Here is a 144,179-nt window from a genome sequence, read left to right as displayed (position 1 = left end):
ATAACATTTGATAACAAATATTGATAACCATTTCATGAACAAAACGAAAAAACTTGGAGAATTGTATATATATGTATTAAGATATACATATACTGTACGTTTAAAAAAAATATACGTTGGAAGTACATTCTATTTTTATACACGTTTCTAATTTACAGAGAGCAAAATACAAGTGTGTTGTTGACTATTGTAAATATTCATTTTTATGTCTGTGTTTGTAGTAATAAAGCAAATCGTTTTTACCCCAACTCAGGAGATCTGAAAGCATTACTATCAGGTGCAATAAACAGTGCACACAGTATACATACAAATATATTTATTTCTCTAGAAAGAACAAAGAGATTTTTACGAAACTTTTAGGGTTTATCTATCTATATATATAAAAGAGAACGTACAAAATCCTTTGTCCGCTCATCACGCTAATACGGCTGAACCAATTTCTTTCATTTTTGGGGGGTTATTAGGATTTGGACCCTAGATGGTTTTTATCATATCACTTTAATTTTTAATTACCAGTGTCTTGAGATAATTGACCATTCAAGTGTCCATAACGTACAAATCCTTTGTTATTAGTTCATCATAGGTAAAAATAAACGTATTTATATGCAACCCGCATGACCGTGTCACTCGGCGGGTTAACATAAATGACAGGCGATATACAGCGGAAAATAGCTTGAATCTTCTGTTTAAAATTTTTTAATTGATTTGCTTATTTTTACAGACACTTTTACAATATGCCAGCACCGGGATGACCGCAGCGAAGCGGGGCGGGTTAACATAAATGACAGGCGATATAATGTTAAGATTTACTGCAATCTTCTATGGTTTTTATCATATCACTTGAAAGCGAAAAAGTAAAAATTATCTAAGTAACAAAGTTTATTGCGTTCCGGGGTGACCGCAGCGAAGCGGGGTGAACGCTGCTAGTTAAATATAAATCAAGGTATATTTAGGTATAATTTTTATGTTACTATATGTAAGGGGACAGGAGCTAGGGGAATAAAATATCTGAAAAAGGGAAATTTTGAGGGAATTTCCCGAAAATCCCTCTGTTACGGGAAAACTGTACGTGATGGAGAGAAACCGAGTGCATATTCGAATTCAGCGCAAAAAGTTCCTTTAAGATCAGGTGATTTTTCTCATGTAACAAACAAAAAGTTTAAATTTGTTAACTAGTGTAATCAGAGGTAGTTCTGCACAATTTGTTTTGTGAATATTGAATTTACTCTTCGCAGTAATTACTTATAAAATGTGCATACACCAACCAGCATAAAATTTTAGCACTCTTGATCGTTATAAATGACAATTATAATTGGATATTGACAAATATGTATACAGCTTTACTGTATCATGCAACCAAAACACTATTGTTTTGATTATTGCGTGTCAGTGGCGTATTTAGGATTTTGTTTCGGGAGGAGCTATACACAACATATTGAATAGACACTTCAATTTTTTCTTTTGGATGCCGACAAGTTTTATGAATTTCGGGGGAGCGTGAGCCCGATGTCTCCCTCCTAAATACACCACTGTTGCGTACAACAAACTTAAAAATACCATATCCATATCGTAAGAAACATGCTGTTTTTAGATATTATAAAAATTCCGAATTCACGTAATGTCTACAGACAGAAATTTTATAAATACTACTGAATTATAGACATCTTACCTTATCGTTTGTAAATGAAGTCCATCCGACGTGTCTTCTGCTGTGCAAAATGTTCTATTACTCTATCATTGAAGTTCGGTATGGTGGATATGAAATCACGCTCGATTGATAAGGCAGCCAAAGCATTGAGTCTTTCCTGGCACATTGTGCTTCTCAAAAATGTTTTAACTCTTTTTAAACTTGAGAAGCAACGTTCTGCTTCAGCTGTTGTCATTGGGGCAGTTAAAAGAATTTCCAAAAGTTTTGTGGTTTCCCTAAAATTGTCACACAAATTGTGTTTGTTCAGAAAATTTAAAAATGGTAAGGCACCTTGCATATTTTTGAACTCGATCCGGTCATAAATGACATCCAACTCAGTTCGAAGACTCTCTTTCTCTAAGTATGGGTATTGTGTCACAGTTGCACTTAATTCATCATTGGGAAACTGTTGAACATACTGAAGAAAGTTTTCTGAACACAAAAGTGATGATGCGACAAGGTGACCAGTATATTGGAACCTAGATTTCGTTGTATTTATGATCACATCACACACTTCAATCGCTGCAATTCGACGAGAATTTATTGTATCTTCTCTTCGTCTTCTTTTTATTTCGTGAGGTGCAGATGTTGTTGCCAAATTCTGTGCTTCTTCTTGTATTTCGGAAATGCTTGCTCTCAACCTTTGTACATTGCTCTCAAATGATTTAAGGGCATTATCTAGATAACTAGGATCAGTTTTCCTCTTTTGCAGCTGATTGTATAATATGTCTACGTGTGGCATAATATGATGAAAAAATGTCAAGCAGAATACAAATGTTTCACACTGCAACATTCTTTCAATAGCTGAGGCTTGATATCGCTGTATGTTGACTAAGTTCCTTCCGAATGTCTTCCATGCACTCAATAAGTTCATTTCGGTATTCAAAAACAACATTTACTGTTCGAATATAGAAATTCCAACGAGTTGGAGCGGACCGCGGTACTCTTCTTTTCACTATTCGATCCAGTACAGCAACTCGTTGTGGTGAATGAGAGAAAAAAGCTGGAATGTCTTGTAAGTTAGCGAAAAATGTCCTAACCTCTGTATTTTGTGAACACGCTTGCTGCATTATTAAATTTAACTGATGAGCATAGCAGTGCACAAAGTATGCTGATGGATATTCTGCTTTAATCTTTACTTGGACCCCGCCATGTTGACCACTCATAACTGCAGCACCATCGTAGCACTGAGCAATTAATTTGTGCGACGGTATAATAGGTTGAATTTCATTCAAAATAGTTTGAGCAAGGCTTTCACTGTCATGCTTTGGAGGCAATAAAAATCCCCAAAAACGTTCAACTGGAGTACTTTCTCTCACGTATCTTAATATCACTACCAGTTGAAATTGTGATGAACAATCTGAAGTTTCGTCAGAAAGAAGTGCTACAAAACGTGTTTGCTCTATTTCACGTGTTATTTCTTCTCTGAACACTAATAGCATGCTATCTAACAACTCGTTTTGAATGGTTTTGGAGGTTCCTTTAAAATTACTAGAGCCCTGTAAGTGTTCCCTTAATGTTTGGTCTAAATCAGCGCTGAAATCTATCAGTCCACGAAATATCCCCGGATTGGAGGAACCTTCTGCCTCGTCATGGCCCCGCATTGCGAGTTCAAAAGCACCACAAAATTTTATACAATTTATTATTTTATGAAGGATGTATCTATTCCTGGTTACATTTTCATTATGTTTCTGTATACTTGCCCAGTACGCAGAATCAAGTTGTGAGCGTATATTGATTGTCCCTAAAAGCGACAAATCTGTTTGATTGTTCAAGTGGAGCTTCGAATTTTCATGTTTCTTAATTTTTCCGGTAAGATGCACAAGATCTTTTATCCCTCCCTTTGACCATGCATAATCCCCACCGAAAAGAAGACAAGGAAAACAGAAGAGCGCATTCGTGTCACTGTTGCCACACTTGGTACAATTGTACCAAATTCAGCCCTTTTTGTCATTCATCGGCCCGTTGGTACCACGCTGGAATTTTCAGCCCCTTTTGTGGAAAAGTTGGTACTATTCTACCCAATTCAGCACCATTTAACAAATACTTGTCACATTTTCAAAAGTGTCAGTAAGACTCCACATCTCTTTCTTTTGATATCTTGCAGGGAAGTTTCTAGGACCCTGTACGACGGACCGCGGACACCCGTTAGTGACGGTGGATAACCAGCTTGTAGTTCCCATCCGTCGTACTTGCACCGGTTTTACTTTTTTTTTCTTTTTACAAATGTCAGTTTACTTCCCTTATATACCCTCTTAATTCTATTATTCTCCTTTGGTCGTGCAATGAGCAAGAATAAGGAGTAATAATTTATATTTTAATATTTTATTATAACGTACTATTTACACACAAACTCGATGATTGATTTGTTTCTAGTTTTATATTTTTTCATACACTGAGAAAAAAAAATTGTAGGTGGAGTACTTAAAAAGCTAGGTTACATGCGTAATTCCTGTAGTTTTTGGACAACGTACAGTAGACGAGTAACTGAAAACGTATGTTTTATAATACTTTCCGTAAGTATTCCATCTATACGTACTTTTCATATGAAACAATATAGGCGGTCAGGATCTCACATACAAATGAACGTATATAACATATAGCTGAGGAATGTAACGTAAGTATATGCATGTGATATATGGAAAATTGTTAGATGTCAGGCACCCTTCAACGGCATGATGTAACTTCAAAGGGCAATGCGTATGTAGCATATAGATAACGTATGCTCCATACTGATTTATGTAGTAAGCAAAAGGATTCCGTATGTTTGTACAGCGGTGGACACTTCTAAATGGTACACCTTAGCCGTAAATCTCCATATGGCTGTACCATTTAGAAGTGTCCACCGCTGTACAATATAACGCTGTTCGGAGAATGGATTTTTCTCAGTGTATACAGCCATAATAGCTATTCGGTTTATGAGCTCCTTCGTGGCTAAGCGGTTATCATGCGCGCCTTTGGCGCAGGAGATCCGGGTTCGATTCCCGGTGGGAGCTCATGTGGTTCGGATTCCACGTTAACCAGTAGGTCCACGTCTCATATAGCCTGGCTGCTGAGCGGGACGTAAAACTCAATCAATCAACCTATTCGGTTACGGGTCACTTTGAAATAAATGCGCGTTTGATTTCCTTACAATACATGCCGAAAATGATAACTGTTTTCCCTTTTAATTTGCGTCCTCTGTTAAACTTCCTACGTGCAATAAAAGTTCCATCTACTTCCACGGTTGTTCGGGTTACTCCTATTTGGATGTTTTTAAAACAGAGTACTTCTTGATTTGGACTCTTGGAAGACGGGGGGGGGGGGGGGGAGTGTTCTAGAACTTCACCTCTTTTAGTTTCGTGTTATAGAGCAATGTATTACACTGGTATAAAATAATGATTTCAGCCCTTTTTGTTCCAATTTGGTACTATTTTTCAGCCCGCTCCAGAGATAGGACTGTGGCAAGACTGATTCGTGTTATCACATCCACATATCCAGTTATTTCTGTTGTATATATCTTTGTTAAAACGCCTAATGTAAGTTTTGCCACGACTGCTGCCAGAAACTTCGAGTGTTAAATCAGGAAGAGGCCTGCCTTTTTCCTTAATTTGAAGCTTTTCTTCGTAAGTTAATGAAGAGAAAGGTTGTTGTAACAAATGTTTCACGGAAGTCATTTTAATAATATCGTTTACCTTACAATATTTACCATAAATAATCCCCACCGAACACACAAATTCACACAAACTCGCACAAAGAATAGCGCACAACACTTACACTAAACACCTTGATCAAAAACAAGAGGTGTTGCAGACAAACTTAAAGATGTCTTGCCCTAACCACTACTGATTTCCCCCCAACACAACCCTCGGCTGATAAAATTCAGCATTTTTTCTTCAAGAAGTAATAAATGGAAGATAAAAGAAAGGGACAACAGAGAGATGTGGCACCGTTGATTTTTAGGTAACAGGGGTCATAAATCTCTAATAAATGTCGCCAAGAACAGCAGGGAGAATTTTGAGGACTTTCCAGATTCTATGAAACAAGTGTCTTTACTCATGTCTGCTAGTTGTATCACGTCGTGTGTTTTCGGCTTCTTCAGAAGTATTCGTGAGTTTTGAGCTGCTGGAAGTGCAGCTCTAGTAAATCCTATCTAACAAACAAGGAAAACGTAATACAGTGCGGCTGGTGAAGATTTTGGTCTCAATGCTAATGCATAGGGTAATCCGTGCACAGCTCTTGCAATATTATTAAGATTCAGAAGGTGTTTCTAAAAGTTCTACGCTATGTAGCATATCCAGCAGTAGAATTTCAGGTCACAGTTAGATCAAATATCATCATTACGTGCTATTACCTTGATTAAATTAAGCACAATTCAACTCAATTGAAAATATATTTATTCCATAAAATAGCTGGCAGTTATGTAGCTCTGCAGCACTTATAGTCAAGCCGCCCCTGCTCTACATAAATCTGTAGTATGTATGAAGTTAGTAATTTAGTAAATTAGTAAGTTAGTAAATTAGTAATACATGCGCAGGTAATTTTGTGATAGGTAATGAAAGTTCGTGATAGTAGGTTGCTATATTCGTGATAACTGTAATTGGTACAATATGATAATGATGATTGAGCATATGAACGAAATATCAACAGGAATGAAGCGCCTTGCAGTTATAAATCATTTGATGCACAAAATAAGCCAACTTTAGTCTACAGGACTATCTAGGGCCTATCCACTATGACATTGGATATGTAAATATGTCTCACCAATTCTCAATAGCAAATCACACATAGATTAGGTTAAGCACAAACAAAAACGAAGTTCTTTTGAACAAGTCCGTGTAACAGTCAGTCCGCATCAGAACCTGAAATAGTAGTGTCGCAAGAATCATACATAAACACATACGACGTCCTATCGTCCTTGTTTTGATAACGGACATGGTATGGCTCTAAACAGAAAGAACACCGGATCCACTTATCCCCTGTTTTATCATGCGCATTGTCTTCATAGTTTTCACCACAAACACCACATTCCCAATCATCATCACGAATTGCCTGTTTCTTACGGATAGGCCTTGCTTTGTTGTAATAAGAAGATCGTGAAGTCGAAGGTTGATCGGCTGAGTAACTATTTTGCACGTTAGTAGGATTAGAGATCGAGAGCTTTCTCGGTCGACCAACTTGCTGTCTGTCAGTAGTAGTAGGACTAAGTTCGTTCAGACATTTTGTGGATGAATTTCCCTGCTTTCGTCTTTTGGCTGGAACTCTCAGAGTTAGTCCGTATCTTTTCTTGAACTCACCCCACTACCATTTACTTCCACATTCACATTCACTGCTATTGAAAAAGTTTTCTCTCCTTGTTGTTTTTAGCAATCTTGTATGTGAAACTCCTGATTTGCTCTACTGTAAATCCAAAGTCCGCTTCTTGCATACCGATAATATAGTGATAAACTTTTAATTCCAGTTCAGGAGTCAATAAGAAAGGTTTTTCCCATTTTCAGCACTGCAGCATATATTTCATTTCCAATATCAGCTACGCCTTGTCTCTTGAGGAAATCGTTTAGAGTACTCCATGTAATTTTCATCTCTTTTCAAGCTCTATACACAGAATAACCTTCCACGTTCATCATTGTAGCTGTCCTTACAAAGTCTTTCTGCTCATATGCTCGGTATTGTGTTGAAATAGATTTAATGAGAAAAAAAGAGGAAGCATTAATATGTTTTATGGGGTATAACGACTTGTCCTAAGGGACAATGGATATAGAAGGTAATGAGACTTTTTAATTGCAAAAAAATAATCAAGTCTTTAATGTGAAAAATAGGGCAATATAATGGGATTCAGGCTGACAGAGGGGGAGAAAGGAAAAAATCACGGAGGCAGCCGAGACGTCAAGAGTGATTTTGAGTTAGCCATATGGAAAGGAAGAAACCACGGACTTTGGGTGAGAGGTTTCCACATTTACCTGTAAGTTTAACTACCTCCTCTAGTAAAAAACTCAGCTAAAAAAGACAATCTGAGCTATTGTAGTTGGTTTCCTAGGGAAAATCATATTAAGTAACTTGTAACTTAGATATTGTGCAAATAATCACATTATGTACATGGTGTAAATAAAATTGTAACTAAGCATCTTGAGGTAAATTAGGATTCTTTTACTTTACTTCTATAAAGAAGAGATTAGAACCTGCCTCTCATGCTCTAATACGACAGCGTGGGATACGGTTTCTGAAATCATCTTTACCTAACGCTAGATATTTATTTAACCATTTTTATCAATCAGTATTTTCCTTTCTTACGTGGCATCTCAAAGAGGCAAAATAGGCCTAACTATTCACTATGAATAAATGTAAACATAACACTGACCAAACAGGATCATGGATTTTTACTAGGGGCGAAAAGGTCAAATGATGCAAGACGTTAAGCTATAGGCATATGGGAAGAAAAGTGGACCACAGTCAAGGTTAGTTGATAGGTAGAGTCGTACCTAAGCTTTAAGGCAATTAATTATCTTTGATGAAGTTTTCAATTGTGTGCGCAGTTACTTTCATATGTGAATAGTGTGGATGAGGTATTTTTATTGTCATGAAGCACAGGTAATTTCGTTACAGCAAGGTAATTTCGTGATAGCCTCTACACAAGAATCAGATTGATAATTACACGGAAACCAAACATGAATATTTACATACCTTGCAATGCTTTTGTTGTTATCGAATGAAAATGACAGACGTGACACAATCTTTCGCACAACGTAAACAATACTCCTTCCTTTCTCTTGTTCGTTTCCTTCCAAACCTATTTTTGCACGTGGTTCAGCAGCGCTGACCGACACATGAAGCTGCACTCATGCTCGATCTTGTGGCAAGAAGTGGAAATCTCACTGCTGTAGGTTTTTTTTGTTTTTTTTTTGCTACAGTTACTTAAAAAATATCACGAAATTACTTATACCACGAATATACATTATTTTACCCTATATCAGTACTTCGAATGAGAAGCGAAAAGAAAACAGAAAGATGAGTGTATTTTTCTATATTTTTGGCACTAACGGATGCTGGATGCTATTATCGTTTCAGTGATCTACTATATGCACTTCTGCGTTTCACTAACCACATGCAAGGCCTATTCATGCTACATCATATATAGGCTAGATTCAATATAGTTCGAACTTGTTTTCTCTGCTGCCAATGCGCCTTTTCTTCAAGGGACTTTTTTTTTTTTACTATACTCAAAGAAACAAGGATAGGATGACCTGAAACCTAGGAAGATCTGGAGGATGACCCACTTGCAACAAGCCGACAAAGGGAAGGAAAGACAGAGTAGAAAACTGTTTTGTAACCCAAAGTCGAGGCATTTTTCTTCCAGCAACTGATTCTTAAAAAAAAAAAAAAGTTTCTTGAAACAATAGTAATATTTTTCTTCTTGCTGTTTATTTTAGCTTCCGTGATAATAATGAAAGATACATAGATGCATCGCAGTTTGCGGTACAATTTTCAGTTTGTATACCAAACTACGATGCGATACCGCTTTAAAAACGCTTAAACCTAGGTATATATGTATATATAAAGGTCAAAGAAAAGGAAAATGGAATGTTTACGAGGTTAATATTATTAATAACGAACAGATGTTTTGTACTAGTGTTTATCTAATTTCTTTTTATATGTTAATTTCTATTATGTTCTGTGGTGCTTTGATTAGATTTATTTGCTCTTTTAATGATGGTAATTTTAAATCTTATTCTTATCATTTGCTAATAGAATCTAAACGAATTCCTCTTATTAAATTGTACATACATCCTACTTAAATTTTAATTTCAAATATTATGATACGCATATATCAACCTGTAATCTTGATAAACAATTAGTGCATTATACATTATTTTATTTCGCCAAATAATTTAATTGAAATATCTTTATATATCTCAAGATATAGGCTATCTATTCGATTTCAATAATCTCCACATATACATGACATACGAGGTCTGACAATTAAATAATGAGAATGTTTTTTCAGCTGATGCTGGCAATCCTGCAGACTGAAACCGCCACCAGCGTGTGACCTTGTGCCTGTTTCACTAGCACAGCACGTGGCACTCACGAAATATTATTCATTGTGGATTTAGAGGTTGAAAAGTGCGGTTGTTTGTTGGATCCCCGTCACAACAATGGAAGCACTTAATATTGAGCAGCGCTACGCAATCTCCTTCTGTGTGAAACTTGATTAGACTACCACGGTAATGTACCGAAAGCTTCAGCAGGCCTTTGGAAATGAAGTGTTATCAATGGCACAGGTGTATCGTTGGTACAAAATGTTTGCGGAAGGCAGAACAAAACTCGAAGATGAACACCGCAATGAGCGACAAACAACAACACGAACAGAAGAGAACACAGACAGGATGAGGCAACTTGTGCAAGCGGATAGACGATTAACCGTGAACATAATTGCGAGTAAACTGAACATGAATCGAGAAACAGTGCGTCTGATGTTAACTGAAAATTTGGGAATGTGAAAAGTGTGTGCCAAACTGGTTCTGAAAAATCTCACACAGCAACAAAAAGATGACCGGAGGAATGTGGCGGCTGATTTGTTGGATCAACTGAAATCAAACCCGGATTTATTGATCAGAATTATTACTGATGATGAAAGTTGATGTTCTCAATATGACCCCGAAACGAAACGTCAAAGTGTGCAATGGTGTTCGAAAGATTCGCCACGATCAAAGAAATCCCGCATGTCGAAGTCCAAGGTGAAATGCATGCTTGTGTGCTTTATGACTCCAGGAGAATTGTCCATAAAGAGTAGGTACCTCCAGGGCAGACAGTAAATCAACATTTCTACATAGAAATTCTCGAAGTACTTCAAAAATGTGTCTGTCGTGTTGGTCCAGAGATTGCTGACACTTGGATCCTCCATCACGGTAATGCACCAGCCCATACTGGATTGTTTGTTCGGCAGTATTTGGCGTCAAAATCCATTACAGTGCTATCACACCCTCCTTATTCACCGGACATCGTCCCGTGTGATTTTTTTCTGTTCCGAAAGGTGAAAGGACACCATTTTGCAGCAGAAACAGACATTCAAACAGCTAAAACAGGGCTTTGGCAGACCTAAAAGATGACATCCAGAGATGCTACCAACAATGGAAACGCCGATGGAGTAAGTATGTGCAGGCACAAGGGGAATATTTTGAAGGTGATCAAATTGTGGTTGGTTAAAAATGTAAGTAAAGTAGTTTTTCAAACAATTCTCATTACTTTATTCTCAGCCATCGTATTTAAAAATACAGTATATGTAGTATATCTTGTGTGAAAATAAGTAACCTAATAGTGTATTAATTGTAATATTACAATAAAAATAATGAAATATGTTATATTACAGATAATTATATGAAGAAAGCATATTGTTTTAAAGGAAATTTGTTATAACACATGAGGTCTGATTCGTTGTGTAGAAATGTCATAAATTTCTATTGTAACTTAATGTATAGTGATGTTTTTCAAGAGTTGATCTAAATAAAAGGAACATGTGACAATGAATATAATGTATCTCGTACTTGAAATTGGGATCCAGGGTTCTTTACAAAATTATAAAATATTTTAAATCGAATTTTGTAATTTCCTTTATTCGTAAGTCATTTATACAACGAAAGTAGGAGAAAAGTGTTTAAAATTGTACATGAGATCTATTATATAAAAGAGAACGCACAAATCCTTTGTTCCCTCATCACGCTAATACGGCTGAACCAATTTCTTTTATTTTTGGGGGGTTATTAGGATTTGGACCCTAGATGGTTTTTATCATATCACTTTAATTTTTAATTACCAGTGTCTTGAGATAATTGACCATTCAAGTGTCCATAACGTACAAATCCTTTGTTAGTTCATCATAGGTAAAAATAAACGTATTTATATGCAACCCGCATGACCGTGTCACTCGGCGGGTTAACATAAATGACAGGCGATATAATGTTAACATTTACTGCAATCTACTATGGTTTTTATCATATCACTTGAAAGCGAAAACTTCCGGGATGACCGCAGCGAAGCGGGGCGGGTTAACATAAATGACAGGCGATATAATGTTAAGATTTACTGCAATCTTCTATGGTTTTTATCATATCACTTGAAAGCGAAAAAGTAAAAATTATCTAAGTAACAAAGTTTATTGCGTTCCGGGGTGACCGCAGCGAAGCGGGGTGAACGCTGCTAGTTAGAAATAAAGAGAAAAAAAAGATGAAAATAAAAATGAGATATAATAGTGATTATTAAAAAAGAGTAGTTGTAGTATAGAGGTAACCAAGAAAGTTCTGTTGCTTTTGTGGGGGTACGTGTTCAATTGGCCCTCACACAGTGAGTCGAATGCGAATGGAGCTAAGGCGAAGGTCTGTTGTTGGTGTCGGTATATCCAACATACTACCTGGTTGTGGCAGTTCAGTTACACCGTGAACTTGCGTAAGGACAGAGTGAATATGGACGGGATCTCCACAGAGCGTCATAAGGGCGTGTATGCTGTACGAGTTCACGAGTTCAAACGCCGCTGCAGCGGGGTGAAAGATATGCCAGGCCTTTGGTGAGGGTATCGTGACTAGTGTTGTAAAATTTCCGGAAATTTTGAACCTGCTGGAAAAAACCGTTTTTCCAGTTTCTTTCCGGAAAAAATTGGGAAAATAACAAAAAATCTTTGTATTAGGTTGGTTTTACTAGTAATGGAATCCCCTTTTTTCTCGAGTGCGTGAAAAATGTAAGTTGAGAAATTTCAATATTGTGAATATTTAAGAAAAAGAAGCATTCGAAAATAAAACTGTTGTAATTGTTCTTGAAAATTAATATCTGCACTTATTTATTTTTGTGCCTTTTAGTCTTTTACTCTTGGTTGTGCTTTAATTACAGAACTTTTACAACTGCATGCACATCTACCATCATGAAGAGTTTCTGTTGCAACAAATAGGGCTCTTGAATGAAACCGAGATTTTAATGTGCTCTTTGATCTGGTGAAATTTTGTTAATTTCAACCAAATTACTTCTTAATCGAAAGAGCAGTAGGCATATTTTACAAATACTCCTGCACTAAGACAAATAATTACTAATATTTAATATTAAAATACAGACTTTAATATAAACTTTATGTACAAGTTTTTTTGTGAGTAAACAAATACCTGTTTCCTAGTGCGACAAATTATCTATACCGCAAGACAGGGTTACTTTGCAAAGGATTTAAGGACTTTTAATTAGAATGGCATGTAACTGACAAACTTAATGATTAGGGATGCGCACGAGTGGATTGGAGTTGAAATTTAAGCCTGTCTCGACTCGTCTCGAGAAAATGTTGTCTCGACTCGAAAATATGTTTCTGTCTCGACTCGAGTCTCGACTCGACAGTCTCTGTCTCGACTCAACTCGAATTCGAGTCGAGACGTCTCGAAATTCGAGTCGAGACAAAATATACGAGTTATAATGTACGCACACATCATCCAGACCATTATGACTACCTACCTAATTGTCAGTATGTCGACCTTTGGCACAGATAACAACGGTGACACGTCTTGGCATGCACGCAATGATCCTTGGTAGGTTGCTGGAGAGAGTTGACACCACATATGCACACACAGATCACCGAATTCCCGTAAATTCCGGGGAGGGGGCAATGCGCCCTGACGTTACGTTCAATCACATTCCAGATGTGTTCGATTGGGTTCATATCCGACGAATTGGGGGGGCAGAACATCACTTGGAACTTGCTTCTGCGCTCCTCGAACCACCCCATCACACTCCTGGCCTTGTGACATGGTGCATTATCTTGTCGAAAAATGCTATTACCGTTGGGAAACATGATCGTCATGAAGGGGTGTGCGTAGTCTGCAAGCAGTGTGCGATACTCTTCGGCCGTCATGGTGCCTTGCTCGAGCTCCACTAGACACATGGATGCTCACGTGAATGTTCCCCAGATAATAAATAAGCATCATCCTTCTTGTCTCCCTCCCGCAGTAAAGGTGTCAAGGAGCTGTTCCCTTGGAATACGATGGATTCGCACCCACCCATCGTCATGATGAAGTTATCGGGATTCATCAGACAATGCAATGCTCTGCCACTATACCAAGGTCCAGTGGTGATGGTCACATATTCATTTCAGTTGTAGTTGCCGATATCGTGGAGTTAACATTCGCACATGAATGGGTCGTCGGCTGCGGAGGCCCATTGTTAGGAGTGTTCGGAGCAGGATGTGTTCAGACTAGTGTTGTGAATGCCTGGGAAAAAACGGAAATTTTGAGTAAAAACCCAGTTTTTAACGGTTTTCCCGAACTTTTAAAAAAACGGAAAATTTGGAGAAAACTGAAGTTTTCGAATATTTTATTATATTATGCTTTCAAAATTAAATCTATTTTGTATTTACTAATTTAGAGTTAAGATAATTGAGTACTTATGTTTCTCGTATTAGAATAGGGAAATTTTGTGCACAACTCATCCAAACACTTCAAAGTTAGCACCGTGATTGAACGGACTTATGGCTACAAAAGAAATTAAAATATAATCCTAGTTAGCTTAATTAGTATAGACGCATTAAAATTATCTTAAGCAATCTTATGAAGTTCCCCCTTGATGGCTGGGAAGTGTTAAAATTACGGAGCCAGAATCATTTTAGTTAATATGTTAAATAAAACATGTATTTTATAGAGATGTCTTCCTTGTTCTATATAAAATTTCCGGAAATTTTGAATCCATTAGAAAAAATCATTTGTCCGGAAATATTGGCAAAAACAGGAGTTTATCGCTAGCGTTGTATTAAGACAAAACGTAAAAAGCTTCTAGGGACCACGTTCGGATTTTTGACATTCGAATTATCGACGTCCTACTGTATATACAATGTATTTCGCTAACGGAAAAATACTTAAAGCAACAAGGTTTAATTCTACTTTTTAGTTTTCTGATTTCTGATAAAATCCCTCTTTATTCTTTGTATATTTTTCGAATAACTCAAAAAGAGAGATGATCTTATTTACATATACACACATATACCGCACAAGTGAGTAAATGTGAGCAGGGAGAAACATATTAAAGTGATGAGTATGTGAAACTTCCGTTCGTTATTATTGCAGACTAGCCGAATAGCTTGCACGAGGAGAATACGTTTCATTTTGGACATAAAGGGCACCAAAACTGTCACCAATGAACTTATCGAGTCCCAAAACTTCGACACTAATGTCGGTAATTTTCAATTACCTTTACCTGTTCCCGTCCCCTTTTAAGAGTACTAATGGGACTGAATTTGTGGATTTAAACGGCATGTTCTGTTCATCTCAGGGACCCTGAAAAGGATGGATTCGATATATATATATATATATATATATATATATATATATATATATATATATATATAGTGTTCTTTTATAATAATAAAGATGCCGGTACGCTGGACCTCACGTTCACAATGCTTAAAAAGTTGGAAAGTTGGTTGCATACCTTTCAGGATAATAATAATAATAATAATAATAATAATAATAATAATAATAATAATAATAATAATAATGATGATGAGCACAATATATAGCACAATTAGCTCCCAATGTTCAGACTTCAAACTCTACAATTTTGAGTAGAACAGCATTCTCATAAAATATAATTGAAATATGAGCACGTACGCAGCAATTTTTTCGGAAGAAAAATGAAATAAAATCTTTAAGTTTTACGTCCCACGTTTATGTTGGTTAGGCTAAAGGAGACTGTGATAATGAGAAATGAATGTAATGGTGAAATGAAGAAAGTGAAACGGGAAAATCCCGATAAAATCCACGAGCACGGTGATTGTCTACCACAAAGGCCACACGGCGCTAGCTGAGATCGAACCAGGGACCCCGTGCACCGAAGGTGAACGCTCTACCACTGAGACTCCGCGACCCTATTTATTTTGGAAGGGTCAAAGGTATTCGGAGAGGGGTTAAGTTTAATTTGAGGATAAATTATATTAAAATTTGTAAACTTCCACTAGAATTAGACTAAATTTGGACAAAAATCAGGATTTCGGAATGTCCGGACCCCGAAATTCCACCCCATGCGTTCGTCCCTGTTGAAATATCTACGTTTTATATCCTATTCCAGACAGCAACGTAAATTACGAAAAGACTATACAGTATAATATTTTAAAACGTGGCTCATAGGTTAAGAAATGTACTCACATGGTCCTGGGTAATTTCAAAAAAGCGACTATATTTTTTTGCCATATCTGGAGATAACTACTCGACAATCCTCTACACACTACACACTTATACGTATGTTTAAGATTCAATTAAAGTTTTCATAATTCGAAAATATTTACAGCTTTCTTCTCTGCCACACCACGCAACAAATCACACGACCAATTAAATGAAAGATACTTCATTTCTGAAAATTCATCCCATGACGTTTTAGTGTCCCCGAAACCGAAGCCGCTTGCAAAATGTTCAAATTCACAGGATCTCTTGAGCTGCTGTGGTCGGAACTTCAATCTTTTCCACCTGTAAGTGAGCACAAACTAGAGAGCGCGATGAGTTGTAGTTGCTTCTCAATGCGAATAAAACTAAGATTTTAGACAGAAAGCTTGGTTTACTAAATTGCTTTTCTCAACGTGTACGCAAGTAACAAAAGTGAGCGGGCTTCGATATGCAAAGAAGTTACAAAGCTTACAAAGAAACAATAGCACAATAGTTTCGATAACATCTGTGTGTTCTTCGGTAGGCTACACATCCCATAAGAAGCTAAATCCTAAATTGTAAAATTGGTAGGAGGAAAAAGTAGTTTGGATTGCACCCGTGGCCAAAACAAAAGACTTGTAGCGGGCTTGTATAGATAATTGAATGCTGCAGCTTGAATTCACATTTCCATTTACTGAATGCCCATTTGTAAAAGAGAAAGTCTGTCGTTTGCTCACCATCCACTTTTGCCTTATTGCTTTATTTATCTCAGGAATTCAATCCTCAACTTTCCATCTCTAAAAGCACTTTTCCACTTTAAATGAATCTTGTAGCTGTCATAAAAAATCTTGAAACCCTACCATATTTCACCTTGTACACATAGTCTTGTAATGGTCATAAAACATTTTTTCCACCTTGCAAAGAGTCGAACAGTGTCCAACTTTCTGGGACGTCTTGCTTGCTACCTGCTATCGCCCTCTCGCTGACATAAAGGAAAAACGAGTTTCGCCGCTTCCGAAACAACGGATTCTTTTGGACAGGGAGGGGGAGTGCGCCAAAATACACGTTTTTAATGAGGAGATTAATTGTTTGTCCACTAAAGTGCGGTGCTGCAAGGGTGGTGATACCTTTCTTATTTACAAGAAGTTGTAAAATCTAAACAGTAGATAGATAGATCGGGTAGCAAGGTCTTTTTTATGACAGCTACAAGGTTCATCTAAAATGGAAACGTGGTCTAATGGCCATTGAATTAGTGACAGACAAATTTGTTGGCAGACATCAGTCTTTTCAGAAAAAAAATCTGGTCGGTTCAGAGCCTTTATGGTTTATATTACCGTGCGAAAAAGGAATGAACAAAGGGAAGGGAAAGATCCCTGAATATTATTAACTGGGTTCAAGAAGGAACAAAGACTCTCAGCTCTTTCTCCTGAAAGAAAAAGGAAAACGAAAACAAACAAACAAAAAAAAAACTCTCATTTTCATTTACTATTTGGAATTTTTTAAAGTTTCTTGTCAACCCATTTTTAAGACAGAAAAGGAAATATTCCGCTACCATTAAAAGGTTCCAGTATCCGTACCGTTGCGTACCGACAGAAAAATCGATATATATATATATATATATATATATATATATATATATATATATATATATATATATATATATATATATATATATATATTCTCCCTTCTGCCAAGTTGCGGGGCTGAATTTGGATTTAAACGGCCGAAAGTGTCACTGCTCATCTTAGCGACCCCGAAAACTATTGATTCGACCCTAATATCGGTCATTTTCAATAATTTATATATATATTTCCTCCCTCCTCCAAGTTGTGGGGCTGAATTTTGATTTAAATGGCATCGGAAGTGTCATTGTTCATTTCAGCGACCCCGTAAATTGTGGATTCAACACTAATATGTCATTTTCCCCTCTCCCCTTCCCTCAAGTTGCACCTTCAAAGTAAAATGATAAAAAACATCCCGAGCCTCATGTATGTTGAAAATTTTATCGAGGTTATGATTCAAGAGTTATTAAGTTAGAAACATAGTCAGTTTCATTTTGATTGTAATAGATAATCTGTCGCACTAGAAAACATGTATTTGTTTACATACATGATTTTGTACATAAAGTTTATATAAGTGTCTATATTAAAATATTAAATAATAGTAATTATATTTTTTAGTGCATGAGTATTAGTGAAATTTGCCTACTGCTCTTTCTCTTAAGAAGTAATTTGGTTAAAATTAACAAAACTTCACCAGACCAAAGAGTATATTGAGAACTCAGTTTTATTCGAGAGACCTATTTGTTGCAACAGAACACTTCATGTTAGTAGGCTTGTATGTAACTGTAATTAATGCATGAAACTGTATGTAACTGTAACTGTAACTTCTGTAATTAATGCACATATGTAATTAACGAATAAAGGACATAACAGAAATAAGTGCCGACTATTAATTTTCAACTAGCTGAACCTGCGCTCTCTACACAGCCCATCATTCACATATGAGCATGAATCTCCTTGTCATTCCTCATATCTGTACATGTCCATTTACAGATACAAATGAAGAGCGCCTTCATAAAAATCGGCAAGGGGTATCATAAAGGGGAAATTTTTTCGACTATTTTTTTTCAATATCTCGCACCGTTTGAAAGATTTGAGCCGACTTGTGGTTGGAATTTCTAATTCATATATGGCCAGTGTTTCTTTCTTTTTGCATACCTTATGTAACAAGGAAATAAATTACTCGCACAATTAATTACAGTAAAAGCTCTTTATTCGCGGGGTATATGTTCCATAAATATGCCGCGAATACAGAAACCGTGAATATGGAATGGTAATTTATATGGGATTATAGGGGATACGTTCCTCGGTGACAAAATAAAAAAAAAAAAAACACATATATAAAAATCAATTTACTGTAATTGAAGTTTTTGACCATATTGATTAATTATTATCTTCAGGCTTAGGCAATGGTTTGAAGAATTTGTAATTTTTTCTTGCTTGGCAGTTTTTAAAAGCTCCATCAATTCAGACTGATATTCAGCAGTGGCATTCACAATTTGCCTCTTAAAAATAAGACTTCGTTCCATATACGGATAAATTTTCATAAAGAAATCACAAAGCTCATTTGCCATTCTTAAACCTTCACTAAGATTTTTCAAATTAAATGTCACGTTTCCAGTGCTTGCTGAAGCCTCTTCTTCAATGGGCTGTGAATTTAACGTTTCCTCCAAGTCGGTTTCAGTCAAATCTTCATCTTGCGATTCAAGCAATTCCTGAATGTCACTTGATTCTATCTGTTCGAACCCATCTCGTCCTATTCCATTCGCAATTTCGGCTATGTTTGCAGTCAAAGTTTGAATTTGCACACCTTCTTCGTCATTTTCCGCAGTCAGAGCAGGCCACAGTTTTTTCCAGCATGACTTCAATGTGTGTGGCTTCAGTTCTTCCAATGATTCTTTTATGTTTACGATGCATTTTGCTATGTCAAATTTCTTCCAGCATTCCATAACATTCATATCATTACATTCCATATTAATCAATACGATTTTGAAGGTTCGTCTAATGTAATAGAGCTTAAAGGCCTGGATTATTCCTTGGTCCATAGGTTGAAGCAAAGCCGTCGTGTTGGGAGGTAAAAATGTCACTTTTATAAATTTGGATGCATAGTTTCAAGTTCGCGAGGATGACCTGGTGCATTGTCCAAAACTAGAACTGCTTTAAAATCTAAATTCTGTTTTTTAAAAAAAATAAGTTTCAACTTCAGAAACAAAACAATTCCGGAACCAGTCACAAAAAATAGCGCTTGTAACCCGCGCTTTCTTATTAGCACACCAGAACACTGGCAGGTCGTCCTTGTTTTGATAATGATCTGTAAAGCATCAGTGGTTTAATGACACAATCTCCAGATGCATTAGAACATACCAGCAGTATAACTCTATCCTTTGCTGCCTTAAATCCAGGAGCAGACTTTTCGCTTTTAGAAATGAATGTTTTGTTTGGCATCCTCTTCCAAAACAGTGGAGTTTCGTCTGCATTAAATACTTGCTCAGGTTTGTATCCTCCATCAGCTACTAAAAGTTTGGAAATTCTTCTGGATATCGTTCTGCTGCAGCAGTGTCTGCAGATGCAGCTTTTCCAACGATTTTAATGTTATGCAATGATTGTCTCACCTTAAATTTATTGAACCAACCTTCCGATGCTTGAAATCCTCCATCTGTACATTCACCACTAGAACTACCATCAGGTTCTCTAAAATGAGCGTAAAGACGCTTTGCCTTCTCCCGGACCATTGGACCACTCAGGGGCACCCTTTTTTGGTTGCGGTCTTCGATCCATAATGACAACGCCACTTCCATTTTTCTATTGCTGGATAACGAACAATTTTCGCTGACAGTGAAGTAGAAGCTACAGACGACCTTAATTTATCTTCGGATTTTTTTTATCGATCGTACAGTTGATTCGTTGGCATTGAATGAGCGTGATATGGATGCAAACGACTCTCCAAGGCGTAAACCATCAAGCATTTCTATTTTCAATTTAAGCGGTAACACAGATTTTTTTCGTGTCGAAACTCGTTTCTAATTTTTTTTTAGTTGACATTACTGTATAAATTAGGAAGACAGCGGTAGAGACGTGTTACTCGATCACAATTTTTGTAACGAATGGAAAGACGAAACAATAAAACACGCAAAGCGGCTCTTACCAAAGGACGCAACATCTAATAATGTGGCGGCATTTAAAAATATATTTTATTCATTGAGTAATAAGTTGCTTTCATTCTGTTTTTTCACATTCTCAAAAACACCGATCGCGGCGAAGGCGGCTTATGTCAAAGTCCGAACCAATACAGCGGCGATATCATTTAACAACATACTTTAGGCAAAGTTGTAATAAGGTCTATTTTACATTTTGTTAGTCCATTTGACGGCGTTTACAAAGGCTATTGGGTTGGATACCTATTGGAATCCTTTTTATTATTATGTATGTACGTACTGATTAGATCCGCGAATAAAGAAATCTTTAGCCACGAATATAGGAATTGGGTCGCATTTTTTAATCCGCGAATAGTGAAAACGCGAATGAAGGAAGCGCGAATAAGGAGCTTTTACTGTATGTCAGTTATACACGGAGTTCATTAAAAAAACTCTTCAAACAATGAAGACTCATTTTAGACTGGAGAACTGGTTATCCTTCCTTTTGTTATCATTTAGCCATGAAACAAACACCTGAGAGATATACCACCCCTATATACAATTATGTGATGTTGGAATATATAACTCGTAGGGTATGAAGCTTTTAAAAAATTTCAGTACTTCCAGTGCACTCCTAAAAATTTAATAAATAACTAATGGTCATGTTTTTTTAGTGTTGCCACGAGACGAGACGAGACTTCAGATTCTCTCGTCTCGTCTCGTGCAAAGCATGTCTCGTCTCAAAAAAATGTGCTCGTCCCGTCTCGTCTCGAGAGGTTCTGTCCCGTATCGTCTCGTCTCGTTTGTCTCGTCTTGTCTTGTAAAAACGAAAGTAAAATGTAGCAGACTGCACCATGCAGAGTTGGCGTGGGTCAATGAAAATTTGACCCACTGACCCACCGCGACCCACCACCACCGTGACCCACTCTGACCCACCACTCATCATGACTCATTGTGATCCACCACCCACGGTGACCAGTGGAATGATGTCCATCCTTCAGCCAAGAAATAACTAGCTCGTCTACTTTGAGCTTGTCTAGCGGTGGGCCATTAACATTGATGAGCAAAAAGTTAGACAATGTTTGAGCACTTAGTGTGTTTCTAATATCAGTCATCTGTAAATTCATATGGGGAAATCCCCGCTCGCACTCTGTCGTGGAAATTGACAATATTTCTACCCGATTTCTGCAACTTCTCATCGACAATCTGCTTGTTAGACTTAAGTCTGATAACGATTTTTCTTGGTCAGGTTTGAAATGCTCAGCAAGAAATATCATCTCTCTATCACCATACAACATCTTTTCCATATTGACCATGAAATGAAATGAAATTTTGAGTGTTACGTCCCACGGTTATGCCGGTTAGGCTAAAGAAGACGGTGATAATGAGTAATGAATGAAATAGTGGAATTAAGAAAGTGGGAGGAAACGGGAGAACCCCGAGAAAACCCACGCACACGGTGTTTGTCCACCACAAAATTCACTTGGCGGGAGCAGGGTTTGAACCCGAGACCCTTAGCACCAGAAGTGATTCGGATTCTCACTACCTCCTTAGGATATTATGCATTATAATAAAAGCAATATAACATCCCAATTTGGATTAAGGCCTAACTATATACCAAAAGTAATTTCATTTCACTTTGCAATTTGACCGTGATGATCAGGCACACATAGTTATATTCAATTTTTTTTATATGATAATTTATATATTACAGTGATTCAAAAATGTATGTTTTATCCAGTAGTTAGCTCTAAAAACTTACAGATCTCGAAAGCCAAGTAGTAGTATAAGTCCTATTGCTATTATTACAATTAAAAATATCAATATCCAAAAGTGCCTGAAGTTCTTTTTTCACTTCGTTAGATTTACTCACCTCAGGTAAGTAGACAGAAACAAGTGAAAAAGAAAGGGAAAGGAAAGTCTTGAAAGTAAAACAGAGACAAATTTACCAGTCCTCAGAAGATACTGCTACAATGCAGTAAGCAGAGAGGGTCGGTAGATTATACTGAGTCGGTGGGTCGCAGTGGGTCACGGTGGGTGATGGGTCGCAGTGGGTCACTGTGGGTGGTGGGTCGTAGTGGGTCGCATGTTGTTGACCCACGACCCACTGACCCACCCAGAAAACTTGACCCACCGACCCACTGACCCACTTCATCTCTGGCACCATGCTAATCAAGATACAACTAAGTTATTACCCAGAACACACAAGACAAGAAATGTCACGGTAGCTACACCGGAAGCATTTACCTCTGGTGTGTGTGGTAGTCGGTTCGATCTCGATTACTGCCATGTGAGCTTTGTGGTGGACAAACATCGAGTTTGCGTGTGTTTTCTCCAAGTTGTCTTGTATCCTATCACTTTCTTCATTCCACTAATTTTCCCATCATCATCTATTCGGAGTGGGCCAAAGTTGCCGAAAGGTCTTAAAAAATAAATTCAAATAAGCTCACAAGTTAATATATCTCTGCTGTTAGTTGTCTGAGGCTTCTCGACCTTGTTTTTCTTTTTTTCTTTTTTTCTTTTCTTTTCTTTTTTCTTTCTTTCTTTCTTTTTTTCTTTTTTTTTTACATTTTGAAAACATTGAATTTTGTTTCACCAGTTTCAATACACGAATATATAGTAAATTGCTCATAGGTACGTGGAAGATGAAGACACTAATGTCAAATGTTTTCACGACAAGCAAAGTTCGATGTAAAGGTGTCACCATCCCCGACACTACCGTATACTATCAGCCCATTTGCTTTATAGTGTCGGTATATATGTATGAATATATATGTACTCCGAATATATGTATATATATATATATATATATATATATATATATATATATATATATATATATATATATATATATATATATATATATATATATATATATATATATATTAGATAGATAGATAGATGTGTGTGTACACTGATTTCATATATTCCAGCCTTTAGGTTTCACAGTGTTAACCCATACCAATCCAAAAACTACTTTCCATTTTAGCATGTTTAGATTTGTTGCAATTATTATATATATATATATTTTAAAAAGGCTTGGAACCAAATAATTTTATTGAGTAATGGAAAGTATATGATTGAAATTTTATAGGTTACTGCACAGTAAGCTCTACTTGACACATCGGAGGAAAGAATGCTTGGGGTCAGTTTACACCTCCATGGTACAAATCTCTTCCCATACCCGCGGGGTGTGTGCCCCTATATGGTGGTTGCCCCGTTTGTGTAACAAACTCATGACAGTACACCCAGATAGGTGGTGGTCTACAAAAATTATTTTTGGGTGGCCATTGTGGATTAAAGTTTTATATATTCTCGTGATCTATTTTGTAATCATACAACGTACACCTTCATACCAAACCGAGCGGTCTGCGGCGATAGACCATCGGCTTGAAAGCCCCGGGTTGAGTCCCGGAAGGGTCATGTGTATGGATTTTAACAGCATTTGTTTTTCCGTATTGTGTCAGGGGGCGAAATCGTACGGAATAAAAGGATTTCAGTCTGAAAAATTTGGAGAGAATATCCTCGCCAGGTTACTTCCATGGGAGTAAGGAATTAGTAAAAATATAGTATATACATTTTATAGCAGGGTTAAAAATATGGTTTGGGTATCCTATTTCTTTTTTGTTAATTATGTTCTTCAATGTTCGAATTTTGATCATTCTCATAATATTTTCTGCTTTCAACGGAGTTCCATGAATATTATACCAGATGTTCTTTACATTTATTAAGTTCGAAAGATTTTATGTGCCTGTAAGAAACCATTTTTGAAGATAACTGAGGTCCTAATGAATATTATTCACTAGGATAGTGAAGTATTCCCCTCCTCTCAACATGGAAGCAGAGGGCAATTTCGCACTCTGGTCAGATCAAACATTTCCGCGTAACAAAAGGAAGGCCCCCCTGTAAAACCTCTTCAGCTCCAGGGTTATTGTTACTATAGGGGTACCATAAATTTGCTGAAAGCAAACAATTTGAAGGGTTCGTCGACAATATCTTTGCTTTCTTTGTCCTTCGCCCGGCTTCCAAACGAAGATGTGAATTCTTCAACATGACTGCTGTAAGCGGGCGATTGGTAAAACAGTAAAAGTGTGTTTTTATGTGTGTGTGTGAGAGAGGGAGAGAGAGAGAAAAAAAGAGAGAGAAAAGACAAAATTTTAGTTGCAAGATGACGTACTTCAATTGCAGTTTTCGGTTCATTTACTGAAAAGAATACCGCCGCGCCACCAGAGAATAAACACAAGTGTAGTATTGCCACCTCAGCCAGAACTTTCAACTACAGCCTGTGATGAGTGTAGATCTTACCCATTTTTCAAATTGAATAGCTGGTGGTGGTAGTTCGGTTTCTTGACCTTGTAAAAATCTTGCCTGTCTTTGTTTTGTTTGTCATCATTCCAGCCAGAAATGAAAAAAATGAGAGTCCTCAGTTTACAGCAAGGGGAATTGGGGACAAGACATTAAGGATGATATTCCTGGAAGCTCATGTATCACGATTGTTTCATTCAATAGACAGAGGACACTTTTCTATCAAGGCTTTTCAACATGTTTTCTCACAAAGGGGATTTTCCTTTTGCAATCTATAGGACCATTGGCAATTTCAATCTTGGCCATTCCCGCCAGCGTTTTCATTTTCGAGACACGAGACAAGACGAGACATTTCACGAGGCGTCCCGTCTCATCTCGTTTTCGGGACGAGACAAGCAGTCTGTCTCGTCTCGTGTCTCGTCTGAAAGAGTTCTGTCTCGTCTCGTGGCAACACTATGTTTTTTAAATATTCATTAGAACTGAACAATTTACACAAAATTTTGAATCGACCAATGAAAACGGCACGTTTATAGCACTTGTGGGTTCAATATCTCATTGTCGAAAGGACTGGAGACAAACGTATAAACTTTTCTGAGGGACAAACACATACGCGTAAATCTAGTATTTTAATACAGATAATAATTGTAATAGTTTTATTTTCAAGTGCTATATTTTAATATTCGCAATATTGACATTTTTGAACTTATATTTTTCACGCGTTTGAAAAAAAAAAGGATGTCATTACTAGTAAAATTAACCTAATACAAATTTATTTTATTTTTTCAATGTTTCCAATTTTTCCGGAAGAAATTCGAAAAAAAAAACGGTATTTTACCAGCAGGTTCAAAATTTTTGGAAATTTTACAACACTGGTTCAGACACACTTGTGCTTGGCCCAACATTAACCTCTGATGTTAGTTCCGACGCATTTCGCTGCCTGTCCTGTTTTACCAGTCTGCTCAGCCTACAACGTCCGACAAATGTAATGAGGTAGCGGGCGCCCAACACCTCGACGTTTGGACGTCGTTTCCCCTTGGTTTCACCGCTTGTTGAAGACACTCATCACAGCACTCCTCGAACACCTGCAGTTTCCGAAATTCTCGTGGCGAGTGTTTCTGAATGAGTACTTTTTTCAAAATAATATTAAAAGTTATAGAAAGATTTTCGAGACATTCGAGTCGAGTCGAGATTTTTACGAGCTGTCTCGACTGGACTCGTGTCTCGACTCGAAAATTCGAGTCGAGAAAAACGTTTGTCTCGACTCGTCTCGAATTTACAAAGTGTATCTCGACTCGTGCGCATCCCTAGTAATGATTTAAAACATTGTATTTTAAACATACAATAGCTAGATATATAAGAAAAATATTAGTGCAAGTTCATTAGTAAATACTCAGTATGACCATAGTTATTGAAATATAAACTTTGGTGCAAAGTAACCCCATAGATGGTGTTACTTTGTACAACATACAAAAAAGTATGTTCAACATACGAACATACCGTTTCTGTGCAATGTTTTCCCTTCAGTATTTATACATTTTACTTTCTACACAAAACTGCTTGCAGTCTACAAATATTGATATTAGAATGAGGGTTCCGGTATTGATACTTAGTATGAATAACCAATATTTCTAAAGAAAATTATGTTTTTTCTGGTATCGGCATAGGAACCACATTCTAATAGTTTAGCATATGTCCCACAAAAATTCCAACTCAGGACCAGAAAAAAAATCCCCGTGCACTGATTTGCCTTGGTTATTCTTTATGTCCAAGAATATCATACCAACCGTAATCAGTGAAATATTTACGGGTTTGAGGCTTTCAGGCTGAAGCCCACCCTAATTGCATGATTAAAAAAAAAATTTAATCTTAGTCATTCCTATGCGTAGAAGCTTCAAGCTTCCCCCCGAAAGTCTAGTGATTTCTAAAAAAACGAAGCCTTTTTGAGTGAAGCTCCTCTCAAATTATTTTTCTGGATCCACCACTGTTCATAATTTATTTTCCAACAAGAACTTCATTCCGGCATCTAACTAAACAGGAAATTTATCTAAATTTAGAATGTGGGAGATTCCAGTGGTAATAATTTCCTATCTAAGCGGTATTTTGGGCCGGTGCAAAGTAACCCCGAGTAGAGGTTGAAACCGCCTTCTCCCAGTTTTACTTTTTTATGACTTTAAAACGTTTCACATTTCAATTTCAACTATTGCATCAAAGTTCCATTATACACAGTAATATTCTACAAAACAGATTTAAGTTTGACGGAAATTTTTGTACATTATATCGTTTAAATTTTGGCTGCCTTTACAGTAACTGCTTTTCATACCTCTACAACAACAAATCCTCCGGATAATTAGAACTGATGTTAACCCCCAACATTATAGCCAAAATAGAGTTAGATGTTCTATCTTATGGTGGCAGTTGAAACTTCTCTTTACAGTTCATGGTTTTACCGACAGAGGACTGTGAAACTCTTCTCATATTTTGTGCAAAGTAACCCCTGATATGCTAAGTAACCCCGTCTTACGGTATATATAAAAATGAAAGTGACTGTATTTGCAACTTAATAACTCTTGAACCACCGGACTGATCTCGATAAAAGGTTTCAATATAGATAAGTTTCGGGCCTGGGATGGATTTTACCATTTTACTTTGAAGGTGCACCTTGGAGGAAAAGAGTGCAGATATATATTGAAAATTACCGATCTTAGTGTCGAACACACAGTTTACGGGGTTGCTGAGCTAAACAATGACATTTCAGACGAAGCTTAAATTCAAATTCAGCACTGCAACTTCGGGGAAGGGGAGGAGAAATATATAAAATGATCGAAAATGACCGATATTAGTGTCAAATCCATAGTTTTCGGAATTGTTGAGATGAATAATAACACTTCCGATGCTGTTTAAATAAAAATTCAGACCCACAACTTGGGAGAGGAAAAGGTGTAGATATATAAAAATGATCGAAAATAGCCGGTATTAGTGTCAAATCCATAGTTTTTAGGATCCCTAAGTTAATTGGTGACAGTTTTTGTGTCCTTTATACCCAAAATGAAACGTATTCTCCCCATGTGAAGAACAGGTATTCTGCTAGTCTTTAATAATAACAAACGAAAGTTTCACAAGTTAAATTCCTTAATATATTTGCCACTAATCAAATTTACACACTTGTGCGATGTATGTGAATATATGTAAATAAGATCATCACTCTTTTTGAGTTGTTCGAATAATATACAAAAAAATAGTTATTTTTTTCAAAAATCAGAAAACTAAAAAGTAAAATTAACAGTTGTTGCTTTAAGCAATTTTCCTGCTACCGAAATACGTTGTATATATGCTGCAGACACATTACAGTAAATAAGATTAGAAATATTTTTTTAAACTATATTTTCCGAGTTTTGCAAATATTTCCGAAAAAAATTCTTCTAATGGGTTCAAAATTTCCGAAAATTTTACACAGCGCAAGGAAGATAGGTATCTCCATAAAATATATATTTGATTTTAACATACTGGTATTAACTAAAATTATTCTGGCCATTATTCAGACACTTCCCTGCTATAAAACGGTAACTTTGTAAGCTTGCTTAAGATAATTTAAATTCGTCTATATTAATTAATTTAACTAGGATTATATTTTAGTATCTTTTGTAGCCATAACTCCATTCTATCACTGTGCTAATTTTAAAGGAGTGGTGCAAATATATTGGTTGCTACAAAATTTCCATATTTTAATACAAGAAATATAAATAATCAATGATCTTAACTGTAAATTAGTAAATAAAAAATAGTTTTCATTTTAAAAACAGTATTCGAAAATTCAAATTTTTCCCAATTTTTCCGTTTTTTCCCAAGCTCGGTGAAAAAACGGTAAAAAAACTGGTTTCTTACCCAAAATTTCCGTTTTTTTTAGGGCTTTACAACACTAGTCGTGACTATGTGAAAGTGCAAAGGGCGGTTACGAAACACTCGAAGGCGCACCACGTACCAGAAGACCAACACACGTACAAAATGAAGATCTTCATGTGCAGCAACTGAGGCGAACAGTGGCCAGACATATGAGGAACTGGGACTACAATTCAGTGTGAGTGAAGAAACTATTCGGCAGCACTTCCATCAACTTGGGAAGCACTACAAGTTGGGTGGATGAGTCCCACATAATTTGACTCCGGGCCTGAAGGCAACACGAGCAGACACCTGTGTTTCTTTGCTGTCTCATCTAAGTCCCCGGCTATTTGTAGCGTTTGCAAAGCGTTTTTATTGCTCATGCGTACGCTTGGAATACGTTGACCATGTATTTAAATGTGGATGGCTAATCACAAACGCGTAAGCAATAAAAACGAGGAGAAAACGTTAGCTCTATCAAATTTGGTTCGTTTCGGAACAATAGACCGCCTGCTGTTTAAAAGATGTCAAAAGGAAAGAAAAAAGAAAAGACGTGTTGCCAGGCAAGGGGATTTTAACAAGAAACAGCTGCTTTGAAGATGCTTTGTGCAGAGTACTGGAACTCTGCTATTATAGACCTGGACTTTGCAAAAAAAAGTTCTGGAAACCCTGACTGGCTCACAGTATGATTTATAACTCTGGCGAAAGTAAAGTTATCAAATGGTCGCGTTCTCTCTAGGGGGTAACGCTTCGAAAACGAATTCTCAAATAGCCATAGACTTAGGAAGGAACCATTCTGTAAAGGGTGTTGACATGTGATGAGAAGTGGGTCCTGTACGAAGCTCCACGGCGCCGTTATCATTGGTTAGCATTCCATGAACCGGTCCAAAACAGTAGAAAGCAACACTGCACCAGAAGATCCTCCTGTGTTGGTGCAGCATTGACAGCATGTACGATAGTTATCGGATCATATGATAATTTTGACCCTTGTTCGATGTAGATAGCTGCTGTAGGATAATAAGATAATAGGAAAGTATACGATAATTTCACAACGTCTGGTAAGAAGCGAAGATAATTCTGGAGATATTTGAAGTTTGAAAAAAAAATCATTATGGTGTGAAAAAGAACATGAATTTTGGAACATAGGTAACTGGTTAACAATATTACTCTGGACGACCAATGTCTCGAGAAGCCAATAATCATGGAAATATTACAGTTAATAGAGTAGTAATTTAGATATTTTAATGTTACCCCTTAGCTACATTCTACATTTATCGTAGTTTAAATTCAGAAAACAAATCCACCTGTTTACTAATGTTTACCATCATGCGATAATTGGTTATTCGGATCATTGTAGTGTAATATACATTTCGAACACTGATACTGTATGAGATGGAACATGGTGTAAAAATGGTGCAAACCACTACTAATATTTGTGATGCAGACATATGATCCCATCTGTAAGCAAACCAGGGACCACGGCCACGCACACAGGAAAATGATATTGCTTAAAGAAGTGGCAATTACTAGCTACTTACTGTAGATAAGTTTTCACAAATCTATATATATAAAAGAGAACGTACAAAATTTTGTCCGCTCATCACGCTAATACGGCTGAACCAATTTCTTTCATTTTTGGGGGGTTATTAGGATTTGGACCCTAGATGGTTTTTATCATATCACTTTAATTTTTAATTACCAGTGTCTTGAGATAATTGACCATTCAAGTGTCCATAACGTACAAATCCTTTGTTATTAGTTCATCATAGGTAAAAATAAACGTATTTATATGCAACCCGCATGACCGTGTCACTCGGCGGGTTAACATAAATGACAGGCGATATACAGCGGAAAATAGCTTGAATCTTCTGTTTAAAATTTTTTAATTGATTTGCTTATTTTTACAGACACTTTTACAATATGCCAGCACCGGGATGACCGCAGCGAAGCGGGGCGGGTTAACATAAATGACAGGCGATATAATGTTAAGATTTACTGCAATCTTCTATGGTTTTTATCATATCACTTGAAAGCGAAAAAGTAAAAATTATCTAAGTAACAAAGTTTATTGCGTTCCGGGGTGACCGCAGCGAAGCGGGGTGAACGCTGCTAGTAAAGATATAAAGTGTTTAAGAAAACTTTTTTTTTTTTTTTTTCGATGGACTGGTAAAGAATTAAGCTTCAATCTTGTTTCCTATGCAGATTGTTAAATGTAGTTTTAGTTGTAAACGTTCGTGTTAGTTTACTCTTAATAATAATAATAATAATAATAATAATAATAATAATAATAATAATAATAATAATAATAATAATAATAATAATAATAATAATAATAATAATAATAATAATAATAATAATAATAATAGTAGTAGTAGTAGTAGTAGTAAAGTTTGGTATTGAGACTGGGAACAAAAGATGCGATAATTTTACGACCAAAACGATAATTTTAAGTGTTACGTACGATAATATCTTCTGACCAGGTTGGTAACGCTGGTTTGCTGGACTGCTCGTGGCATCGTGCATCGGAAACTGCTATCAGCTGGTCAGAGCATCAATGCAACTGTGTACTGTCAAGAGTTGAGGCGTGTTCAAGAAAAACTCAAAACTCTGGAGCCAGCAATTCTGAATCGCAAGAGGGTCCTCCTGTTACAGGACAACGCTACGCCCCACGTGGCTAGGATGACCCAGGACACCATTCTATGCACTGGATGGGAAACACTATTGCATCCGCAATACTCCCCGGGCATTGTACTATTCGATTATCACCTGTTCCATTCCTTGGACAATCACCTTAGAGGACGTTAGTTCAAATCCCTAGTAGAGGTGCAAAATACACTTGACACCTTCTCCGCCTCACGGCCCATCAAGTTCTACCCCGATGGAATCCATGGCCTTCCAGAACGCTGGCAGAAGGTTGTCGATGCTGATGGTAATTCGGTAATTCGTTGAGTTGAGTTGATTTTAGTTTAGCGTCCCTTTCAGCAGCGAGGCTATATGAGACGTGGACCTACTGATTAACGTGGAATCCGAACCACATGAAATTCGGTAATTCGAATTCCACCTTAAATTGTAGGTTCTGGATCCACATCTCACCTAGTCTCGGTATGGAGAAGTAGAAATCCAACCAAACAAAAATGTTCTTATACGTTGTAATCTCTGTTTTGTATCTTTGCTAACAAATACTAATCTAACAAATATTTATATTCAAACAAAGAAACAAACAAACAAACAAAAAAATGATTTTCAAGGCTCTACTATTTAATTTTAGAAAAATCTTGTCTCTTTGTTTTATTGGAAAGAAATTCAGATTCTTTTTCTTGAAGAAAAAGAAAAAATAAATGTTAACTTCTTTTCTTATGGGAGAATCTCATGACCTTGCAAAGGATAAATATAATTACTATTCTCAAACACTTTGTTTTTTATAGAAAGAAAGAAAATTATGCAACAATACAAAATTAATTTTTAGCCTAAACACGTAATGAGTAATGCGTTTGTGCAAAGTCGACCTATAGCAACATTTTTAAAAAAACTTCCAATTTCGATACACAAAACATTAAGTTGTCAAATTGGATTAACTTTGACAAATTGAATTGACGTTGAGTTTAACGTCCCGTTCAGCAACGAGGCTATATGAGACATGGACTTACTGATTAACGTACGTAGAATCCAAACCACATGAGTTCCCACCGAGAATCGAACCCGGGTCTCTCACGCCAAAGACGCATACGCTAACCGCTTGGCCACAAAGGAACTCCGTTTTGGCAAATGTAATAATAATAATAATGAAATTTAACCTTTCACGCTTATGTTCAGTAGGCCAAAAGGGACGAATTGACTAACAACAGTGAATGAAATGAAATCTATATGTTTTACGTCTCACGGTTATGCTGACTAGGCTAAAGGAGACGGTGACGAGAAATGAATGAAATGGTGGAATGAAGAAAGTAGGAGAAAACGGATGAACCCCGAGAAAACCCACGAACACGGTGTTTGTCCACACAAACTTCACTTGGAGCGAGCTGAGATCAAACCAAGGACCCCATGCACCAGAGGTAAACGCTCTACCACAACAAAAGTGAATGATTATGAAAGAATTGGTGAAATGAGAATATAGGAAGAAACAAGGGAACCATCAGATTCTACAGTGCTGGAAATTGGTATAAAGGCAGAGGGACATTTGAAAATAGGAGGAGGCAAGAATGCTGGGGATGGATGTAAGTGATATATTTACAAAGTAATATTGTATACTGTACAAAATAAAGGCATATCGTTTGCTAATACTTCACTGGCACACGTAATTTACACAAAAAGAGAAATGAGATGATTGTCGGGTGGAAATTGGTATAAAGGCACCCATGGTTACTTGTCGATTTGCGCTTTCTACACGTTCAGCACTACCCCTGATACGTCCTTTGAGAATCAGCTGACACAGTGCGATAAGAGAAGCGCGGGTGTGAACGTCTGTGAGCTGTTGTGTGGGCCATGCCTCGTAGAAAATTGTTGTCAAGTGAGGAACAAGCATGTGTCTGTGCGTACAAGGACATGGGCCGGTCAAATCAGCAAATTGCAAAACGGTTAAATCGTTCAAGTTGTGTAGTTGATAATTACGTTTGGTTGGGTGCACAATATGGAAAGAACGGGAAGTATGGTAGAACGAGAAAACTCTCGGAGTCCACGAAACGATTAATTATGCGCAAGGCAAGGGCCGGAAATATGTCATCTTCCGAAATTGTTGCTGCTTGCAAGTTACCTGTCACATCCAGAAGAGTGCGTCAAATTTTGAATCAAGATCCACATCTTACATTCAAGAAACGGAAGTGTAAACCACCCTTAAGTGCGACGCACAAGCAGGCGCGACTCCAGTTTGCGCAAACACATATGTCGTGAACATCCGAATGGAATCACGTTGTGTTTAGTGATGAGAAGAAGTTCAATTTAGATGGTCCGGATGGTTTTCAATACTATTGGCATGACCTTAGGGAAAAAGAGCAAGTGCAAATGAGCAGAAATTTTGGTGGATGAAGTGTTATGATTTGGGCAGAGTTTTGTGTTAAAGGTACAACCAACATTGCATGGCTCAACACAAAGATGAATTCATCGACGTACACAGAGATGTTAGAAATAGAATTGCTGCGGATGTTTGAGGAGTTGGACGATCAAAACCTGATTTTCCAGCAGGACAACGCTGCTATCCACAGGGCAGCAGCAACTCTACAGTGGTTTCAAGACAAAGGCATTAAGGTCATGGAGTGACCAGCGAGAAACCCTGATCTTAACCCGATAGAAAACCTATGGGACATCCTTGCGCGCAATGTTTATCGCAATGGACGGCTATTTGGGACCATTGCTGAGTTGAAAAACGCGATACGAGAAGAGTGGTCAGCGATTCCACGGCAACAACTAACAGATCCTTTAAAAACAATGCTGAAGCGCATATTCCAACTCATTCAGAAGAAGGGAGGGACAATCAACTACTGAACACTCATTTTCCATTCTGCTCTTTAAATTATACTTTCATTTTTGTCAAAGACACTGGGTGCCTTTATGCTAATTTCCACCCGAATATGGTCTAATTTATCATTTTGTGTATACTACAGGTGCCAGTGACGTATTAGCAAACGATATGCCTTTGATTTTGTACAGTATACAATGTTACTTTGTAAATATATCATCTTTATCCATCCTCGGCATTCTTGCCTTCTTCTATTTTCAAATGTCTGTCTGCCTTTATACCAATTTCCAGCACTGTATGTTGTCCGCCACAACTAGTGCGATCTAGGATCAAACCATGGGTTCCTTGACCTACGAATGGCTATCGTGCCTCTAATTTTGACAAATGTAGTAGTGAATTTTTAATTAAAAGTTCGAAGTATTTTGCTCATCAATAATGTAAGTTTTTAAGGTTCTTAATCGCTCATGACAAGAAAATTACGGTTTTTAAATCAAATTACTACTGACATTGACTTACCTGTACTAGTTTCCATTGACTTAACTAATATATTATTGGAGTTTGGAGAACACGTTAGTAACGAATTCAAGACAAAATAATGTATAAAGAACATTTAAATAGTGATGAATATTCGGTGCAGAGGAAAAAAAAGCACAGTTACTCAGAAGCGACTGCGTACAAATGGCATAGGTGCTTAATAATAATTATCTCGATTATGGAAAAAATTCATTCCTGATTGGTTTGAGCAAATCATTATTATAAGTATTCACTACACTAAATCATAAGTGCCGACACGAATATATAAAGAAGATTTTAGAAAATCAATTCGAATACTTGGTCTTAAGTGGCATTACGTGAACCAAATGAGAAGCCATATTGATCTGTCTACATGAGTGTTAGAACAGAGTAAATTAATGTAAAAAGGCCCACATGCCATAACGCCAAATCTCTATGAATCACATGTTGCTTCTCGTTGGCATTATTGTAAGGTTGGGAAAAGATCTCAACCACTCTTTCCAGTATAGAAACTTCAAGTGTGAATAATATAAGCTTTATAAAAGGTCCCAAGCTGTCGCTTTGCTTCTTCCCGAAAGTTGTGCAAATTTTCTCTCAACAACAAATTGAGTGGTACGAATTTACAGTTCAATATTTTTCAAGTCTAATATAATCCTACAGTGTTATTAGCATTCAATAACAATAAATAAATAAATACAGTCGATTCATATATTAGTCGATATATCTCATTATGTGTCAGTATAAAACCACATGCGTAGTTTTCGAAAAAATAAAAAAAACAATAAAATTTTCTTAACCTAAAAATTGAGACGGTACACCACCATGCCACATAGTATTAAATGAAACTAATACTAAAATATACACTGATCATGCTTTTCATAAGATGCATTATTATGGTTAATCAGATGTCTACTAAGGTTCGAGAAAAATGAATTTTTTGACGTCTTTCGTTGCCAATTTGATGCAGTTGATAGCTTTTATTCTGCTGGAATAATTTGTCTATTTATATATTTAAATACTGTATATGAAAAACACGCTATTAGCTTTTATTCTGTTGGAATATATTTGTCTATTTATTTATTTATTTATTTATTTATTTATTTATTTGTGTACTGTATATGGGAACGCACGCTATTACTTTTCATTCTGCTGGAATAGATTTGTTTATTTTTTATTTATGTACTGTATACGAAAAACACACGTTTTTAACTAACATATTGCATCTATTGTTGCTTGAGTTTTCCTAAGAGTAACACATATATTCTTTGTAATTCCATTTGAAGTGGCGGAGAAATTGTTGCAACAAAATTTTTTGGGAGCATTTTAAAATATAACAGACACGACAAACATAGTACAACAATATTAAAGGAAAGGAAGATTGACAGCCATAGAGGAATACATTATTGCCTCAAAATTTCAAATATATGACAATTGGCACCTTCGACAACCGCAATCATGTGGTCACCTATTAGACAATTGAGATCCCTCTCTTTTGGCAGTCATTAAAAAAAAAAAAAAAAAAAGAGCTATGACAATTGTGACCAAATTGTTAAGCATCTTATATATTTGTATCAAGTTTAGGATAGATCACATATCTTTTTATACATAACAGGACAATGACTGATACACTACTGACATCTAAAAATAGTACTTAATTACAAAGAAGTAATATTATACGCAATGACATACGAAAAGGGGATGTTCCGGGCTTGAACCCCTTTTAAACATGATATTATGAAAAAATAAACTGTGCTAACGACAGTAAATAGGATACAAGAAGCTTACATGTATGGTATATAGATAACTATCGTTAAAGTCGCCGTTACCCGTTAAGATATTAACGGATTGGCTCTATTAGCGAACTCGGTCGAGATAATTGCTCTAGGTATTTATTGCAGAAATCAGAATTCACAAATTCGCTTTCATTGAAGAGTTATTATGCGGAGTAACGACACATCGATGTATTAGCAATACAATCTTTTAAATTCCACTGCCTCAGGGGCGGATCAAGGGCCGGGCAACCCGGGCGACTGCCCGGGGTGTTACAGTGAGGAGGGCACCAAAACGAGTTTCAAAAAGTGATTTATATACTTGTAAAGTAGCGTCAATTACATGATCTTTTTCCATTCCACTATGGAAGAGAGTTTCGTAGTACTAGAGGGGAGGGCTGTATCGACAAATGGAGACATGGTACGTAGCAGAAAGAGTGGAGGGGGAGTTGGTATTGTTTATAGCATGTCATGTTCTTTGTGAACGTTTCCCAGGCAATGAATGTTATTGGATTTTATATATTACTTTTTAAAGTGGTAGTTGAAGAGGAACAGTATATACAGCATTTACTTCTGATTTCTTAGAAACGACACCGCCGCGCCAAACTGTCGGCCTTTGTTGAAAGTAGCGTCTAGGATATGTTATTGTTTCACTGTGAACAGTTCTGGTCAAACCATTCATTTCTACAGTGTCGACAGTACATTAATAATGAATAAATCATAATAAAAAAACAATGGAATTGATACCATATGTATATCTTTAAGTACTACCTAAATCGTGTATTTGAATATTAATTTATCTTTTTTTAAAAATGGGTTTAAAATATTAAAATCACTGTAATAATATGTAAAATACAGGCTAGGACTGGGGAGGGAGCGCCAAAAGTCACTTTGCCCGGGTGAAAATTTTGCCTTGGTCCGCCCTGCATTCCGTAATTCTAATGAACATTTATCATATTCAGATATATGTATATGATAACCCTGAAATGATATAACTTCGAAGTTTGGACTCTCATTGATAAAATGCTGATTGCATGTATTATAATTATTAAACGATTCGGCACGGGTAACACATATAATTATTAAACGTGTATCTAATGAAATTAGGTAAGGAAGGAATATTTACATTTTGGATATTAATTTAAATTTTATTCACATGCATATACACTAAAAAGCTGAAATAGTATTACAACTCCACTGATTATAACATGAAAACAATATTCTATGTAACTTCTTTTTGTTTTGTATATCAATTTTTATTTCGATTCTCACTAATTATTGGATCTCATCAAAAGTAATTAATTTTATAATAACGCTTATAAAATTTATCAGAAATTAGAGATTTTCTTAATAATAATCCATCCATTTCTACTCACTCTGGAAAAGTGGCAAGTATTCATTGAGATAATATTTATGTTCAATTTTCCCCACCAAAATACGTAAATTTTATTAAATTACTTACGTTCAACTTAATGCAATTCGAGTTTTGTAAATTATATGTAATTACGTGTAAAATATTATAAAAAGTATCTTAAAAATACAAGAAATATTAATGAATAATCTATTACAAAGGAAATTTCTGAATTTGATGAAATCACTATACTTTGCAATATGTTCCACATAAATGCTCCTCCAAACAAGAGTTTAAAACTGTTTCCATGTAGAACTTCTGGAGTAGTTTTCCATCGTCAAGCAAACTAAATTCTCTTCGAATCTACGAAGAAGAAAGAGATGATAATTGTGTATTTTCTCTTTGAATAAATGTTCCAGAGGTGACATTTCTAATTGAGAGTTTGTATGATTCAACCTTACTTCGTAATCAAGTATTGAAAATACAAGGCCTGGACCGAAAGTTTTTGGATTGTGATCACTGTTCGGAGTCCGAGTCAGTAAAAGGGTTAGTGTGAGTTTTCTTTTCAAAAGAACGTCCTTCACACTCTATACACCGTTAGCAGTGACGCACTAGTTTCTCAAACACATGTTGTAGACCACTTTCTGAGAGCCAGCGTAAGGTAGTAGATGTGACAGTTTTTACTTCTCGGTCCATGCTAAATTTTATTTAGGGTAAGTACTTCTCAAGTTCTGGGAAAGCCCAGAAATCGCACAGTGCATGGGCTGTGCTGAATAGAGATGCAAGGGCTCAGAAAAAAAACGGCTTTTTTTGGGGAAAAAACTCGGTTTTTTCTGCTTCGCTTTTTTGCTTGGGAAATTTTGGGCTTTTTTCAAAATTTTGCTTTAAATTGATAAAGCAGACTTTGTTTCGCTTCTCTACGGCACAAGAAATCATTTGATTAGTGGTTGATGTAAATAATAATGTAGAACCTCTAAAATAAAACATGAATTTCGAAAAGATTTTTTAAAAATTCTTAACATATTTACATTATGAATTCCAAAGGATTAACCAATATATATATAATATTTTTTAACTTCTTATACACAAAACTAAGTACTTTTTTAAAAAAAGGGTACACAAATAACTAGCAAAATTGTATGTAGTATTTTTACTTCAAAATATCAAACACCCTCTTTTTGAAACAAAAAGTATAACATGAGAGAAATACATTTATATGATAATCTTAAAAGCTGCACATCAAGAGCTTGGTTGCGGGTGGTTCTTCTTGAAATTTTTAAGTTTTAACTTTCATATACATTGTATGAATATTTCGAACAAATTTTTCATTCATTGATCACATACGTAATAATGTTACCACCTATCAGGTGCTTGGAATCTGAAAAATCGGTAAAATTCCGAATTCTATAATGCACTGATTGTTCCTTTAGCTTGTTCAGAATCGTGAAGTACCAAATTTTCTGTTAATGGATCATATGCGTAATAGACTGTTCTTCTGATCGTGCGGTTTCCTAGACTTATAACTACCATCACGGTTTACCCAGTCCTGAAGGTTTCTGAATTTTTAACGACAGGAATTCAACATATCATAACGATTTTTTTTTTAAAAAAGAGAAAATCTATGGAATACATTTAAGAAGAGTGGAAAAAATCAATCACTGTTCCTTTTCACAAGAAAGGCGACAAAACTGAATGTAATAATTATCGAGGCATTTCTATTAACAAGATTGATTCCATACGCAGATGAAATTATTGGATATTATCAATGCGGATTTACGGAAATCGATCAACTATCGACCAGATATTTACCATTCGATAAATACTCGAAAAGAAATGGGAATATATTACCCAGTATATCAGCTGTTTATTGGTTTTAAAAAGGCTTATGACTTGGATAGAAGGGAAACATTGTATACACGACTCCAAAAGTGCATTACCACCTGCAATTCTCGTTTTCCTGCAATAGCAGGCAACCCAAAAAGCTCGGCGGTTGGGTTGGTTCCGAATTCGAAAGGCGCTGGACCAAACCTCAATTTTGTAATAAATATATCAGTGTGGCAGACTGCAAATTAGGGAATAAAACAAATTGTTAAAAATGACAATAATATTATCATGACGGAGATGGATGACATCAAAAGTTACAAAATGATCTTACTTAAGCAGTTCAAAAAAGATGAATGGCAAAAGACACATATCAGAGGAAAACATTTCTCTCCTCACCTCCCAAAAAAAGAATCTCATAAAAAAGAAAAAGTTACATAAAGTTACGTAAGTTTTAATATAAAAGCCCCACTCTATATTGTGAAAGTTGACACCCGAAAGGCAAGAATAACTGAACCAAAGTCAATAAAATTGTGCACAGATATTGTAGACGTAAAAGGAGGGAATAGGAGTTTCGTATTTTCCAGGAAAAAACGGTTGGGTGGGGCACGGTCCCCTCCAAACCTTTTATCACGAAATATCAAAACTGCTAGTAACAGTATGTCAGAAGTGTGTAAAAGACATGAATAATTGCAACGGAACATTTTGTATTGAAAATACGCAAAAACTAAAGGAATACGGCCTTTTTAAATTTTCTGCGGAAAAACGGATTTAGGGGCAAAAGCTCCCACCCAAATTTTGAAACTTGATGTCCGAAAGGCAAGAAGTGAACCGAAGTGAACGAAATTAAGCGCAGATATTGCAAACGTAACATGAGGATACGAGTTTCGTATTTTCCTCGAAAAAACGGTTAGGTGGGGCACGGAACGTGGCACGGAAAATCAAATGTGCTGGTAACAGCATGTCAGATGTGTGTAAAGGACATGAAGAATTTAATCAAACTGCGTCTATGGACAACACGCAAAAAATAAAGGAAAACATTTATTTAAATTTTCTGTGAAAAAATCAGTTTTAAGGGAAAAAAGCTCAAACCCAAAATTTTGAAAGTTGATGGCCGAAAGGCAAAAGGAAGTGAACCGAAGTGAATGAAATTGTGCACAGATATTGTAGATATAAAATGGGGGAATACGGTTTTAGTATTTTTCTGGAAGTAACGGTTCGGTGGTGCACTAACCCCTACAAACCTTTGATCACGAAATATCAAAAGTGCTAGTAACCGTATCTGAGATGTGTGTAAAGGACATGAAGAATTGCAACGAAACTTTATGTGTGGACAAAAAAATAAATGAATATTGTTTTTTTTATTTTCCGCGGAAAAACGGTTTTAGAGGGAAAAATTCCCACACAAAATTTTGTAAGTTGACGCCCGAAAGGCAGAAGAAAAAATGAAATCTTTCAGTTTTACGTTTCACGGTTATGTCGGTTAGGCTAAAGGAGACAGACGTTGATGATGAGTAATGAATGAAATGGTGGAATGAAGAAAGTGGGAGGAAACGGAGAACCCCTAGAAAACCCACGCACACGGTGTTTGTCCACCACAAGGTTCACTTGGCGGGGGCTGGGATCGAATCCAGGACCCCAAGCACCAGAGGTGAATGCTCTACCACTGAGCCACGGCGGCCCCTGAAAAGCAGAAGTAAACCGAAGTGAATAAAAATTTTCACAGATATTGAATACGTAAAATAAGGATACGAATGTCGTATTTCCCTGGAAAAAACGGCCGCGTGGGGCACGGACCCCTCCAAACATTTGACCACGAAAAATAAAAGTTCTTGTAACAATATGTCAAATGTGTGTATAGAACATGAAGAATTGCAACGAAACTTTGTGTATGAACAATAGGCAAAAAATGAAAGAATACGTTTTCTTAATGTTCTGCAGGAAAACTGTTTTAGGGGGGCAAATGAACCCACCCCAAAAGTTTGAAATTTGACGCCGAAAAAGCAAGAAGAAGTGAACCGAAGTGAATGAAATTTTTCACACATATTGTGAAAATAAAATGTGGGAATTCTAGTTCCGTATTTCCTGAAAAAACTGTTAGGTGGGGCACGGACCACTCCAAACATTTGCTCAGGAAATATCAAAAGTGCTGGTAACAGTATATCAGATTTGTGTAAAGGACATGAAGAATTCCAATGAAACTTTATGTACGGGCAATACGCAAAAAAAAAAAAAAAGAAAAAAAATGGAGAAGGGTTTTTCTGCGGAAAAACGGTTTTAGGGGCAAAAGCTCTCACACAAAATTATGAAAGTTGACGCCGTGAAGGCAAAAAGAAGTGAACCAAAGTGAATCAAATTGTGCACGGACATTGTAGACATAAAATGAGGGAATATGGGTTTTGCTATTTTCCTGGAAAAAAGGAGTGGGTGCGGCACGGACCCTCCCTAACGTTTGATCACAAAACATCAAAAGTGCTAGTATGTCAGATGTGTGTCAAGGACATGAAAAATTGCAACATAACTTTGTGTATGTACAATACGCAAAAAGTAAACGCATACGGGTTTTTCTAAGTTCTGCGGGAAAACGGTTTTAGGGGGCAAAAGCTCCCACACTAAATTTTGAAAGTTGAACTCGAAAGACAAACAGAAGTGAATCGAAAAAAAAAATGAAATGAAATCTTTAAGTTTTACGTCCCACGGTTATGCCGGTTAGGCTAAAGGAGACGGTGATGATGAGTAATGAATGAAATGGTGGAATGAAGAAAGTGGGAGGAAACGGGAGAACCCCGAGAAAACCCACGCACACGGTGTTTGTCCACCACAAAGTTCACTTGGCGGGGGCTGGGATCGAACCCGGGACCCCAAGCACCAGAGGTGAACGCTCTACCACTGAGCCACCGCGGCCCCAAGAAGTGAATCGAAGTGAGTGCAAATGTGAACATATATTGTAGACATAAAATAAGGATACGGGTTTCATATTTTCCTGGAGAAAATAGTCGTGTGGGTCACGGACCCCTCCAAACCTTTGATCACAAAAAATTAAAATGCTAATAACAGTATGTAGAAAGTGTATAAGGGACATGAAGAATTGCAATGAAACTTTTTGTATGGATAATACGCCAGAAATAAAGCAATACGGGTTCTTTTATGTTCTGTTGAAAAATGGTATTAGGGGGCAAAAGCTCCTACAGAAAATTTTGAAAATTGACGCCCGAAAGGCAAAAAGAAGTTAACCGAAGTGAATGAATTTCTACACAGATATTGTAGACGTAAAATGAGGGAATACGGTTTTCTATTTTCCTGGAAAACAGGGTTGGGTGCTGCATGGACCCCTCCAAACCTGTGATCACGTAATATTAAAAGTGCTACCAACAGTATGTCAGATGTGTGCAAACAACTTGAAGAATTCCAACATAACTTTGTGTATTAACAATACGCAGAAAAATGAATACTTTTTTTTTGTTCTGCGGAAAAACGGTTTCAGGGGCAAAAGCCACCACCCGAAATTTTGAAAGTTGACGTCCGAAAGACAAGAAGAAGTGAGCCGAAGTGAATGAAATTGTGCACAGATATTGCAGACGTGTAATGAGGGTACGAGTTTCGTACTTTCCTGGGAAAAACAGTAGGGTGGTGCACAGACCCCTCCAAACCTTTGATCCCGAAAAATCAAAAGTAAAAATAACAGTATGTCAGATGTGTGTAAAGGAAATAAAGAATTGCAACATAACTTTGTGTATGGACAATACGCAGAAAGTAAATGAATACGGGTTTTGTTATATTCTGCGGGAAAACGGTTTTTGGGGGGCAAAACCTCCCAAACAAAATTTTGAATGTTGACTCCCGAAAGGCAAAAAGAAGTGAACCGAAGGGAGTGAATTTGTGCACAGATATTGTAGACATAAAATGAGTGAATGCGGGTTTCGTATTTTCCTTTAGAAATCGGTTGGGTGGGGCATCGACCCCTCCAAAGCTTTGATCACAAAAAATGAAAAATTCTAGTAACAATATGTTAGATGTGTGTAAAAGACATGAAGAATTGCAACAAAACTTTCTGTGTGGACAAAAAATAAAGAATATGTTTTTCTTTTTTGCGGAAAGACGGTTTTAGGGGCAAAAGAACCCAAAACCAAAATTTTGAAAATTGACGCTCGAAAGGTAAGAAGAAGTGAACTGAAGTGAATGAAATTTGGACAGATATTGTAGACACAAAATTAGGGAATAAGTTTCCTTATTTTCCTGGAAAAAACGGCCAGGTGGAGCATGGATCCCTCCAAACCCTTCATCACGAAATATCAAAATATCTAGTAACAGTATATCAGATGCGTGTAACGGACATGAAGAATTGCATCAAACTGCGTGTATGGGTTGAGTTGAGTTGATTTTAGTTTAGCGTCTCTTTCAGCAGCGAGGCTATATGAGACGTGGACCTACTGATTAACGTGGAATCCGAACCACATGAGCTCCCGCCGGGGATCGAACCCGGGTCTCCCACGCCAAAGGCGCGTACGCTAACCGCTTAGCCACGGAGGAGCTCTGCGAGTATGGGCAATACGCAAAATATAAACGAATACATTTTTTAATTTTGGTTAAAAACGGTTTTGGTTGGCAAAAGCCCCCGTCTACAATTTTGGAATTTGACCCCGAAAGACAAGAAGTGGACCGAAGTGAATGAAATGTCCACTAATATTGTAGAGGTGTTTCGTATTTTCCTGAAAGAAAAAAAAATTGAACCGAGGCGTTGAGTCGCGGGAGAAGTGGACCGAAGCGAAAGCAATTGTATGTAGATATTGGATATGTAAAATATGGCCTCTCGTGTTTCACAAGTGTCGTGTCTCCATCCGATTTCTTCAAATTTGGCAGATCAAGTAACAGCAAACACAAACAGTATAGCGCATTTTATAGTATTTCAGAAGGCACCTTTCACCCCTGCAATGTTTTTTCAGCATAAAGAAAAACACGTGTCGATTTATTTCCAGTTTGCTATTGGTATGCCAAATTTGAAGCAAAACGGATAGGAACACTTGAGAAACACGAGAGCCCTTATTTTACATATAATGTCTACACACAATTTGATTTGCTTGGGTCCACTCCTTTCTGAGCTATTACGGTAATATTTCCTTTTTTTGGGGGGGGGATGGGACCTAGGCCCCAACACTGTTTTTCCGCAAAAATTAAAACACGTTTCATATACTGTTTTGCAAATAGTCCCTTTACGAAGTTTCGTTCCAATTCTCCATATTCTTTAGGAACTTTTGCGTATGCTTATTTGCACTTTTGATATTCCGTAATCAACGGTTTAGAAGGTCCGTGCCTCACTCAACCGCTTTTCCCAGGAAAATACGAAACCCAATTATCTCGTTTTTCGTCTACAATATCTGCGCACAATTTAATTTAATTCGGTGCACTTCTTCTTGCATTTTGGGCCTCAAATTTCAAAATTTGGGATGGGGGCTTTTGCCCCCTAAAACCGTTTTTCCGCAGAAAATAAAAGAATAACCGTATTCGTTTATTTTTTGCGTATTGTCCCTACACAATGTGTCGTTCCAATTCGTCATGTCCTTCAAACACTTCTGTTATTAGCAGTTTTGATATTTCATGATCAAAGTTCTGGAGGTGTGTGTGTCCCACCTAAACGGTTTTCTTTTTTTTTTTTCTCAGGAAAATGAGAAAAACGTATTCCCTCATTTTATGTCGACAATATCTGTGCACAATTTCATTCAGTTCGGTTCACTTCCTCTGGCCTTCCGGGCCTTAACTTTCAAAATTTTGGGTGATAGCTTTTTCCCCCTGAAATCGTTTCTCAGCACAAAATAAAAAAAAAACCGTGTGCCTTTATTTTTTGGTATGTTGTTCATACACAAAGTTTCGTTGCAATTCTTTGTGTCCTTTACACACATTTGTCATATTGCTATTATCACTTTCGATATTTCGTGATGAAAGTTTTGGAGGGATCCGGTCCCCACCTAACCGTTTTTTCCAGGAAAATACGAAACACGTGTTCCCTCATTTTATATCTGCAATATGTGTGTAAAATTTCGTTTACTTCGGTTTCCTTGGTTTTTGCCTTTGGGGCGTCAACTTTCAAAATTGTGGGTGGGGTCTCTTGCCCCTTAAAACCCTTTTCTCCGCAGAAAATAAGAAACACGTATTCGTTTATTTCATGTATAGTATCTACCTTCCAAATTTTATGAAGATCGGAGTGTTACACTTCAGAAGTGTTGCTTGTTAATAATAATATTTCTCTAAAATTTTATCAACAAATAGAGGGAATTAAAGCGAAAAATTGGGATCAATTGGAACTTCGGCTCCTACCAACATTGAAAGAAATGACAGCACAAGTATTTAGATACAAGCTAGACATAAAATTTAGAACTGAGATTTAACTATATTTCTGTCATGATTTTAATGCAGACTTCGAAGTTCTTAAATGCTAATTAAGTCAGGATTTCACATCCAAATTAAGTTGCAACATAATAATTCTTGTTAGAAAACCCGAATCGGCAATGCGAATTTAAGATTAGCCGATACTTTAGATAGCATGGGAAAAAGGTGAAGAGTGTAACCTAAGTGTGCTGCCAAGTGAGTTGCGAGGCGGTTTAATAAATTGGATGTCTTCTACTCGGCAGAGTCCACTTCAACCGTTTAATTTTGTTTTAAACAAAACATTTTTGTCATGAGTTACATTTAGGGATGCGCACGAGACGAATCGAGACAGGATTTTCCTGACAAAATTCGAGTCGAGACATGGCACTTCCAATAGAGAAATATACATTTTTCGAGTCGAGACATCACTTTTACAACACATTTTCGAGACGAGACAGCCACAAATCTTGTCTCGTGCGCATCCCTAGTTATATTAGCACACACTACATGAGTGACAATTTATATTATGATGGAATATACTATGAGCTTTAATAGAAAAAGTGTAGACACTTGATAATTATTTTATGTAGTAAGATTTCAATAGATTCAGTGCTTGATCGTGCCGTGTATGAAGTTATGAAATATGAATTGGTTTCAACAGGCGCGGATCCAAGAGGAATTTTATAGGGGATAGGGATACAGCCCCCCTCCCCCCCATGACGCTCAGGTGTACACTGGATAGAGTGGGTTTCAATCCTACTTTATTAACACTGGGTAAAGTTGGAAACTATGGTTTAGTCCAGCGTTTCCCAACCTTTTTCAACTTGCGGCACACCAGGGTAACTTGAATTCTCGCGGCACACATATTATTATTATTATTATTATTATTATTATTATTATTATTATTATTATTATTATTTGAAAATATAAAATACTGTAGTATTTTTTTCTGATTACTGACATCCTTCTGACAGAGAAGAAAGCTAGACCACTGTTTTTTCCCCGTGGTAAATCATTATGCTTATTTTTCATTTTAATTTAAAAATAGAAAACAATTACAATCAGATATAGGGCTCAAGTTGTTAAAAATACATTTTTTTTTCGAAAACTGTATCCAACCTTTCATTAAGAAGGAGGATCACTAAATAACGAACGAACAAACGAACCTCTTTTACTTTTAAAACACAAATATAGGTAATTCGTATGCATGTTTACTTTGCCGGAAGGATTGAATAATATTTTAAAATTTCAAGTTACGAAATAGTCTGCAACAATAAAGAAGCAATAATGGTCATAACAATGATAACACTTTTTTTTCAAAATTAGAAATGTACAGAAAAATGTTCTACAGAAAAGTAACACAGTATGAAACTTTAAATTTTAGATTCATAGTAGGCCTAGTAATTTGAAATACAAATATACCTTTTTCTGTATGTCTTGCAATTTGATTGCTATAGAATTAATAATTTTGTTCCGATTTCCTCGCGGCACACCAGCGACCCATTCGCGGCACACCACTGTGCCGCGGCACACCGGTTGGGAAACGCTGGTTTAGTCCATCCCTTGATCATATTCTGGTTCTGCGGTGTTAATATCTGGTCAGAACTTGCTGTTCTAGAAGCCTTCAGTTCATACGCGATAAAATAGTATTTCCGCATTATGCACCTTTTTAAACTATTTTCAATATTTGTATGTATCTTCAGATAAACCCTCCGTGAAAAGTTTTATTTATTGGATACTGTATTTCTGACGATGCTTCCATTATCAAATAGTGTATGTAGTTTTATTTAACATAGAATTGCATACGAAAAAACAGTAGAAAACATTCTCATTGTTTTAACTTTTCTTGAGTTGATTTTGAACTTAACGTCCCTTTCAGCAGCGAAGCTATATAAAACGTGGACCTACTAATTAACGTCGAATCCGAATCACATGAACTCCCACCAGGAATCGAGCCTGGGTCTTCCATGCGTTAACTTTACTTGAATTTGGACTCGAACGCTCTGCAGCAGATTTAAAACGGTGGACTTGCCACCCGTGAGTTTTTCAATGAATGTATTTCTTAGTAATTATTTTATTTTTACTTTTGAAAAGGTGTAAGCATTTTGCTTTAAAAAAAACCTTGAATTATACGTAGTCAGTGTTGAATACAGGTTTCATTTTTGTACGTGGCAATAGTAACTTCCATGGTCCCCTCTCTTCTACCTCTAGACACAGAAATTTTGTTTTTAATAACGCCAAATTACGATTTTTATCAATAAAGAGTGGCTGTCCTACTAACTCTTGTATCGATTTCCTGCTAAGCAAAGATAAAGTGAATCTGAAAAGGTAGGTAGCGGCATGACATCACGCCATGCCTATCTTTACCCATTGTAATTTCTTAGGAACTGGGCGACGCCGTACACATTTTTTGGAGGTGGGGGACGGCGTCCCCTGCATTCCCAAGCACTTTTACCTCTGCTGCTAAGTATTAATTGCTGTAAGGACTAACGAAAAATATTATGTGGTAATTCTACTACTACTACTACTACTACTACTACTACTACTACTACTACTACTACTAATAATAATAATAATAATAATAATAATAATAATAATAATAATAATAAATGATCTGAATGATAAAGATATTTTTTTAACTTTCTAATACAATCTCTGTGGGCTTTCGCGAATCTGGATATATTGTTTTTATGAGGAATAAAGAGGCTTCAAACAACGACGATTTGTATAAAAGTCTTATCAGGTGTCTGACAGCTGACCTTGTGTTTGTTTTTTTTTAACACAATGTTACAAGGCACAGAAGCGTGCGGGCATTTTGCTTTTTTTTTTGCCTGAGTGTAGTTTGAGTACTAAACTCAAGACTTTCGTTCTGTCGTTGGCACGTGTCGCAGCAGCTTGTTTGCTGTGCGATGTTTTGCCTTCAGGCGATCGACTAGATCGAAGAGTCAAGAAAGAAAGAAATAAACAAAACGATATGCTTGTTTCATGGAGATATGCTTGCTTCTTGGCATTAGTGTTTGAAAACCAAAACTGTTCTGAGTATCCATTTTGTTATGTCCATAATAAGTATAAAGGGAAATGTTAATTCTCATATATAGTAAGGGTAAAACTGAGGGGGAACGCGAGGGTAACGTTATATATATTAGGGATGGCCGGATCCGGATCTGGGTCCGGATCTCGGATCTGGATTCGAAATTCGGACCTGGGTTCGAAATTCGTATCTCAGATCTTGATTCTTATCCAAACCCACATCCCACCCAAATTGTGATAAACTTGAATATCAAAAATTCGCCGAAAGAAATTTTACGAAGTCCTGACAGTGAAGAAGAAAACAGAAAATTAAGAAGAATACTGGCAAGTCTATTTGTCTCCTTCAATCTACACTAACGATTAAATGCTTGCCTAACTAAAAAATAATCTGATTTGATCCGGATGAGAGTTCGAATGTCGAATCTAAGTCCACCCGGTTGCAGGACCGAGATGAAATACATACATATTTATATTTGAAACCGGAATACAAAACACGAATATTTAAAATTCCTCAATACACCTATTTCATTGACAGTTAAGAAAACATAAACAGTTAAGATAAGTATTGACTAGTTTTTACGTATATTTATCTTGCTCAGTCTGCTCAAAATATCAAATGTATAACTTACAATTAGATTTAATAATTATTTAATAAATCACAATATGAGCACCGAGAATAAACTATGAATTTTGGTGCCCCTTATCTAGATTTGAAATTTCGGATTCATACATAGAATCAGGCTGAAAGATAAATATTTGAGATCTGGAAACCGAAACAAGTGCTAGTACCATGATCGTAGCCGTTTGTACCTAGGTAGTGCGAGCGGAAGGCACTTGCACTAAGTCCGGGTGTACTTTGGGGAACACGAGAAACTAAAAACAGATATATATTCTTTTTCAGGGGCAAGTCGCGCTTTAACATGACTTTTCATGAGTGTTGTGTTTAAATACGAAAACTGTAATGGCGACTTGTTTGAAATAAATGCCATTTTTTTTAGCAATAAAGTTAGGTACTTTCACATTGAATAAAAATTACCAAAGCACATTTCACTGATGAGAGTGCTGGTTCTTATGGAAGCTTTCACACTGAACCGAAGATTTCCTCATGTGGGTATCGGATTGCCACAATTCACCTTTCTGAAAGACATGGTTTATCAGGAGGTCGGCCAAGATTCTTTTGGACTTAGCGTGTAGACTGCTTCTGGTCTCAATTATTCAAATATAGTAAGACTAACCGTATATAAAGTTGGTTCGAAATGATTTAAAATGAAGGGTGCGGTGGCTCCGTGGTAGAGCGTTCACCTCCGGTGATTGGGGTTCCTGGTTCGATCACAGCACGCGCCGTGTGGACATTGTGGTGGACAAACATCGTGCTCGTGGGTATTCTTGGGGTTCTCCCGTTTCCTCCCACTTCCTTCATTCCACCATTTCACTCATTTCTCATTATCACCGTCTCCTTTAGCCTAACCGGCATAACCGCGGGACGTTAAACTTAAAGATTTCATTTCATTTCATGATTTAAAATATCACTAATTGACCTTAAGGGTATAATTGCGATTTAAATATTCGTAAATTAGAAGAGATGTAAAAATTAAGCGTTAAAATAAATCCGATAATTCCTAATGCAACCTAATAATAGCAATAAAACTCCTTATGTAACATTTTCAAAGCTAAGATTAACAGTTATGTTCTTGAAGAGGGTTTATGGCAACATAGATTATAAATCCAATTATCATAAGTAGTATCTCTTACAGCCCCGCATTTCACATCACCATCGCCCTTCATCCTGACAATTCCGGACATCCGGGCAATTCACTTACCCACAATGACTTTTCAGGCGTTCCAGTGACATCAATATCTCAGTTTGGGTTTGGGTTCATGCTTCGGTGAACCTTGACTATCACCATCAGCAGCTATTAGAGAATCAGAACTTATTTCTGTATTAGATAATGTGTGTAACTATAGCTTTTCGTCTATAGAAGACTGAAAGCCTGCCTTCGGTGCCCGTGGTCATGGGTTCAATTTCCGGAGAGGCACTCAACAATTTCGATGTTGACCCAGCATCGTGGGGGAGTTATCTTAAGTAAGAGGTAGCGAACTCCAGTCTAGAAAGCCGGCATAAGGACTTCGGGTGTCGATGCGTTGACTACACATCCCCACTTTGAACGTAAGGCCGCTGGTAGGAACCAAAGGACTGTCGTGCCAAGAATTTAGTTTGTTTTAATTATCATAAATGCCTTCTTTATTATTAAATTTTATCCAATATTTTCTTTTCAACTAGTTTGCGAAACTCGGAGCTAGCTACTTGTTTTCTTTTTAATTCATGTTCATAGTTAGAAGAACTAATCACTAAGGAAAAACAATCTTTTCAATAAAATTCGTCTCGCGTCTTTCGTAACTCTAAGTTTAGTTATTTTTAGTTAGTTTTTTTTTTAAGTTGAAGGGCGGTTTATCATTTCTCCTCGCTTTCCCTACTTTTTTTCTAGTTTTACCTATATTTCTTTGCACGGACATTGCACCTATACCCACGTGCTTAGTGTGTTCGTTTACAAAAGCGGGCCATTTTCCTGCCACTATAGAAAGTAAGAGTGCACTGTATCAGAGAAATATTAATTGACGTATGTAAGTGAATATATCTGTGACGAAGTCATAATTACTCAGTTTTTGCATCGTACATAGTTTCCTCATCCTCATTAATATCTTTACCCCCGCTTCCTGAATTCCAGTTCTAGTATTCTTTCTTGATAGCGGACTGATGTCTCATGTAGACGTATTAACTATAACATCAGCAATAAATAAAGTACGGTTTAATTTGCACTAATTTTAAAACATTACATTAATTAAATAATAATAATAATAATACGGAGCGAGCTCAGGCTACTTGTTATGATTCTTGCTTCGCAATTGGATAATACCAGATTCGAATTCGGAGACCAGCCATCCTGACTGAGGATTTTCCAGGGTTGTTTCTCAGTTATACTGGGCAAATGCTAGGTTAGTACCTTGATCTAAGGCTCTGGAGACCTTCCTTCCATTCCTTTTCCAATGTTTTCATCTGTTGATTACTACAGTGTAAAGTAGCCTCTGAGGATGTATCTGATAGCTTATAGTGAAAAAACAATAACGATGTTATATATCTTCACGAAACGTGTGGGTTAATTTAACTACAGCCTTACAGTCCCAATATATAGCTAAAGTTTTAATATCAATTTCCTGACTTTTAAATACTATTTTCATATTGTTTCAGCTTTCAATTTTCTCATGTATGTTCCCACCGAGAATTGAACCTGAGATCACATGAACAAATGCGAATATGTTAAATATTTTTGAACACTTTAATATACAAAACACAAACCGCTTCAATGATACGACGCATGGATATGTTTTGGTTACCTCCTGCAATGTATGTTTAAAGAAACATGGAGGGTGAAGAAAAAATAATAGAAATCTCTTTTATATTTACTCCTTCAACAAACGACCGACCTCAGAAGGGCAAGCCATAAGTTAGGTAATAAAGTCATACAACGAACACAACCATATCGCTCTCCTGAAATTCTCACGCCAACCAGTCTATATTTTTTGTTGTATATACCTTCGAAGTGAAAGATATTCATTATTACATTTGTTGATGGTTGGACTCTAGTGAGTCAGAAACTACTATTAATAAAGTGTTTGTTTTGTCTAGTATTCCTGCGATTAAAAGGGCCTTATCTAAAAGATATTTCATTTGTATCTGAGAAAAGGAGAAAGTTTATTTTCTAAGAATAAAATAAATATTATCAATGTGAAGCTAACATTAAGTTTCGAAGAGGAGCTAAACAGAAGAATTTGTTACCATTTACATCAGTTTTCAGACAGTTCACTATACTCTGAAATGGGAAGAAATCAAACTTGGAAACATTTTACTAAAGCGACTTCGACAGAAAGTGCAACATGTAAATATTGCAAGGTTAAAATAAAATAAAGAACAAAGGTAGCACAAACGTGTTACGGAAACATTTAAAAGCACAGCAACCTACTATATCAGTGAATCCGAAAAAAGTTTTAACGAATTTTAAATATTCAATTTTATAAGATCACAATTTCAGATGTAGGTTTGGATACGAATCAAGATCTGAGATTCGAATTTCGGATCCAGATCCGAGATCCGGATCCGGATCTCACTGGATCCGGGATATCCGGATCCGAAAATTTTTGGCCATCCCTAATATATATAATAACATAGCATATTTATTTCCAAAATTTTATAAAAACTATTTATTTTATAGAGTTCAAAATTCGGCCAAATGTTTATTAGTATTAATATTGCATGTTCACTTTTACTTTTTCTTGCTAAGGTAATATTATAGCGCGATAATTAAAAATTAATTTTCTTCCATTTAAAAGCTGTTTAAGATATTGGCTGCATTTTGCAACAGTGCAGAACAGCAGATAGGAATCTAACCAGGTAGATTTCTTTCTCTCTCTTCCCTCGCTAGGTCACGTGCGTGAACTTAGGATTGTCCGCGGAGAAAAAGAAACCGATGGAATGCAGATTGACAGCAAATAAGAACAAAGTCTGTTTTCTTTCTCTTCATAGATCGTAAAGATTTCCTTGATTCTATGTAAACATCTCCGCGAATAATTACCTGTACAGGAATATTGCAGCTAACAACGTACGAAAGTTTCAGAAAATCTGTCTATGTTGTTTTCAAGTGTGGGGAGTCTGTTCATCTTATAAAATCAGTTTCGAAATGTAGAGCGTAGAACAAACACACTTATTTTTTGCATCAACTGACAAAAGTTTACATACAGATCAAAGAGAAGTCTTAGTGCGTTTGCACACGGCAACGATAATATCGGTGGAAGCATCGATAATGTCGGCGGTGAAATCGACTTCAATGTACTCAAATCGTAGCTTACACACGCCACCGATATTATCGGCCGATCCTCCGACACGCAGATGCTGTCGGCCAAGCCCCAGATAATGTCGGCGGTATCGCCGACACCGATTTTGTCGGTGGCAATGTTTTCTTAAGATTGGATGCACATGTGGCCGATAATGTCGGCCGGCCAGTGGGTTAGATGAAGAGAGTGAGTGACAAGGCGCTGTATATTTTTGTTTCGTTTCTTGTCTTTGGAATTTTGTTGTTTCCATTTTTTTCTATTATAATTGTATAGTAATATTATTATTATCTTGTCCTATAAACAACTTCGGAACAGCTTATTATTTTTTTACAGTCTCTGTTTTGGAGTAGCTAATTCCCTTTATTAAATAAGTATAAAATGTGGGAAGTTTGAAGAGTACTGGTTTCCCTCTAAATAGCTATTACCAAATAGAATATAGAAAATTTAGATAACCAAGTTCTTGATTATTTTCGACTAATTTTTAATTTTTGTTCTTTCTCTCTCTGTCTCTCTCTCTCTCTCTCACACACACTCTCTTTGATGGTATATTTTTTAATCTATTAATGCATTTAAATTTCAATACATTCTGGAAATTAATTTAAGCGTAATTTTCAAATTTTGATACACTGTGAACATAAGCATATGAAAAAAATCCTGATTATTATTACTTCCTTTTATTTTCATTAGAATTGTGTGCAGATTACTTTTCCCGGTTCCACTTAATAAGCATAGGTTGAATACAATATTTTTTGACAAGTCAAAGTAGAATTATTATTTTGAAACGAAACCAACACAATCAAACACTCTTTCCCAAGCTCCAAGGACAAGTTACTCACTTGGCATTTTCTTGATTGTGATCTCAACAATAGGGATGTGACTTCATGCTTCACTTGTTACAGATTTTTTCTCTCACTTCCAAAACTATCCCAAATCTCCCATTTTAAAAAATAATGTGTAGAATGGCAATTGAAAACAAAGACCAAAGCTATGTATCCAAGTTTTCCCTCTCCCCTTTGTACCGGGATCGACCCCCTGATAGAGTTCTGCATTTTAGCTACAGTGACTGGATCAAAAGGTTGTATATTATTGCATTCTTACCTTTCTAGTTTTGCTTAGATTTTTAGAGATGGCAGGAATTTTTCCATTCGATATTTTAACCGTTATTGAACTTGTGGAATGTAGACTTTGCATATGGGATAAGATAACAGACTCTTTCAAGAACAGGATTGAAAAGCAAAAAGCACGGCGAGAAATTTATGCAAGCCTTGTCCAGGATTTTGAGTTCATGGACAAAAAGAAACGAGAAACGACAGGTATGTATGCAACAGCGCAAATCTGTCTTCAACATTAGGGGAGGGGGGGGACGGGTAAGATCGTTCCCATATTATATATATACATATATAGCGATGTTCAAAATATTTCTGTAGCCGAGAAACAATGCTGTAGAGGATCAGGGGAGCAGAATTGTCTTCAACATTGGGAGGCGGGCAGATTTGAGGCTTATTCTGAGTGGACATTAATTTCATCTCACTTTCCTTTCTAGCGATCGGACACAAATAATCAAATTTCTCTCCCAAAAAACACATTTCAAATCGGATTATTGGGGAGGACAATCTCCCCAGTTCCAAGATGTGGAGGGGACATGTCCCCTTCATCCCCCCGGGATTTGCTCCTGTGTATGTATGGAGCAATGTAAAACAGAATTACTAATTCGAATTTTATCATTTAATCTACTATGACATTAATGTTAACTACATGGAAAACAAAATAATATATATACACATGTGTTTTCATTGGGAAGGCCGATGGGGGCTGAATTTGAACGTAAACACTATCGGGGTTGTCACTATACATCTGAGCAATCCCGATAAATATGGATTCGACACAAATATTGGTCATTTTCTACTACTTTTACATGTCCCGGTAAACGCCCCCTGAGACCCCCTTGGTTCGAATTGTGAAAAAATCGCCTCTGGCCTCCAGCCGATATCGCGAAAACTATGAATGTGACACTAAAATCTGCCATTTTCTACTACTTTTACATATTCCGATAAAAGCCCCTATGATCCTCTGGTTCCAATTTTGAAAAAAAACATGCCTCTGGCCAGCAGCCGATGGGGGCAGTATTTGGAAGTCAACGCCTGTGTGAGTATCACCATTCATCTCAGCGACAGTGAAAACTATTGATTTGAGACTAATATCGGTCATTTTCCATTATTTTTACATGTCTCGCAATTCTCCACCCCGGTGACTCCCGGCCCACATACAATGGTGGCTGAATTAGAAAATCATCGCTAATGAAAGTATCACCATTGATCTCAGCGACCGCGAAAACTATGAAATCGACACTAATATCGGTCATTTTCTACTACTTTTACATGTCTGGGTTAACGCCCTCCTGAGACCCCCCTGGTTCGAATTTAGTCAAAAACGCTTCACCTTGGTCTGGGACCTGAACCAAGGTATCCGTGTCCAAAATTTGGTAACTCTCTGCCAACTTGTCTGGTTCCCAGGCCGGTCCCGGTTGAAAAAAAGAACTCTTCGTCTTGATATGTGGCCTAGACCAAGCTACCCGCGACCAAATTTTAAAAATTTTCGTCCACTCGTCTGGTCCACGGGCCGCACACAGATAGAGAGACAGACACTCAAGCAAACTCTATTTTATTTATATTAGAAAGGTCAGATCCACCGTTATTGTAATAGAGCGGTGCTTGAGTGATTGATCGTAGAAATTTAAAATCCAATGAGTGATAATTTCATAGCCTTGTTTTATTACAAGTTTAAACTCTTTAGTCAGTAGAGAAGAGGGCATGATTCGTGGTTAGAGTTGATGACAATGGGTTTCGGTGGGTCTTGGGTCACAGTGTGTGACAGTGGTTCATGGTGGATGGTGGGACAGAGTGGGTCACGGTGGGTCATAGGTCACGATGGGTGGTGGGTCAGTTGGTCGTGGCTAAAGTTTTCATTGCCCCACACTCTCTCTGAACTACAGTCTTGAAAATTAATCAGTGAAAATCAATTGCAATTGATCAATCAATTGAAAGTAATTGCTGTGGAAATCAAAAATTGCAATTGAATTAATTGCTAATTAATTTCAATTGCAATTACTTTCAATCGATTGATTAATTGCAATTGATTCTCCTTTATTAATGGGCAACTGCAATTAACAATTAACCATTACTTACTTCCGTTGTCAATTGCAATTAACAATTAAATTTAGATTAATTGTTAATTGTCAATTCAATTGAAGTTTGCCCAACACTGCCACTCTTCTCTTCACTGTCCCGATCCGGCCCTTCAAACTTTTTTTTCCTTCTATCGAAGCCAGTACTGCCTATTTGGGAAAAGTCTCAATGTAGAGTGGTAGTGGTAAAAACGATGCATATTCGCCGTTCTGTTGGAAGTTGGGCTGGTGGAATGTGCCGTAAAATTTTACGTTGCCCCCATAGGAAAAAATCTAGATTCGACACTACTAATATATATATATATATATATATATATATATATATATATAATTGAGAAACACTATGTTTGTGACTATAAATCTCCCGAACCGCCCCACTGATCTTAATCAAATTTGAAGCTACTCACTTTGATGGTACAACTTAGGGGGGGGGGGTAAAAATAAATAAAATTTAATAATTCCTGAGCCACTCGGCCAATCTTGATCAAATTTTCAACATAGATGAGGCTCAGGCCTGGGATCGTGTTATTTAAATTTGACGAAGTAACGTGGGGGCGGAGAAGAAGGAGATATATATATATAAAAATCAATTTATATAAGACTGAAAGCCACTATTTTTGTAACTTAATAACTCTTGAACTATATCTTGAATATCCGACCGATCGCAATCAAATTTTCAAGATGTATGAGGTTTGGATCTGGAAACATTTTTGTAATTTTATTTTAACGGTACATCCTAGGGGGGAGGGGGGAACGTATAAATAGAAACTAATAAAACCTAATAACTTTTGAACCACCCAACCAATCTCGATCTAATTTTCAACAAATATGAGGGTCGGGCCTTGGGTGTTTTTTTTATCATTTCACTTTGACGAGCCAACGTAGGGGAGGGAGAGGGGGCAGATATATGTAAAAAAATAAAAATAAAAATGTCTGTCTCTGTGACTTCATTACTCTTGAACCACCCGACCGATCTAAATCAAATTTTCAATATACACAAGTATAGGGGCAGGGATTACTTTAGGCTATTTACTTTGACGAAACAACGTAGGGGAGGGCGAGAGGGAGAGAAATTTAAAAATGATCAAAAATGACCGATATTAATGTTGAATCCATAGTTTTCGGGCCCGATGAGACAAACAGTAACATTTCTGATGCTGTTTCAATCCAAGTTCAGCCCTAATAGTTGGGAAGGTGGAGGGTACAATGGAGGAGAGGGGGATAAACTTTTAAAAATGATCGAAACTGAGTAATATTAGTGTCGAATCAATAGTTTTAGGAGTAGCTGAGATTAACAGTGACAATTCTGATTTCGTGTGCCGCAGCACGGGGGAGGGGGAGCTATATATAATAATAATAATCGAAAATAACCAATATTAGTGCCTAATCCATAGTTTTCGGGATCATTCTGATGAACTGTGACATCTTCGATCCGGTTTAAATGCAAAATCAGCTCAGCCACTTGCGGGAAGGGGAGAAAGTGATATATAAAATGATCGATAATGGCCACTATCAGTGTCAAATTTATATTTTTCTGGGTCGCTTAGATGAGCAGTGGTACTTTCGATAATGTTTAAATTCAAATTCAACCCCACAACTTGGGGGAAAGGGAGGAAGAGATATTTAAAGATAATGGAAAATGACCGTTAATTAGTGCTGAATCCACATTTGTGGGGGGTCGCTGAGATGAACAGTGACACTTTCGTTGCCATGGCCCGCAACATAGGGGAGGATACAGGAAAGAAGAAATGTGATTTCGCTGGTATCGTAACTTTACTTGCTGTGATGACGTTTGCATTCCTTTGCAAGTGCAATGAGTGCATAGTGTCTCGTGACATTTCTTCCGATTCTTGCTTTTCTATTGGAAACGTAGGTTTCCTAGTTTTTCTGTATAATGATATAGATTTATTCTCCAAGTCTATTTGAGAGAAAAGTCTTGTGAGAATGTCATTCCCAAAAATCGGATTAAAGTCAGCATCTATGATGCGGAAGTAATGTGAGAAAGTAGTGTTGCCAATTTTAAATTTAATTAAAGCTATTTCTTTTAAAGTTAGAACTTTATTGGCAATGCCCTCGATACGAGTTTGAAATGGTATTAGCGTACACTTTGGGGATACGTCCCGTCTTGACCATAGACTAAGACTAGAACCAGTGTCTATTATAGCTGGTAGACCGTTTGTACTTATATTAATATTGAGTAACAGTTTATTATTTTCTATTCCCAATCTAACATGTTCACGATGTTCATTATTGGTCGTCTGGGTGAAAAATTTGGCGTTCGTGTCCTTAAGATTTTTCGCTGTTGCCTGCTCTTCTTGAATGCCAACACATCTTAATTGTGGTGGTGTCTGTGTGGCCCGCGCCGACTTTTCGGAAATGGCCCGCGAGGCTTGACTTTGGCCTGCGAGCCCATCTAGGCGTTTCCCTGGTTGGAATTTTTTGGATTATTCCAACAGGTAGATGCTCCGTGGTTCTTCTTGTAACAAATTGAGCAGACTGATATTTTGTCGCCCTTTACAAAATTGTTCCTTTTTCTACCACCGTTATTTCCTTTATTGCTATTCTTCGCATCCGCTTTTTGTCCGTTTCCTTTGCGAACTTTTCCTCCGTTGTTACGCCTATAATTAGACTTCATGGCATTCTGTGCTACCATTAACGATAACTCGGCCATTTGATTTGCTAATTTGGTAAGGTCCGTGTGAGGAGGTTGTGAGGGCGGGTTTTGACTATGGTGGGGGTGCGGATTCGAAACTTCAGGTGCAGAGGAAGTTGACTGGGGAGGGAAGATATTCTGCGATGGAGGTGCAGAAGGTATCGATTGCGAATAACTAGGAGCAGGTTGGGTGTGATGCACAGTAGAAGTTGGCTGTTGTGCATAGGTTGGCATGTATGAATTAGAATTCGTTTGGCTATAATGGTCGTACAAAGGGTGTGGTGAGGGGCGGTTAGGTTGGCCGATTAAAGAATGAATTGCCTGTGACAATTCTACATAATTCCTCTTTTGCATGAGATCTTGAGCTTTTTCCAGTTTGTGGAGTCGTTCCTGCAGCCGCTGGATTGTTGGAAAGGATTCCAACGCTATCTTTTGCAGCAAATTTCGTTATAGTCCTAACGAAAGAAAATGAATTTTCTGTTCCTCTGAAGCCTCTGGCATCAGCTGTCTGATAGTCCTCAATTTCCTTAAGAAATATGAATCGACTGATTCATTTTCGTTTTGTTGAATTTGAAAAATTTCTAATTCCGCCTTATACGCTGGTATATTTGGGCGGGATAGAGAAATTAATTTGGTTTTCAGCTGTTCGTAATTTAGTGTGTCGAATTGATTCAGATTTTGCAATTGTAAGACAAAGTCAAGAGCTACCTCCTGTAGATACATAGGAAGAATTTCTTTCTTCTTTTCGGGGGTCCAAGCCTGAAGTAAAGCAAAATGATCAAACAGCATGAAAAATCGATCGGGATCGTCAGTACTGTGACCAGAATATCTAGTTAAGTGAGGAATATTAAGAGGTATACGGGGGCCTGATTCTGCCATATTGTTATCGCCTTCTTTATATGTATTTTTCCCAGATCTAGTTGTCGGCATAAATACCTGCCAGCCTATAACGAATCAATCTACCGTTAAGAGTAATGAGAGTATTTATGAGAATACGGATACTATCTTTTATATGAACCTGCTTTTAGTAACACTTACACTGTATTGTAAAAAAGTTTCTAATTCCGTGTTTTCGTTAATAAAAAGAGCGCCCCGTAGGAAAGTCCTTTTAGTGTCTGCAAATAGACGCCGACGCATCTACCATGTAAAGATTTCTTGGGTAGAGCAAATAATGTACTCGGGATTTGGACTTTTCCCTTCACCTTTTTATTACAAAAGTTTTATGTACACAAATTATAGTAAGAAATTCCTCTAATATTTAGGTGAGATTAGATAGGAGCCCGGTGACCAAGCGTCGTGGGCTTTGGGGTTAGGTACTCTCGGTGACCGTGCGTCGTGAGAGGGGTGTAGATTAGGTTTCTCTTTCTCGGTGACCGTGCGTCGTGAGAAAGAGGATAGGAACCCGTTGACCGTGCGTCGTGGGTATAAGAATAGGTACCTCTCGGTGACCAAGCGTCGTGAGAGGGGTTTTAGGTGTTGTGATCAATCCGTGAAGATTGATGTTGGTCGAGGTGTGCAGGTCCTTTTTATTCTGTCTTGTCGGCTTCCATCGTGGGTACTCGTCCTTCCGACTGATGGCGATGGTGATCGACTCCTCTTCGGGAACGTCGTCTGTTTGTTTGTGTTTATTATCAACACATGTAGTTCACACGTGGTTATTGCCTGGTACGGCAACGTGGGGATCCTTACAATATATATAAATGACCGAAAATGACCATTATTGGTGTCGAATCCATGATTTTTGGGGTCGCCGAGTTCATCAATGATCTTTCCGATGCTGTTTAAATCGATGCCATTAAAAACGAAAACAGCATATTTCACGGGTACTAAACACATGAAATACGGAGTTGTGCTTTAAAATTTTCATTTTAACTTACCAAAGCGGGTAATATATGCTAGTAATACTAATAAAGCTCAGGTACTGTCCTTTCTCTATTTCAAAACCACCTATTTTTTAAATCTCTTTGCTATAATATCTATTACTGGAGCTATCAGTATATTTTTGTTTTTCGTCTTTATACAACACCAAGGTTATAAAGGAAGGTCTTTTATATGTGGGTTCGGAACTTGAATCTGATAGGTCGTTCCCAACCATACTATCTCGCCTCCAGAAAAACTGGATTACAGGGCAGAGTCTAAAGCAAGAAATTTCTCTCTCTTTTGCTAAAAAAAAAAAAAAAACTTTAGTTCGCATACTAGTCATAGCACATGTTTAGAGGTTTTTCAACGAATCTGTATGAGACGAGACCTGCAAATGACACAATACTGAAAGTTGAGCTTACACCAGGAGTCGATTCTGGTATCATCCTAAAACAAAAAAAATCCTAATGGCTGACTACTTTAATGCTCATAAATCATTCTAATGTAAAAAGTTTTGATCTCGGCCCCCTAGACTCCCCGTGGATACGAGCCTGTGTGACCCCCCCACCCTCGAACACAATTTTCTGGAAGAAAGCCTCTATTCTTCCTTTTGTATGTCTAGTTTACTGAAAACATGAAAAGCAAACTAGATCACAGAGCATAGAGTTGGAAATGATGGACATGTTGCATTGCAGACATATTTCGTACCGTTGATGATTTTGGGAAGTTTTCCAGGGACAAAATTCCCCTCGGAGTTATATCTCCTATGGTGCTCAATGTGAGTTGAGTTGATTTTGTCGTCCCTTTCAGCAACGAGGCTATATAAGACGGGACCTACTGATTAATTGACAAACCCGAACTACATGAGCTCTCACCGGAATCGAACCCGGGTCTCTCACGCCAAAGGCACGTACGCTAACCACTTAGACACGAAGAAGCTCGGAGCTCATATTAGAAAAGAAGAAAGCACATTATGGGAATTTCAGTGCAGACAACTAAGTACGACGAATGTTAAAAGAATATTTTTCATCTTGAATATATTGTAATAATGGTCAATCTTATTCGATAATGTCATTTTTAAAAAAATAGCATTCTCTTTTCTGTAACTTACTACAGTATACAAGTTAAATTTCACACAGTGTGCAAAAGAGGGGAGGGATTACAACGTACGATGGGCTTCGTTCGCTTCCTATCCGATGGACAAAACCTTTCTTGTAAAATTCAGCGTTTCAAAGAACCTGTGTGGTTGCTGATAGCTACACATAAATTGACAGAATTTTAGTACTGTCTGCCTGAAGCAAAGTCTTAAGTTTAGTACTGAAGCTGCCTGAGGCAAAAAAGCAAGCACACCGCAGGCGTGGTGGCTTCTGTGCCTCCTAACATTGTGTTTAAAAAAACAGACACAAGGCCACTTGTCAGTTCTTGCAACTGATAAGGCTTTTTTTTCTTTTATACAAATCATATTGTTTGAAGCCTCTTTATTCCTTTCAAAAACAATATAACCAGATTCATGGGAACCCACAGCAATTGTAATAAAAGTTGAAAAAATATCTGTAACATTCAGATACTTTATTATTATTATTATTATTATTATTATTATTATTATTATTATTATTATTATTATTTTTATTATTATTACATAATATTTTTCGTTAGTCCTCACAGCAATTAATACTTAGCAGCAGGGGTTAAAGTGCGTGGGAACGCGGGGGACCCTATCCCCACCTCCAAAAAACTGTGTACGGCGTCCTCCCACTTCCTAAGCAATTACAATGGGCAAAGATAGGCATGGGGGACGGAGTGACGTCATGCCGCTACCTACCGTACCCCTACCTTTTCAGATGATTCCATCCCATCTAGCCTAATCCCACCTCGCCTAACGATTTATCAGCCACTTATATCTCCAAAATAAGAATGTCTACCATTTTAGGCGAGATGGGAATTTCCATCTTACTTAATCCCATCTCGCCTAAAATGGCGGTAGGATGCAAGGAGGGAATTTCTGTACTGAAGAGGGAATTCCTCTAATAGAATTTTAACCAGATATTTCAATCAATATTGGCAATCTCTGTCAATTACAATATAAATATATAATAAGTACTATACAAGAAGAAAGCATAGGGGGAAGGCGATTTAGTGAATTTAGTTCACTTTTGGTTTATTTTGGGAATACTGGAAATTGATTGGCAAAGAGAAGCTAATCAGAAACAGGATAGAAATATAGAGGGTGTTTCAAAACAACACTTACAACGTTTGAGAGCTCATTCCTGACACCGTGATAAGACAACCTGGGTGCACAATGCTTCCTTTTGGCGCTATGACCAGCCAAAAACCAGTCGGAAAAATGCCCAAAACAGCCGTAACTCGAGAACAAAATGTCGGATCGAAGTCGGGGGAAAGGAAATGTATATTATTTTTAGCCATGGCTTCCATTAATGCACAACCCGATATGATACAGAGGCAGCACAAAGGTCACCTCAAATAAATTGAAGAATTATGGGGATATTTTATGAAAGGGGGTTATAGCCCCACACAAGTTACTGGCACATGTAAGGAGCATTAGAATATTAATTCTGTGACATTTGTGAAAAATCTGACGCTCACTGGCATTTCCGGAACAAAATTTTGAATTTTTATAAAATACATCATCTAATGCTTCGTCCCCTGTGCCCCCCTAAGGCGGTGCGTTACCAAAATAGCATTCTATATTTCAAAAATGCATACTCTTTTGCTACAATGATGCCAAATTTCACACTAATTAACAAAAACACCTTCTTCTCGTATGTCCCTACTAAGGATATTTCTGGTGATTTTCTTACTTTTGAAAGGGGGCTGTAGCCCCATTATCAGTCACTCTTACATGTAAGGAGCATTGGAGCATTAATTATGTGACATTCGTGATTAATCTGACGTTTACTGGCACTCCGAAAATAAATTTTGGGATTTGGTAACACATCACCCACCAGCTTTTTACGGCCCTTGCCCCCCGAAGGGGGGCCTTCCCAAAATAAATTTTGAGGCGGCTTTACTAGCTTTGTGAATGAGTGTTTTTGCATTTCGTAACAAATACAACTCATTTGTCCCAAAATCTTTACGAATAATTATTGGAGAAAACTGCTTCCAAAATTTAACATTGAACCTCCCATAAGGAAAATGAACTTCTGTGTTTACACTTCCAAAAGGGGGGCTAAACATTAATTTTCTTCTATTTCCTTTAGAAATTCGAAAAATTCAGATATTTCTCAATAAGAGTGCCAAATTTTATATTAATGGTGTGAAAACTTCATCTTCTCCCAGTGCTGTAGAAAATTACACGAATTGTATAACAGTCTGTATATATATATATATATATATATATATATATATAATTCAAAATCACGTTTTCAGTCAAAAGAAAAAAAACATTCCATTTGTTTACCTTTGGAATACCAATATGTAATCTAAATGATCTAGACCCTCAAAAGTATTGTAATATTTATTTTGTATATTACTGTTACGCACACGCCTAAAATGCCAGGAATGTTCTTTCATTTTAGTAGATATTTCTTTTAAAGTTATGTTTTTTAAGTAACATTCCGTATTTTGGAATGCAAAATATTGATGATAATGCTTCTACAATAACTTTGTTTTCCTTCTGTCGTATCTTCCTTTCTCAACTCGCAAAAGTCGATTTATGGTCAAAAATGGTTGGAAAATGAAAATAGGGATATTTCACCCTGTTTGACAAGTCTTGTTATAAAATACTGTACTTAGAAGGTAAATTCTGTACCACCAAACATGTCAACTCTGACGCGAAATCGTAGCAGTTATAGTAGTATTAACTGTGGTCGTAGTAGTAATAATAGAAGTAGTAGTAATATTAGTAGTATTACAGTACTTTGCAGTCTTGAATAAAGAGTCAGTTTCCCAAACACACTACGATTAACATAGACTGACAGTAAGACCGTACGAACACGGCAAAGGCAGGGGTAGTGGAGGACATTTAAGGGAAAAAATGACAACATTAGTTTCCAATCCGTCCTTGAGTGCCCGGTTCCAACCCGGAAATACGTGCGCCCGGTTCGGCCCTATAGCATTTTTGTCCGGGCCGAACAGGACACGCCCAGCCCGTGCAGGGCAGAGCCCTGCAAACCCAGGCCCGAAGACGGCCCGGCCCGACCCGAATGGATCTGAATTCTGTGCCCGGCTCGACCCGGCCCGGCCCGAATCTCGAGCCGGGCTCTAACCGGGCCGGGCACATTTCGGGCCGAGCCGGGCCGAGCACAAATCGGGCCGAGCCGGGCCGGCCCGACTCGGCCCGAACACTGTGAAAGACGGATCGGAAACTAATGTTGGCAGCCTGTGTTAATCGTAATGTGTTTGGCATGGGCGGCGATTAGGGGGGGCAAAGGGTGGGCAGTTGCCCCCGCACTTTTTTAAGTAACCAATTAATGTATATAGTTTCATTTGGAAATATAACGATTTTGTATGTGTTACTGATTAATAGGAAAAAATGCTGCCATATAATATTTGCTGTTGCGTGAATACGTATTGGTTGTCTTCCCGTGGAGTAAAGAAAGCTACAGTAATTGCGTTTTAATCGCCACAGAAAATAACCCCAAAAAATAACCTATTGGAGCACAATTTCAGCATACTTTCATTTCTTCTTACAAGGGCTCGATATGTTAGTGAGCCGCTTTGAAGCTAATCGAAAGAACATTATGCAAAAAAGTAGGGCCTATTTCACAAGTTATTCTTTAATTGCACAAAAATTGACAGTTCCTAAAATGTCTTTTCTTCTTTCTAAAGTAAGGAATATCGATTAAAAAGAGCGTGATAAGAAACAACTTCTACCTTTTCCATTGTTTTGTAGTGTAATATACGAGTGAAGTGTTGTGTTTAAGGATGTACGAGTGTATATACAATAAAATTTAGTAAATTGAACATAATTCTAGGTTTCAAGTTTATTTTGTATAACTGAAGTGTGGATTGTAAGTATTGTTGTGTTTTGATGTGTTCCAAGAAAGTGAAATCTGCACCTAATGGCAACGAACATATTTCAAGAAGTTGCAAAAGCAAATATTTCTTTAAATGTCGTAGCATATGCTTGTAGTATTTACTGTCTTTCATTTTCTAAGAGTAATAACATACATTTAATATCATGTTTGGAATTAAATATGAAGTTTTTCATTAATCCTCAGTTTCAATATAACTTTTGCAAAACAAGCATCATTATTCATTACTATGATTAATATTATCCTTTCTATTTATTTGTTTTGCAAATTTATTAAATAATCTGATCACACAATTTTCCAGACAGAATTTTAAGATGTTCATGAGCAAGGAATCAAATCTCTTCTTACACTTTCGTTGTTTAAGAGTACAAAGGGCTAGTATCTACTTGCGTTGTTCTTCTCAATTTACTTAATAAACTATTATATACGATATACGGTATTTTAACTGAAAATATAGTATCCTATTAGTTATACAACCTTTCGTCAAACAAAATGTTAGAAACAACCAGGAAAACTAACATTTATATAAAATATTCAGATCATGTCTTGCCCCCTCACTTTTAACGTCCAACCGCCGCCACTGGTGTTTGGGAAATTAACTCTTTATTCAAGACTGTAAAGTACTGTACTTCTACTACTCTTATTACTACTACTACTGCTACTGCTATTATTATTATTATTATTATTATTATTACTTCTACTACTACAACTGCTACGAGCGTCAGAGTTGACATGTCTGGTGGTACATACTTTACAATCTAAGTACAGAAAAAATCGAAGAAATACTAGTTATTATGGCCAGTCTGCGTAGTCTGGCCAGTAGAATGCATTCACATCTGGTGCTAGAGGTCGTCGGATCGATCCCTCCTCGTGTTATGTGAGCTTTGTTGTGGACAAAAATCGTGAGCGTGGGAGTTTTTGGATTAGACCGTTTTCGTCCACTGTTTTCATTCCACCAATTCATCCATCATCATTCATAGTCTTGAGCCGTAATTGCCTAAAGAACATATGAGAAAGTCAAGTCCTTGACCTACTAATTAGAATTTGTTCCGCTACATTAGACCACGGAGGCCGAAACCATGAACTGGCGTGTTCATAAGATTAGCGCAATTTGTAGTAATGTTCAATTAGCACGGCAGATCCCAAATCATATTACATGTTCCTGTATTCTTTATAATTCGATGCTACAATAATAATAACAAAAAACAATGATCAAATAAATCACCCAGACCCCAGGATCGATGAAATGTTCCTGGAACGGTGCGTAACAAGTAAATAACAGAGCTATATGACGGAATGCGAGGCAGTAAATCAAAACAAAATCCACACATATCATTGTTGATCAAAAAATACCTCAAAAGTCCCCTGAATGAAAAATGTATAGATATCAGCTATCAAAAATGCCTCTTAACATCACATATAATAGAAGGGATAGTTGATATTAAGAAAATGAAAATATAAGGTTTCCTAAGAAACCAATAGTGCAAAATGAACATCGCTTTACTGTATGTCCTTGTACGCATCCAATAGCACGGAAACAGATTCAACAGTTTCAGGCTTTAGAGCATTTTCCCGTTCCTGAGTACTAAAATCTCTTTCAGTAGACGCACTAGAAGCAGGGATGACGAGATACTGACGCGTTAATTTACACAATTTTGGTAATGATTGTTCTTGTTGCTTCCACCACTGCAGTATATCTAGTTCTCTTACACATGATGACATGTTGAGGTAGATGTCTACTTCATCATCAAATTCACCAGAGACTGAATGTCTATCTTCCCAATCCATTAGTTTATTCTTCTTGGTAGGTGGTTCCAAGTTATGCCAACTAGCCTAAAGGAGACGATGGTGAGAAATAAATGAAATAGTGGAGTAAATAAAGTGGAAGGACACAGGAGAACGCCGCGAACCCCCCACACGGTGTTTGTCCACCACAAAGTTCACTTGGCGAGAGCTCGGATCAAACCAGGGACCCCATACACCAGAGGTGAACGCTCAACCGCTGAGCCACCGTTCCAGGAACACCTAATCGACCCTGGCGATTTGGTGATTTATTTGATCATTATATTTTGTTATATTTGTAGCATCATACTATAAACAATACATGAACATGTAACACCATTCGATATTTGCCTTGCTAATTGAACATTACTACAAATTGCACTGATCTTATGAGCACGCCAGTTTATGGTTTTGCCCTCCGTGGTCCAATGGTAGCGTACCAAATTCTACTTACTAGGTCAAGTACTTGACTTTACCATACGTTCTTTAGGTAACTACGGCTCAGGCTGAATGGATGATGATGGGATGAATTGGTGGAAAGAAAACAGTGGGAGGAAGCGGGACCACCCCAGAAACTCCCATGCACACGATGTTTGTCCACAACAAAGCTCACATAGCATGAGCAGGGATTGATCCGACGACCTCTAGCACCAGATGTGAGTGTTTTTTCTATTGAGCCACTATTCTCCCTCGTAGATCAAACATCGGTTCACATTCTACGCAGACCGGCCATAATAACTAGCATTTCTCAATTTTATTCTGTACTTAGAAGGTAAATTCGGTACCATCAGACATGTCAACTCTGACGCGAAGTCGTAGCACTTGTAGTAGTATTAGCAGTGGTCGTAGTAGTAATAGTAGAAGTAGTAATAGTAGTAGTAGAAGTAGTAATAGTAATAGTATTACCAGTACATCACAGTCTTGAATAAAGAGTCAGTTTCCCAAACACATTACGATTAACATAGGCTGACAGTAAGACCGTACAAACACGGCAAAAATAGGGGTAGTGGAGGACATTAAAAAAACAAGTAGGCTGACAACATTAGTTTCCGAACCGTCTTTCAGACTATCGGGCCGGCCCGGCTCGGCCCGGTTCGGCCCGATATGTGCTCGGCCCGAAATGTGCCCGGCCCGGTTCGGCCCGAAATGTGCCCGGCCCGGTCCAGTTTGATATTACTTGAAACGGGTCGGGCCGGGCCGGGCACCGGGCCGAATCGGGCGCGCCCGGCCCGTGCAGGGCTCTGATTCATATCCACTGCAAACGCTGTTTTTGTTCCATTTTGACTTTTATTTTAGTACTCAGACGAGAATTGTGTTCTATGTCTTAATTTTCGGCATTCTTTCACATATGGAAACATTCGTTTACGTATCTAAATGTTTCATTACGTATGGAGAGCTAAATGACAAACAGGCATGTGCTGATATTAATACAAAGTTTCGAAATATTGAATTATTAAGTATTTCAATCAATGTTGCTTTTTTATACAATTAATAACAAGTCTTATTATATTTAAAAGAAGAAAAACACATCTGCAAAATTTCTCCCGATTGCAAAGGTTGACTTCGAGGTTCGAACCTGGTTTACTTTTTCCCGAAGATACCCGAAGCTGGACTTAGAAAATTTTTTCCTTAAAATAGCAATAAAGAATGCCCTCGACCTTTGAGACAACATGTACCTTTCGGGAGTCAACTTTCAAAAGTTTGGTGTGGGTTGTTTTGCCCCATAAAACTGTTTTTCTGCAGAAAATAAAAAAGCATTCCTTTATTTTTTTTGCGTATTTGTCCATACAAAAAGTTTCGTTGGAATTCTTCGTGGCCTTTACACACATATGACATACTGTTACCAGCATTTTTTATATTTCGTGATCAAAGGTTTGGAGGGGTCCGAGTCCCCTAACCGTTTTTCTCAGAAAAATACGAAACCCGTTTGCCCTCAATTTAAACCTACAATATCTGTGCAATATTTGATTCAATTTGGTTCACTTCTTCGCGTCTTTCGGGCGTCAATTTTTAAAATTTATGGTGGGTCTCTTGCCGCCTAAAACCGTTTTCCCGCAGATCATAAAAAACCCGTATTCCTTTATTTTTTGCGTATTGTCCATACAAAAGGTTGTGTTGCAATTCTTCATGTCCTTTACACACATCTGACATACTAGCACTTTTCATATTTCGTGATCAAAGGTTTGGAGGGGTCGGCGCCCCACGCTTCCGTTTTCCCCAGGAAAATACGAAACTCGTATTCCCTCATTTTATGTCTACAATATCTGTGCACAATTTAATTCACTTCGCCTCACTTCTTCTTGCCTTTCGGGCATCAACTTTCAAAACTTTGGGTGGGTTCTTTTGCCGCCTACAACTGTTTCTCCGCAGAAAATAAAAAAACGTATTCCTTTATTTTTTGCGTATTGTCCATACAGAAAGTTTCTTTGGAATTCTTGGTGGGCTTCACACACACCTGACAATCTGTTACTAGCACTCTTGATATTTCGTGATAAAGGTTCCGAAGAGTCAGGGCCCCAACTAACCGTTTTTTTTAGGTAAATACGAAACTCGTATTCCCTCCTTTTATGTCTACAATATTTGTGCAAAATTTCATTCACTTCCGTTTACTTTTTCTTACTTTTTGGCGTCAAATTTCAAAATTTTGGGATGGGGTCTTTTGCCCCATAAAACCGTTTTTCCGCAAAAATAAAAAACCCGTATTCCTTTGTTTTCAGTGCATTGTCCATACAAAAGTTTCGGTGCAATTCTTCATGTCCTATACACACATTTGACATATTGTTAGTAGCACTTTTGATTTTTCGTTATCAAACGTTTGGAGGGGTCGGCGCTCCACCCGACTGTTTTCTCTAGAAAAATACGAAACCGGTAACCTCATTTTCTGTCTGCAATATCTATGCAAATTTCATTTACTTCGGCTCATTTCTTCTTTTCTTTCGGGTGTCAACTTCAAAATTTTGGGTGAGAGATTTTGACCCCTAAAACAGTATTCCGCAGAAAATAAGAAACCAGTATTCATTTATTATTTTTTTTGGTTATTTTGCATACACAATGTTTCGTTGCAATTCTTCATGTTCTTTACACACATCTGACATACTGTTACTAGCGCTTTTGATATTTCGTGATCAAAGGTTTGGAGGGGTCGGTGCCTCAGCCAACCTTTTTCTTCAGCAAAATACGAAACTCATATCCTCATTTCACGTCTGTAATATCTGTGCAGAATTTCATTTACCTCGGCTAATGTCTTTTTACCTTTCGGGCGTCAACTTTTAAAATTTTGGATGGGGTCTTTTGCCCCCTAAAACCGTTTCTCGCAGAACATTAGAAACTCATATTCCTTTATGTTTTGCGTATTGTCCATACAAAAAATTATGTTGCAATTCTTCGTGTCCTTTACACATATCTCAAATGCTGTTACTAGTACTTTTGATATTTCGTGATCAAAGGTTTGAAGGGGTTGGCGCACTACGGAACCGTTTTCCCCAGGACAATACGAAACCCGTATTCCCTCGTTTTAAGCCTTCAATATCTGTGCAATATTTCACTCACTCTGGTTCACTTGTTCTGACCTTTCCAGCTTCAAATTTAAAATTTTGGGGTGGGTTGTTTTGCCCCATAAAACAGTCTTTCCGCAGAAAATAATAAACCCGTATTCCTTTATTTTTTGCGTATTGTCCATACAAAAAGATATGTTGCAATTCTTCATGTCCTTTACACACATCTCAGATACTGTTACTAGTACTTTTGATATTTGGTGATCAAAGGTTTGGAGGGGTTGGCGCACTACGGAACCGTTTTCCCCAGGACAATACGAAACCCGTATCCTCATTTTACGTCTGCAGTATCTGTGCACAATTTAATTCACTTCGGCTCACTTCTTCTTGCCTTTCGGGCTTCAACTTTCAAAAGTTTGGGTGGGGCTATAGCCTTTAAAACCGTTTTCCCGCAGAACATAAAAAACCCGTATTCCTTTATTTTTTGCGTATTGTCGATACGAAATGTTTCTTTGGAATTCTTTATGTCCTTTACACACATCTGACATACTATTAATAGTACTTTCGATATTTCGTGATCAAAGGTTTGGAGGGGTCGGAACCCCACGCTTCCGTTTTCTCAAGGAAAATACGAAACCCATACTCCCCCATTTTATGCCTACAATATCTGTGCACAATTTCGTTCACTTCGGCTCAATTCTTCTTACCTTTCGGACATCAATTTTCAAAATTTTGAGGTGGGTTCTTTTGCCCACAAAATAATTTTTCCGCATAAAATAAGAAACAAGTATTCATTTTCTTTTTGCGTATTCTCCATACACAATGTTTCGTTGCAATTCTTCATGTCCTTTACAGACATCTGACATACTGTTACTAGCGCTTATGAAATTTCGTGATCAAAGATTCGGAGGAGTCCGTGCCACACTTAACCAGTTTTTTTTAGGTAAATGCGAAACCCGTATACCCTCATTTTATGTCTACAATATCTGCGCAAAATTTTATTCACTTCGGTTCACTTTTTCTTCCCTTTCGGTGCCAAATTTCAAAATTTTGCGGTGGGGCCTTTTGCCCCATAAAACCATTTTTCCGCAAAAATGAAAAACCCGGATTTTTTTGTTTTCAGCACATTTTCCACACAAAAAGTTTCGTTGAAAGTCTTCATTTCCTTTACACACATCTCACATACTATTAATATTATTTTTGATTTTTTTTTATCAAACGTTTGGGAGGGTCGGCGCCCCACCTAACTGTTTTCTCTAAGAAAATATAAAACCCTTATTCTCATTTTACGTCTGCAGTAGTTGTGCAAATTTCATTCACTTCGGCTCATTTCTTCTTGTCTTTCGGGTGTCAACTTTCAAAATTTTGGGTAGGAGCCTTTGACCCCTAAAGCAGTTTTTCCGCAGGAAATAAGAAACTCGTATTGATTTATTTTATGGTTATTTTCCATACAAAATGTTTCGTTGCAATTCTTCATTTCCTTTACACACACCTCACTGTTACTAGTACTTTTGATATTTCGTGATCAAAACTTTGGAAGGGTTCGTGCCCTTTCCAACAGTTTTTTCCAGGAAATACGAAACCCGTATTCACTCATTTTACGTTTACAATATATGTGCACAAGTTCATTCATTTCGATTCACTTGTCCTTGCTTTTCGTTCGTCAACTTTCAAAATTTTGGGTGGGTGCTTTTCCCCGTAAAACCATTTTTACGCAGAAAATAAAAAAAAACAATATTCGTATGTTTTTCGCATATTATCCATACATTAAGTTTCGTTGCAATTCTTCATGTTCTTTAGACACATCTCACATACTGTTACTAGCACTTTTGATATTTTGTGATCAAATGTTTGGAGGGGTCCGTGCCTCACCGAACTTTTTTGCAGGAAAATACGAAACCCGTATTTCCTCATTTTAAACCTACGACATCTTTGCAATATTTCACTCACTTCGGTTCACTTCTTCTTATCTTTCTCGCGTCAACTTTAAAATTTTGGGGTGGGTTCCGCAGAAAATAAAAAAAACGTATTCCTTTATTTTCTGCGTATTGTCCATACAAAAAGTTTCGTTGTAATTCTTCATGTCCATTACACCCATCTGACATTTGTTACTAGTACGTTTGATATTTCATGATCAAATGTTTGGAGGAGTCCGCGCCCTATCCAGCCGTTTTTTAAAGGAAATAAGAAACCCGCATTCCCTCATTTTATGTTTATAATATCTGTGCAGAATTTCATTCAGTTTGGTTCACTTTTTCTTACCTTTCGGACGTCAAATTTCAAAATTTTTCGTGGGGGCTTTTGCCCCCCTAAAACTGTTTTCCGCAGAACATTAAAACCTCGTATTCCTTTATTTTTTACGTGTTGTCCATAGAAAAAGTATCGTTACAATTCTTCATGTCCTTTACACACATCTGACATACTGTTACAAGCATTTTTGATATCTCGTGATCAAGGGTTTGGAGGGGTCCGTGCCCCACCCTACCGTTTTTTTTCAGGAAAATATGAAGCCTGTATTCCCACATTTTACGTCTGCAATATCTGTGCACAATTTTATTCACTTGGGTTCAGTTATCTTGCCTTTCGCGTGTCAATTTTCAAAATTTTGGGTGAGCCTTTTATATTAAACCTTTACTTTATGTAACTTTTTTAAAATTCTTTTTTTGGGGGGGAGAAGGAGAGAAATGTTTTTTTCTGATATGTGTCTTTTGCCATTCATCTTTTTTGAACTGCTTAAGTAAGATCATTTTGTAACTTTTGATGTCATCCAACTCCGTCACGATAATAAAATTGTCATTCTTAACAATTTGTTTTATTTCCTTATTTTTCAGTTTGCCACACTGATATATTTTTAACAAAATTGAGGTTTGGTCCAACGCCTTTCGAATTCGGAACCAACCCAACCGCCGAGCTTTTTGGGTTGCCTGCTATTGCAGGAAAACGAGAATTGCAGGTGGTAATGCACTTTTGGAGTCGTGTATACAAGATTCTTACAGAATTCGAAATACCGAAAAAGCTAGTTAGATTAATTAAAATGTGTTTAAATGAATCCCAAAGTAAAGTCAGAGTTGAAAAATTCTTGTCCATTAGCTTCCACGTCGAGAATGGCCTGAAACAAGGAGATGCGTTATCGACATTATTGTTCAGCTTTGTTCCGGATTACGCTGTAAGGAAAATTAAAGATAGCAACCAGGCCCTAGAGCTGAATTGTATTCACCAGGTTACGACATATGCTGATGATGTAAATTTAATAGGGGATGATAGGACAACAATAAAAAGAAGTGCAGAGTCCTTATTAAACGCTTGCAGCAACATTGGTTTAGAAGTAAATGCAGAGAAAACTAAATACATGGAAGTTCACCGGGATCGTAATATGGCAAATTATGGATGCGTTTAAAAAATCAATACTTTCGACAAAGTTGATACTTTCAAATATCTGGGATCTATATCACCAGACCAAAATCATTCCACAAAAAAATTAAATGTCGACTGAAATCAGGAACTTCGTGTTATTATTCAGTTCAAAGTATTTTGTCGTCGCGAATTCTGTCGAGGAATTTAAAGCTTAAAATATACAAAACGATAATCATGCCTGTTGTGTTTTATGATTGTGAAACATGGTCGCTTGAGGGAAGAACGCAGACTGAAAGTATTTGAAAATAAAATCCTGAGACGAGTATTCGAACCCAAGAGGAACGGGAATGTGGGAAACTTCATAACGAAGAACTTCATAATTTATACGGTTTATCAAACATCGTTACGGTCATCAAGTCTAGGAGGCTCCGGTGGGCAGGTCATGCTGCCAGAACGGAAGAAGGCAGGAACGCTTTCAAAGTTTTACTGGAAATTCAATCGGAAAACGTCCATTAAGAAGACTTAGACGCAGATGGGAGGACAATATTAAAATGGATCTTGCAGAAATAGAAATACAAAGTAAAAACTGGATCCAGTTGGCTAAGAATTGAAGTCAGTGGAGAGCTTTTGTGAACGCGGCATTGAACCTTCGGATTCCACAGGCCATAGGGAGAGAGAATATATTTAAGTTAAGCACAACTGTAAAACAACCATGAGTAAGTGGTTAGCTTTTGCGCTTCTATCGGGAAGTCCGGGATTCAACGCCGCATTCGACCATTTTAACAGAAGTTTTTCTTAATTGTATCTGTGAATGTAGAGGTAATGCGTGTACTGTGAGTTGTGGCCGAGTTCCTTTCTTATCGGTTTTAAATCGTTGTTATTACTATTTACCAGCAGTGACGGATTTGCGAAGGGGGTTAGGGTGGGGATGTTTTACGGGTGAAGCTTGTACCCCGAAATTACATAATTTCTAAAACAAACGAAATATTTGTTATGCCTTTACTCATAAACTTCAAGCTCTTCTCAAATAAAAATAAGGAATGTTTAGAAAAACTAAACATTAATAAGAAAAACACCTCCCAAAATACTTTTCTGAATCCGCTACTGATTATTTGTATAAAATGGTATCCAAGTTTGTGTCCGGAAGATGATTGCTAAATCATTGCACAGCTACAGTATAACAAGAATGTGGAAGTACGCTTTGACAAATATACTGACAAACGTACGCTCTGACGGATATATTGAAAAACAAAAGTTCAACTTATGTGCTAGAAGCTAGAGTAGGCCTACTAATCTCTAGGAAATGAAACACGGACGAGGGGCGAATAAAAAGAAATGATGTAGAAAAGAAAAATGTCGATAACTCAGAAGTTAAAGTTAAATATCTTCTACAGTTGCCCTCAAATACTACGTACTTTATGTTTACTTTAATTCATAAAACATGTATTCCATCCATCATGATGGTGAATTCCAGAGCGAAATATTGCATTTAGGTCATGAAATCTTATTTAACTTTAGAGTATACTATAAGAAAGCTATTTAAATAGAAAAATCATGAAAATGAAAAAAGCCAAAATTTCCAAAATTTCCAAAATTCTCGTTTATTTCCCAAAAAAGCCGGCTTTTTATGTGCAAAAAACCATCAATTCAAAAAAGCCGTTTTTTTTTTTTTTTTTTGCATCTCTAGTGCTGAACGGAGGATGCTCTAGAGACTGCCCATCATTTTTTCCCAAAACTTTCATAGCCTACCGTGCCACATGTGGCCCATCATTTTATCCTTCAGTACGAACAATTCTCCATAAACTAGTTCAGGTCTTTTGTTTGTTTTTAATTGCTCCCTTCAAATACACTTGCAAAACATTAGCAAAATGACCTTCATTATAGTTTGATTACCTGGGATCCAATGCTGCAATATTATTCCACGAATATATAAACGATTCGACACTTCTTTGAGGAACCATAAACCCGAATTCTTTGGGAAGCAGTGGGTTGCTGTGTTTCTATACGCAGAACATCTGCTCTGACTCGGGGTCATAATGTCTGATCCAGAACTCATCAGTGGTGATTACTCTGTTCAAGGATTGAGGATATGGTTTCCGTCGTTTAAGAAATGTCTGGTAACATTGAACGTGATGGAGCTTCTGTTCTTCACTCAACGACGTGGTACCCATCCTTCATAAACACGAGACATTTTCAAGTGTTCCTTAACAATTTCGTGACATTTTACTACACCAACATTCAGTTTAGCTGCCACTTCACGAATCGATAAACGTCTATGTTCTTTTAATTGCCCCTGCTTTCACAATGTTCTCAGCGTGCACTGATGTTGATGGACGCCAACTTCCCATGTTATCCAGACCACTGCATTTGCCTTCCTTAAAATGCTTAGGATTTACGATTTCGATTTCTGGATTTTCGGCATCTAAGACCATTTAACTCGTCACGTTTATGGGACGACGTCCCTCAGCGAGCACACAATCCGGGGAAATGGAGGGATTAAAGGAAGGAAGCGGCTTGGAACTTATAAGTTAGGTATCACCCCGGCATTTGCCTGGTGTGAATGAGGAAAACGTCATTCACAGTGGCTGGTGTCCCCACCGGGACCGCTCCCTTAAAATGCTTCCACCATTTAAATACGGCTGATTTGCCCATTGGTTCTTCACCGTACGTTTGTTCGATCGTAAAAGTTTCCTGACATAGAAGTTTCCTGACCGATTTTGTGTAACTTAATGGTAATAATAATAATAATAATAATAATAATAATAATAATAATAATAATAATAATAATAATAATAATAATAATAATAATAATAATAATAATAACAATAATAATAATAATAATAATAATAATAATAATAATAATAAAATAACAACGATCCTGTGTCTGATAATTAACAGTTTATCACACTCCTCCGTCATTGTAATGCACATTGCAGTTCAAACAGAGACTCGCTTACACAGAATCAGCACATAGAGGGGGCCGCGGTGGCTCAGTGGTAGATCGTTCACCTCTGGTGCATGGAGTCCCGGGTTCAAACCCTGCTCCCGCAAAGTGAACTTTGTGGTGGACAAACACCATTTGCGTGGGTTTTCTCGGGGTTCTCCCGTTTCCGCCCACTTACTTCATTCCACCATTTCCTTCATCTCTCATCATCACCGTCTCCTTTAGCCTAACCGGCATAACCGTGGGACGTAAAACTCAAAAATTTCATTTCATTTTTCAGAATCAGCACAGTGTTTCTAGTTCACAAACTTTCGGACCAGTTCTCTTATATTTTTCTAAACAAAGTGTTCTTGTCATGAAACCATTGATTTTTGTTGTTTTTTTTATTTATGAGGATAGAGTTGTTTGCTAACATTCTATGAATCATTCTTTTTTTTAAAAACAGTATTACTTACATCAACATCTATCAAAGTTAAAATTTTTGAAAATTCCGTACAGAAGTATTCATTTTGAACGTTTTCCCTAAACTACCATATGAAATCAATTATAATAACTAATAGATAGTGAGTAATATTATTTATTATAAGCCTATTACCCTATTTTTGTCTCAGAATTTCAGAGAATATGTCTAGGTAAATCTATCATAGTCTAGTGGTAATCAAAATGTCAATATATATATACATAAACCTGTATATGAATTCTAAATTATAATGAAGTAAACCATGGTGAGTACAACTCCTTTTTGTACAAGTTATCAATATTAATAAACAGGTTATTAATTATAAAATATTTACTTCAGTGGATAGTTTAAAGAAAAGCCAAGACTCAGACGTTACATTGAAATTTCATGTATATAATTTCAAGACGTTTATATCGAATTGTTAACTAAACTCAGCTTTATTAAATTACAGCTGATGAAAGAAGTTGGTTGAGTTCTCATTACTCAAAAATACTAGTTTGGAACCCAACCCCTAAAGATACGAGGCAAGAAAGATAAGTGTGTATGAATTCTTAAATATACGATCATGGTTTCCTTCACACAGAGCAAATAGTCTTAAAATAGTCTTAAGTGTGAAGTCGTCAGTTATTAGCTATGTTCCGGCCTGGGTAAAAACTGAACTACAGGATCACTATACCCAATACATTCCACTCTACCTTTAATCTTGGGAAATGTTCGTTAGTTTCTTGACTCACTGGCCTGCCGAGCCTGGTTTTGAGCTTTACATCTTTGGGCAAGTCCGCTGAAATGAGAGAAGGAGACTTACGCTATGATAGATCCATTGGTTAGTCCATGCACGGGTTTATCCACTTCTTCAATTTACTATTTCTTCTCAAGGAGACACTACTCCACAACCGCACATTAAGCTGACAAATGTGTGGGCGGTATTGGGTTCGATCGCTGGTTAGTTACAAAGACGACAAAGATGCTGCAAACAAGTCATAACAATATATACATATCAATTTTCTAAAAAATGTACCTACAGCGTTTTGCAATCGTGTTTCTTAAACATAATTATTTTAATACACGAAATGGTCTAGAACATAATCTCATTTTTTCAATTAATATATTACCATTTTCACCTCAGGAGTCTTGATAAATGACGCCCTAAGAAAATTAGAGCAATTTAACACTAATGATTCGCCATCTATTTCTCCTTCTTCTACTGAACACGACCCTGCAACAAAGAATTAAAATATAGATACTACACAAATTACGATTTCTTGTGTAACTTTTAATTTTAGGCTAAGCTTTTAAAAATTTTACACTTCAAAATTTATAAATTTTTGTATTCAGAAATAATAAAATATCAGAGTTTATTTTTTCAGTAAACTTTGACTCAAATTAGATGTTTGAATCCTTCAACGCTCTAACTTTGGCTAACTAAATAAAATTTTGCTTCTGACACATTTAAGTTTTAAATATCACAACTTTGATCTAAACTTCGTTTCTCGTACATTTCTTACCCTTAACTAGGTTCTACTTTCTTGAAGATATTTGAACTAAAACACATAACATAATCTTTGAAACTTCCAAACCTCGAATTATTTAGTTCAAACTTCGTTTCCCTCTACAACTTTTGACTCTAAAACAACTCTTAACATGATTTTTCCAACTTACAAGTCTCATATTTTTCATTATAAACTTCGTTTTTTCTGCAATTTTTATGTCTTAACTTGATCTTATAAATTTCTAAAGATTCTTGAACCTAGAACCCTTGTAAGTAGCAACTCGCAAGTCTCAAAATTTATATCAAACTACAACTTAACGAAAGACAATTTAAATAAGAAATTGACTCAAAACTGTTTTTTAACAAGATAAAAGATAAAACAGCTACGCGAGGTAAAAATAATTTATAGTTCTTTGTTAAAACTTTGATTTTCAAATGAAATTTTAGGAATATCTATATTTTTATAACTTTCGTTTAGAAATTCTTTGTTTGAGTCGACTTTGTCTCATTTTAAGTCTGGAATTTTTACATTCAAACTACAACTTTTTAATAGCTCGATTTCCTAGGTAAAATAATGTACGGCAAATGATTTGAATGCAGTCCAGAAAGTTAACTAACAAGGAGAAGGCACACTTTGGTAAGTGAACTTCGGGGCCATTTTTGGAAGGTAGTAGTACACATTTAAAGAGTTAATATTACAAACTGGGAGAGCGCAATGGGCAAAAATGACGAAAAAAAAACCGTCTTAAAGTTTTCTACTCGCCGCATATATCGTACGACGCGCAAACTTATTAAGTGACGGCGTGGCAGAGTGAGAAGAATCAGCGACTTAAGTGCAAAGGGTCCCTCGTTCGAGTCAAACTTTTTTCTTGTTTTTTGCTTCAACCAATAAAGTAGGCATTTGTAACTATAAGTAAAATATTAATTCACCATATGTTTATAATGAATAAAACAAATTTTAAAATCACTTGTAAAATCTTTCAATGTTCCATATTAACTAGGAACAAAATTTAATCTCTTCCGTAAATATTATTGTTATTACAGTCGTTGTGTAAAAAAAAAAATGTTCTTGAAGCTTCTTGTCTACATCTGTCGACAGTGTGAGAATTACAAGCGGAATGAGGGGGAAATCTGCATTGGTTATAGCAACATTCAGTATTATCAAAGGGGATTTTTCCCCTCAACTCCTTTGTAAATCGCACACTGTCAACAGATGTAGACACGAAGTGTCAAGAACATTTATTACACAACGACTGTTGTCAAGGGCGCCGATCATGGTGGGCCCGTTCCCCCAAGCTCATGTGGGCCCATGTATTTTTATGAATATGTATTTTCATATGTATTTTTATTGTTACATGTATTGTTGTATGTATATTTTATGAATGGGCCCTCCAAATTTACAGAGAAATCAGCGCCGTTGACTGTTGTAACCATAATACAACTCGTGATATCAGTATATTTACGGAATAGATTAAATTTTCTTGCTAGTTAACATGGAACATTGAAAGATTTTACAAGTGATTTTAAAATTTCTATTGTTTTATTCATTATAAACATATGGTGAATTAATATTTTATTTATAGTTACAAATGGTTACTTTATTAGTTGAAGCAAAAAACAAAACAAGAATTGACTCGAACCCGGGACCCTTTGTATGTGAGTTGCACATTTACTCACTCTGCCACGCCGTCACTTGATAAATTTGCGTGTCGAACGGTATATGTGGCAAGTAGAAAACTTTTGAAGACATTTTTTTCTCCCTCATTTTTGCCCATTGCGCTCTCCCAGTTTGTAATATTAACTCTTTAAATGTGCACTACCTCCTTGCAAAACATGGCCCCGAAGTTCACTTACCAAAGTGTGCCTTCTCCTTGTTAGTTAACTTTCTGGACTGCATTCAAATCATTTGCCGTACATTATTTTACCTAGGAAATCGAGCTATTAAAAAGTTGTAGTTTGAATGTAAAAATTCCAGACTTAAAATGAGACAAAGTCGACCCAAACAAAGAATTTCTAAACGAAAGTTATAAAAATATAGATATTCCTAAAATTTCATTTGAAAATCAAAGTTTTAACAAAGAACTATAAATTATTTTTACCTCGCGTAGCTGTTTTATCTTTTATCTTGTTAAAAAACAGTTTTGAGTCAATTTCTTATTTAAATTGTCTTTCGTTAAGTTGTAGTTTGATATAAATTTTGAGACTTGCAAGTTGCTAGTTACAAGGGTTCTAGGTTCAAGAATCTTTAGAAATTTATAAGATCAAGTTACGGTATGACGTCGTATGATTCCAAGAAAATAAAACAGAAAATCATAATGAACAAAAAGCAAGGGACTCTGGAAGTATCATATAGGAAGGAAAACAACCCTTAAAGCTTTCTTATCATTAAATGTTTAATTAAAAACTTTTCTGGACTACAGATGTACTTTCTTTAAGAATGAAAATTTTCTCTTTATAATTTATCGTTGAGTTCTTAAACATTTTCAGGATCTATTTTGAATTGGATGAAGACTTCACCTGTTGATACGTAAAGATGAAATTTTACATTAAAAGTTTCAAGGTAAAAATATGTATTTCCTCCTACATTCATGATCAATCCTAAATATCAGAATATATGTATTTTTTAATATTCCTTTATATAGAATCACACAAGATGTATCAAATTTGATTTCATAGAAATATATTATTTTGAGCAAGAATTTTTAGAAGTTCGAAACCAATAAATGGTGTCCCAACGACGAGTCAAGTTCGATTCGATTCGACTGTGTTTCGTCAGAAGAGCCGAGAGCCTCTATACAGCGTTTTATCGAATGAAATATATTAATTACATATCTTTCACTCATGATTGTATATAAAAAAATAACTATAGTTCTTAGTTAAGTTTAACACTGAAGCGTTCACAGACTTCAAAAGAAATGAGAAGAAAATTTAATCTTAATCTATATTCGAAAAAAATAACTAGTAACAAAATGTGGTACTGGTCTTATGGATATCAAATATTTGAAAAGTCAATCTAGAGAACTAACAAAATTTTGTCTTGATAGCAAATTACTGTGTCGGGAGAAGTGAACTCTATACAGAGAATTAGTATGCTCTTGTGCTAAAATCCGATCGATCATTAACGTAGTAAAATAAAAAGGAGAAGTAATTGGAACTTCTATCAGCTAACAAACTTTGGTCTTGAAAACAATTTTGTATTGCAATTTGAGTATGTGAATTTGACTCCAATGATTTTCATGAAATTCCATGAAAACTAATTTTTTGATATGCTATATTACGTAGTACGAGCCCGACATCGGATAAAATAATTTATGAAATTTACTGTGGATGCGGCGTCAGACCTTTCTTGTTGAGTAGGCCACAAACACAACATGAGAAAAATCTACAAAGCAATGTCTGAACTCTGGAAATGTACCACGCTGTTTATAATCATGAGATAAATATATTCTGACAGCTATAAACACAGTTATGAAATCAGTTTTTATTTTTTGTGAGAATGCAGATCTGGGGTCTTTGAGATTAATTCAATTGTAATTTATTAGGTTGGTAAGATTGGAAAGGTTTCACTTTGGATGACGGATATGGAAAAGTTGTCGTAGGGAAATATTGATATCCTTAGCTTCGTCTTGACGAATGTAGACCAAAAATACTGTTATAGTTCTTTCTTTCAAACATTTGAAACACAAATTTTACTTTAAGTAAATTGATATGACGATACGGTTGTAGCAATATGTCTTCTTCAACCAATTTCGGACAGTTAGGTTAGTGTGCATGAGAAGTGGATTTAAATATAAATATTACAGTGAAAGCAGCTTAATTATAGTTTATAAGTATCTTTCCCATACTGTGGAAAAATAAAACAAACTCAGTCTCCAAGCATTAGAGAGACTTCAGACTACATCATACAGACTTATGTTATGATCTAATTAATGTACACTCATGTCCAAAATGATTGTCGCATATCTAAAACTGTCTTCTTGTAAGAACATAATATAATAATGATTTTGCAGGGTACTTTTAATACTGATACAGTACTATGTGTATAATCGGGAGATGTATATTTGTGGTAAATTTCATAGGAAAATAATTACAAATACGAAAATTAGAGTGAGTAAAACAAAATAGAGAAGAAAGTTTTATTTTCGTTTTATTGTTCTTATTTACTGCTCTTTTGACATGAAATTTGCCACATACATGTCTTTGCCGATTATACACATACTAACATTATAAGAAATACCGGGCGAATTCGTTATCAAATTGTAGTAATATAATTGGCGACAATAATTTTGGACATGAGTGTACCTACATCTAATGTGATATTCATAAGCATGAGATTTTAGAATTTATTAGAACAGAATGCAAACTCTGAGACCTACCCTTAGTACCACCTTGGTCTAGGAGGTACATAAAGCTCTCCTTTTTTCACAACAACAATCGGCGTATGTGTAACTTTTCGACTCCGGCAAACCAAGAGGAATCATGTTCAGAGAGAAAGGTACGACAGGCTTACCGAAGTGAGTCCTAGCCTACGAAAGAGAGTTTTCTGAAAGGGTTCGTGGGGATTGCTGGCTACTGTTTCCGAAGCAAATTGTAGATTTGCAGGGTATAGAGCTGCAAAATCAACTCAGTACTGCCAGGAGGAGATCCTGAGGCCAATCTACGAGTAGAAGCTACGAGAAATGTACAAAAGCGAGATCAACATGACCCACATTCATGTAGGCAACACTTCGTCACATAGCTTAAGATTGTCTCTTGCACTCTTCGAGGTTTTCAAGGAGGCTACCAGAACACAGACCATAGCTTTTAGTAAAATACCCGTGATACCTTCAAACTTAAATGTAATGGATTTCCGTGGATTTGATTGCTTAAAAGTGCTTTGGGCGAAAGGGTTTGACAACTGTAAGTAATCGGTGGAAAGCTATGAAAAAAGAAATGGAAGAAAACCTTCTAGTTCTCCAACGGAGCTCTCTGCAATGAAAACTACGTTGTTAAACGATCGTTTAGAACAAAGAGAGACACATCGACCACTGCCACACTTGACGGCACTGAGTTTCGTTACCATTTAGTAAGTGTAATTTGAATATACATACGCGGGATCTGTATTCCCAGTTTTTATGAATATTTTATAAATAATGTTGAAAGCTAAATAGACAAAAGAAAAATGGATAAATTTTTGTTATATCGGACTTTAGAAAATTTATAAATCAACATACGTACCCATTTCTAATATTTTTTTAAAAAAATGTGTATGCACATGAGATAACAGTTGTTCCTTAAATAGTTTGCTATGATTTTGTATTCCATAGCCCTTTAATTAATCATTATTTACTTAGATATACTTTTTGCGGCTTAACATTAGTAATTAACAAATGTATGATTATAACAAATAAATAGCGTTGAAAATACAGTAATATTAGTTAGAAACCTTTGCGACTAACTACACTAATGTAAATTGTGCATACCAAAATAATAAGCAAGTAGTAAGGCAACCTGATTAGAGTTAGGCTTTATTCGAAGAAATCCATTTTCTGAATGCATTAGTTTATTATTTTTGGGGCTCCATGCGCAAGCATTGTAATTCAGCATTGGCTGTCCAACGTGCGTGAATTCCAACTCCGCTGAGAATGTGAAGTCTTTGACTGTAGAACAGTTCCCTTTACCCTCATTCTCACATCTCCACTTTCCTAACAGCCATGCTAATGACTTTGCACCTCCATGAAGTGATCGACCTTGAGCCACTACACAAAAACAATGGTTTAAAAATTTGAATCATTATATCATTTCATGACACACAGGTGCAATAATCGTTATTAAAGCAATTCTAGCCCTTACAACACTAACAGGAAACCAAATTGTTCCTGCATATCAGGGTATGTTTGGTATTCACCACTATAATTAGTAGTTAACTTTACCATAATTCAATAGCATAACGCTTTATGTTTTTTAAACAGAGAATTAAAGCAGATAATTAATTTCTCATATTATAAACTGGATTTAAGATCATAAAATGTTAGAGATATTCATTATTAAATAAATATAATTATTCCCGTCATTATTCTATCTATGTCTATAGAACGAAAATATATACAAGGTCGGGTGGGAGGTTTATGGTAGCTGAGAAGAAGACATTGTATCCTACTGACATTCTACCTAGCTATATTCAACACAGTCCCATGCATTTGAATACATATTTCCCAGTGATGTTTTAACTCCTCTGAACCATCATAAAAATAATTCTATCTGGACGCCCAGCAATTCGAACACAATATTAAAAATATTAATGGCATTGTCACAGGAACTTGACTTGGCACGCCTTCATAGCAAGGAGGAAGTAGTAACTGGAAGGTGTCAATTCGTGCTAATAATAATTTATGAAGTTTCTTCATTGCCTAGCAAGAGGAGTCACAGTGAGGTATAATAAAAGATGAAAACATCTTTCTTCCATTTATAGAGAAGTTGAACATCTTACCTTCCAGTAGTAGACAATTATAATGATTCATATTGGGTAGAAAAATTGATGGAGGAAATCTCTGAATCTCAGAAAATATATCCCATCAATTTTTCTGAGTAAAGTTGGTAACAAGACTTTTTTGTAGGAGGGGAGCTGTTTGTTTCAAATGCCTGTGATGTTTCCAGTGCTTTGTGATTAGTGCTACCAGTGTTACTTTTTTAAAGTGTGATCTCAATCGAAAAATAATCTTCCAGATTATTTTTTCCAAATCTGGTTTACAAAATCCCCTCATATTGGAAGCATCCTGTATTAATAAATAAACCAATGTGCTCCAGCACAAGTACCTGAAAGCAATCCACATAATTTAGTAGTTTTTAATAAGCTTCATAAAATTTATCCCTTGTCAATAATTTGATAATATGTGTATTTGAATACACGTAAAACATATCCCACCTTATGCAGAGTCGTTTTGACGTATGATTGGCGTCATTCTAAAGGCCTGACTGCTGCAGGAAGCATATGTTAGTCGAACTCTTTAGTATGGCACAAATCACGCGTCAGAACGGCTCTGCATAAGGCCCATCATATTCAACACTATTTTTTTTTTTATAGAGCTTGCAATTATACTCCAAGCACGGATTTTCAATGATTTGGGATCTACATACATACAATCATGCGCCCAATCATCTTAAACACCAAATCTACAACCATAGGATATTAATGGTTCTTCAAAATCCCAGTTCTCAGTGGCTTCCTTTACACATTTCAGGTCCACATAAGTTGAACCATAATTACAACTTATCCGACGAAGTATTGACAAGGATTCCGGCAGTGTAAATGACGGTGTTTCTGGACTATATTATCAATTTTATCTTCCAAGGATGCGTATACTTCTCCTTAGGCATCTATTCGTAATTCCAACAATTTCTTTAGCACCAACTTCCAGTTCGTTCTCAAAATACTCCACAGTGTGTCTTCATGTATAACATTTTCCTAAGACTTGTATTTAAACATTATTTTACATCAACAACTTTCCTACTCGCAAGGCACTCACGTGCAAGGTTTTCACCATTTACAACAGCAAACGTGGTTATTGTCCTATACTAGAGAACGTTTGTTTTATCTTGGTACGCTTCCCGCCTCAAGAATGAATCTGTCTGCAACGCGTTTTTGCCACGCCGCAGTTAAGTTGCGAGTTACAATACGCTAGGAAACAGCAAAACACCACTCCACTCACAAGTCACTGTAACATATTTGTTCGCGTGTAGCAACTAAGCGCAATATCAATGACCTAATTTGATGTGCTGGCTGACAACTAACGACACAAGTTTCACATACATGACAAAGCTAATAAGACGGCTATTGGATTAAAACGTTCACGTGAATGCTAACAGAAAGTACTTTAGAAGCCAATTAATACTACTGGCGGGAAGCGTGCCAAGATAAAACAAACATACTTTAGCTGAAACAAATTTCACTAACGCGAGAGGCGATTGCATTCACGTCCTCGTAATTCCGTCCATGTCAAGGTCATTGTTTTATGGATGTTGTATCAAGTTTCACCACTGTAGGGTATCATGGTTCAAGCGAGCGAAAAGTCAATCAGTTTAATGAGTCCGTCAAAAGTAGACTACCATCAGAGCGCTCCTCGATGCTCATCCTAAGTATACAATATGTAGGGTAAGGGGGTACAATTTCGAACACTTTAGAAACTTTTTTTATTTTTGAACAAACTAGATGTAAGAACAGGATAATTTTTGGTAAATACAAAGTTTGTAATCTATGTGTTGTGTTACAGAAATATTAAGAAAAAAGCTCTGTTACAATGTCCATAAACGTAATTTTTTTGTTAGCACAGAAACGTTCAGATTTGTACCACATCAGGTACAATTCTGAACACTTGTAGGTACAATTTCGATCACATACATTTTCCACATATAAATTGTTTCTTACCTTGTGCACCTACACACACTTCATGATACCACACTTGGCAAGACTGCCATCGTATCCAGTCGCCTTTCACGAGGGACTCTTCACTGTAATAGTTGAACTGGCAAAAACCACATATGTCCTCATTTGTTGGAGTTAACGCCCTACTTCTTTGCGGCTGTCTTGTAACTTGAAGCTTCTTTCCTGCAGTAGGCCGGTTAACAACGCAGGATTTCTTAGCCTGTACTTCAACAATGTGAGCGTTGCTTATAAGATGGAGCGAGGTTAGGAGTTTTCTTTTACTTGTAGAAGGTTTCTTCTCAGGGATTTTGAGGATGTTACGAACCAAAGCATTTTCCGGAAAATCGGAGGGTTTTGGTGTAGGTAAGAGAATGGTAGGTTTGTCTTCGTCTTGTGGCATAGGAGAACCTGAGGTATTTGGTGTAGATGAGATAATAGTGGGCCTATCTTGATCTTGTAACGTAGGTGAATCATCAATTTTCGATGTTGCTGGTGCACAAATGTCATTAGTTTCAGTGTTGCTCCTAGACTTTTTTTCTTCTTCCGAAGACGATACGAACAGGACGGAAGGAGCAAATTTGGACTTTGGAACAATGTCGTTCGAAAAGGGCATGGTTACAGTACACGCAAAACCATTTATGGCCGAGCCAACCGAAGCTGCGTCGTTCCAAGCCTCGCAAAAGAGAGGATTAATTCTGAGCTTCGATAGAGCCTCGTTGGAATGGCGATGTTGCCTGTTTGTTGCTTTTCTGTGGTAGTGTACCTTCAGAGACTTGAACAAAGTTCTATCTAAAGGTTGAAGAACGTGCGTACTATGAGGTGATAAACCCACGAGCTCGATCTCATTCTCCTGGAAGAATTTCAAGGCATTGAAAATGGTGTGGCTTCCATGATTGTCCAGTATAAGCAAAACTTTACCAGGAGTTTTGTATGTACAAAAATGTTCCAACCACCTAAGGAAAAGCCTTTCGTTGATGTAGCCAGACTCGCTCAACGCCACAATTGTGTAAGGTGGCAAACCATCATTGAATTCCGGGAGCATTCTGACACCTTTGAAAATGATCTTCGGTGGAATGTAAGAGCCAGAAGCATTGCAGCAAGCAACGACCGTCACGTTTTCTCCTTTTTCAACGTTGGTTAGTGACACGATCTCACGGTTTCCCTTTTGACTTACTATTTTCATGGGTCTGTTATTCAAGGGAATCCCAGTCTCATTCATGTTGTATATGCATTGAGGCTTATCAAACAAATTAAAGTCATTCATTATACCTTTCAGAATTCTAAAGTAGTTCCTCACTTCTTCTTCATTTATACCTGCAGCTCTAGCTCTCGATAGTCCTTCTGGTTTCCTCAAACTTATGTTTGGTGCCTTTTCATAAAGGCTTTGAACCAGTCATCACCAGCTATCTTCACATCTGGATTCCATGGGTGCCGAACTCCACAGGCCACAGAAAAATCAAAAGCAGCACGTTTTACTTGCAAGGGTGTAAGTCTTAATCCTCTGTTCTCGAAATACACTAACCTATTCACCAAAGCCTTCTCCGTTTCTTCCGATAGTACTGTGGGATATCCAATTTTGCCTGTCACCCGTGGAGTAAGTCCAATCTGCCTTTCCTTTCCCTTGCCTACACGGTCATGAAGAGTGCCTAGTGGAATGTGATACAATGCCGATGCTCCTCTTAACGATAAATCACCCGATAAGACGCTCTTCACTGCTGTTGCCATATTAGAAGGATCCCACAAAAGACTCTTCTTCTTTTCAGTTTTCCGTCGTGGCATCTGTAATGACGAAACACGAAAAGCACATTAACAATGCTAGCAAAACTGGCTGATATGTACCTTCACCCTAGTGTTCAGAATTGTCCCTTATTGGTGTTCGAAATTGTACCTTTCGTTATACTTTATCTGCGACTAAACAGTTACAAATGCTGCTCATAGATGCCATCTGGTGTACCATGCTTGTTTCTATCATGGACCGTGCAACATGCTACCGTAAGCTAACAACCAACATTTCGCAATTTAAAGCAACAATACGACGTTAAACAATGAGCTATTTTATAGTACATTTTTAATGGTTGATATACATACCTTTGCTTGAAGAATAATTTCTGTACGGCCTCAACAAACACCTAAACACACAATTCTATCAGAAATAAACAAGGACAGGAGTCACTGTCAACGCCATATTCTTCACTCAGTGTTGGAAACTGTTGTATTTCGAAAAATGGTGCAAAAGTTTACAGTGTTCAGAATTGTATCTGTTCGAAATTGTACCCCCTTACCCTATATGTAATAGTCGGGCCGCGTTGGCTCAGTGGTAGCCTATAGCGTTCACCTCTGGTGCTTGAGGTCGCGGGTTCGATCCCAGCCCCCGCCAACTGAACTTTGTGGTGGACAAACACCGTCTGCATGGGTTTCCTCTGGGTTCTCCCGTTTCCTCCCACTTTCTTCATTTCATTCATTACTCATCATCACCGTCTCCTTTAGCCTAACCGGCATAACCGTGGGACGTAAAACTCAAAGATTTCATTTTCATATGTATATGTAATAATAAAAATTACAAGAACGTCATTTCTTTTACAGTTAGGCCATGCTCACCGAGAGATTAAAAATGGCATGTGGTATATGTGCCTGTTAAAACAACGAGGCCATTTTTTTTACTCCGAGGCCATGCTGGTCGAGCGAATCAAAACAAAGTTCCGCATAAATAAATATTTCCCGCCATTTTTAACGAGAGGTTATATTGGCAAAGTAAATAAAATAAAATTTTCTGTCATTATGGCAATGCACATTATGTGTACTTACCAGTAAAAAGAAGTTATGTCATCACCCCGGTTAAAATACCATGTGACATCAAAAATAGAAATTAAAAAGGATATTCACCCTTACAACACCTACTCCAAGATTACAAGAGGGACTGTGCAATCAGGGTAAAGAGAAAATAAGACAGTCAGAAATATTGCCACTTGTTACAACTAGTGCTAGACGTACTACTTTTTTTTCTACCTATGCTTATTTAGGGTTCCCATATTTCAAAAATGAAAATCTACGACGCTATTAAATTAGGAGAATCTTTAAAATGCTTAAAATAAAAAGAAGTGTTATATACAGTACCTACTAATTTACTTTCTTAATTGTTCAAGTATTACGTAGTCACATTTTTAGTCAGCTTACAAGGCAAACATAAGCAGATAATTTACCTGAAATTTTCATGCTATCCCTAATTTGAATCAAAGTATCCTCAACAGTAGTGCACTCTGAATCTTTTTGGTAATTGAAATTCTGCTCACACTATAATATCTATGGATGGCAACACTGAAAATTATTCCGATTCGTATTGTTGGATGTAGAAAAACATTATCTGTTATTGTGGTAAGTTATATTTCATTATCTCTTTTCACTTACGAAAAACGGGCAAAAGAAAAATTCTTAGCTTTTGAAAAATATTTAGTAGTCTGTCCCCTTAATATAAATATACTTTGTGTGGCAACATAATACAGGAAAGGGTGCTAGTTTACTTTTGGCGCACCACATTTTGCAAAATTTACAGGTAAAATTCAAGACTTTGCATGAAAATACATATTTATAATGAACAAATTTCTGCAAGCGATACAATTAAATATAAAGTGATATACCTGAATTTTGTGATTACAAGTGTAGGGTTACTAGTGTAAAATCCTTACAAGTGCTCTACTACAGATAAAATAAGTGAGTGTATATGAAAAATGACTGTATAAACTATTTCCACCGGCGGTGTATTTCTGAACAGTGTACAGAAGCTGTATTTTATGTTTACAAGTGGAACGCTACTAGTATGAAACCATGACAAATGCTATTGAAACTCACATCGTTCCCAAAACCTACCCGTTTTCACTACTATCGCTTATGCGTGTACACACCTTCGATGACGCGCCTGCTCCCTTCAGACGCATCTCCTCGCTGACTCTCTCTCCAACTTCGCCCTGCCCTGACTCGGTTAGATAGCACTCGTGGTTTTTAGTGGCCACCTGGCACAGTTTGTTTTTTGATTTTTGCACTGTAGTATTTATCCATACATCTGGAAGGGAGCAGACCGTAAAAGAATTATAGTTTTTCAAGAATTGCTTATGCTTCCCCCTTGAATTTTAACTATGCCATTTGAGATATTTTCATGTCGCCCAGCGCAAATCATTTTGGAAATAATAAGAAGGAGATTAGTGAAAGAATTTTAATTTTTGAAGAATTATATCGAGTTGTCCCCCAAAATTAAACCTGCACGCAGGAACGGAGCATTTTCAAATGCGTTTTGAAATTTTCTATGTCCCAGAAATATATATTTGATAAATAATTCCGCCCCCAAGACCCCCTCTAAAAGTTCATTTACATAATACTGCATAAGGATATTGTTTATAGTGGCTGGTTGGAAACATGAGAAGGTATGCATTCAATATTTTCGTTATTTCCGAATAGTGCTTAGTAAACAACACAACAGTCGGAAGATACTAATAGGTAATACAATACAGATAAATTGAAAAGCAAAGCAAAGAAAACATGAAAAGCAAAGAAAGCATGAAAAGCAAAGAAAGCATGAAAATAAGAAATATTTGTAATCAACAATTAAGGATGAACGAGGGAAGTAGAAAAAAAGTAATTCTAGGTAAGATATGTTGAAATAACAACAAATAAATACTAACACAATGTTGGAAACAGGTTCATGTGTATCTAGTCTCGAGCTGGCATCTTTGAAAGTTTAGGTTTGAAAGCAATAAATATAATGCATTAATTAGAATCCTTAATTAAGATATATTCTTTAATTTGAATTTTTAATTGGCAAAATTTAATGTAGCGTTGTTGCTGCTGAAGTATGTTTGTTTATTTTTTTAACGTAATGATTAATTATTTTGATTGCAATATAGGGTTATCGTAGTGACATTAAAATTCATTTTTGACATTAATTTTCAATAGTAAACTTATGGTTAGGTATGGGCTGGTTTACTTTTATTTTCTATATAAACACATGTTGCAGAAATCATCTAAATATGTATGTTTTGTAAATTTATCATTTCGTAATTAATTGTGTTTTGGATTATGTTGTTAGTATGGATCGCCAAGATTATCGTCATTTTTACGTGATCCTTTACATACTCAAATCACTTGTCATTGGAACGCTGAATCATGCATGCCTTAAAACATAATTGCTCCTGTTTTCTTATATTGTTTTGCACTATTTTACATAGAATTTGAAGTAAATAATAGTTATCAACATCGTTTACATATGATCTCCCAAACAAATTTGTTATGTGGAAAAGTAACAGTTATAGCATTGTGCGGATTTTTTTTTGCCTATAATGAGTATACAGGCAATACAAAGTTGGTAAATCCATTAGCACCTTGGGTGATGCTGCACTCCACCAGCAAGCAAGTTAAAATCTCATTTGAATCAACTATTTCTTATCAAGGTTTATGTTTTAAATAAAAATTAGTTTACTTTTTTCAATGAAGCTATAAATTTCATTCTTAGCAGCTAAAAATTAAAATTTCAATCACTCAATCTTCAACAAATGTTCAAGAAAGAAATTATGGATATAGCATACGTAAAGCCGCGTCAGTTCCCGAAGGAGCTGGACGCTCATACTTTTAGGGATTATTCATTGAGTATCTACGAACTTACCAAGGGGGTAACAAAGCGACTTTGATTTACTTATCGACTGATACGAAAATAAAAAAGAACGTTCCTCTACTTTATATCTGCATGTGTAGTGCCCTTGTACTTTATCTATGACTATGTGTGTGCGTGTGGGGGGGGTGTATTTAACGCATATCGCATGTCTTGTGCACATGGATACTTCTTACTATTGCACTACATAGAAAACTTATGATATTTCATGTAGAAGTGGTAATAGAACACAGAAGAAACTCAGATCATGACGTTCTCATGTATACTATTACCGAAATTATAACTTACGAATGGATAAGTTTTTTTGTTCTAAGAGACTAAAACAATTTTATTATATTAAACATTTAACATACTTCCTTCAGTTTCATTGATACTTGGCAGTTAACTTTTTTTTTTAACTACAGTCCAATCTTCTTCCTTTCCTTCCTTTCTTCACATCACTTCACTTCTACCTATTAATAGTGTTAATTGGTTACTCCTAATGGGACGTCATTGTTAGCTAAAAATATAGAAAGAAAAGAATAATTAATATTTATATTTATTTAATAATGCTGATTCATCAAAAGTGGTAGAGTAATATTTCATAGCTCTTACTGATCTTCTTCATTTGGACTTAGTCAAGCTTCACGATGACCAATGTTGATCAGAATGCCAATGTTTATGTTGAGAGTTTATTTCTTTCTTTAACATTACTTCATTGAATATGTTACTATTGTCGATTTCTTTTTTGAATCAGAATTAATAAAAGTAAATTATAAGTTAAAACCAAATGTCAATGTTAAAAAATATCATCAGTGTGTTGGTCTTCAAATCGCACTCTGGCAAAATTTTGTGTGTAAGAGGATGGTGCAATACCTAACAGTTGATGTATCTGTGAAACAAAGATTGCACGATTATTCTGAAGATCACATTCAAAGAGAAGATGGTTCAGAGTTCCTGTGCCTTAATCACACACCAACAGTGATAAGTGACCTTCTTAATTTGAAATAATGTGATGAGTGTAACTGCTATTCCTAAGAGAAGTCTATAACGTAGGGTGTTTTCTCTGTGAGTTCAGTTATGAATATATTTACGATTTTTATTTTGAATAAGATTCCAATGTCATTTTCCTGGGAGTTTTTGACTTATACTCTGACAAGCCTCCAATTCAGTTTTAGATTTTTCCTCTATAATGTAATAAAAATTACGAGATGAAACTTTAATTGTAATTTCGATTCTTCCCTTACATGCATTTTTAGTGTTAGATCAATCGTATTACTGTGTTATATATTCATATGTGCCTTCATAACAAAAATGCAATGGTATAATTATCTGTCACGATTTTATGTGTGTTTAATATTTAAAATGCACCAATACGATTTATAATTAAAAGGAATTGAGTTGAATGATGTTAATACAAAGAACCAGTACAAATTGTAGCTTTCATAACTTTTGTTTCTTGATATAAATCAAAGTTTGCCGAATTGTTTATGTCTCACCTTCATAAATTGATGTAAACTTTGGTAGTTGATATTTAATTATAATGGAACCTTCAGGAATGAAAATCGCCGCTAATACATTAATATTTGAAAATTTTGAAGCATCAGTATAAATTAAAGTAGAATTTCGATCAATTTGATGTAATTGGTCTTTCCAAATGTTCTGATAGATTTTATTTTTAAGATCATTATTATCTGTGTGTATGTAATTTGGTGTGAAGGTTTTAATACGCACCACGTTCACCTCTGGTGCATTGGGTCCTTGGTTCGATCGCAGCTCTCGCCAAGTGAATTTTGTGGTGGACAAACACCCTGTGCGTAGGTTTTCTCGGGGTTCTCACGTTTCCCCCACTTTCTTCATTCCACCATTCCCTTCATTTCTCATCATCGTTTACTTTAGCCTAGCAGACATAACCGTGGGAAGTAAAATTTAAAGATTTCATTTCATTTAATGCGAACCAGATTGCTGAGATAATACTATGCTAAACACGGTAGAGAAGAAACTTCATGAATATACAAGTATAAGTCTTTAAGTTTTATATAAGCTTGGATAATCCAGGGACAATTCTTATTATGTGGAGATTTCTTGTGAAGTTTTACCAAATTCTGATTTTTCGGAATAAGTGAGATTTGGGTCTGGCAAAACATATTAAGATAAATTTATATGCTAGTTTAGGTAATAGGGGAGAAGGAGGGACTTAGGTACACGGGGCACATATGTACAAGGTAGATATTTTTCCACTGTGAAGAGTAAATGGACAAAAGTTTGGTGTTGGCAACATTGGTAACAAACGAACACCGTGAGGCACAGTTGATGGATGGACGCAGCTAGGGATGCGCACGAGACGAGTCGAGACAGGATTTTCCTGACAAAATTCGAGTCGAGACACGGCTCTTACAATAGAGAAATATACATTTTTCGAGTCGAGACATCACTTTTACGACACATTTTCGAGTCGAGACAGCCACAAATCTTGTCTCGTGCGCATCCCTAGACGCAGCGTTCTTTTCTCTGTGCAGAAAAGAAACTTGATTTCTTAGAGCAAAAGTAAGTTTTCCCTTATGTCTTTGTAATCTTATATTTGTAATTAACACTGAATTTTTGAAAACTTACGTATGATGCATGAAGTGTAATTCCTGACAAATAATTTCATTTATATTCAATTGTCCTGCGTGGAGTAATTTTTCAGTTATACGAATTAATTATCCTGAAGTTCGGTTGAGACACATTAGTACACATGCATGTGGGTAGGATTGGTACAGACCAATGTGCTCCCATTGCTATGTACCAATCTACCCCTTCCATTTGTAATTATAAGGGTAGACTCTCTTTGTGCATTTCCCATGTATCACAGTTTTCATTGTGATTAACATCAAGTAGAAAAAGTTACTAATAATTAGTCTATCTCTTGTGTGATCGCTTGATTTCCCTAATCAAAGCATAAAAATAAATTAACCAAAATAATATGGAAAACTTTTTTATTATATTTCTAACTTTCCGGAACTATAGGTATAGCCGATAGATACACATAAACTTTCGAATGGAAAATTGTCTAACCATTTAGAAGCCATGATAGCAAAAATGTAAAGATTCGTCCTCCAGGTCATAACATGCGAGTGATTTTAATACGCACATGTCTAACAAAATAAACCTAAAATATATATTTATACAAGGACGCTAAAAGCCAGCATATAGTAAGCGTCATATTTATTCGACTTTCGCAATCTTTTTGAAACTTATTCGGCGAAGTTCTTGGAACTTTATTATTATAAAGGTAACCAAGAAATTTCTGTCATTTTGCCAGGCCTTTGGTGAGGGTGTAATGACTAGCGAACAGTGCACCGGCGGTTTAACAAGTTTAAAGACAGTGACGAAACACTAGAAGACGCACCACGTGCCGGAAGACCAACACATGTACAAAATGAAGATCTTCATGCAGCAATTAAGGCGAACAGTGGCCAGACATGTGAGGAACTGAGACTACAATTCAGTGTTAGTGAAGAAACCGTTCGGCAGCACCTCCATCAACTTGGAGAGCACTACAAGTTGGGTCGAGCAGATACCTGTGTTTCTTTGGTATCATGTCTGAGGAAGGAGCCATTTCTGAACAGGGTGTTGACATATGATGAGAAGTGGGTCCTGTACGAAGCTCCACGGCACCATCATCACAGGTTACCATCCCATGAACTGGTTCAAAAACAGCCGAAATCACCACTGCACCAGAAGGTCCTCCTGTTACAGGACAATGCTAAGCTTCACGTGGCTAGGATGACCCAGACACTATTCTATGCCTTAGATGGGAAACACTACTTCATCCGCCATACTCCCCGAACATTGCACATCCGATTATCACCTGATCTACCGCAATGGAATCCATGGCCTTCCAGAACGTTGGGAGAAGGTCGTCGATGCTGATGGGGCTATTTTTGATCTTCCAAGGACGTCTTAGGTGATATATCGGTGTTCGAAGGTTGTGAGTGAGAAAGCAACAGGACTTTCTTTGCTACCCTTATAATAATCAAGTTCCGCTTCTTTTGGAGACAAGGGGTACGCTCGAACCAAAAGTATAATATCTTTTCCAGTTAGTAGTTGAGGTACGAAAAATTTCAAACTTTTGTAAAACTGTAGATAGCCCTTGGATTATTTACTTCTTTTTTCCTTATAGAGACAGAACCTCATTTATAATGCGTTTTTACCTTTGTAATGTGGTAGAAATCACAGTCGAAAAAAACGTTATATATTTTTAAATATGTTTCATACAGGTTGAAAAACCAGAGATTGATTTATTTCTCTATGCTCATTGAGTTAAAAGAGACCAGAAGTTTCCACCTAACAGTAAAATTCTAAATATTATTATATGCTACGCGACTTCTGTAGGTGAGTGGGTCACAACAGAAATAGGTTAAGAGGAATTTAACCACAGTTATAGATTAATATAAAAGACTGCCGTAAATTTGCGTCGGGGTTCAGTTGGTATAGTGGAGAGGCGGTTGTTTTGAAGAAGTCTCCATCGTTCGGAACATAGAGATGGATCTCTCCTGCCCATCAAAGGTTGGATCTTCTGGTCTCTTCTGCCGAGGAGTATTGTAAGTAACTATCCTTCTACTTATCCCATAATATGGATAAATGTTGAATTGTAATTTTTCAATAGGAAATGTTCAAGATTCTTACCGTGTAATAGGAAATGTCTCTCATCTAATTCTCACTTTCGTAATATTCAATTAATTAGCTTTCACTTTTGTTACCACCATCAATTAGTTATTAATTTTGTAACTTCATTTAATTTGCCTTATCATATTTCAATAAATCATTATAAATATACTAGCAACCCTTTTCTACGTCATTTAAATATTCACGTTTCCATAATTTAACTAAAGGTGTATGTTATTTAGTAGTGACAGGCATCGTGGTTAGCCAATGCTCTTGCCAAGATAATTTGTTTGCATTTACTAATAACGTTATGGCTAACAGAATTAAATATCATACCCCAAAAGAAAATTACACCACATGGCTCCCTAGGTGATGTATGACATGCTGAGAATCTCTTACATTTCCTTTGATCAATTGCAGATTCATTTTTCCATTTCTACATTATTTTTATGCCAGTTTATTTGTGTTATGTTATTTATGGTTTGTGCACCAATAGACTTATGCATTCAACCACGTCCCCTAGATTGTTGGTATGCGTACCACAAGTGTTAAGAAACACTGTTTTTCAAGAGGTACATGCTAATCAATTAGCACATCCACGGTACCTGAAGACCTACTTTATATTAAGATCTAAATACTTCATACGTAACATGAAAAATTGGTTGTATGAAAACATACGAAGCTGTCCAGATTGCGCCAAATACAAAAGAAACTACCAACAAAATAATCTTCACGTCCAAACTCACCAATCCACAATTTTTTCCAACCCTTTGTACTTGATTCGTGTGGAAAATTTCCAAAAAACAACTTCCGGAGACTATCAATACATACATGTTCTGTTGATATGGCATCATCTTTTTGCATAACCCACTCGGCAAAAGATATGACGTCAGACACGTTCATATCTTTCCTATGGAACAAATAATAATACCATATGGGATACCTTCGGTAATTTTATTTGACAATTCAAGTAATCACACAAGTGCGAAGACGAAAGAATTTCTTCAGTCAATGAATATTTCAGTGAAATATTCCTTGCCTTTAGGCCACTTTTCGCAAGGTGCAGTGGAACAGAAAATACAGCAAGTTCAGAATGCGCTGAAGTTCCTTTGAAGAAACAACAAGGAAGATTGACACCTATTTTTACCCCAAGCCACTGCCTCCGCAAATCAAACTCCCAATACTAAATTCTGTTCTAGTCCGTTTGAGCTCGTGTATGGAGTCCAACCTCCACTAATTATTGATAATTTATTAAGAGTTCCCATTCAACATACACATAGTCATGATCGCCTGTTACATCTAGACGAGCTACGATCATTAGTCAACTACCAGAAACATAAAGCTTTTACCGATCTAAAAGCTAAAATCGAATCAAAAAAAGTTCCAACCACGTATCAACCTAACCAAATGGTATTAGTAAAAAATATATATATCGCAAACCAAATGAACCAGCTGCTTTCAGACAGGATTATTTAGGTCCATTCCGTCTAACTTCGAAGATTGACAACAACTCCTACAATGTAGAAATGGATGGAAAGATACAACCAATCTTTAAGACTACATTAAAGCACTATTTCCCTAACGTAACGTTTGCAACGAAATATAGGAACTTCTGGAAGCACAGCACTCGTTAATACACCAAATACTTTAACTCATAGAACTAACGACCTTGTCTCACGTTCCATGATTAAAATATGTATACGCAAAAAAAAAAAAAAAAAATATGAACTTCCAACATATCACAATCATCCACTGCATTTAACAGGTTCACGATTTTAATTGCACATGATACATATCTCACACGTACACTAATAAGGGGGAAACCTCTTTTATTTTTAACCAATCCTTCTCTTTGCTATTAAATGTTTACAGTAAATACTCCTGCATTACTGATCATTGGTATCTCACTGCGCTTAGACCCCGGAAAACTTTCATTTTTGCCAACCAATCGCGAGCATTTTTCTTTTCATTTTCAATGAGAGAGTTGTCAAAACATCTGGTCTGGGAATTCCTTCTTCCCCCAAGCCCAAACACCTGGGTTCCTTAGTTATGATAATTTATTTTCACTGCCGCCAGATCGTACTTTTAACTTTCAATTAAACTTCAGTAACTTAGCTCTTAATTACAGTAAAGGTATCTCCCCTATACAACCTATAAATACTACGTTTGAAACCCTTTCTTCGTCAACATGGATCCCTTACGGTTTTGTAATGCCTGTTCAAACTACCCTAACTTCGTTCCAGACATTATTAGCCATTTGTAATACTATTTGCATTATTATTCTCTTTCAAAAATAAGAGCTCTAACCCCGAAACATTTTCTAATGTTCAGGAAAATATCCCTTTACATGACTCCACTTAATGTTTTTTCTCTTTCCAGCCTCTACACGCTCGCTATTTTCCTCTCCTTACCCCAACCAACCTATGCCTTTTATTATTTTAATATTTCCCTAATTGTCGTTACTCCTCTCACTCTACTATTATTAATAACACTAGGCCTACTCTGCTGAAAAAGATGCATTATTTGTCGTACTTACAGACGTGTCATACGCGAACCTCCTGTTCCCTTAGCACCTATACAAAATTCCGAAATCTTAACAATTTCACAGATGACAAACCTTCCGCGCCAACCCACAGCCCCTTGTTCACCGAAGTATTTACCTGTAGCCCACCCACTCTTTAAGCAATCTACTACCTCCGCATCCTAAGAGATAACTGTAATCTCTTAGGTCTGCTGTGTTCTTACTAAAGCTAAAATATTTTATACTTTGTATATATTTTGAAGGACAGATGCTCCTTTAGCATAATAAAATATGCATTAGTTTTAAGTTATATATATATATATATATATATATATATATATATATATATATATATATATATATATATATATCTTTATAGTTTCGAATAGAATGTCTATTAATATATTCATTTATGGGAAATTATTAAGGGAAAACTTATTTTATTACTATCTACATAGTTACATTCTCTCCTCATTCTCTCAGTAAAAGGGAATCTCTCTTGAGACATCATTATCATTATTTTTACCTGTACTTAATTGACTATTGTCTCAGTAATATGATCATGTGGGAGCTTTTTCTATTGGTAATACGGATCACCATTCTATGAATTAACTGTAACTGGCATGAATAAAAAACCTCTCCCTCTCTTTACCGTTTATTACACACCTCCTTCATCCTCTCTTAACTATAATGACACCCAAAATACGTCACAAATCACAAGCAGAAGGACTTCTACAAGTGACATCCAGACGCTGATCCTAGGACGACGTTATAAGAATCCTGCTTATCCAGAGCTGTTCCATTGAGACCTGCCTGCAATCATCGGAGTTACTACCCAAAGCTGCATATCAATATTATATTAAAATCCAGTTTGGTTCTCCAACTGACCTCAATATCTCCAGGAAACTTTGCATTAAAGCCTTCTGAACTGGCAATATCCTAGTCTTATAACTGTGCTCCACAAAATACTTCACGACGTGATGCAGTGCCAGCTAACAGACTAAGGGTTCTATAATGCTTTGCAGTGCATCTCACAGCTTCTAAGTCCATGGTTTTCATCCAGTGAAAATGTAGGACAAAGATCTTCGTAGCTCGGTTACGAAGCCATGCAAATGTGTTATATTAATAACACTTCAATCTTTAGATTAAAAACACTGACCCATCTTATAAACACTCGATGTTCTTACAATACAATCAATATATCAGTGTGACTAATAAGTATAAATAAGTAACAAAATTAAAAGACGGAATAACATGGAGTGGACTTCCATAACTAACCACTAGAACTGTCGCCCCTTTTGTGCTCTAACCTTATCTACCAAGTGAACACTCGTTGGGATATTTATTTATTTATTTTGCGTTCAGGAGACCACAGTATTGTACAATTGTACATGTGGTATAGAACATGTCAAATTCTATTATTGTCTATATAATAAACTACTACTATAGTTCCTTATAAATCACATTAGTCTTACAACATGATATATATATATATACAAGGGGGGGCTAAGGGGCTATAGCCCCCCCCCCCTTGACGCTCAGGTTTACACTGGATAAAATGGGCTTCAATTCAGCTTTACACTGGATAAAACGGCAAATTTTGGTTTAGCCCCTCCCTTGATCATATCCTGGATCCGCCACTATATATATATATATATATATATATATATATATATATATATATATATATATATATATATATATATAAATAAGTATGACTACTCATGTAATAATAAAATAAATACCTTCCTATTGATTCATACAACTACAAGTTTCTAGCCTGAGCATGTTCATAAAATTCCGTGACAGTATAAAAGCAGTGCTCTTGTAGGTACTTTGTTAGTCTTTGTTTAAAAAGGTGATCAGATTTTGAGTTTCTTATGTTGATGGGTAAGCTGTTAGAAATTAGTATTCCTGTATATTTTGGACCTTTTTGGTAAAGTGCTGTATTATGAATGGGAATTGCAAAATCGCTTTTGTTTCTGGTATTGTATCTATGAATGTCACTGTTGCATTTAAGAGACGGTTTCAGGTATTTTCTTATAAAGATTGCCGTTCGCAATATATAAAGGCAAGGCAGTGGGAGAATTTTTAAGCTCACGGAATATTCTTTTACATGATACTCTTGATTTTGTACCTTTCATTGTTCTCAGTACCCTTTTTTGAATCTTAAAAATTTTCTTACTTTCTGCTGCTTTTCCCCAATGTACTATTCCATACGTAAATAGACTCTCAAACTGACTATGATAAATTACTTTTAATGCTAATATGTTGAATGATGTTTTCACACTTTTTAAGGCATAGTGCACTTTTACAAAGTTTCTTTTGGAGTACAGATGCGTGCCTATCCCACGTTAGTGTATCACTTACCCAGAGTCCTAGAAATTTCGTTGCTTTAACGTTATCTATAAATTTATTTTTAATAGATATGGTTGGATTATTTACATTTGTATTTCGAGAGTGATGAAAGTTTATTACTGTAGTTTTATCGGTATTTAATTTTAATTTATTATTTTCAAGCCATGAGTTTAATTCTTCTATTGTTTGTTCGATACTAACTTTCATTTCACTATCAGTGTATTCAGTAATGGCTAGACTTGTATCGTCAGCACACATGGTTGGTTTGGCTGTTTTATGTAAGCTGAAAGATCATTGATGAAAATTATAAAGAGAGTAGGGCCTAAAATCGAGTCTTCTGGCACCCCGCATTTTGTTGGTTTGATGTCAGAGGTATATTTGAAACTTGTGCCCCGCTGATACGTGTAATCAATTTCTACGGCTTGATTTCTATCTTCTAAAAAGCTTTGGAACCATTTATTTACAACTCCTCTTACGTTAATACTGTTTAGTTTTTCGAGGAGTGAAACAAGGTCGAATGCCTTAGTTAAGTCAAGAAAAATGCTAGTACACTTTTTCCTGTCGTCTAATGCATCCCGAATAAAATCGAGATAATCAAATATCGCCGTCTCAGTTGACTTGAATTTGCTGTGTGTGTTTTTTTTTAAAAAAGAAGAAAGTTCATTCATAGTCAACTACGACGAACTTTACACCCTATCCCAGATGAAGTCAGAGAGACTGGTTAGTAAACAGTGTTTTTATTCTCACAGAAAAATATGCATTAAACGAACAGTGCATTAATTTGTGTTTAATTTTATTTTCAGAGTGTATAATAAGTGACTCTATTTTTGCTCAGTGAAAGTAACGCTATTTTTGCTTAAAGATTAAGGCACACAATCGACAAAAAAAGTGATCACAACATACATTGAAAAGTAAAGTGTGATGAATTTAACCTAGGAAGGGTAATGTGGTAGAAATCACAGTCGAAAAAAGTTATATATTTTAAAATATTTTTCATACAGGTTGAAAAACCAGAGATTGATTTATTTCTCTATGTTCATTTTGTTAGAAGAGACCAGAAGTTTCAACCTAACAGTAAAATTCTAAATATTATTATATGCTACGTGACTTCTGTAGGTGAATGGGTCACAACAGAAATAGGTTAGAGGAATTACACTGTGGTTACCACAGTTATACGATTAATATAAAAGACTGCCGTAAATTTGCGTCGGGGTCCAGTTGGTACAGTGGAGAGGCAAGGCGGTTGTTTTGGAGAAGTCTCCATCGTTCGGAACATAGAGATGGATCTCTCCTGCCCATCAAAGGTTGGATCTTCTGGTCTCTTCTGCCGAGGAGTATTGTAAGTAACTATCCTTCTACTTATCCCATAATATGGATAAATGTTGAATTGTAATTTTTCAATAGGAAATGTTCAAGATTCTTCCCGTGTAATAGGAAATATCTCTAATCTAATTCTCGCTTTCGTAATATTCAATTAATTAGCTTTCACTTTTGTTACCATCATTAATTAGCTATTAATTTTGTAACTTCATTTAATTTGTCTTATCATATTTCAATAAATCATTATAAATATACTAGCAACCCTTTTTTACATCATTTAAATATTCACGTTTCCATAATTTAACTAAAGGTGTATGTTATTTAGTAGCAACAGGCATTTGGTTAGCCAATGCTCTTGCCAAGATAATTTGTTTGCATTTACTAATAACGTTATGGCTAACAGAATTAAATATTATACCCCAAAAGAAAAGTACACCGCAGTAAATAGTTTGCGGAATTTTTAAATTTTGATGAGAACACAAGCAAGAACTGGACTTTTTATTTTATTTTTTATTATTATTTTTTTTGGTAACATGTTGAACTAGATCTGTTGAATTACTAAAGATTCTTACAAATCTTCACATTCTTTTTATGAAACATGTTTTTATTTTGCATTCTTGCTTCTGTAGGTCCCTAAATCTATTGTTAAAATACTTGTGTTTGTGGAAGTTTAATAGAATACTAGAGAATGAAGACCATGTGCTAAGAAAGAGTACACTGCAAAACGAAATAACATGTTATTACAAAAATTAAAATAAGATAATAATCGATACAAATGTAGAGGATGAATATGACATGCCCGTAGTTCTCCAAGTATGGTGGAAGAAGCTTTTTGTTTACTTCCTGGCTAACCGCTAAGAACATTTATAAAACCATATGTGGCTTTGGTGTACACAATTAGTACATTCAAATTCACGAACGATGACGAATTGAAGGGTACGAAGGTACAGTTGCAAGTAACAACCGTAGTCATAATAATATAGTTCATAATAATATAGTCATAATAATTAGGTGGTAAGTAAAAATGGCCAAAACTGAATAGTTTCCATCGATCATTTCGAAATACAGCTAGAAGATTAAACTTATAAGAAATGACAAAAATCAGGGAAATTTGGAGTTATACTGAGCATAGTTTGGGGGGGGGGGGAAGCGAGCATCCCGGTGGAGATACTTCAGCTGACTTCTTTGGGGGTAAACAAAATGTGATTGAGGGGGAAAATCCCCCTCATCCCCCCGGTAATTCGCCCCCTTTACATGTCCCTTTACAGACATAAGTGAAAGACATCTTGATTAAAAAAATCGGCAAGGGGTATCATAAAGGGGAGATTTTTTTGGATAATTATTTCTCGATATCTCGCACCACTTGCAAGATTTGAGCCTACTTCCAGTTGGAGTTTCTAATTCATGTATGACCAGTGTTTTCTTTCTTCTTGTATGCAGTATGTAATAAGCAAATACATTACATATACAATTAATTATAATGTCAGTTATATATGGTGTTCATTGGGCAAAACACAAAAAGGAAGATTTGTCTTAAGACTCGAGAAATGGTTATCCTTCCTTTTTCACTATTATTTGGGAGCAAACGCCTGAGACATATAAACCCCAATATACAACATTGTGGTGTTGGAGTGTATAACTTATAGGATATGATGCTTTAGTTTTTTTTAAATTTCAACGCTTCCAGCGTACCCTAAAAATGTAATAAAGAAATAATGGTCATGTTTTTTTAATATTCAATTAGAACTGGACAATCTACGCAAAATTTCCAATCGATCAGTGAAAACGTCATCTTTTTAGAGCCTATAGTCTCTGAGATCTCATTGTCGAAAGGATTGACCACAAACATATAAACATAGTTTAAAAGAACTCGGAAGATGGAAGCACAACTCACATGCATTGATTTTAGAGAAGGCTTATTAAAATACAAAGGCTTTGAACAATAATTTTATATCATAAACTTTATGAAAAAGATATAGTTAACTAATTTAGACTATTTAAAGTACAAATACTTAAAATGTTTGTCTCTGTTAAACGTGAAATCACACATAACCGTAAATGAATGATTTGAAAGCTAAAGTTATAGGTTGGAGCTCAGGTGCTTTTAATTGCTATTGTAGCATATTAATAGATAGATTGTATTTCAAAATATTTCATGGAAAAATAAAACAAAAAAATTACGTTATTTCTATTATCAAAGAGTCTGTGTGAGATTTCACTTTACTCGTACCAATCTGTCCCAAGCCAGTACCAATCTTCCCCTACATAGGGAAGATTGGTACAGATTGCAGACCTTTCGTAAAATGTAATTTACAGGACATTAGTAGAAACAATATCCTACATTGTAAACATAGCTAAAGAATCACAGTTTAAATAGGAAAAAAAATCATGTTTCTCAAGCTGACGATATGCTCTAAAATCTCGGGTAAGTAAAAATCGTACCAATGTCCCCCCTCTCCCCTAATATTCTCAAAGGCATACATCGAGATTCTTTTAATAATGCTAGCTCAAGACAGAAACTAGGTTGTGAAAATATAACTTTTGCTAGCGTATATAGTAGTTGTTCTTATTTATGTAGGTGTTCACAAATATTATTGTATAAAATTCTGGCATATGAAAATTTTGTCAACAAGCATTGTTTTAATATAATAAGTAAGATAGAAGGATTAAGACCCCAGTTCTTAGATGCAAGAAAACTTTTTGCAAAAGTTCCAGATTTTATAGGAAGGAGTTCTTTCCGAGAGGGCGTTCCAGAATGATTGCCAACTTTCTCTTTTGATACTATGAATGAATTTTTCCTAAGCTTTATTACGTTGATATTCTAAGAAAGGTTGTTTTATGTTATTGATTAAAAACAATTTGAAGGCTTTTGACTGTTATTCATAATCTTTTGGCAAGTGATATTCGACCAGATGGGTTTCTGACATTTATTTTTCTTATCCCTGTTTTTGTAATCAAGTTCAGAAATATAATTTGATTTAGCTAATGAAGATAAAGTACCTTTAATCAGTTTAAAAATCTCAGAAACCTTGTTAAAATGTTGAATACTGTTCTTCGTGTTATCATGATAACTATTCCAATTGGTTTTTGAATTTATATGTTGTAATTTAAATTTAAATTCTATCTTATATGGTTAGGAAGTAATTGGGTAAACCTACCTAACTTCGTGATATTAAGGAGGATGACTGAAAAAATACACATTTCCAAGCATGCAGGATAGACGTAATTTCTATATTAGAAAGGCCGAATATAAACACAACTACTGTAGTAAAAGAAGCGCAAACAATACAAAAGAAAGAACATAAAGAAACAGAATACACAATATATGTGAGCTACCTAACTTCGTGATAGCATATCTTATTCCGTGAGGGTGTGTATGATCTGTCAGGAAAGTAAATGTACACCTATTTTTCGAGTCTGGCATTCCCGCGCTCCATCCGTGGAGAGTATGAGAATTAAATCAATCAAAAGTTTACTGAGGGGCAAGAAGAAAAGCTTAATCTGAATAAGACATTGCAGAGGGGCACAAGCTGTGAATACGAATAGTGCATTGTGTAAATAAAGGACGACACCGAAAGAGAAAGCCAGAAACAGCTGTTAAACTTACAAAAAAAGAGTAAAAATTGTCGAAGTGGGAACATAAAACTCAAATACAACAAATACGCCGACAACTAAACGATCACTATGCCCTGATCTTGGTGTAGTGGTTAAGGTGCTGGCTTACAAATACAAAGGACGCAAGTTCGAATCTTAAGCGAGGACATTTTAAAAATTTTTGTTAATAATACATACAACTCATGAGAGATGGTAAAAGAGGTCGTATTTAGTTTTTCGTAGCAATTATTATTGGTAATGTTTAGTACTGATAATACTTTTTGTCTTTGCGCATTGCTTTTGTTCTTGTCTTCATTTCCAAAGAGAAGAATATCCGAACAAATGCCACAAAAATTCCTCATATTTTGAATGTAAACGCCATTTGCAATTAGTGAAGAATAAAAATTGAACGTTCCGATGTAGCTGCAAAAAGTAAAAAAAAAAAAAAAAAACATGGAAGTGGACCATACTCATGGTTATTAAAAATACAACTTCTACATGCCTTACACCTCCCGACCACGTTTCTACGTTAGCAAGTAAGAGGCTTGTGTTTAGGTTAGGCTCGTCAATACGTTTTGCAAAGGGGCCCGGTTTAGCTCTGACGCACCACAGGTGCGAGAAGGGAGAAATACACTTTTTCTCTCTCCCTCTGTGTGTCTACTTATCTATCTATTTGTATATATATAACGCTATTTGTGAATGCCATAACCACCCTAATTTTCAGCGGATTGAGACGAAACTTGGCACAAACATTAATTGTTGAAATATCTTGATGAGTTCGTTAACCAGAATAATCAGATGAAAATGTTCAAAATGGTGGCCCTTCAAACTCTTAAAAAGTTCTAAGGGAACCAAATTTTGCCCATAAATAGGTATTCAGAAAGTTTGAATAAATTTTCCTCTTTTACTGAAATATTTGTGTGCAGAAACTTATTGAAATATTGGACCCGATTAATCGCCTAAAGAAGGTTCACGCCCTTTCGCTACGGTCAGGTTTTTTTTTTTTTTTCAGGAGGGGGTTATTTTCCTATCGGAACAAGATGATTGTTACTGATGATATGAAATTACACATTGAAAGTGAAGTAATTTGTGTAACGTGTTATTTGAAAGAATAATATAATAAATGTGCATTCCTCTAACACAGAGAACTCATGTATTTCGAGTTCGGGAGCCTGAATGGCGAGGAGTGTTATTTGATTTGCTTTTTAGTAACACATTGCATTGCAAATAAAGGTAAGCAACATTAGTGGTAAGTAAAATAATAATAATAATAATAATAATAATAATAATAATAATAATAATAATAATAGGTGTTGTTTGTGGCAAGGTAATACCTTAATCAGTTCTTCTTCAAACGTAATGATTGTAACGCCATATCTCCCTTACAAACAAAATATTAGCAATTTATATCGAGAGAACGAGAAACTGTAGAGCGATGGGAGCAACGTTGGACAGTATGCACTCATAGTACTCAGAAAAGTAAGCGATTTCAATGCAAAAGGAACGAAGAGTCATTGTCATGGGTACTCATGGGGCCACGGCAGATCCCTCTTTAGGCAAAGTGTCAATAACTTATATCGAGAGGTGATACTGGGATGGGACCAACTTTGGACACCGTGGACCCATAAAGCGCATCGAAAAAATAGGGGGGGGGCGCCAGCCAGCCTTACTTATTTCCACATAATAATATAAAATTATGTTGTCGAAATACACACACGAGTTAGCTACTAATATTTCATATTATTATTATTATTATTATCGACAGCGTCTTTTCATTACGTGTGCGTGTTTGACATGAAGCCAAAGAGAAGATCCATCATTCGTAGAAAGAATAATAGTCAGTTACTTTAACTGTGAACGACAGCGAAAAATACGAAAAGAGTGGACTACCTGTAGCGTAAAGAAGCAATATTTTCTCTCAAATGGATAAAAAATCAAGCCGAGATTAATTCGAACTCGCATGGACGGCGCGAAAAGCCAGTGCTTTGTCCACTTTTTGTTTTAACTGACTCACTGAACGTGTTTCAGTAACTTACTTATTGCTAATTTTACTTGCTTCACTTGTTTAACCTTTATTTTACGGCTGTCAGTACACTGCCAGAATAGTAAATCCGTTCTTTCCCGCGTGGCACTGTACTGACACAGACGAAATGTTTACTTTGACCCGCGAGCACACATATTTTTTTTTAAATGATGTGCCTTATTGTATGAAGAGATAGTCCATAGTGAAAGGAACCAAAAACGTTGGTTCTCAACCGGTGTGGTTACGGGTCAAAGTAGACCTTTCGCCTGTGTCAGTACAGTGCCACGCGGGAAAGAACGGATTTACTATTCTGGCAGTGTACTGACAAGCCGTAAAATAAAGGTTAACTTGCTTTTTCTAATAACTTATAACGACAGAGACACGAACACAGAAACATCGAGAACACTTAAAAATCATAAATGCTCTCCCGCCGGGAATCGAACCCGGAACTCCATACACCAAAGGCGCATGTGCTAGCGACTAGACCAGCGGGAAGGGCACCACTGTCTCCCTGTGTCGTTAGGGATTACGACCACTGTCTTGCCAGCTATCACTTCTGTGGGTTGTATACTATGATCACATGTTTCTTCTCTGCTGGAAGAGTAAAACCTACATTATATGTAATACATGAGGTATTTAGACCTACATGCTCTTCATATAATGTAATAAAAGGGTCATGCTGGGAATAAGAAAAAGAACATTCCTTGGACAAAACGGAAACTATTGGCATCAGAAATATTTATCTACGAGGCATGCGCAGTAGTATATTTCAGAATAGTTACTGTTTTGTTCAGTAAACGAAGAAAGGGGTATAAAAAAGCAAATATGTCGCGTCAACGAGATCGACCAGATTTGACAGGGGCGGAAGCAGATGTATAGTAATACAACAACTTCGCTCAGTTGATACGAGCCGAGCCGGTTGATATCACTACCCGAGTTGGTCTTCTGCTTGGGCTCAAGACTTCGACCGTGCAGGTCTCAGCCTTAATTTTAAGAACTACAGTATAATTTTAAGTACTACAAGAAAAATACCTTTGACTCGACTCGGATTGAACTCGAGTCGAGTCGAATTTTGGCTCGACTCCTGCTCATCCCTATTCGTATTTGTATTTTGTTTCCACTTCAACAATTTCTACTCTTTTTTTTCTTCGTTTACCTATTGTTTCTGGATTTCTCTGTCGGTGTCGTCCTTTATTAACACCATGCACTATTCTTATTCCCAGCTTGTGACCCGCTTCAATGTCTTATTCAGTTTAGGCTTTTCTCCTTACATTGACTTGACATGTGATTGATTTAATTCTCACTTTCCGCGCACGACCGATGAAAATGTTTTATTATTATTATTATTATTATTATTATTATTATTATTATTATTATTATTATTATTATTATTATTATTATTATACTATTGAACTTGCACGGCGAAATTACTGTATAATACGATATCATTTCAGTAATTTTATTCCATTGTATGTTATTTAATTTATTAATGGGCACTAAATTGTCTCCAGATCAACGAATAAATTAACTACGGCATGCACTTTGGTGGAAATATCATTACATGAACATATTTGGAACGAACCAATAATCTTATTGCAATGATATTTCCACCAAAGTGCATGCCGTAGTTAATTTATTCGTTGATCTGGAGACAATTTAGTGTCCATTAATAAACTAAATAACATACAATGGAGTAAAATTACAGAAATGATATCGTATTATACAGTAATTTCGCCGTGCAAGTTCAATAGTATAATAATAATAATAATAATAATAATAATAATAATAATAATAATAATAATAATAATAAAAATAATAATAATAATAATAATAATAATAATAATAATAATAATAATAATAATAATAATAATAAAACATTTTCATAGGTCGTGCGCGGAAAGTGAGAATTAAATCAATCACATGTGAAGTCAATGTAAGAAGAAAAGCCTAAACTGAATAAGACATTGAAGCGGGTCACAAGCTGGGAATAAGAATAGTGCACGGTGTAAATAAAGGACGACACCGAAAGAGAAATCCAGAAACAGCAGGTAAAAGGAGAAAAAAGAGTAGACATTTTTGAAGTGGAAACATAAAATACAAACACGAATAGGGATGAGCACAAGTCGAGCCAAAATTCAATTCAACTCGAGTACAATTTGAGTCGAGTCAAAGGTAATTTTCTTGAATTGAGTTCCGAGCCAGGTCTAGTTTCGAGTTGAGTTGAGTTTGATAATGGCTCTCTCGCTCGTTCAGCTCGTTTTAACTCGTTTTGAAATATTGGCCTGATCAGACTGGAAAGCAAAAGCCATGAGAAATGTAAGCAGTAATGTGGAATACTTTTAGTGTTGCTCACGACAGAGGTGCGTCTCATCTCGTAATTTTAGTGCATCTCGTGGGGCAATTTTAGTGTATCTCGTCTCGTCTAGATAACGAGAAGACAAGAGTTTATTATTATTATTATTATTATTATTACGAGACAGCCTCAAATGTCGTAATCACCAATATAAGTATATACTGTAGTTCTTAAAATCAAGGCTGAGATCTGCACGGTCGAATTCTTGAGCCCAAGCAGAAGACCAACTCGGGTAGTGATATCAACCTGCTCGGCTCGTATCACTGAGCGAACAGCTCGAGTCGGCTCGGTTGGGATGAGCCGATGACCCGAGCCAGCTTAGTTGGAACAAGCCATCGACTCAGCTCAATTGAGCCGATGGCTCGAGCTTTCTCGGTTGGGATGGGTCACCTACTCGGCTCATGTGAACCGGTTCGAGCCAGCTAAGTTGAAACTAGTTCATCAGTACGTTTCGACTCAGCTCAACTAAGCCGATGGCTCAAATCGGCTCGGTGTGGTGAGCTGTTGGCTCGGCTCACTTCTCGATTCGGTTCGATATTGAATGAGCTGTAAGCCGAGCCGCTCGAGCCGTTGAGGAGCCCAAACCCGGTCCCAGCTGTTTTGAATATGTTTGGATGAAGCCTATAACTTTTAACAATTTTTTGCTCGAGCCCGAATACTTGCCCCTTCGGAACTCAAACCCAGAACGTGACCGATGTCCTTGCCTCCTGAAGACTTCCAGACGACCGAGATCGACAGTCAATTAGCTTTTACTATTCAGATACAAACCGTATATCTTTTAAAGATTATACATGGTGTTGATATAATAATAATAATAATAATAATAATAATAATAATAATAATAATAATAATAATAGTTTTAAACTTGCCCTGAAATTTGGCAAAACTTACTTAAAAGTAGAGATTTCGGGGAAAGGGCTCCGTACCTTCAAGACACACCTCTGCAACTACCAACATTTTAAACTAGAACCTTTTATTGAAGTTTCATGTAGAAAGTATGTTTTGAGGAAAATAACTGTAATAAATATAACTGAATATCACGCGACAGTAAGGCATATAATAAACTAATTTTTAGAATATGCAGAGGTAAATATAAAAGCTTTGCTACAAAAATACCTACACAGAGCATAATTCAATGAGCTCTGAAATACAATGTAACGAAATAGCCTATGAGATTCAGTCTACAGAGCAATTGTTACTTAAAGAATGGACATACACTATTTCCAGAATCGAGACAAGACGGGAAATGTTTACGATACTTTTCGTCTCGTCTCGATTCTCATCTTCAAAGAGAGACGAAAATTTTGATTTAGCCCTGACCCGTCTCGAATGTAAAATGTTAATTCTCATGTTATTTTATTTGTTTTAGAAATGAGATGAGAAACTCCTCTTCTCGTGAGCAACATTAAACCAAACCGAAATATTCTTTCCAAATGTCACGTTTCTCCTTGTAATGGTATGACCTGAGCGATAATTTAGCTTCTAGCTTTTAATCTTCTACGAGATAATAATAATTATTATTATTACTATTATTATTCCTGAAGATTTGATAGTTCAAGTATTGAAACATCCGAGTATTCAAATATCTGAATATAATAAAACGTATGTTATCGCTGATCAATCGCCATCAAAAATTCTAAAGTAAGAAAAAAAAAATTGCAACGTGCATTCGCAGAAGCACCTTGACCACTGAACAGCGATCGCTACGCTGTAAACGATCCGTCTTTAGTCTGGTTACGTTAGGTTTCTTTGTCTCCGCTTGCAAACTTGTATGTTATATTTTTCGATTCAAAATGTCTTTCGTATTTCTTTTATGAAGTCGGCAAAGTTTATATTAATAACTTGAGTTTTTCTTAAACCACTGGTTCACAAGGTCGTTCTTTCTCCACACGAAACTACAAATATGACAGATTTAATTCTCATACTCCCCATTTCTTTCAAACAGTCGCCATTACCTGGTCAAAGACTTATTTCCGCCACGATTCATATTAACCAAAATAAATTCATTTTTCGGAAGCGGAACTTTCACTTTCCGGATTTCGCAAAATTATGGAATTCAGTTATACTCCAAAATTCAGAAGAATTTCGGAACTCGGAAAGAATCCGGAATTTAGAAAATTCCGGAATTGAGAAAAACTCCGACTTTCGAAAAAATCCGGATTTTCCGAATTCCGGAATGTTAACGAAATCAGAAATTTCTAAATTCCGGATTTTTCCGAATTCCGAAATTATTACAAAATTGGAATTTTCCGAATTCCGGAATTTGTCCGGCTTTACTTTCGGGAGTCCGAAAACTAATAATTCCGGAACGGGCTATCCCTAGTTTATACACAACCTTTCAGAACACTAAGCTAGTAGCTGTCTACAATCAAACAAGTAATGCAAAGCATGTTGTATACTGCAATACGTCATGTATTAAAATCCGACACCATGACCCTTTTATTACATTATATGAAGAGCATGTAGGTCTAAATACCTCATGTATTACATATAATGTAGGTTTTACTCTTCCAGCAAAGAAGAAACATGTGATCATAGTATACAACCCACAAAAGTGATAGCTGGCAATACAGTGGTCGTAATCCCTAACGACACAGGAAGTGAGCGTTGCCATCGCCGCTGGTCTAGAGGCTAGCACGTGAGCCTTGGGTGTATGGAGTCTCGGGTTCGATTCTCAACGGGAGAGCATCTATCATTTTTAACTGTTCTCGATGTTTCTGTGTTCGTGTCTCTGTCGTTATAAGTTATTAGAAAAAGCAAGTTAAACGAGTGAAGCAAGTAAAATTAGCAATAAGTAAGTTACTGAAACGCGTTCGGTGAGTCAGTTAAAAAAATAGTGGACAAAGCACTGGCTTTTCGCGCCGTCCATGCGAGTTCGAATCAATCTCGGCTTGATATTTTATCCATTTGAGAGAAAGTATTGTTTCTTTTCGCTACAGGATGGATTTTCTCTTTGGTTTCATGTCAAACATGCTCACGTAATGAAAAGACGCTGTAGATAATAATAATAATAATAATAATAATAATAATAATAATAATAATAATAATAATAATAATAATAATAATAATAATAATAATAATAATAATAATAATAATAATAATATGAAATATTAGTAGCTAACTCGTGTGTGTATTTCGACAATATAATTTTATATTATTATGTGGAAATAAGTAAGGCTGGCTGGCGCCCGCCTCCCTAATTTTTTCGATGCGCCTTATGGGTCCACGGTGTCCAACGTTGGTCCCATCCCAGTATCACCTCCTGTTTTCTCGATATAAGCTATCGACATTTAGCCTAAAGAGGGCTCTGCCGTGGCCCCATGAGTACCCATGACAATTACTCTTCGTTCCTTTTGCATTGAAATCGCTTACTTTTCTGAGTACTATGAGTGCATACTGTCCAACGTTGCTCCCATCGCTCTACAGTTTCTCGTTCTCTCGATATAAATTGCTAATATTTTGTTTGTAAGGGAGATATGGCGTTACAATCATTACGTTTGAAGAAGAACTGAGGAAGATATTGCCTTGCCACAAACAACATCTATTATTATTATTATTATTATTATTATTATTATTATTATTATTATTATTATTATTATTATTATTATTATTATTATTATTATTATTATTGTTTTACTTACCACTAATGTTGCCTACCTTTATTTGCAATGCAATGTGTTACTAAAAAGCAAATCAAATAACACTCCTCGCCATTCAGGCTCCCGAACTCGAAATACATGAGTTCTCTGTGTTAGAGGAATGCACATTTATTATATTATTCTTTCAAATAACACGTTACACAAGTTACTTCACTTTCAATGTGTAATTTCATATCATCAGTAACAATCATCTTGTTCCAATAGGAAGATAACCCCCTCCTGCAAAAAAAAAAAAAAAAAAAAAAAAAAAAAAAAAACCTGACCGTAGCGAAAGGGCGTGCACCTTCTTTAGGCGATTAATCGGGTCAAATATTTCAATAAGTTTCTGCACACAAACATTTCAGTAAAAGAGGAAAATTTATTCAAACTTTCTGAATACCTATTTATGGGCGAAATTTGGTTCCCTTGGAACTTTTTAAGAGTTTGAAGATCCACCATTTTGAACATTTTCATCTGATTATTCTGGTTAACGAACTCATCAAGATATTTCAACAATTAATGTTTGTGCCAAGTTTCGTCTCAATCCGCTGAAAATTAGGGTGGTTATGGCATTCACAAATAGCGTTATATATATACAAATAGATAGATAAATAGACACACAGAGGGAGAGAGAAAAAGTGTTTTTCTCCCTTCTCGCACCTGTGGTGCGTCAGAGCTAAACCGGGCCCCTTTGCAAAACGTATTGACGAGCCTAACCTAAACACAAGCCTCTTACTTGCTAACGTAGAAACGTGGTCGGGAGGTGTAAGGCATGTAGAAATTGTATTTTTAGTAACCATGAGTATGGTCGACTTCCATGTTTTTCCTTTTACTTTTTGCAGCTACTTCGGAACGTTCAATTTTTACTCTTTACTAATTGCAAATGGCGTTTACATTCAAAATATGAGGAATTTTTGTGGCATTTGTTCGGATATTCTTCTCTTTCGAAATGAAGACAAGAACAAAAGCAATGCGCAAAGACAAAAAGTATTATCAGTACTAAACATTACCAATAATAATTGCTACGAAAAACTAAATACGACCTCTTTTACCATCTCTCATGAGTTGTATGTATTATTAACAAAAACTTTTAAAAATGTCCTTGCCGTGGATTCGAACTTGCGTCTTTTGCATATGTAAGCCAGCACCTTAACCACTACACCAAGATCATGGCATGGTGACTGTTTAGTTGTCGGCGTATTTGTTGTATTTGAGTTTTATGTTCCCACTTCGACAATTTTTACTCTTTTTTTGTAAGTTTAACAGCTGTTTCTGGCTTTCTCTTTCGGTGTCGTCCTTTATTTACACAATGCACTATTTGTATTCACAGCTTGTGCCCCTCTGCAATGTCTTATTCAGATTAAGCTTTTCTTTTTGCCCCTCAGTAAACATTTGATTGATTTAATTCTCATACTCTCCACGGATGGAGCGCAGGAATGCCAGACTCGAAAAATAGGTGTACATTTACTTTCCTGACAGATCTAACCTAATTTCATGATACAATAGTGTACTCACGTTATATTAATTATCACCGTCTGTATCACTCATTTGTTATTGCACATATGCTGCACATAAAAATAGTTATGTCAGCTGAATTAAAACTTTGGCTCTTTTCATGAAACCACCGTAAACAGGAGCAGCAATGTATCCAGGGGCTACAATTCTCTCCCGAACCATAGCACTGGTTACTACTAGCGCTCAACTCATCATTTTGCTTACTTGACACTTGCTCTTTTTAGCTGGAGAATCACGTTGCACTGCAGTGACATGTGCCTTCGACATGTGGCCTGATCAGGAAGATGAACTGTTGCCTTCATGTCTCGTCGAGCTTTCCTGCTAGAAACAGTATTGTTTTTGTCAGGCAGGATTAAATTTTGTACACAGAGAAGACTATCCATCGGTGATGTAGAACTACTGGTCTAAGCGAGTGATTCATCCTTAGCACACACAGACCTAGTTGCGTCCAGGGAGCAATCGAGACGTCTTGGGGCTGTTGTAAGTGCTTCACCAGATACTGTGTGAGGATTCGGAGGAAATATTTCTGTTTTAGTGAAACTAGACGGAAAATACTTTAATGAATGAAAAGTTGAAGAGAGAGTGAAACTCAAAACGACCATGACTCATTCTGACACAAAATTTATAAGATTATGATGCAATTTGATAAGCGTCTATTGCTTTACAGTTGCATTACTTCTTCAAGATTTCACACAAAATGACAACCAGAGTATTTTTAGAGCAAACGTCTGTAACAAAGGCTACACAATAACACCGTACACAGACACAAAATATTTGGTCTTCGAAGGTCAGTTGACTGAGAACCTCTTTCTACCCTGTGCACCAACTAACATCGTGAGTGACGTCCGCACGGTAACAGTTGCCACTGGAAAACCTTTTCACCACTTGTCGGTATTCCTACTCTCTCTTGAGCACCGCTGTAATTCTATCTATAATGCATACTTTTCTCTGCGAAGAATAATTTGTCTCGTATCACGAAATAAGGTATATCGCGAAGTTAGGTAGGTTTACTCTATAAATCTCATGAACAATTGCGTTTCATTAAGAAAAGGAAATGATCACTGTTGCAAGTATGGATAGGTTTTCCATTCAGTTTCGATATATATATCTATATATCTATATCTATCTATCTATCTATATATATATATATATATATATATATATATATATATATATATATATATATATATATATATATATAGATATATATAGATATATATAGATATATATATATATATATATAGATATATGTATACATATATGTGTGTGTGTGTGTGTGTATGTGTGTGTGTGTGTAGTCAAAGTCAAGTCTGGAGCACTGAATGTATTATAGTTAACTCTAGTAGGTGATTCATATATGTATACCACGAATAAGTTAAGATTTTTAAGCACAGTTTACCAGAGCATCATTGCGGTTAGATCCCCATATTTTAATGTGGATGTTGATATCGCTACAAATATAGCCTATATCCTTGTTATATAATAATAACAGTTTCCAGAAAATTTGATCCGAATGAACAATAGGGAAATGTATATATTTATCTATTTTATATACAGGACATAATTCGAATTGTTTGTATATGATAATGATAGGTTTTCAAATTTGCATTAAACGTAGAGAATGATAAGTTATTTTTAATACAAATACCAATAGCACATGGGAATCATGTCTTAACGGTTTAATACAATAATTATCTCTCAGAACAAGGTATAAGCTTTATTTTTTAATCTCTAATGCTCAGATATCAAGAATGAGAACTAGGATCACATGAGTGTAGTAGTAATGGTTATTTATATTTGAAACGCATATACATCATTATCAACAGTTGTTGATCCATTCCTGAATTAAGATCTTTATAATACTTTTTGACAACCATCTATCTTGGATAAGTTCTTTCCAAGATATGAGAACTGCTATCTAAATTTGTCAAACCACTTGTATTCGGATGCTGTGTAGTTCTCTATTTGCCACTTGTGGTATTCAAAAAAAAAAAAAAAAAAAAAAAAACTTTCTGTACCTTCTCTTTTTTTCCTAAGAGAGTTACATGCATCTACTCTATTTCTTTCTTTCTTTCTCTTTCTCTCTCTCTCTCATATATATATATATATATATATATATATATATATATATATATATATATATATATATATATATATATATATATATATATATATGAGAGAACCGGCTGTTAAAAAAATAGAATAGCACCACTGGCTAAATCGTCTTTGAAATGCTTCCTTCTACAGATAGTAGCGGTAAAATCAGAGAAATTATCGTTGGGATTAATCAAATAAGCAAGCCGTCAATATCCAAAAGTATGTTTTACTTGAAAACTTCTAAATAATTAATTTTATTATTCCCCTCTCACTTGTGCTATTGCATCTTCAACCTTGATTACTTTACGCTGTGTAAGATCAAAATGTTAAATTCCGGCACCGGGAATCGAACCCGGGCCTCCTGGGTGAGAGCCAGGTATCCTAGCCACTAGACCATGCCGGAAGCTATAGCAGGTATTACAACGTACTGGTAAGAATTTTGAAGCATGTGTTGCTTGTAGTTCGTTCTTTTACATATAGATGACTCTGGCATCTTAGCCACGTGCTGCTACTATTTCGATCCGTTGCCTGGTAATTGCCAATCATCAAATGACATGCGCAGACACACGGATGGGGTGATACATAAAAAGGAAAAGAAAGAAAAAGAAAAAGCTCACTCCCTTTCTCATAAACTTTGTTCATCTGAATTTGCAGAGTTTGAAGATTTATAAATTCTTTTTCTCAATTAAAATTACTTCAGATTGCAGATTATGCTTTAACGACCAGTTTACTAATTAATTGACTTATAGGCCTACAGAAGCTAATTAATAAAACTCCGATTAGGATTAAAATATGAGGATTCACATATCATTTTAAAAACAGTGAATAAACTGAATTTTAAAAATGAATGTGAATTAGTTGAATTACTAGGTACCTTTAAGCAGTGGCGACCGGTGGATTGTGGTTTCAGGTGTTGCAGTACGAACGATCGGAGATAGAAGATATAAAGTGGACTCACTGACTAATCAGCATAACTTTAGATGCAAATGCTATGTGACATGTTAAATTTTAAAAAAAAATCTGTTTTTAAAAGATAAAAAATGCTGAACATTTAATCCGATTAATCACCTTATTTAATTAGTAAGTTCATTCTCCTCTCTTTGATAGGAGCAAATCTGTCTAATACATGCTGGTTGAACTCTAGTATTCTTATTGTCAGGTCTTTTTTCATGGAAAGCATAATCAATGGTGATAACCTTTCTTGGGACATTCAATTTCTTGAAAGGGTCAATTCTTTTCGATGTGAAAAAAAAAAAAAAAAAAAACTTTTCTTCTTTTACTGACGCCATAGGTACAGTTAATATTAATTTCAGAAGCTTTGTAGATTCACTAAATATTTTTTCTAGATTATTGTGAACAATTCATTCTTGCAAACTCAGTCCCTGACAGTGATCCGAATTCCTCTTCAGTGTAGACTGAAGAGAGTTCGTAGCAGAGATTAATGTTATTAAAAAATGTACATTGAACACGCTTTATTCACAATTTATCTAGGAAACTTTAAAATATATTGTGGAAATGTATCTAATGCATACAACATTACTACCATAAGATGTCCTGTAAATGTAAACCGTTTTTTTTTTTTCGAACACAGAATTGCACTTTGCTTGTTTTGTCTAAGCCTTAATTGTAAGTTTTTCCTCAGTTGAAAGCTGGGAATTTTTTTTTTTTTTTTTTTTTTGGTAATTTATTTACAAAAGTCATGGTATGCAATTCATTCAGAATTTGTAGGTTATGTACAGAATTAAAGCACACACAATAAAATTAAATCTAATAACTAATAACCGAAACAGCTGATACAAAAGAGATACTGGTATATGAATTGCGAATGTCACATATTCATACATTGGACTGTCAACTGGCCGGCTTTTCATTGGCCTGGCCGGAAAAATTGCTGTTATTTTGATTAAAGCCGGTGACGGGTACAAACTTCTCACCAGCCCCTTTATAACAGTTTTTTTTTTTTTTTTAAATTTGTATCTAGTTCGAAGTATAGATATTGAAAAGTAGCTGTCATCCTGTAAACTCAAAACTGTTACCTTTCACCATCTATCAACGATTAATATATTTTGTTCACCTGTTTAGAAAATTCTAGAGAGATGACAGGGACTGTATCAGGGAAAATTTGAAATTTACTTTCAAGGAATTTTATACATTTATTAAGAGTGGAAAAGGTCTTCTTAAAGCAATTTCCTATAGTTGAAGTAGAGACTATATGTTTAAAAAGTGAATTTTATTTTCCAAATCCAAAATGTCACGTAAAGATTATTATACTTTTGTTCATTTGTTTCGATAATTTTAAAGAAATGGTAGTTACTGGTATATACAATAAATTGATCAATGCCGATTGATCAATTTCAGTTTCTAATTTATAGCACAATGTATCTATTAAGCTTATTAGTGAATGTTCTAAGGACATACAGAATATATGTGTTAATGCACTTTTGTTCACGATAGTACATTTCCTTTCCATGGATAGGTCCGAACAGACATACTTCACGCTGAGACCTATATCATAGAGAATTTTGAAGAAATGTCGTTTTTTTTTATTTTACCGAGTTGGCAACCCTATTCATACATCAACACACACAAACACATACACACATGTGCGTAAAAGAAAAAGAAAAAAAACTACATTCCAAATCATCCGTCTTGGTTGTTACGCAATGCACGATGAACACAATATACTTCCACATGAGGGGAAACAATGTTTATCAATGTCATGCAACCTTGAAACCCGCCAGATATAGGAACAACATGTTAGCTGGGAGGGGTCCAAAGTATTTGAGGAAGGTCCAATACGTCTACGTCAGAGTTGGCGTGGGTCAAGTTTTCATTGACCCACTGACCCACCACCCACCGTGACCCACGACCCACTGACCCACCACCCACCGTGACCCACTCTGACCCACCACCCACCATGACCCACTGTGACCCACCATCCACCATGACCCACTGTGACCCACTCTGACCCACCACCCACCGTGACCCACCACCCACGGTGATCCACTCTGACCCATCACCCACCATGAACTACTCTCATCCACTTTGACCTACTCTGACTCACCAAAATCCATCGTCACCAACTCTGAACACGATCCACGGCCTCTTCTGAACTGACTAAAGAATTTACACTTGTAATAAAACAAGAGTGCGAAATTATCACTAATCGGAGTTTGAATTTCTAGCCAATCGCTCAAGCACAACTCTGTTACAATAACGGTGGATCTGACCTTTACGATATAAAATGGTAAAGTGTTTGTCAGTGAGGAAATTGAAGCAGTTCGAGGTGGGGGGAAATTAGTGTGTGCCTAAAATATACTTATACTAAGAGAGTATTCTTGCAAGTGTTAATTTCTGAACGCATTTGCCAAGAAACTTCTATTCGCAGGAAAATATCCCTGTACAATATGGAAAAGGTTATGGTTTCTCAGTTCACAGTATTTTTCTCACAAAAAACTTGAAAAATCAGTTTTTCATAGTGTATAAAGGTGGTCTGGTACCCTATGTGAGAGCATTTCCATAAAGCATGCTCATAATAGTAATTTGTGTAATCACTAAAACACCACGTTAAATATAAGTTACAAATATGCATAATTACAATTATTATGAATATTTATTCAAAGTAGTTTACCTAAAGCAAAGAAGAGACTTACTAAAAATTAGGTACAAAGTTGAATAACATAAGTAATTAGCCATTAGTAATACAAGTATACATTTTCCGTAACTCGTAATTTTCCACCTTAAAACAAATCTGAAATCGGATTTATTTCCTGTTGGTAACTTTTTCGTGGTAAATCGTCCGCAGCGGAATGATGTCCATCCTTCAGCCAAGAAATAACTAGCTCGTCTATTTCGAGCTTGTCTAGCGGTGGGTCATTAACATTGATGAGCAACAAGTTAGACAATGTTTGAGCACTTAGTCTATTTCTAATATGTCATCTGTAAATTCATAAGGAGAAATCCCCGTTTGCACTCTGTCGTGGAAATTGATAATACTTCTACCCGATTTCTGCAACTTCTCATCGACCATCTACTTGTTAGACTCAAGTCTGATAACGATTTTTCTTGGTCAGGTTTGAAATACTCAGCAAGAAGTATCATCTCTCCATCACCATACAACATCTTTTCCATATCGACCATGTCAGTTGGCAATGTCGACCCATGTAGAACAGAAACTTCATCTACCACACCTTTGATAGGGAATCTTGTGAATAAATTATCAATTAAAGCCTGATAAACTGATGATTTCTTATTTGTTTATAAATTTAATTTTTGTAGTTACACATGAAGGTTTGATACCATTACCAAGTTTCCTCCCCCGTCTAGAAAGCGAAAGGGAACGAGGTTCCTGGAAAGTGTTCAGAGGTAAATGGGAATTTCCCTCCTTCCCCTTCAATTACCACACTGCTGTTTGCCATGTGCCAAATTACGATGAATTTCAATTAAATTATCATAATATAATTATTTCCTTGTTGAATTATCAATACTTTTCAGTGAAAAAAAGGATGAAATTTCAAAGTTCCAAATCAAAGTAAGTAGACTAACGTAAAGGGGGAAAAAAGTGTAAAATTTTCCATACAATTATGCGTACAATCCAAACTTAAAAGTTCCGTGTAATTATGCTTACAGTACAAATTTTATGCCTATTTTTCTCACAACTTTATGGGTTGATTGCCCTGTGCTGTAAGCGCTCCATATAATAAACATAAGCTTCAGCAATTATTATAACAGAAAGCAATGGATATATGAAGCCAAGCACTGTATTTTTTTTTTCTGATTCTTTTTTCTTAAATAACATCGATCGTTTTCGATCATTTTTACTAGAGGTGGGCACGAGTCGAGCTGAAACTCGACTCGACTCGAAACTAAACTCGAATTCGAGTCGAGTTTCGAGCCGTGTGAAAGGTTGTTTTCTCGAGTCGAGTTTCGAGCTGAGTTACTGTTTTTGAGATCGAGTTTCGAGTCGAGTCAAGTTTGGTACATGGCTCGCTCGTTTAGCTCGTTTTAGCTCGATTTGAAATCATGGCCTGATTAAACTGTAAAGCGAAAGCCATGAGAAATGTAAGCCGTACTGTGGAATAATTTTAGTGTTGCTCACGAGAGGGGATACTGCTTGCATCTCATCTCGTCTCGATAACGAGAGCACAATAGATTTTTTTTTAAATAAAAGGACAGCCTCAAATGTCGTGACCACCAATATATGTATATACTGTAGTTTTTACCATCAAGGATGAGACCTGCACGGTCGTATTTCTGAAGTTAAGCAGAAGCCCAACCCGGGTAGTGATGTCAACGGGCTCGGCTCGGTTCAACTGAGCAAACAGCTCGAGCCGGCTCGGTTGGAAAGAGCTGTCGGCTCGGCTCAATTGAGCCGATGGCCTGAGCCGAATCGTTCGGGATGAGCCACCGAATCGGTTCGGTTCGGCCCTGGTAAGCCATCGGTTTTTGCCGTCTCGGTTAGGTGAGGTGTTGACTCGGTTCATTTCTCGGTTCGGCTCGATAGTAGATGAGCTGTGAGCCGAGCCACTCGATCCGTTGACAACCCTAAATACGGGCGGAGCACCGCGGTGATTCAGATAACTGCTAACTCCAGAACAGATAAAAAACAGGGTTGCCGGGGTATTCTAAGATGGATATAGGCCTATACATGATGTATCTCATGTAACCCCTCTTTAATCAAATTGATGTGGGCATCAATTTATCTCCTGGTATACACCTTTATGCTATAGCCGTTTTGAAGCAGCTCTCACGTTATGAATACTCGTAATTAATTAATTAATACATAAAATTTACCATATTTTCCAATATTTTATCATATATATCTCGAATAACCCCTCCAACCATAATTATCAACATTAAATCTCCTTGTCTTTGTGACTGTGTATAGCTGTGTTGAAATGGCTCCCATTATGAATGATTAATAAAAGGGATAATTCAAAATTGATCACTTTTCTGAATATCTTATCATAGGCTATGTGGAGAAATTACTAATTTTTCAGTATTAACATATTGGTTTATTAGTCTGTTTTTCTGTTAGTATCAATCATTATAAAGAATTCTAGTGACAAAAGAAATCATACTTAACTTTAAATTATCTTCATAATACTCTTTAGTAATATTCCTATATTGTCTTTAGCTTTATAATTTTCCTATGGTATTTTTAAATTCCTCATATTTAGAATTTCTTGCGAGAAGAATAATCGTCATCTAGTTTCTACATATTATTATTATTATTATTATTATTATTATTATTATTATTATTATTATTATTATTATTATTATTATTATTATTATTATTACTAACAATATTATAAAAAGCCTATTCCGGATAACAATGTTGTTATTTGTATAATATGGGCAGCTCGTGGAAACATAATTGTATGCCACATTTTCTGACTTTCGAGTAAGTATGAAAAGAAAGTTCATCATTCCTATGAAATTCGATACAATGACACATACCAAACAAGTTTCCCTTGTGGTTTAATACCAATCCGGTCCACCTAATAACTTAATTTTACCAGAAGTGACAATTATCATGATGTTCGCTAAATCCTCTCGTATCATGGTAAAAACGAAATGAATCTTTAAATTTTATGTCCCACAGTTTTGCCGGTTAGGCTAAAGGAGACGGTGATGATGAGAGATGAGTGAAATGGTGGAATGAAGAAAGTGTGAGGAAACGGGACAATCCCGAGAAAACCCACGAGCACGGTGTTTGTCCACCACAAAGTCCACACGGCGCGAGCTGTGATCGAACTAGGGACCCCAAGCACCGGTGGTGAACGCTCTACTACTGAGCTACCGCCCCCCACACACATCATAGTAAATAAAGTGATGACTTCGCTTCTTCATTTTTTGTATGGCCGGAAATTTTCTTTTATCTTATTCATTGGAGGCAAACGTTCTTACAGATTTAGACTGGACTGCAACTGAACACGTGTGGTTTATTGTTCAACAGCCCTGCAACTCTGCAAGTAAACAAGTTACCACCAAACGGAATCTGTAATCAGAGGTCCCTCCCTACAGAGGTTCAGACTTTTCTTTTTTTTTTTTTTGGTCTCAAGTAGGTCCAACAAGGGAGGCTCCTCGAACCCACAGAATAAAAGTGAGATTTTTTATAGTTTGGTTGAAAAAGAAAAAAAACTTTGTATGGTACTGGTACTGCATAGTGTATTTGGAAATAGAGTGTAAACCCAAGTCAAGTCAAGTCGTGAGTGGGAACCTTTCATCCTTCGTGGGGATGATATATCATTATCTTATTAACTTAGAGTATTCTAGATTTCATCAAAATAAAAGAATTCTTATTATCGGACTTCCGAAGAGAAAATAAAAATGTAATAAATGTATGACCGTGTTTATTTCAACTTGAGTTCCCAGTCACGACCCCCTTTTTCAGTTTTTATTTTTAAAAGGAGAAAGAAGGAGAGAAAGGAAAAGAAGAAGAAGAAAAGGAAAATGGAAGAAGGTAAAAGAGGGAGAGTAAGAAGATGGAGGAAAGAGAAAATCTGTTATTGGTTAATTTAGGGGATATGGTAAAAGGAGTTGAAAAGTTGTCGAATTGAAATTGATTTCAATGATTATTCGGTAATGATTTGGTATTCGATGGTCGAGATAGCCACATGTCGACTCACACACACCGGACCTAGCACCAGGATGACCACTTTTTCGGGGATCACCCCAGGCTAGCGCCAAAAATAAATGAGAAAGTTTATATTATCATTTCAAAACTGTTCTATGTTAATTCAACACTTGAGGTTTAAATTCTGAGATCGATTGTACTGTTAAACTGGTCGCAGGAAAAAAAAATATTTAATTGGTCTCTGGAGATTCAATATTCCAAAATATGCACAAACACATCATTTTGATCACTCGTGAAGTTAATGATGTGATAAATTAACAACTTACGTCAGGAATTTTATGACACTTTTGGTTTCCTCTTGCGAGAGACGTGGCCATATGAATATGTGTGTCAAAAGAATATAATTTCTGCTGTCATCGAAATAGCATATTGAATTCATCACGGTACTTCAAGCTAAATTCTGTAATCACAATAAATTTTAATCAAAGTTATCATTTCTCATAAGTCATTGTTCAACATTCATCAAAATAGGAAATAAGTAGCAAATAGGAAGTTCAGCTGTTAGTATTTCAAAACTAATAATAATAATAATAATAATAATAATAATAATAATAATAATAATAATAATAATAATAATAATAATAATAATAATAATAATAATGGGCTTCTAAAAAAGGAGTCAACAGATTTTGGTGAATTGGCCTCCGAACCTATGTGGTCAATAATAATAGTAATAATATAATAGTTGTAGTAGTAGTAGTTCATATTTCTAAAGCTTATATTTCATCTACAAGTGTTTTTCTTATTAGGTATATTGTACGTATAACGAATAACCTATCTCCTTTTGCTTTCCTGGTGGGAATTGACCCCTTTTCATATTCTGTTGCGAATTATCCGTGACCCGGTTATATATATATATATTGCCCACTAGCCCGGTCAATGAAGGGAAAATGTCAGAACAAATTTGTAGCAAGATGAATTATCTACCAATCGTTAGCACACATGTAAAGGTATAATTTCTCAAAATTCCCCTAAATTCTCCCCGATGCTTATCCCGCTATTCCCCTAAACCCCCCTGTGAAGCGTTTATGGCATCACTCATATCTTCGTTACTATATACCCTAGCGCGTTCACTCTTTTTTTTTCCCCTAAGATTACGTAGTACAAATACGATTCAGTACAATTTATAGCTGGAAGTAACTGGTTAGGGGATATTTGTAAAAATCGAGACCCCCTCCCTCTGGAAGCGTTTACGGTATCACTCATATCTTCGTTATCGTACAGTCTGGCTTGTTTGTTCGTTTTTCATTTTATTTCTAAGACTACTTCTACAAAGAAGGTTCACTAAGATTTTTAACAGGGAGTAACGGTTTGGGAGATATTTGTAAGATGAATCGTGAAAACACCTGCTCTCATCGTGAAACACGGGCCAACAGAGCTGGCATGGCGTAACAACTGACTCGTTATCCCATCCCCCTTCTCTGATATTACACTTGTCTCACTTTTCGATGTGATTTAATTAATGGATAGAATAGAAACGTTCGTAATATAATATCATCTTTTGATGTTAAAATATATTTTCAAAAATAATCAAACACAAGCAGGTTTCTAATCCTGAGAGAAATCCATATTCCATGAGGAATAAAATATATAAATTAGTCCCTAACGGAGCGCTTGTTTAAAGACTGTAGGAAAAAAATATATATAAAACTTCTTTCAAAAGGAAGATTCTGGGTGCGTTCGCCACTCCTCAGTGCCGCCTCTAGAAGGGTGGAGATAAATATGAATTATGAAGCACTGCAGTCCACACTTTTAGTTAGCGAACCAAATATCGAAAAATGTTTCAAGTTTATTTTTCAAACCTGCCCGCCCCCTCAAAAATTCCTGGATCCGCCTCCGGTATCGGCTGTTGCCAATTAATTGCTAATAGTCATAGCGTACCTTTTGAAATAATTTCAAACGTTCTTTGCATAAAGTCCGTTCGCACATGCACCCTTTTACTGTGCGCCCTGGAGCAACTGTTCCACTCGCTCCATTGTAGTTACACCACTGGCCCAGGTCATACTAATATACTAAAAAATGTGATATTTGGAAGAAAAATCATTTTAATATGATAGCAAGGAATCAGAAAGGATTTTAAATTAAAATACGAACTCAAATGGGAAAGCGGTAATGGGTGTTCAAATGTTTTACCGAGAGTATTTTAGAAATCCCTTAAGTAAGGGACGTGAAACTCGGCATATCAACTCCTTGTTATAAATAACTGAACACATGCTGCAGCGTTGTCAAAAATTTCGATGTTGAAGAGGGAATGAAGGCCAATTTCTTTAATATTTCAAATTTTGCGATTCTTTGTTTAGAAAAAGGTCAAATGTAAGGATTTTTTTAAATTGGAGGTGTGTAATTCTGTATTTGAACTCTTAATTAAAAATAGTGAATATCTGAAAGCCACATAAATGTGAAGAAAAATACAATATATAGATAGACTTCATTCAGGTGATTCAGGTAAACCCATTTGTCATCCAGGCAGAACCCTGTAATGAGAAGGTTCACTATTTGTCCACTAGAGCGCAGTGCTGCATGGGTGGAAATGTCTTTCTTGCTTTCAAGAAGTTGATATGTGTAGACAGTAAATAGAAAGATTGGGTTTCAAGATTTTTTTATGACAGCTACAAGATCTTGTACAAGATCTTTTATGGTGTAGATTGGCCTTTACTGAATAGTTTTAAGCTCTTTCCTTTTTTATAGGAGGCAATAAAAATAGGAGAAGAACAATATTACTTTTCTGCGGCAGTGTGTCATTTATTTGAGCAAAGCTATGGTACTCAAAATTTGCAGACACTCCTCAAATAACAGGAAGAATCGCACAGCTATTTACAAAGGCAATCGGAAAAACAAGTTCATTTCTCTGCTTTCACAAAAATATTTACATGTGTGACACTTTGCGTGCTGAAATTAATAATAATAATAATATTAATAATAATAATAATAAGAAGAAGAAGAAGAAGAAGAAGAAGAAGTAGTGTCATTGATAATAATTGTATTATGTATGTATAATACTTGAAGAGAGTGCTTGAACTACACACACGATTAGGCTCGATTTGGCTCAACTCGAAACTCGAACCAAATTCGAGTCGAGTTTCGAGTCGAGTTGGAGGAAATTTTTCGAGCCGAGTTCTCGAGTCGAGTTCAAACATGTCTGTTTCGAGTCGAGTCGAGTTTCAAAGAAAACTCGCTCGAACTCGCTAGTGCCCATCCCTAATTTTTACAAACCAACTCACTACCAATTTTCCATATATAGAAAAGTGCCCCTCCCCCACATAAAGGAGAATTTTAAAAATGCTAGGACACATTCTGTTTATTTTCAATAAAGAGTTAATACGTAAGTTTAACGGCGTGCGAGATACTCATTTTTTTTCCCCGCAAAAATTTGAATCCTCACTACCTCCTTAGGATATTATGCATTATAATAAAAGCAATATAATATCCCAATTTGGATTAACGCCGAACTATATACCAAAAGTAATTTCATTTGACTTGGCAATTTGACCCTGATGATCAGGCACACATAGTTACATGCATTTTTTTTTTTTTATATATTACAGTGATTCAAAAATGTATTTTTTTTTTCCCAGTAGTTAGCTCTAAAAATACACAGGTCTCAAAAGCCAAATTGTAGTGTAAGTCCTATTGCTATTATTACAATTAAAAATATCAATATCCAAAAGTGCCTGAAGTTCTTTTTTCACTTGGTTAGATATACTCACCTCAGGTAGGTAGACAGAAACAAGTGGAAAAGGAAGGGAAATAAAGGTCTTGAAAGTAAAACAGAGACAAATTTACCAGTCTTCAGAAGATACTGTCTACAATGCAGTGAGCAGAGAGGGTCGGTAGACCATACTGAGTCGGTGGGTCGCAGTGGGTCACGGTGGGTGGTGGGTCACAGTGGGTCACATGCTGTTGACCCACGACCCACTGACCCACTCAGAAAACTTGACCCACTTGACCCAATGACCCACCGACCCATTGACCCACTCCAACTCTGGTCTACGTAATAACGAACCTGTCATATACTGTACCCGAAAAGATAAGTAATTCTTAATTACTGTCACCTATATTTTTAGAAAAAATGATAGAACGATTATTTCTATATGAAAAGAAAGAGTACATGATGAGGCGTAAAATAAAATATTTAGCTTACATCAATCATTTCTCTGTTAAACAAGTATAGTTTGTTAAGAAAGTCTACAAATGCTAGTCGAGTTTCGAAATTTTGGGGAGGTCCGGACCCGGTGGATCCCCCTCGTGGCTACGCCTCTAAGCATTGCTAACTAGTACCAAATTCAATGTGGCGTTCCCCACCATCCAGTTTTATCAACAGTATAAAATATACTTATTTTATAAAAGAAATATGTATATACTAAAATACTATCCACAGAGGGAAGGGGGGAGGGAATTCTGCATAAGCTAAGAATTAACTTGTAAATGCGGATCTACTTTCATTTGATTTCTGCTTTACTACATATTTTCTTTCTTATTTTGTAATTCTGCTATCACTTTTTTTAATTGTCATTATATTGATTTGCTTCAGTATAAGTACCGTAATTTAAAAATATGAATGCATAAAAACAAATTCCATTTGTTAATTGTTAGTGAAATAAAATTCAGAAAGCTTATTTAGCGCGAAAAACCTACTCTGGAAACCGTGCTGTGTTCTAGAAACACTGCAACGACCAGACCCTTTAACTTCTGAGATAAGGGAAAGGAGACTTAACATTTGCTCCAATTCCCGCGCTGAAGGAATCTGGTCGTTGTATGCTCGCTGCAACACAATATAAATTAGAGACTCTGTGACGGATTATTTTTCGCTTTTTAAAACGGATTAACGAAACGGACAGTTACAGAAATTATATATATAATTTAAAGTAAATATGAGAGTATTAGAAAGTATTTTTTCTGTTCTTTACTACTATTGCTAATAATATGTTTTTCTTGAAATACTTTGGTCGTTGCGCAATGCTGCAACACTAACATTAGCCGCCACTGCCTTTAAGCTTTAACAAAAGCTAACGTAAGTTTAACGTAAAATAAACATGAATTATGATTTTAGCTCAAAATACTGTAAAAGCTTTCTTGCCTATATGAAACACTAGAAGTGGGATGCATCTTACTAATGACAAGAGATTGGTTCGTAAGGCTGGACTTAAGCCGATTGGGCCGAAGGCCCTGTAGTACTCAAGGGGGCCGGCTTCAGAAGTATATGTAACAACACTTGTTAATATACATATATATCATGGGCAGCGATTAGGGGCGTAAAGGGGGCAGTTGCCCTACTTTTTTGAAGTGACCCATTAATGTATACAGTTTCATTTGGAATTGTAGGTTTTGTATATATATTACAGGTTCATACAAAAAAATGTTGCCATATAATATTTGCCATTGCGTGAGTACGTATTGGTTGTCTTCCTGTGGAGTTAAGGATTTAGGATTTATATTTCTGGGCTTCCGGCACCTCTACAGGAATTGCGTTTTAATTGCCGTGGAAAATGGTCCAAAAATTAACCCATCGGAGTGCAACAATTTCAGTGTACTTTCATTTCTTCTTACAAGGGCTCGATATGTTAGTCAGCCGCTTTGAAACTAATTAAGAGAACATTTCGAAAAAAAAAAAAAAAAACATCAATTTATTCTTTAATTGCACAAAAATTGACAGTTCCTAAAATGTCTTTTCTTCTTTCTAATAGTAAGGAATATTGATTAAAAAGAGAGTAATAAGAAACAAAATCTACGTTTTCCATTGTTTTGTAGTGTAATATACGAGTGAAGTGGTGTGTTATACCCTAACAGCACAAGACGTGCTAGGCATGTGCCATTTAGGTGTCCCAGCTACTTTTTAGGTACCCGACATTTGGCACATATGGTATTCATGTGCTAAGTATGTACTTCAGCTACCTACAGTTTTACGTACTTGTTACACCTAATTCATATTTGCAACTATGTACCACAAATAGAGCATTTATATACCTGGCTCAGTTTCGCACTCTAACAGTCATTTGTTTTTATGTTGTCACCTGGGACATATATCTGTCATGTTCTAGGTACGTCCTTTAGGTACATACTGTTTCAGATACCCTAACAGCACAAGATATGATAGGCATGCGCCACTTACGTGTTCTAAATTCATCTCCCACATTTGATGCATTCGTTGCTTCTTTTTCTAAGCAATTGTGTACTTGAAACAACAAACGCATAAACTTTATTAGATGGCAACTGTCGCCAATCACTTGAAAGTGAATATGGAATAGCCATGAAATAAAGTAAATAGACACTTGTCATTTTGTTATAAAATTACATGGCGAGCAGATTTTATCTGATCCCAAACGGTTATCGTCGAATATACACTGTTGAAGGAGCACTATGATTACACAAATTCAGAAGACCTGAATAATTAATCCTTCTACAAGCGACGTTTTCTTCATGGCCTCCCTAACCAAGTCGGGAGAGCACGCGACTAGTAATCTAAAGGTTGGTGGTTCGCGCCCACAGTAGGGTACATGCCTTTTCACTTGTTTAAAGTGTTCTTTAGGCTCTCCTTAATGTAAACACATTGCGCATGTAGGTGATTTAACATATTTTGGGGGAGTAATTTTGTGGTTCATTGACGCTTATGGCATGGGGAACATACTAGTAGAGATCTGCACAGGCTGGGCTCGGCCCTAGGCCCGAAGCCCGGCCCAGCTCGCGGGCCGACTTTGTTATTTCTTTGGGCCGGGCCGGGCTTGGGCGGGCCGACACTGATTTCTCCTCAGGTCGGGCCAGGCTGGGGCCGATTAATTGCAATTCTTTAATAATTATTGATTTTCGTTAAACGATAATTAGAATAAAGGCAAACGATGAAGAAGTGTGCCGTTGAAAAATATTACAAAATGAAACTTAAAATTTATCGGGCTCGGGCCGGGCTTGGGCCAAGAATTTAAAAAAAAATCGGGCTGGGCTGGGCTTGGGCCGAAAATCTCCAAAACGTTTCGGGACCGGGCGGGCCGGGCCTAGGTATATTCAGGCTGGATTGGGCTCGGGCCGAAAAATTCGGCCCGTGCAGGCCTTTACATACTAGGCACGTTCCACAGCTACATGTCAGACATGTTCCTAGGGGTGGACATAGACTATGACTATCACTTGCCATCCAAGTGATTTCTCTCTCAGAGGTACATAAGGCACATACTGGACACATTCCCATGTACCTAAGGGAATACGATAGGCATATGCCTGCTATGTAATTGTACTGTTAGGGAATACAATTAAATTTAATGAATTAAACATAATTCTAGGTTTTAGGATTATTTTGTATAACTGGAGTGTAGAGTGATTCTAAGTATTTTTGATTTGATGTGTTCCAAGAAAGAGAACTGCACGTAATGGCAACAAACATGTTTCGGGAAGCTGCAAAAGTATTTCTTTAAATGTCGTAGCACATGCTTGCAGTATTTACTGTCCTTTTAAGACTAATATACATTTAATAGCATGTGTGGAATTAAAAATATAAGTTGTTCATTAATTCCCAGTTTCAATATAACGTTTGCAAATCAAGAATTATTATTCATTCCTATGATTAATATTACCTTTCTATTTATTTGTTTTGCAAATTTGTTATTAAATAATCTCATCACACAATTTTCCAGACAGAATTTTAAGATGTTCATGAGCAAGGAAGGAATCAAATATCTTCTTACACCTTCTTTGTTTAAAAGTACAAAGAGCTACTACCTTCTTACGTTGCTTTTATCAATTTACTTAATAAAATATGAAACATGATATACGGTATTTAAACTAAAAAAGTATCCTATTAGTTATACAAATTTTCATCAAACAACAAGGGAAACTAACATTGATATAGATCTACAAATATTATGTTTTCCCCCCACTTTTAACGTCCAATCGTCGCCACTGATATATGTAACCTCACATCTCATGTTTACAGAGAACAGCAGTAATTATTGGGGATTGTTCAAAATATAAAAGGCGTTGCACTCAGAATAGTGATATATATATATATATATATATATATATATATATATATATATATATATATATATATATATATATATATATATATATATATATATATATATATATATATATCACTATTCTGAGTGCGAATTAATTTGTAATTAATTAATTAAAGAAAGCGAGATAATTTGTTATGAAATTATTACCAAAAGTACCTGTTTTAATGCCCCCTCACCCTCCCTCGAAACCATTTTGCGCCTCAATCTGCTTTTAAAAAAATACATGCTGTAATAAATATTTTTCTGTACATTGAAATATTAAAATAATAAAGTTTCACATTAACATAGATAGGAAACCATTTTCTCCTGGTAAATATCAAACAAAATATTAAATAAAAAGTGAACTGATCTGATCTTGAGTTCTGATGTACAGTCACGAACATTAGAAAGTGGAGGTTGGATATATAAGAAATGATAGTTTTAACCAGTAGCAGCATAGTTTAAATGTATGTCTGATAGTTGGACAACCAACATGACAGCAAATACATGGCAGAAAACATAAGATGCCAGGATATTCCTCCACTTGGAGAAAAAATTATTACTATCTGAGAGCATCACTTAGAGAAACAACCACGAGATAAATCTGCAGAAATTCCACTCACGTTAAGTTCAAAGAGAGAGGAATTAATGCAAAGGAATGCAGACAATTGTTGCAAGTTGCGACAATGACAATCTTAAAATATAAATCACATTTTAACACTTTTACCCCAAAGATATTGAAATATTTTTAAAAAAACAATTAAACCCGAGAAAACCCAATTAAATCCGAAAATACCCGCAAAAGCCCATATGGGCCCAGGTGGGTTGGGTGTTTTCAAAAATACCCGGCTTGTTTTTCAAACCCTGCTATGTAGAGCCTGAATAAAAAAAGTTGTCACAAAATGTTCCCTTAACTTCATAAAGGCCTTCATTTGCATTCTTTTCCTTCTTCAAAGACTTCATATCACATCACCATAGGAAGATACTTTTCGTGAAATCTATGGAAATTGTTAATCACAGCAGTAGGTTTTGTACTTCCCAAAGTCTGCAATACAGGCACAGAGCTCTAAACACTACTGACAGAAATGATTGGTTATTCCATGATTAATTTGATTTTGTTTCCCAGTAATGGCAAGGAAATTTTCCAAGGGCGTCATTTGAGCAGGACAGGAGGGTGTAATTCCCTCCTCCCTTGAGTGTGATAAACAATGTATAGTAAAATACTGATATAAAAAAGTGAATCTTTTATGTCGGCGGAGAATCTCCACACACCCCCGAACAAAATCTAAAATGACGCTGCTTTAGCAACAAACGTATAGAGTTATGATAGCACATTGGTAGAGAGCTGACATTTTGTTTGAAAAGTCGAAGGTTTGATCTCATATGTTTTCATCCAAGTAACACTTCTCTGCGCATTTCCATTACTTTTTTCTTTTACTTGCTGTTTTTAAAAGTCTATGTTTGCGACAATTTCTTTCGCTTTCCACTTGAGCTTCGCAAAAGGTGATTTATATCCGAGTATTTGACACTACTTTATCAAATGGTTCTATTAAACATAACTCAATTAACACAGCATTAACAAACTTTTACTGTTTAAAAATTGTTCATGAACAAGGAGAAGTTCACGTAGATAAAGAAAATGTGTATGAATGACTGTGTTGAGTTCTCCGTGGCTAAATGGATAGAATCGTGTTTTGACACCCGTTGCGGATTCTTAATTCCGCAGATCTTAAGAGCTTTCTCTCCCTTCGCAATCATCTGACCCTCTAAAAAGTGTTCTCCACCTTAATTAGATAACTGCCTGATGTGATTCTTGCAGTTCGGAAACTTTCCTTCTTCTGTTTCACAAAATCACACATATGGATGCTGTCCGGTCTTTTTTTCTCCAATTCCAAACTTGCATATGCAAATCACCCCCTCTATTTTCATATTTCAATCTCTCTCTCTCTCTCTCTCTCTCTTAATGTCGCCCACTGTGAACGCACATAACTCGGAATCAACTCTATACGTTTTTTGATAAAAAGCAGCGTTATTTTAGATTTTGTTCGGGATGAGGGGATTCTCCGCCGACATAAGAGATTCACTTTTTATATCAGTATTTTACTATACATTTGATGAAACAATATGTGTTTATCACACTCAAAGAAAGGGAGAATTACACCCTAATGCCCTGCCCAAATGGCACTCCTCGAGCCTGTTCTTGCAATTACTGGGAACAAAATGAAATTAATCATTGAATAACCACTCATTTCTGTCTGTAGCTTTTAGAGCTCTGCGTCCGCATTACAGATTTTGGGAAGCACATAACCTACTGCCGTGATTAACAATTTCCATAGATTTCACAAGGAGCATCTTTCTAGATTGGTGTGATATGCAGTCTTTGTAGAAGGGAAATAATGCAATGTGGCTAGTAGTTTGATAATTGCAAATGAGAGGGAATGCTCTGAATTTCCTGAGTATCTTCCTGAATGTGAGTGATGTAAGTTCAATTACATTCTCAGGTGTACACAATTTTATTTTTCCATGTGGGTCTATTACGAAGCATTATATTTTGATAGTATTCTTTTCCGTTTCGAATTTTGTTGCCCATTAGATTTGCCGCTCTGGGCGGTGGCACGGCTCGACCACCGCCCTCGCGTCGGCCTTGAGTTTGAGGAAGATGGAAAGAATACATTGAGGAACCGGATGACAGCAAGAATAAACCGTACATTTTAGACATTACAACGGAAAACGAAGTAAGCGAAGATGATTCATTGGACAAATTCAAAAACATACAACAAAATGAAGAACAAAAGTAGATAATATACTTTTGAGTTTATTAAGAATACAGAAGAAAAAGAAAAATCTAAAATTCGAAATTCGCAATCAAATTAAGAGTGTCATCGTAAGACTTCTTTCAGAGAGTAAAGATTTTGTTAGCTAAAAAATCGAAATATATGAGTACTACGAAACTACACTGCTGCTAATACGTTTAAGAACACTGAGTAGGAATTCACCGGTAGGAATGTCAAGGTGAAGAAATTACTAAGGATCATATTATATAAATATTTTTCTATAAGAAGCCTACCAGTGATGGAAGAAAATTATGTGTGTTGATAAAGTTAGAAAAAGGTGATCCCGTTGTAGAGTCTACTAACATTCTACTCCTCGTGCTTCCCAATTTTAATATGCCAGAGACGCCCATGTGGAAAATAGTGTATGTACAAGATAATCAAAAGTAAAAGTTACAAAGTTTAGTATAAGAATTAACGTTATTTAGAGGGTTAGTTTTAATAGTACGGATTATTGCCATAAATTATTTAACTATTTCTTCATTACCGCATTTTCTTCAAGAAACAATCTTTAAATTAAGACAATACTTTAGTTGAGTGGGGAGGACAACTTGCTCAAATGTGTACAGTGGGCCACAAAAATTCTTGATGTATAAAATCCGTGAGTTAGGCAACCCAACTAACGGCTGCTCCAAGATTAATTACGCCTTGTAGAGTAGCTAGAACAGCAGCATGAATTTGCTCCCAGCTGTTAAAAGAACAAATCGTAAAGTGTGTTTTTGTGTAGGAGTGAGGAGAAACGCTGGCTGACGAAATGACAAAAGGGAGTCTTTGGATACTTGTACTCACAGTACTTCTTGTTTGTATGATACACACGTAAAACTATACCAGGCAAATAAAAAAATATGCGGATAACAGAGGCGCTGATGAGAAGATAAAAGTCGGGGAGCTTAGGTAATCTTATAATTAACTCAAATGAGGATTATATAAACAAATTTGCTTAGTTCAAATAACTATACATATCTGCGTATCAAATAATATACGGATAGATTATGCGGTACATAGCTGTGCCCTGTGCGCTGAGTTTTGAAACTATTAACAATAGTACTACATGCAAATCAATTAAAAGTATTCATGGATCATTTGGGGGCAAAATCCCAATGAAAATTTTGGGGGACTCTCAGGGCGTGAGCTCCTAGGTTCCGCCACTACTGATTCATACGTAATACTATTTCGAAAGAAGAGATTGTTGATTTCAATATTTGTTAAATGACTTTTGAAAATGCTAAATATTGTTATGCAGTAATTTATTTGTAAATATTAAAAATGCAAAATTTGATAACACTTAAAGGAGTTGGAGAACTTACCGTACTATGCGTATTTCTCCTTAGATTGCAAATATAACTGAGGGTTCGTGATTTGTTTAATATTTGTGCAAATTTATTCATTGAGACATAATGAGAAAACGGGAGAATATAGTGTCAATAAACAGCAATTTAAAGATGCACGAAATTAACTGTTAACATCAAATATAGAACTATAGATAGAATTAACTGTAACTCATTTTGACCATTCATTTTTCTTCCTTTATTTTCAGGATTACATCATCACTGAATTTCTCCACTGGAGATTATCTTACATTTAGCAGCATCCAGCTGGTGCTCAGCCTTGTAAATGACATTTTAAAAAGTGTACACGGCGAAGGCGGGAATAGAACACGGGTTGTCGGATTAGGAAACTACAACGCTAACCACTCATCAAAAGTTACTTCTTTCGGCTCGCCTCAATAAAGAGCCTTTTCTGTTCGCTCAAAACAGTAACTTGTTAATAGTCAAATTAATTGGCAAAAAAAGTAATATGTAATTGAGGACTCGGAGGGCATTATATCATTGTATTCACTAAATTATCAACATTACAGATTTTTTAAAAACAAAATACAAAACTCCTTTATTTTGAATCAAATACGGTGCATGTATTATACTCGTAAACAAATTAAAGACAAATCAATTGCTGCGTAATAATCGTGGTTAAGTGGTCAAGGCGTTCGACGAGTGGAGTCGAATCGAATCGGATCCACGAACGACCAGTAGGCATACTCCTTTTTTACTTTAGAATTGTTGATGGCGATTGATCGGCGATGACACACGTTTTATTTTCTTCTGATATTTGAATACTAGGATGTTTCAATACTTGAACTATCAAATCTTCAGGAATAATAATAGTAATAATAATAATAATAATAAACTAATAAAAATTATTATTATCTTATAGAACATTAAAAGTTAGGAGCTTATTATCTCTTAGGGCATAACATTACAACCAGAAATGTAACATTTGGCAAGAATATTTCTGTTTTGTTTAGTGTTGCTCACGAGAAGAGGAATTTTTCATCTCGTTTCTGAAACAAAACAAACGAAATTGAGACCAGAGTTAACATTTTACATTCAAGACGAGACAAGGCTAACTAAAATTATCGTCTCGTTTGGGAGATGGAAATGCAGAAGAGACGAAAAGTATCGTAGACATTTCTCGTTTTATCTCGATTCTCGAAATAGTGTATGTCCATTCTTCAAGTAACAATTGCTTTGTAGACTGAATTTTATACGCTATTTTGTTACTTTGTATTTCGGAGCTCATTGAATTTATTATGGTCTGTGTAGGTATTTTTGTAGCAAAGCTTTTATAATTACTTCCGCATATTCTAGAAGTTAGTGTATTATATGCCTTACTGTTCAGTGATATTAAGTTACTTTTATTACAGTTATCTTCCTCAAAACGTACAGTAGAATACTTTCTACATGAAACTTTAGTGCAGCGCTTTGGTTTAAAATTTTGGTAGTTTCAGAGGTGTGTACTGGAGGTCCAAACACTCTCCGGAAGTCCCGATTTATCTGTAAGTTTTGTCTAATTTTAATGCAACTTTAAAAATTTTAATAGCATTATTATTATTATTATTATTATTATTATTATTATTATTATTATTATTATTATTACTGAAAATTTAAGACCTCAATATTATGTCCAATTGCAATGTAAATAAGCATACTGAAGTTGATAGGAAAAGAATAAGAAAGGACAAGAGATACTTTCGAGGGATTAGAAAATGAAATCGTTGAGTTTTACGTCCCACGGTTATGCCGGTAGGCTAAGGAGACGGTCGAGGGAAAGGAAACCAGAGGGGAGAAAGAAAGTGTCAGCTCCTGGACAATATTAATATCGAAACTTCGGATGCATAAACAGAAATTAAGTAGGAGTTGTTTTCACTACAATACATAGGGCCGTATGCATAGTTATTCTGCGGGTTACTTAGGGGCTACGTACGGGACACGTGATAATTTGCGTTGCAGAGTTCTCCCGCAGGGTCAAACAAGCCCGCAACCTTCCCGTAAGTCAAGAGGATGGCTAGGGGTGCTTCAACGCACCCTTTGCTAGCCCGTAGCAGTTTCTGTTGTTGTATAAAATGCATATGCTCTATGCTGACAAAAGATTTGAGTATGTTAATGAGTTTACCGAATTCGTTGAGCTGATTAAGCGATAATAAATGACATATTGATGGCAACCAATTTAAAAATATATACCAATTCCTGAAAGAAGATTGCAGGATATTTTGCTTCCGCTCGTACAAATATTGAATACAAGGTCAAAGAATGGACTAACAACTTTTACCTTAAATAAAATAAGCGAGAGATACTTTTTGTTACAGTATTGGAACTGAAGTAGATTTTAGATTAGATTGTAGAATAGCTTCAGAATTGATTCTAGGGGTCCAGTGGTGATTTCAAGGATCGGCCGGGGGGGAGGTCCCCGAGAACCATGACATTCCCTCAGGACCACATAGCCTATCGTGCTCAATGTGAATTCTCAGTATTTTCGTTACTAATACATTTCATCCGCAACATATTGAAATCGCCAAAAAACAGGAATCATCACTGATGGGAAAAATTGACTCAATAGTTACACATATTTCATCGTGAAAATGTTATTCTAATGTGTTTTACATCCTTCTCCCTGTTTCCTTTTCCTACATTTCTCTGCATAGGTAAAGTTGAGGAGCGCTAACATCCCTTTTTTCACTAATGATCTAACGTCTTCTGCATTCTTGGTTTCTTACCTGACCACCAGCTGCGTACACATTTATAATATGCTTGCAAACTTATATATTATAAATAAATAAGTGCGAAAAACCATGCCCAACACAGGATAAGTTTGCATTTATTCCGATTCCAAGCTGGGCACAATTTGAGGGATCACGCATGATTTTGTCCGCGGAAGCAGGCACATTAGTGTTGGTGATATGCGTATAAGGAAAGACAAGTGGAAATCATCGAACTCCTGTTTATCGACGCGCTGTAATTGCTCAAAGTATGCTTCGGTTCACGTGATTATGGAAACAGTGTTAAGAAGTATGGCTCATAATTATGCAATTATAATGGAAAACTAGGTTCTAGTGACCACCTACTACAGATAGATGCATATTTTTTATACTAATTTGATCATTATTCGAGTAAACAGTTCTATCAAATTTTGACACATTTCTTACATTTTCAGGTTAGGTTAGAGCTTTGTATTTCTTTTAGCAAAGTATGTCTATATGAAGAGCTCCATTACTACTTGCAGATTAAATTCAGGAGGGCTCAGTATAAATACAGTGTGGGCGTATAACATAAAAACTACAGTACATAAGATACGAATCAATTTGTGCTATGTGGCTAAAAGCACGAATGTTACCTAACTGAGTTATGGTAGGAGCGCATCAGGCGGCTCAGAGTGATAGTGAGCGGGTGCATCCATAGGGAGAAGGCGCGTCAGCGATGGGGGTATACGTATATACGAGGATAGTGGAAGAGCATACTTACACATCAATACTTTCATTATCACTTAAATCATTTCAATATGCTGCCATTGATGGTAATTACTTATATTTACTCTTTCATTCCTTCACGAAAAATGTAGGGTTTCACATCGTATTTTACCTATAAATTTTCTATTTCGTAAAAGTGTCTGCTCGAGTGAACCCCTAATTCGTTTACACACCATCGCAAACTCTCCCGTTCCCTACAGACGGACCTCGACTGTAGCACTCCAGCTTCACCTTGGCATTAAACCGTAGTAGATGCAAAAATTGCTTGTCATAAGCAGCTTGCAAAGTTTGGTGCGTGGTTTTGAGACGTCTGGCTTTCACTGTATGTATGTATGTCTTATACAATTGTACGCAATTAGATGATAACACTCTAGGAATAAGTAAATAAGAAGTTTTACTCTATTTGCATGGAATATCCCCCCAAAAATACTGTATTTATAGACATAACTTTTATGCCCTCCTAAGGTTAACTTTTACTGGCAAATTGTTTAGAAAATACATTCACATAAATACTATGGGCTGATTTTGTCCTAAAAATTACAGTGTATATGTAATTTATTTCTAGTGGGATCTCTATTGTAAAGCTACAGCCTCACACGTTTTCTAGCTACATATCCATATTTCTTTTTGCGAGTTAACAGACTTTACCTGAAAATTAAAAAAGAAATGTATTGCTAATCTACACCGATATTTTTCCGCTTTTCTATATCACTTTATAACAA

The 144,179-nt window shown here is 36.2% G+C and overlaps 2 protein-coding genes and 1 non-coding gene across 3 annotated transcripts; all 3 read right to left on the bottom strand.

Moving 5' to 3' along the window:
- Window positions 1-2,484: 2,484 nt before the first annotated feature.
- Window positions 2,485-3,291, bottom strand: LOC145665239 (zinc finger MYM-type protein 1-like). Its single transcript, XM_081732530.1, has one exon. The coding sequence runs from the start codon at window positions 3,289-3,291 to the stop codon at window positions 2,485-2,487; it is 807 nt and encodes a 268-aa protein (XP_081588656.1).
- Window positions 3,292-37,586: 34,295 nt separating this feature from the next.
- LOC145663650 (peroxynitrite isomerase THAP4-like) lies at window positions 37,587-94,634 on the bottom strand. Its single transcript, XM_081729753.1, has 4 exons — window positions 94,507-94,634; window positions 85,559-85,834; window positions 79,720-79,823; window positions 37,587-38,144 (listed from the first exon to the last, which is right to left on the bottom strand). Coding segments are annotated over exons 1-4 (498 nt in total). The 5' UTR covers window positions 94,508-94,634; the 3' UTR covers window positions 37,587-38,027.
- A 25,898-nt stretch (window positions 94,635-120,532) lies between these two features.
- TRNAE-CUC (transfer RNA glutamic acid (anticodon CUC)) lies at window positions 120,533-120,604 on the bottom strand. Its single transcript has one exon. It is a non-coding gene; the product is annotated as a tRNA-Glu (tRNA).
- Between the last annotated feature and the right edge of the window lie 23,575 nt (window positions 120,605-144,179).

This window comes from Thermobia domestica, chromosome 11 (assembly GCF_964235325.1).
Source record: "Thermobia domestica chromosome 11, izTheDome1.hap1.1, whole genome shotgun sequence".
NCBI classification, from domain to species: domain Eukaryota; kingdom Metazoa; phylum Arthropoda; class Insecta; order Zygentoma; family Lepismatidae; genus Thermobia; species Thermobia domestica.
Note: the sequence above shows the minus strand (reverse complement) of the source record. Positions and strands in the feature narration are given on the sequence as shown.

Bases quoted from the DNA above. Each gene is read 5' to 3' on its own strand.
- LOC145665239 (XM_081732530.1), bottom strand. From the start codon at position 3,291: ATGCGGGGCCATGACGAGGCAGAAGGTTCCTCCAATCCGGGGATATTT.
- LOC145663650 (XM_081729753.1), bottom strand. The intron at 79,824-85,558 runs GTATGCACAATT...TCTTTGTTGCAG, and splicing joins ACTACTTGCTTATTATTTTG to GGTCGTGTTCAGTAGAAGAA. The intron at 38,145-79,719 runs GTAATATATTAA...TCTTCTTCGTAG, and splicing joins AGACTCCTGAGGTGAAAATG to ATTCGAAGAGAATTTAGTTT.